Source organism: Carlito syrichta, unplaced genomic scaffold, assembly GCF_000164805.1.
Source record: "Carlito syrichta isolate Samal-C Ts95f unplaced genomic scaffold, Tarsius_syrichta-2.0.1 Scaffold302608, whole genome shotgun sequence".
In the NCBI taxonomy this organism is placed as follows: Eukaryota; Metazoa; Chordata; class Mammalia; order Primates; family Tarsiidae; genus Carlito; species Carlito syrichta.
Genome location: NW_007246704.1, coordinates 810,552 through 954,730, shown reverse-complemented (window position 1 = coordinate 954,730; position 144,179 = coordinate 810,552). Strand labels below are relative to the sequence as shown.

General features: G+C 41.5%; 1 protein-coding gene across 3 annotated transcripts; it reads right to left on the bottom strand.

The window, feature by feature from the left end:
- Positions 1–78,050: 78,050 nt before the first annotated feature.
- Positions 78,051–139,569, bottom strand: CYLD (CYLD lysine 63 deubiquitinase). 3 transcript variants are annotated; one of them, XM_021711811.1, is made up of 19 exons: positions 139,530–139,569; positions 138,843–138,903; positions 131,944–132,598; positions 130,002–130,304; positions 129,166–129,271; positions 110,833–110,841; positions 109,433–109,531; positions 107,390–107,506; positions 99,820–100,199; positions 98,461–98,626; positions 97,410–97,551; positions 95,925–96,047; positions 93,688–93,779; positions 92,790–92,856; positions 88,315–88,447; positions 87,189–87,297; positions 85,623–85,741; positions 85,116–85,332; positions 78,051–83,509 (listed from the first exon to the last, which is right to left on the bottom strand). In XM_021711811.1, exons 3-19 carry the CDS (start codon positions 132,445–132,447, stop codon positions 83,325–83,327), a joined length of 2,871 nt encoding a protein of 956 aa, XP_021567486.1. In that variant the 5' UTR covers positions 132,448–132,598; positions 138,843–138,903; positions 139,530–139,569; the 3' UTR covers positions 78,051–83,324. The 3 variants fall into 3 exon arrangements, with proteins under 3 accessions (XP_021567486.1, XP_008055206.1, XP_008055205.1); XM_008057015.2 differs by lacking the exon at positions 138,843–138,903 and having other exon boundaries at positions 139,530–139,556; XM_008057014.2 differs by lacking the exons at positions 138,843–138,903; positions 139,530–139,569 and adding an exon at positions 139,436–139,489.
- Between the last annotated feature and the right edge of the window lie 4,610 nt (positions 139,570–144,179).

Below are 144,179 nucleotides of genomic sequence, written 5' to 3'. Positions count from 1 at the left end.
AGGCAAGTATGGCTGGACCACAGTAGGTGAGGAGAAACACAACAAGAGGGAAGTCAGAGTGCAATCCAGGACAGCCAGAAGATAGGTAAGAGTTTGGGATTATACATATGCAGTCCTGTTTTGGGTCATCACAAATATTGCGGGTGTGAACTGTATTTAGCATGTCAGGCCCCATATGGCAGACCCTCTAAGATGTGTGGATAGCCCCCCCTCACACAAAGAATTATCCACTAAATATCCAGGCAGGCCCAGAGAGGATGTTTGGAGCCTGGACTCTAATTTAATTTCACATTTAACCCAAAGGAGTTTGGGTTTGCTTTGGGGTTTTGTTTTTATGTCTTGCCCAATTTTACCAAACACGGAGCTTCCTGGGGTTGCTGTATGTGTGTAGAACAAGAGGAGGCTATGCTGTTTTGTTGGGAGGCTTATTGGGACTTGGTCACCTTCCTAGGGCCCCACCCTTTCCCTCGGTGGAATTTGAGTCACCACCAACAGCACCAGGCTGTGTTTGTAGGTCACATTCCCAGAGGGTCTGTCTACATGGGGCTGGCTTTAACGCCTTCACTATGTCTCTCAGGAGAGCTGGGCTGGAATATTTACATGCTGAGGTAACTATTAGATAAATTAGTTTCCTTTTAATTCTCCTCTAGAGTATAATTAGGACATTATGTGGCTCACACGGATTTATTTTAAGTGTGTGTATAGATGGGTGATATTGTCTATGAATTTCATTTTAGCACAGGGGCATTTCAATGTACTTATTATAAAAAGAAGAAGAAAAGGCAACCAACCAGATATGCTTGAGTTTCCCAACATGAAACTTTTTTAGGACATAGCCAGGTAGGTACTTGGGCTTCTTCTTGGCCGAGCTGGGAGGCCGGGAGGCCAGGAGGGCTTAGGGCAAAGGAAAGATCATCTGACTTGCACTTCTAGAGGCCACTTAAGGGAGGCGGGCGCAGAAGCAGGGATACCCCTCAGAAATGTCAGCCTATAAGAGAGACTGGCACAGAGCAGAGGAGGTGGTGAGAATGGGCTGAGAAGCTTGCTGTTGGGCTGGTGGTGAAATGTGAGAAAGAGGGATCACGGATAACTCCCAGTGTGACTGAGTTCCCGGTGTGGGAGGGGAGGAGGTGGGAAATTTCTGAATAGAGAAATGTGGTCTTGATGAGGGTGTCCACCTGTGCCCAGTAAAGAGGAAGAGCCCACTGGCTAATGCCAGGAGCAAACTCCCAATCAGCCTCCCCACCCCACCCCACCCATTGCTGTCACTGGCATGGTGGCATTATGGAGCGAAAGCGAGACCTGGAGTCAGAGCACCTGAATTTGAGTCCTGGCTGCTGTGTAGCCCTGGGAAAGTCACCTAACTTCTCTGAGATTCAATCTCTTTGCCCCAAAGGCTAAAGTTGATACAAATACTCACCTTGGAGTGTCATTGTGAGGATAGAACCAGAGGTGGGTAAAGTGGACTCTGCATAGAAACGTTCCCCTGACACAAACAGTACACTTGCTCTCCACCTTCTGCACATCTTCACATCCCCGTAGGCTGGCCTCGAGAATTTCAGGGACTATGAACCAAGCCTCTGTGTGATTTTCAATCTATTGTCTATATCCCGCTCCTTTCCTAAGATGCTTGAGGTGTCGTTCAAAACTGCATGCACACGTGTACACACACAAAGAAATGGAAAAGAAAGGAAAGAGAATTAAGGAGAGGATACACTGAACTCTAGAACTAATAGACCTGCCATGACTGGGCACCTTCCTGGCCCAATTCCCCAACAGACAAGACAAAATGGGCGAGTTGGCTGTTGCTGCATAACAAACCTCCCCAAAAGCCAAGGGGCTCAAAACACCATCTGTATCTTCTCACAAATCTGGGGGTTGGCTGAATAGCTTCGCTGGCCCAGGCCAGGCTTGGCTGATCTTGGCTGGGGTCCTGCAGGTGTCTGAAGTGGGATGGCAGGCCGCTGTTGCTGGCTGCTCGGGATGCCACGGCAGGGCTTCACATGGTCTCTCATCCTGCAGGAGGCCAGTTCAGGCTTGTTCACATCGATGTCAGCGGCCCAAGGAGCAGAGGCTGCCAGGCCTCTGGGAAAGCTCTTCCCCAGGCTCAGAACTGCCGCATCACCATGCCTGCCACGTTCAGCCAGCCACAGCAAGTCACAAGGCCTGACCAGATCCCAGTGGTCGGAAGCGGACTCCATCTCTTGTTGGGAGGAGTAAAGAGTCAGCACCATCTTTGCAATTTACCACAATGGCAAGTTGCATACCTCTAATTATCAGAGAAGGAGAAAGACAGCAGTTTCTTGGAACAAAATCATTCCCCTTGACCAACTTGGAGAAATGTTCCCAAGGGCAGTCACCACATTGGCCTCATTTTCTTCGTAGCAGTAATCACATTTTGAGCACTTATTATGTCCAGACCCTAGACATGCCATACACTCATGCACTTCAAAAAACGCAGGACACACAGCATAGCTCTTAATCAAAGGCTAGTGCGTGGTGAGCAGCTAAGGAGTTACCTTGTTTTTTCTTCTTGCTTTCCATTTGTGATAAGTAATGTCCATTTTCCTCTTATGCTAATAACATAAAAACATCCTTTTGAAATAGATCGGTTTAAGTGTTTGAACTTGGGTCCATTTAAGGAAACATCAATTAAATAAGTAACAGCACAGGTGGGATGTAACCATAGTAAAACTCATGAGGTGCAGGCAGCCAAGTGAAACTTGGAAAACATGCTAAATTATGTTTTCATCCCTGAGATTCAACTATTACGATTTCCGTTTTGCAGATAGGGAAACTGAGGTGAGAGGCGGCCTGTGGAGGCTCAGTTCCAAGATGGTGCCGGATGTGCGGCTCTGCCTGGAAGGGCCTTAGGTGAGAGTTCCCCGATGGCTTGTAAGAGGAAGTTAGGCACATGGCAGAGGCCAGTGGTCGCATGTGTCACCAAACGGGACGCCTGGGGCTTCTGCACGCCTCCCTCCTTCTGGGCTTCTGAGCATAATGAGGCCCTGGCAAGGTACACTCTCAGAATTTGGATCAAATGGAATGTGAATCAGAACGTTCCCTGGAACGTTCACACGGGGCATCGGCCTGAAACCTCCAGGAGAAGTAGGTGCAATCATGGCGGACGTGAGCTGAGACCAATTAGCACCCAAGAGGCCAGGCCCACACGGGTGCTGAGTAAATCAGAAAACAGACAGGCTCTGGGGAGAGGGTGGTGGGGAACGCTGCTCCCGCCATTGTAATACGCCTCTGATTCCCAGAAAGGCTCTCCCCGTGGGGTCATCCAGAGGCTGTGCTTGGTGCCGGGTGGGAGGGGTAAGAAGGAGGAGCTAAGCTGGCAAAGCTCTCCCTACTCCACACCTGGCCTGGGGGCTGCTTGTTCAGGGCCCCTGGGAATGCAACAGCGTTTTGATCTACATTGCATCCCCCTCAAATGTGTATGTGGAAGACCTGACCCCCAGGACTCAGGATGTGGCCGTTTTTGAAGAGAAGGCCTTCAAAGAGGTGATTCAGGTTAAACTAGGCCCTTGGGTTGGGCCCTAATCCAATCTGACTGATGTCCTTAGAAGAAGAGGGATCACGATGCAGACACACAGACCCGGTCAGCCATGTGAACGTACAGTGAGAAGTCGGCCATCTGCAAGTCAAGGAAAGAGCCTCAGGAGAAGCCAGGCCTGCTGACACCTTCATCTCAGACTTACAGCCTCAGGGTGTGAGAAAATGAACTTCTGCTGTTTGAGCCACACAGTTTTTATGACGGCCCTAGCAGGCTAACACAAGCAGCCAGCCCCTCAGCAGTCCACCCAGTGTTTAATAGTACTTGGAAGTTCCTCCTGGTGTCTAACTGTTTCTCTCCCTCTCTTCTTTCCATACACCCTGGCCAGGAGGGAGAAGAAGACCAGCCCCCTTGGGCATTCATTCTGGAGCAGCCTCCAAGCTGGGTCAACACAGAGGTGCCTTGTGAGAGGCTTCAAACCCGGAGAGTCCCAAGGAAGAGAACAGGGGTTCTGGGTGGGGCCTGGAGTAGGGAGGGAAGGCTATTTCTGCCTGAAGAGCAGGACACTTGACGCAGACCAGAGCCTTACTCTATGCATTCATTCTTCTATTCATGTGTTCATTCATTCACCTGACTGACGGACCAGGCCTGGTCCCACCTCCAGGGAATTGGGTTAAGGCTTCTGTGTTCATTCCCTCAATCCCTCCAGCAGAGTGGAGGCTCTGACAACAGAGAAAAGAAGTGAGTGCGACCAGATGGTCGGCAGCCTGGCCCTTGAAGTTCGACGCTGCCTTTGTGGGTTGTGTGTCCTGACAGACCCGGAAACATCCAGAGCCATGGGTCTTCCCTGGCCAGAGAAGAACAGTAATGAAATCTACCTTGTAGAGTTTTTTGAGGATTAAATGGGATGACACAAGTAAAGTGCTCAGAACAGCACGTGATCAGTACTCAAAAACACGTCACTGCTTATTGCTGTGATTATCATCTCCACTCTACCCGAAGAGGCCCCCAGCCTCACCCAGGCTTGTCTTTATACTGTCTCACACACATGTCAGGACCTAGGGCCTTTGCTCAGGTTTTCTCCATCACTCAGAATATTCCCTTCACCCCACCCCAGCCAGAAGGGGAACATTCTCCCTCTCCCCTCCACCAGAAGCACCATCTCCATGGCTGCCCTCACCACTTCCTGGGATGCTCACTTTCTCTGCCCAGTGCTGGGATGCTCTTGGGCTGGGCCTAAGCCTCCCCTTTTTCAAAGCTGCCTCCAGCCTTGCCCAAGTGTGCTTCCTTGTTGTTTGATGGGATGTATCCTGAGAACAGCTCAAAGCTTTATTCTTGAAAATGATGGCTCTCAACTGGGGTGATTTTGCCCCCCAGGGGAAATCTGGCAATGTCTGGAGATATTTTTGGTTGTCCAAATGGGGCACCGGTGGGTTGCTACTGTCATCTCATGGGTTGAGGCCAGGAAGGCTGCTAAACCTCCTGCAACGCGTGCCCACAACAACCCCCTTGAAAAGGACGATCCCACCCAAAATGTCCACAGTGCCCCGAGGTGGAGAAACCGGGCATTCAGAAGGCACTGCTCTCCTTCAGAGAGGGTGAGTGCTGGGATTCTGACCAGCTCAGTTCTCAGGACCACACAATCCCCGGCCCTCCGGGTAGGCCTCCTGCTACAGCCTCCAGCACCTGGAGCTGTCTGGCTTAGAGGGAGCCCTCTCGTGCCTGCCTCTTGTCAGAGCATCGGATCCCTGAGGGTTTGTATGAAGCAATTGACCTGTGACTAAGGCCAGCTGAGCTCGCCTTGTTCCCACCAGGCTGGGACAATACCCCATTAACTGGGAGGCCAGATCCTAACCCATCAGCTCAGAGCAGGGATTGGGGAGGGGGCTGGCTGGGAGAGATAAACAGGGCAGCTCTGGAGCAACCCAAGGAGTGTGGGGGCGAGATCCCCAGAACTCATTGTTATAAATAGTAGAGCATGAGCATTAGTGCCTCCTTCTAGATGCCCAGGACATGAGGGCTCGTGCTTGCTCACCCCTGATGCGTGCCTCCTCTTGCCAGCCTCAGGGGTATAGCTCCTTGTTCCCAAGTAAAATGTGAGGAAACCGACAGAGAACCCAGGCGATATACCCAAGGCTACCCAGCTTGTAGATGGAGGAGTGGAGGTAGGAGACACAGGCACAGTGAAAGTACCAGGCAGGGAGTTGTAACCTCAAGAGGTCCCAGAACCCGGGAGAATCTGACTCAACTCCCGGCCACGCCCTCCTCTGAGCATCTGCCCCACCCACAGTGCTGAAGAGGCACTGACCTACCGCCAGGCTCCACCCTCAGCGTCACTGATTGGCCTGTGCAGAAGGGGTGAGGTCTTCCAGCCCAAGATAAGCCTATCAGGACCACTATGAAGATTTGGAAATTAGGACCAAGTGTGTGCCAGGCAGATGGTGGGGGGTAGGGACAAGAAAAACCTTGAGAGAGAACCAATCTTGTCTGATGAGATGCTCAAAGCCAAGGGCGGGAGAGGTGAGGGAAGGACAAGACCCAAAAACTTTGCAGAGAGAGGCACCCTGTCTTTGGAGAAGTTAGGAACTTCCAAACTGGGAGTCACTTGCTCCTGTTGAGGACTTGAGGGAAGCAGAGGGAGCCAACATCTCAGACCTGGGTTGATAGGGAGCTGGGTCCCTTCTGTCAGTATCGTGCAGAGCCGCAGAACTCTATAGTAAGGAGCCTTCAGGTCTAGAGGTGAGTGCCCAAGGGATATGGCAGGGCACTGCTGGGGTCTGCTACACCAGAGTGTTAGCCAGATACCTGGGAAAATGGCCATACCATCTCCTGAGACACAAAGTCCTGCTCAGAACCCTCCTAGAGTTTCCCAACACATTCAGAATAGACTATCGAGAGATCTCCTTTGTCTAGAAGACCTTACAGGATCTGGCTCTGGAATCTTCTCTGATCTTTCCTGGCAACAACCTCCGCCTCCCTACTCTGCTTTCTCACTCTGGCCTCTGGGTTATTCTGTCAACATTCCATCTATGTTCCTGCCTCAGGGCCTTTGCACTGGCTGTGGCACTTGCTTGGGCCACTGTTTCCTGAAGCATCTACATGGCTCCTCCTCTTACTAGATCCAAGTCTCTGCTCAGACATCACATGATTAATGAGTTCTTCACTATATAACCACCTTAAAACAGATGTCTCCTCTCACCCTCTTCCTGTCCATCTCCTCATCCTGCTACCTTGTTACTTATCCTGCTATCGATAGTATATATTTACCTACTTATCTGATTTTGTTTGGTCTCTCTAGACTAACACATAGTCTGCCATGACCTGTGCCTGTAATATGCTAATTAACAATACAGAGTTCGTGAGGGAAAGAAGGAAGGTGTTAGACTGCTGGGTTCAATGTTGGCTCTGCCATTTATCAGCTGTATGACCTTTGACAGGTCACTTTCACTCTCTATGTCTCAGCTTCCTCTTCTATAGGATAAGAATAGATTTAAAAAGCAAGAATAATCATACCATCTGGTGGGATTGTTATAGGAATCAGGTGAGATCATCTATGAAAGGGCTTAATAAATGCTAGCTGTGTTTATCATTGGATGACCATGGGGCCCCAACCTCCCCATCTGTAAAATGAAATTGTTGCAAGAATTAAATGAGATAATGAATGTAGAACTGGACGCCCTTGGAAGCCATTGTGCACAACACTTTCGCTTGTAAAGTGTTCTGCACATATTGCCACCCTCTATAAAAATTAGTGGTTGCTTTTAATTAATAGACACATGCACAAACACATACACACTCCCATCCTGTGAAGTGCTCTCCATTTCTGCCTTCCCTAAGCAGAGTCCCCATAGGGCCTAGGATCAACATGGATCTAAGTAATACCTTGAATTCAATGGCCGAAGGCAACTCCAGGTTAGTCACTTCCATGCTCATTGCCTCTGAGTTGATGCCAGCACGTTCTTTCAGGGAGTTTTCTCTTCCTGCACTCTCTGCAGCTCCAAGTCTCCCGCGGACAAGCAGCCTGGTGTCCCTGAAAAACAGTCCCATGCAGGCGTCAGCACCCCGGCCGCTCCCCCTCCAGAGCCTAGACCACCAGGCTGAGAAGCAACCGCGCCTCTCTGCAATGTTGCTCCCTATTAGGCATCATTAGGTACACAGTAATTATAATAATTATGTGCACTGCTTAGGCGACCATCCTCAGTAACAACCGCTGCTATTCAGAAGTCATAATTGCTGCATCGAGACTTAAAATGAAGGCTAATTAGATGTCAGTTGCCCACCCCCCCACACACACACACACACTCACAACCTCCTATATCATCTCTATATCCAAAATGCCCCATGACCACCAGCCATCCTTGATTAATCTGCAGAACCCAAAACAAACAATTAGGTCCACAGGAGAGCGTGGATATGCCTGCGGGATTAAGAGGGAACATGTGGATGCTTGGAGGGGACTTGCAGGGTGTTGAGTCATTTTAAAAGAAAAGAATTTGGGGACTGAGAAGGGCTGAAGAGCTTGGTGGAAGTCAGGGCATGGTTCACATCCTGGTTCCATCATAGTGCTGAGCAGTTCACCTCCTTTCCAATTGTGAAGCTGGGGGAACTGACCTGGAGACATGCTGCAGGAGCACTTCACAAACTATCAAGTGATACTTTGTAAGGAGCATTAAACAAAACAGATGCAAGAAGAACTAAGTTTCCTTCACACTGGGATCACTCCAGGGCATGGCGTGCTGAGAGTGCTGAAGCACGAGGGAAAGCAAGAAGTTCGGGTCAATTCTTCTCTGCCAAATAAGATTTGTGTCCACTCCTGTGTGTGCAGGCCTGTCCCCAGTGCTGCAGAATTAAAAATGTAAGTCAGCTAAATGTACCTTGCCCTAAGGAATTGACAGGGCATTGTGCATTGGAAATCAAAGAGTTAAGTGGACACACACACACACACACACACACACACACACACACACACACACACACGACTAAAACCCATCTGTGGAACTGTTTTGAGGACTGGAGATAAATGCAGGAAAGTCTCAGCAAAGCTCCAGCTCACAGCAGGCCCTCAGTGAATGGGAGTTCTTGTACTGTTGTGTTCAAATCCAGCATTTCCCCAGGTGGGCTGGACAGAACAGAGACGATGATCAGTAAAATGTGGCCACATAGTCAACTAAGCTAGAGGAACATGAATTCCTGTATGTTGGAGAATCATGATGCAAATGGGCATAGCAAAGGCTCTGAGAAGTCCTGCAATAATTGATCCTGATTCACTCTAACCATCATTCCCAAACTTCTTTGACCATAGACCTCCACTAAGAGTCTGTGAAACTAGTGGTCCACTAAGCACAGAATGAGACAGACAGAGGTACAGATCTAGACACCCAGGCAGTAAGGTCTGTGGAAGGAAGACCTAATTTTGAGTAGCTTTGGGAAGAATGTTGGTAAAGTTGCCCCATATTTGTCTGACTTTGGCTTCAGGAAAGACAGCATTCCTGCATGGTCCAGCAAGAAATGGAGACAAACCATCATGCATTTCAGGGAATGGAGGCAGCACACACCAGCAAGGACCTGACCACATGGATGCAAAATGTGGAGTTAGCAGGAACAGAAGGCAACATTGGCAATGTTGATGGAATCTAGACATAATGGGTAATTCACAGCTCCTTGCTATAGTAGGTCAATTATTACCAGTGCTTTCTTTCATAGTCTTTATAGAAGTCCAGGGGTTTTTTTGGTTTTTTTATCAATATTTTTTATTATGATGTTGTGGGGTACAGTTAAGGGTTAGGTATACAATTACGTTTCATTCAGGCACCCTGTTGATAAGAGGTGTTTCCCCCTCCCCAGACAGATATTTGCTACTGTTAATCCCATCTCCCCCCCCCCATAGTTTCCCAGTACCGTCAGTCATTTTCTTATAGTATTACACTGGATGTTCAAGGTCCATTAAGTCCAGGTTTTAAAGAAGAGAATCTACAGGCAGTCAAGCAATGAACTGGACATCAATAGCACTTCATGAGGAAGGATGCCTCAGAGCAGCAGCGGCAGCCAAGTACCCCAAAAGGCCTGAACTCCTTACCTCTCACCTTGGGTATCCACTCCCCCAAGTCTCTCCTGAGGTGGTGAAGTTAGAGAGGACTTCACAGAGACATTGTCGGTGAATAGGACTTTAGGAATAGTGGTGTTTTTCTACAAAAGACAACTATCTACCTAGTTCCCTGGAATAATCCAAGCAGGATTATTCTAGAATGTGATTACATTCAGCTATCATTTGAATGTTTTTATTTCTCAAAAAAATTCATGTTAAAACTAAGCCCCCAATGCAACAGTATTTGGGAGTTATAACCTCTTGGGAAGGTGTTTAGGTCGTGAGGGCTCCACCCTTGCAAAAAGATTAATGCCATTATAAAAGGGCTTGGCAGAGGGAGTTTGACCCCTTTTTGCCTGTCCACCTTCTGACATGTGAGACTACAGCACTCTTCCCCTCTAGAGGACATTTAAAGCACCATCTTGGAAATAAAGACCAAATATTCCAGCACCTTTATTTTGGACTTCCCAGCCTCCAGGACTGTGGAAAATACATTTCTGTTTTTTATAAATTACTCAGCCTCGGGTATTACATTATAGGAGCTCACACGGACTAGGAAGACTCCTTCCTAGCCTAAAAATACCCCAGACAGCTTCTAACACAGCACAAAGACCCAGAATGAACTTCTCTTATCATAAAACCCTGTCTTTCAAGTACAGCCAGTTTGCATGAGCTACAGACCAGTTCTGCAAGGCCAGAAGGAAAAATTACAGCTAATTCTTAGGCAGTACTTACTATGCATAGGCACTGTTCTAAGAATCATACATGTGCAATCTCATTTAATCCTCAATATAACTGTATCCATTGGGTACTATTATTATCCCTACTTTGCAGATGATGAAACTGAGGCAAGGGGAAATTAGGCAAGTTGTCCTGTTCATACAGCTGGAAAGTGGTAGGGAACACATTATAGAAGACTTTTCCCTTTCCCAAGTTCTTCCCTTGGGCACTTCATCAGCCTGAATTACTCCAGGTTTTTAAAGCAGGGCACTAGAGCAGAGGGAGCTGCTTAATGGCAGAACCCAAAAGTTTCTGTTGGAATTCATCTCCTGAAAGTCCTTGGCCAACAGATGTGCTATGAGTGTGCATGGCAAGGCTCACTAAAGCCAGTAGAGAGTTGCTGCTGATGGCTGGGAGTGAAAGGGTGATACCACAGGTTACACAGGCATGGGGAATTCTGGCCCACCCAGAATGAAGAGACCCTCACCAGGCATTGAGCTAAGAAATCAGAAAGTCTATGCATAAAAGACAAGAACCACATCCTAGAATAACAGTCATGTCCCAGCACTAAGGACAGAACCTAAATAGACCTACCCTAGCAAAAATAAAAACCCAGCCTAATGGAATTAAGAGAACCCACCAATAATTTAGTTGCCTGCCAGTACAAACCTGATGTCATTCAAAGAATGACAGCAAAATCCAGAATTTCCAGAATACAATTAAAAATTACTACACATGCAAATATGTGGGCAAACGTGACTCAAAATAAAGAAAAGAGCAGGCAAACTTGAAATGTTCAGAAGTTGGAAATAACATCCAAGGTCTTTAAAACAGCTACTAAAAATATGTTAAAGAGCTTAAAGGAAAACATGGACATGATGAATAAAAAATGAGGACATTCAAATACAAACTACAAAAGAAACAAATGGAAATTCTAGAACCAAGAAGTATATCTGAAATGAAATATTCACTAGAATTTGTGGATATTTAGAATCAGATTAAATATTGCATACAAAAGTCAATGAACTTGAGGATAGATTAGTGGAAATATCCAATTTGGAGAACAGAATTAAAAGAAAGCATTTTTAAAAATAACAGAGATTCACCAACTGGGGGATAACATTAAGTAGGTTAGACTACTGAATATTTAGACACATGCTATGGAAGCCCCAAAGGGCAAGGCAAAAATAATTTTTGAAGAAATACTTCCCAAATTTCATGAAAAGTTTCAGCTAAGAGAAACTCAGCAGACCACAAGAGTAAATATAATAAATACAAAGAAAGAAATGATGTTGAAAAAAAGTACATATGTATATATATAAAGAGAGAGAGCACATGTGCATGCAAGAGAAAGAGAGCACACCAAAAAGTGTATGCATATTTTAAGAAAAGAAATACTGTATTAAAATTGTAATCTCAATATATGCCAATAACCAAAGATGAACACAAGTCATGTTTAACTTCTGCAGTTAAAACAGGTGCTCAAAGTGCTTACCATCAGTGTCCAGACATGTCTGATTACCAAGAACTAAAAGCAAAACATAGATAACATCTCTTAAAATGTGTATACATTTTTTTGGCACCCCAGTGTATATAAATTCAGAATTGTATATCCAGCAAAAATATTCAAAATAAGGGTGAAATAAAGACACTTTCAGATAAACAAAAGTTGAGAGAATTTATTGTCAACAGACTGGTACCAGAGAGAGAGAGAGAGAGAGAGGGAAGGAGGGAGGGAGGGAAGGGGGGGAGAGAGAGAGAGAGAGAGAGACAAAAAGCTCTTAAAAGTTCTGTAGGTTAAAGGCTAATTAAATCAGATGGAAAGTCAGATCTTGAGGAAAGAATGAAAGCACTGGAAATGGTAATGGTAATATGGGGTTAAGTACAAATAATTACATTTTCATCTCTTCAACTTTGTAATAGACAACTAACTAAAGCAAAAATAATAGTATTGTTTTGGAAAAAAGCAATAGTATTACTATGGAATTATAATATATGTTCAAGTATTACATATAAAAACAACATGAAGAACGTGGAAGATAAATGGGATTATAGTGTTATCGAATTCTTAAATTTTAAGTGAAATGGTAGAGTACTAATTCTAAGTAGGCTATGATGAGGATAGTTAAAAATAGAAAGAGGTATAGCTAAAAAGACGAGAGAAAAAATAAAATGGAATATAAAAATATTCTGTATGCCCAAAATAAAATAGAAAAGGAAGCCAGAAGAAAAAAAGATGGTTCAAATAGAAAACAAATATAGAATTATAGGTTTAAACTTAGTCATATCAATAAATACATTAAATGTGAATGATTTAAACACTCAATTAAAAGGCATCTGAACCAGACAAGCAAGACCAGTTCTATTCCTACAAGAGAAACATTTAAAATATGAAAACATCAGTTAAAAGGAAAAGGGGAAAGATATACCACGAAAACAATAAGCATAAGACAGCTGATGTAGCTATATTACCAGAAAAGTAGACTTCAAGACAAAGAGTATTTCCAGAGATGTGGGCACATTTGATAATTGCAAAAGGGAAATTCATCAGGAAGATGCAACAATTACAAATGCCTATAAAGCTAAAAATAAGATTAAAAAATGAAACAAAAACTGACATAACAGGAAAAATAGACAAACCCATAATCATAATAATTTATGTTAAAACCACTATTATAGTAGTTAGTAAAAAACACTAGACAAAATTGGTAATGTTATGTGAAGAATAATATCAACCAACTTGAATTTCTAGAATTTTATGAAAGCATTACATCCAACAACTGCAGAATAAACATCCTTTTCAAGTGCACTTGAAACAGTCACCAAAAAACCAGATATTTGGCTAGAAAACAAATCCAATAAATTTCAAAAACTTGACATTTTGCAGAGTCAACAATGAAATTAATTTAGAAGTCAATAACAATAATATGTCTTTAAAAAATCGCAAAACGTTTGGAAATTGTACAACACATATCTGAATAACCCATGAATCAAAGAAGAGATAACGGAAATCAAAGTAGGGGCATCGTTGCTGACCTTATATGAAAAAAAAAGAATTAAAAAAGCATATAATAAAAAAAGTATGCAAAACATACAACCTAGATTAAATGGGCAAATCCCTAGACACATACAAATTATCTAAACTGGCTCAAGAAGAAATAGGAATCTCGACAGCTGTATAACAAGTAAAGAGATGTAATCAGTTGATCAAAACCAGCAGATGGACCGACTGGTGGATTCAAACAAACAGAACTAACACCAATCTTTCTCAAATTCTTCCAGAAATTTGAAAAGAAAAGAACGCTTCTTACTTATTTTATAAAGTCAGCATCACCCTGACAAAAACCACACAAAAACATCACAAGAAAAGAACACTTCAGGCTAGTATATTTTATGAATATAGTTGTAAATTCAGCAGCATGCTTAAAGGATTAGACAGTATGACCAAATGGTATTTATTTATGGAAGGAAAGAGGGGCTCAACATATGAAAATTAATGTGACACACCACATTAACAGAATAAAAGGAGAAAGCCACACAATCATTTCCACTAATACAGAAAAAGCATTTGTCATAATCAAACACTTTTCATAATGCAAACTAGAAAAAGAAGGGAACTTTCTCAACCTGTTAAAGGACATCTATGAAAAACACACAGCTTACATTATAATCAAAGGTTAAAGCCTGAAAGCTTTCCCCTAAGATCAGAAATGAGATAAGGATTTCTGCTTTCATCACATATTCAAAGTTGCAATAGTTCTAGCCAGAGCAATTAGACAAGAAAAAGAAATACACATTCAAATTGGAAAGAAGGAGTAGAACTATCTCTATTCACAAATGGCATAATTTTATATATAGAAAACTCTTGAGAATCTACCAAAATTTAATTGGAGCTAATACACACATTCAGAAAAGTTGCGGTATATAACACACAAAATAAGTGATATTTCTATATACTAGCAATTAGCAATCTGTAAAGAAAATTAAGAAGCAATTCCATTTACAATAGCATGAAAAAATAAAATACTTAGTAATAAATTTAATCAAGGAGGTGTAAGCCTTGTACACTGAACACTATAAAACATTTTGGAGAATAATAAAATAAATGAAAAGACATCTTGTATTCACAGATCAGAAGATTTAAAATTGTCAAAATGGCAAGACTACTCAAAGTAATCTAAAGATTCAATGCAATCTTTATAAAAATTCTAAGGACTTTTTATGCAAAAATTTAAAAAGCTGACTTAAAATTCATATGGAATTGTAAGAAACCCTAAATAGCCAGAAAAATTGTGAAAAAGAAAAATAAATTTGGAATAATTATGTTTTCTGATTTCAAAACTAACAAAAGCCTAAGTAATAAAAGTGGAGTGATACTGCCATAAGATAAATATATGTATCAGCAAAATAAAATTGAGTATTTTCTATAGTCAAATCATGAAAATAAAACTGTACACCTTTAGTCAATTGTTTTGACAAGGGTGCCAAGATCATTCAATAGGAAAAACAATCGAATTTTCAACAAATGTGCTGGGGTGACTGAATATCTGCATGTAAAAGAATCGAGTTGAATCCTTGCCTCATACCATATAAAAAAATTAGCTCAAAATTGACCAAAGACCTAAATGTAAAAGCTAAAATAATAAAACTCTTAGAAGAAAACTCAGGGATAAGTCTTCATGACTTTATATTTGGCAATAGCTTTTTAGATATGATACCAAAAGTCAAGCAACAAAAGAAACAATGGGGAAATTGGAATTAATCAAAATTAAAAGCTTGCTTTTTTGTATTAAAGAACAATATCAAGAGAGTGAATAAAAGAATCTACAAAATGGAAGAAAATATTTGCAAATAATATATCTGCTAAGGATCTGGTAACCAGTATCCATTATCTTACAATTCAACAACCAAAAGATACGCAATTGAATTAAAATGTTGGAAAAGAAACTAAAGAGACATTTTTTTAAAGAAGATATACAAAATCCCAATAAGCACATGAAATGCTCAATGGCATGAGCATTCATAAAGAAAATGAAAATCAAAACCACAATGAGATACCACTTTACACCACCAGGTTGGCTCTAAAAAGCCAAATAGAAATTAGCAAGTTTTGGTGAGAATGTGGAGAAATCAAAGCCTCGTGTACTGCTGGTGAGGATGTAAACAAATGTGTAGCCACTTTGTAAAGCAGTTTGTAAGTTCCTCTAAACAAACCCTCTAACCTAGCCATTCCACTCCTGGCTATATATCCAAGAGAAGTGAAGATGTGTTCCAAAAAAAAGTTTGTACTCAAATGTTCATAGAGCACTATCTGCAATAGCCAAAATGTGGGAATAGCCAAATGCTCATCAATTGATGAATGAATAAACAAAATATGGCATATGCATACAATAGTTATTATTCAGTCGTAAAAAGGAATAGAGTTTGGGTACATGCTACAACACTGATACATGTTTTAAGCATTAGGCTAAATGAGAGAAGCCAGGCACGTAAGGCCACATACTGTGTAGTTCACTTATATGAAATAGACTGTATAGGCAAATCTATAGATAGAGAAAGCATACACTGGTTGCTAGAGGCCAAAAGGCAGAAAGGATGGGAGTCGCATTGTATGAGATTTCTCTAGGGATAATAAAAATGTTCTGGGACTAGATAGCAGTGATAGTGATAGTACATACCCAATGTTTGGCATTGTGTATGTACTAAATGCCACTGAATTTTACACTTTAAAATGGCTAAAATCGCAAATTTTATGTTATGCTTATTTTACCATTACCATAATAAAAAGATAAGATGCCATGAAACCCAGACACTGATATTATAATAAAAGTATACAATATGTACAGTCTCCCTCATATCCATAAACATTGAAATAATTTTTAAAATATTGGCAAGTAGAATGTAGCAATAATGTAAAAAGAATAGTGCATCAAGTCAACAAAGTAGAATTTATCTGTGCATGCAAGATTGATTTAATATTTGAAAGGTGAGCAACATAAATTGCCACATTAACAAAATAGAGAAAAATACATAAGATTGTCTTAATAGATTCATAAAAAGCATTTGACAAATTTAACACCCAATCAAAAACTTGCAGAAAGCTAGAAATAAAAGAAAATCTTCCTCTACCTAACAAAAAAGAAACCAAAAACCAAAATAAAACTACAAGCATTATACTTATGGTAAAATAGTTAATACTTCCTCCCTCTCTGAGATCATGAAGAAGGCAAAGGCCGGGCGTGGTGGCTCAAGCCTGTAATCCCAGCACTTTGAGAGGCCAAGGCGAGAGGATTGTCTAAGCTCAGGGGTTCGAGACCAGCCTGGGCAACTTGGTGAGACCTCGTCTCTACAATAAATCAAAAAATAATAAGCCAGGCATGGTAGCTCCGCCTGCAGTTCCAGCTACCTGGAAGATCAAAGCGGAAGAATCGCCTGAGCCCAGCAGGTCAAGGCTGCTGTGGCCGTGAGTTTGCCATTGCACTCCAGCTTAAATGGCAGAGTGAGAGACTCTGACTCAAAAAACAAAAACAAAAACAAACAAACAAACAAAAACCAAAAAGCAAGGCAAGTGTGTCTGCTTTCAGCATTTCTGTTCAATATTATATTGGAGAATTTTGCCAGTGCAAAGAGGTAAGAAAAAGAATTGGAAGGCATACATATCGGAAAGAAATAATTGTATTTATTTACAGATTACATGATGATTATGGATTAAATGTTTGTGTCTTCCCTTCCATCAAGGTTCATATTTTTGTAGCCTTAACCCCCAATGTAATAGTATTAGGTGATGGTACATTTGGGGGGTAATTAGGTTTAAATGAGGTCATGAGGATAGAGCTCTCGTGGTGGAATTAGTGCCCTTATAAGTAGAGTTATTATTTCTTAGTAGCACAAGAGCTTCCTCTCTCTACCATTTAAAAAGGAAAGCAGTCATTTGCAAGCCAGAAAGAGGACCCTCAACAAGAACCAAATCTGGCAGCACCTTTATCCTGGGCTTCCCAGCCTCCAGAACTGTGAAAAATGTCTGTTGTTTGATTCACCCTGTATATGATATTTTGTTTCTGCAGACTGAGCTGCCTAAGACAATGATTGTTTATATAGAAAACTCCTAAGGAATGTACCAACAGTACTATTCAAACTAGTAAATGAATTTAGTAAGGTTGCAGGATACAGGGTAATATACAAAAACCAATTATATTTTTATATAGTGGTAAATAAAATACTACAATTGTAAATTAAAAATTATACCAGTTGCCATTATATGAAAAAACATAATATAATTAGGAATAAATGGAACAAATAAAAGAAAACTAAATATTAGCAAAACTAAAAATGATAACACTTTACTGAGAGAAATAAAGCCTACATAAAGAGATATACCATGCCCACAGACTGAAAATTCAATATTGTTAGGATGTTCATCCTCCCCAAATTAATATAAATATTCAATACAATCTCAATCAAAATCCCAGAGAGTTTATTTTTGTATAAATGTACACATTGATTCTGAAATTTATATGAAAATTCAAAAGAAATTGAATAGCTAAAACAATCTTGAGGGGAATAAAAAGAACAAAAATGACTCTTGCTATTTGATTTCAAGATTTACTGTATGAAAGGGGACCCAAAAAAGCCCAGAATTATGTTTGGGAGGGCAGGCCCCTTGTAGTACAAGCTTCCCCTGCTAGATAAGGGTTCTAGGAACCCATTGACATCAGTGTACCAGCTAGTGTTGTCGTGAGAGTTTGCATACGACTTCAGTGAATTTTTTTGGAGATTCCTTCAATGTGTTTGTCCATTTCATGAGGGGTGATTTATAAGCACACCTGCCCACTCTGTGCTGAGCGTTCAGCAGTTTTTGACCAAAAGTGGCATGATCCCCATGCCCCACCCTCCCTGTTCACCTGATCTTGCCCTGAGTGATTGTGTTTGTTTATTTGATTGTTTCTGCAGATGAAAAAAGTCCTCAAAGGGAAATGTTTTGCTGATGTGGAAGAAGTGAAACAAAAAACATCAGATGCACCAAAAGGGTATCAAAATTGAAGAGTTCAAAAACTGTTTTGAGCAGTGGAAAAAGCATTTCAATAAGAGTATTGCATCAAATCAAGAGTACTTTGAAAGTGACTGAAGTTTAAACATGTAAGAATAAATACATGATTTGTTATAAATAAATACCTCCCCCCACCTGCCCCCGGAAAGCTATGGCAACTAAAATAGTACAGTAATTAAAAGTATAGACAAATTGATCAACAGAATAGAATAGCAATCCTAGAAATAAACTCACATGTATATAATCATTTGATTCTCAATAAAGTCATCAAGGCAATTCAGTGAAGAATGGAAAGTTTTTTCAACAAATAATGCACTACCTCACACCATACACAAATTGAAATAGATCACAGAACTAAATGTAAAAGCTAAAATCATAAAACTGTAGGAAAAAATAGGAGACTATCTTCACCATCTGGAAGTAAGCAAAGGTTTACTAAGCAAGGCACAGAAAGCATTAACAATAAGAGAAAATCATAACTTAGACTCCAAACTTTAACAGTGAGCATCAAAAAGCATATGAACTGGGAGAAAATATTTGCAAAACAAATCCTTGATGAAAGATACTAACAGGCAAGCTATGAACTGGGAGAAAATATTTGCAAAACAAATCCTTGATGAAGGATTGGTAACAATGATATATAAAGAACTCCCCCAACTCAATAACAAAAAATACAAACAACCCAATAAACAAAGGACACTAGATCTGAATAGACACCTACTTCATAAAGGAACATATATGAATGGCATAGATACACATACAAAGAAGTGCTCATTGGCCTTCAGAGAGATGCAAATTAAAACCACAATAAGATACTTCTACACACTTACAGTAATAACTAAAATTTTAAAAAACTGATAATATCAAATATTGGCTGAAATATGGAAAAACCAGAAGTCCAATTTTTCTGGTGAGAATGTAAATTGGTACAACTACTCTAAGTTGATGTCTGAAGTAATGTATACCTTACCAATGACCAAGCAATTTCACTCCAAAGTAGTATCTACCCAAAGGAGATGAAAAGATATACAAGAATGCTTAGAAGTTTTACGTATAATAGCCCCAAATTGAAAACTACTCAAATGTCCATCCACAAGTGAATTATAAGCAAACCATAGGATACGCTCAGCAGAAACAAAGAACTGAGTACCACATGTTCTCACTCATAAGCGGACCCTGAACATTTATCGTAATACTATAAGAAAGGGATTGGCAGTAACCAGAAACAGCCGGGAGAGGGGGACACATAACATCAATAAGGGTACCTGATCTTAAACCAGGCTAATTAGGGACCAAAGAGAGGTCCAGACTTTACCTGTACAATGACCACTTGTATACCTAATCTTGAATTGTACTCTACATCTTCAAGATGAAAAATTGAAAAAATAAAATGGTATTATCTTTTAAAAAAACAAACTAATGAACTCTCAATACATGCTAAACATGGATGGGTCTCAATAACATAATGTTGGGCAAAGTAAGCCAGACACAAAAGACTACACATGTATGGTGGCATTTACAGTCATACATTGCAGCACAATGTTTAAGTCAATGATGATAGCCCCATAAGATCATAATACCACATGTTTACCATATCTCTTCTATATTTAGATACACAAATACTTAACTATTGTGCTACAGCTGTCTACAGTATTCAGTACAGCAACGTGCTGTGCAGGTCTGTAGACTAGAAGCAACAGGATATACCACATAGCCTAGGTGTGAAGTAGTCTCTACCATCTAGATTTGTGAAGGACACTCTATGACGTTCACACAATAATGAAATCACCAAACAATGTATTTTTCAGAACATATCCCTGTCATTAAGTGATTCATGACTGCATATGAAGTTCAAAGACAGGCAAATGAATCTATGGTGACAAATGAGAACACTGATTGTCTATGGCGGGAGGGAAGGGGCATGAAGGAACTCCATAAGGTGACAGCAATGTTCCAAGTCTTGGCTGGGGTATCAGTCATGCACTTGTCAAAACTCATCAAATGGTAGACTTGAGGTCTTTGTATTCTGATTTGACATTTCATCTGTGTCTTAAAAGTGTTTGTTAAACACACACACACACACACACACACACACACACACACACACACATCCCAGAGGTGTAAGCTGCCTATGCTTGCTATTCTCTCTGTGGCTCTACCTGGTCCTACCCAGTTTACAGATTACATAGTATCCCCAAAGTGTTTTCACACATTTCACTGAGGGTTCCAGGAAATAGAGAAGGGATCATTAACTCTGTTTCACAAGTGAAGAAATTGTGACTAAATCAACATGCTACAGTGCAGGTATCTGACGGTGGGTAAAACTACTACTACTACTAGCTGCATTCTGATGAGGGACTAAAATGTGTCAGGTTCTGCATTATTTATTCCATTCAGTTCCTGTGTTGAAGTCAGCTCTTATGTGCTGGAAAGAGTCAATTGTTAGATTTCCCCCCCACAATAGAGTGATCATTCAAAATAAATCATATAAATTAACAATTGAATAAATTACATTAAAAACAAAACTAATAATTCTCAAAACTCATCACTTCCTAATGATTCCACTATGATCTGTGCTCTTGAGGTTATTTTCATCTGTTGTATCTTTGTGGTGAAAACAAAATCTACTTGTGGGCTCCTGGGCATCTCTTCTGGACTCCAGGTTTAGTGACAACACGTGGTTAGTTTGAAACTGGCCATAGTAGGAGTATTTACACCATGGAAATTGGCAAACACTACAAAGCAAGGCTTGACTCACTCTGATGATTGTTTGAACTGAAGAAGCTGATGAAGAAAACATTAATTATGCACATTCAACTTAAAAGTCTGTGGCGTCTATAGTCATACTGTGAGTAGAGCAAAACATTTGGGAAATATTCTTCCAATACTCAACAATATGACTTAATTCAACAGGAATTCTCTCATGCCAATGGTAAAAAAGTAAGAGCTTGAAAGACATGTTAGTCGTTTCACTTATATCTTCCTCTTTTTTAAAAAAGGAAAACATCAACAAATATTCATATCAGAACTACACTTGCTCATCAATTACCAACCATGGGTTATCTGTGAATAGGAGAGTGGCAAAAATCAACAAATGCATTCTGGGAGAATCCATTGCCTATATGAAATTTATGATAAGAAGTGCTATATACTTTATTATTTGTAAATTGTGTGCTGCATTTCTTTATATCAGTAAATTTTATGATCAACTTACACATATGCATACAACGTTTTTCATCAAGCCAGTTGTTCAACATTTATCAGCATATTATTGATTTTATTTTAGCCTGAACACAAACATATAATGACATATATTATTATATACGACTCATGGAAAGGAATCAGAAGCTCAGAACTGTTACTGAGATGGTGAAGCCTGGGTGAGGGTGGAGGGAGGGAGTCAGAGCTGACTGTCTCCAAAGGCGAGACTTTCAACCAGGACTGTGGTTCTGAGAGTCACAGCATTCCACTGTTAGAAGGGACCTCGGAAATCACATTATCCAGTGTCTCTATCACCCCCATTTTATAGCCAGGAAAACTGAGTCTCAGAGAAAGAAGAAAGACTTGCCCAAAGTCAGTGGTTGACTGCTGGCACAGCCAGGACACACTCTCATGAGGAGTTTTGTCTTTGCCCTGGTAGCCAATGACCTTGTTCCCTCCCAGGGCACTAACCCAAGCAGCCAGGGGACCTGGCACAGAGAGGCACCCAACGCATGTCTTCCCCAGGAAGCCAGAGGGAGACTTACTGCACATATGGAGGGTAGTGAGGAACATCAAATTATTTTTTCTAAATCAAATAAAATTCCTCCCTCAAGCCCCATTCAGCAGGCCTGACCAGAAAATCAGCCTTATCTATTCTTGGTTCACCCAAGAGCCCAGGAAGATCCCTCAGGGTCTGGAAAATGGGCAGAGGGACGCTGTGGTCTCCCCCTTATCGTGGTTGCCCTGTATCTTCATTGTGAGCCAGTTGGGCATGGTAGCTCCAGCAAGCCACCATTCCCAGGCCACTAGGTCACCCAGGCAAGTGAGAGGCTCCATGCAAGTGGCTGGATGCACATGCACACATTCACACACATCTGAACACTGACACAGAGACACACAGACAACCTATTCACGCCACCACAGACACCCCACCCGACACCTCAGCATACCAGATATCCCAAGCGCATGCTTCATGGATGCACACAAATACGCCCAGCCCCATGCACAAATGTGCTTAGGTCTACACCACACACTCACACACAGTGACACAGGCACAGGTTCCTCCTCAAACAGACATGCACATTCACAATGATATGCACACACAGAGTTCTGCACATTCTCAGGGTGCATCAGAGACACATGCTGTCACAGGCACCACATCCACCCAGACACACACGCTCCCACACAAGCAGACAGACTGCTTAGACAGACAGATGCTTGCTCCTATACAGCACAAACATGCACCCACGGTTCACACCAACATACCCAGGCTCACGAGCAAATGCCGAGAGTTTGCACACCCAGCCACCAGCACAGTCACACACCGGCTGAGAAACAGGCAGCACGGGTCCTCGAACACACGTGCACACCCGCCCCACCCGCAGGCAGTCCTCGAGGCTGGCCGTTCCCTGGTCCATGCTGCCACACAGTGGAGAGGCAACATCCTCCCGACACCCCTTCCGCCCTGTCCCACCCTCCTGGGCAGTCACGTGGACGAAAAGACAAAAATATAGAGGGGTGAGGGAGGAGGGCAGTGAAGAAGGGAAGGGGCAGAAGATGAAATAATAATACTGCTGGGTTTGTTCATTTCGGTGATAATTAGCGGTGCATTCACGCCGCCTCACCGGCCGCTCCCGGCTGATCCCGCCTGATGGATGCCTGGTGGTGCTGAATGCAAATTAGCATAATTTCATTACCGAGGGACCCGTGAAAAGGTTCAATTATAGAGCAATCTCATTAATACCAGGGCTTGTTAAACTAATAGAAAGAGACAGGCCCCGCAGCTCCGAGAGGTAGACATGTGCTCGGAATGCAATTAATGCTGAAATCCCAGTACCTGGACCACGCCTCCTCCCCAGGACCTGCCCCCTGCACACTTGGGTTCCCAGAGGAACGGGGTCCTGACCTCGGCAGTCTCTATCCCTCAGAGAAGTCGAGCATCCGGGGTGGATCTGCCTTGACTAATCCTCTAGTTCGAGGTTGTAGATAGGGAGACTGAGGCCGCATTGGGGAAGGGGCTTGCCCAAGGTGTGTGGGACAACACACGCAGTGTGGCAGCTGGGGAGGCCTTCCAGTGAGGGGAGGTGATGGCTCTGTTTTAGAGCCTGGCGCCATGACGCACAATCTCTCAGAAGCCTCTCAACTGTGACGACTCTGTTTCTCCCTTATTATGGAATTCGCCAGGTCCACTCAGCATCCCTTCATCTCCCCCAAAGTGTCTCAAAGCAAATGCACCAGCATCAGCCTTTTTGCCAGTTGGACTCCGCCTCTTTACCCCAGCTCCTGGGACGGGTCTCTGTCCGGGTGCAGAGAGCTGAAGCCTTGGCCCTCTGGGGGAACAGACCCTTGCCCCATCCTCCCCATCCCCACTTCCAGTCAACCCCCTCCCACCACCAACCTTCCAGCCTAGAAACCAGAGAATCTGGAAGAGACATCTCTTGTGGAGAGAGGAACCTTCCTTTCTTCCCTGGACTCCCAGGAATTGGATTAAAAGGCTGTCTCCTTCTGCATGTTGTCCAAGAAGATTTCTTAGAGATGTCATAATCACCCCTCATTTGAGTTCAGCAAAAATGGGTTGTGCTTGGCACTCAACTCCAACCGCCTCCCCAGAGAACCCTCGGCCGTGAGCTCATGCCCAGCTCTCTTGGCGTTGTACACACCCCGAACTGGGTCATATGACTTTGCTGTATTTTTTATCACCTCTGTAGTATTTGAATTTTTTTCTGCAATTGTAAGTACAACAGCACAAGTCCCAAAATACCCCCAAGCTGGAGAATGACTCACACTGTATATTACTGAATACATAAAAATACGCAGTGACTCAGAAGGCGCAGCAGAAGTGACCAACCCCACAAAAGGCCCCATTGTTCATATTTAAAGGTAAAGGGGGATGGAAGCAAGTAACTGCAAACTCAGAAGATGCACTGGGCTTTGGCTGCTGGTATGCGTCACACTGCCCAACAGTCCTTGGTGTGTTTTGATTCTCACTTTTTCTAATGACATAATGAAGCCAGATAATTTCAAAATAAGAGAAAGCCCACTGCAGAACTTCATTTCTATTTCAAAGTGATGACAGGGAAGGGGCGGTGAGGCAACATTAGAGAGAGTTAGGCCTCAGGCCCCCAAGATGTTGAATGTCTCCAGAAAAGCCACAGGATTCTGTTAATGCCCCCTCACCTGGCTGGGGGCTGTGGAGGAGCCTGGGGTGGGGGCAGAACCCAAGAGGAGAGGAAGGGATGGGACAAGAGCTCAGAGACCCAAGACCCAGGTTCCTGTGACAGTTGTGACTGGCAGGTTCCTGCTGGCATGTGACTGGCTTTCAGGAGAGGGGCCTGGACAGCCTCAGTCTACCAAGAAGGCCTCTGGGAGCTTCTGGAGATGCCTGTACCATCTGTGACCCAGAAACAGAGGGGCAGGCATAGTCCTGAGTTAGAAAGGTAACCTCGGGAAGCACTGGAAATCAATAATGGAGAATGTGGGGAGGAGAGGGCGTGTGCCTGGGAGCAAGGTCTTCATGCATTCCAGTGGAGAGTCAGTAGATAATGTCCAAAACCTATGAATCAGGAAAAAGTGGTAGACACGCATTATTTAGAGTTATGGGGCCTGGGTAGGAGTCAGGGCTGCGAGTGAACATGGAGGCCTCTGGGGCGCAGGCCTAGGTGGGGACACATGGGGAGGGAGCTGGCCATTTCCTCAGAAGCCTTGCAGCACTATTTTATTTTTTAAAAATATTTTATTAGAAAGCTTTTGCTTATGCTCTTGATTGTGCATCTTATTCACCCATTCCCGTAAGTGACTGAATGGCGTGAGTTGCTCCCTGAGGACCCAGACGGGAGGTTGTGCCTGTGTGTGTGTGTGTGTGTACACATTCACACCTGTGCTGTGCATCCCATAAATCACCACTCTACATGGGGGACCATGATCCAGCCTTTATCCCATCAGGGCCTCAGATCCTGATTCGTCCAGAGCCACGTTTGATGCCCCTTTTCTAGCATCCATCTGCCTGTGTCCCTTCCAGATCTTGCTCCTTGCCATCTCCTGGAAGATAAGAAGACTTATCTGCTTAATGAGCCGCTAAGAGGCTCGAGTGAGGACCCTTTCCTTCTGACAGCCCAATGTTTTGTGATAACCGAGTTTGAGGTCAAGAAATCTAAAATTCTAATCCCACTTCTGCCACTTCCTAGCTGCGTGTCCTTGAACAAGTCACTCCACCTCTCTGTGTCCATTTCCTCATCTCTAAAATGAGTTCATGGGGGCTGTGCCCATCTGTGACACTACTGTGGTTGTATCCTCAGTTCTCAGTCTCCCTCAACTTGCACGACACATCTCTTTCTCCCCATTCTATCACCTCCCTCCTTCCACTATGTCTTTCTTTCCCTCATCTCCTCCCTACTCTCAGGGACCATCAGCAAGAAGTAGATTGAAAGCTTGAACTACAGTGGAGGATCAGGAGATGGCAAGGAGCAAGATAAGGAAGGGACATGAGCCTCTGGGCCGAGAGCAACAACCCAATTCAAACTGACTCAAGCAAGAAAGAGAACTGATTGGCTCATGTAATTGTGAGTCCAACACCATCTTCAGGAATGGCTGAATCCAGAAGCACAAACAATATCCTCAGGTAACTGCCTCTCTCTCTCCAAGTCTTGGTTCTGCTGCTCTTCTCTTGTTAGCTCTGACAAGGCAGGTTGGTTAAGTGACGCAAAGGATAGTCTTTTATGGTCTTACAGCTTCTGATTTCAGAAAACCCTCTCTCTCCCAGCAACCCTAGTGATCTCCCCAGAAGAACTCTGATTGGCCCTTCTGATTCATGCTTGCAGTTCTGGACCAATCGCTGTTTCCAGGCAGGAGAGATATACCTGTTAGGATGCTAGAGTCACAGGATCTACCCCGGGGGCAGACAGCAGGACTCCTGGTCGGCAGTCCCACCAGAATCCCATGGAGGTGGGAAGGAGCAACCTCAAAGTGGGGAAGGAAGGAGGGACAAATTCCTAAAGGCCATTTCCAGTGCCACTTTTTTTTCCCAAATTTTCAGTAGCTTTGGGGTTGTAAATAATTTTGTTCTGGAGTTTAAGGGTACCCACCACCCCTTCCTGTGCACATTCTCATCCATGGGTGATTTTTCATCCCTCTACCCCTTTCTCCTCCTCCTCTGAGCCTCCAGTGTCCATTACTCCATTCTCTATGTCTTTGCAGATCCTTTGTTTGGCTCCCAAGTATAAGGGAGAATACACGATGTTTGGTTTTCTGTTCCTGAGTTAGTTCACTTAGGATGATGTTCTCCAATTCCATCCAAGTGGCTACAAAAGACATTGGATTAAAGACCTAAATGTCAGACCCCAAACCATAAAAATCCTAGGAGGAAACCTAGACAAAACTCTTCTGTACACCGGCAAGTTCTTGACATGGGAGAGAGGACAGAGTCTGGGCAAGCTGGGCTGACAGTGGGACAAGCAGAGGAGGCCTTTAGCATGGCCTGGGCACGTGCGCTGGGGTGTGAGGGTGACACGGAGCTGGTCTGGAGGCCATAGGAGGCAAAGAGCACAGGACAGGTGGCAGAGGCCCCAAGTGCACTGCTCAGAGGTCAGAGACACACTCTAGCCAGATCCTGAGTTCCTGGTCCCTGATTAGGACGCCCCTCAGGAAGGCAAGTGCAGCTCTGTAGGCCAAGTAGGCACTGAGGGCTCCAGTCCCCAGGTCTCCAGCACCTGTTGGCCAGCTTGATGAGGGACAGGAGGAAGGGACTTCCACTGGGACTGTCCTGATGATTCCTCCCATCCCCACCCATCCTCCACTGTCCAAGGCTGCAGCTCTTCCTGCCCTTGACCTGGCAGAAAGAACCTGTTCATTGAGTGCTCATTCTCTGCTAGGCATTCTAGCTGCATGACCGCATTTGATCCTTATTCCAACTCTGGCTTATCCCACTTTGCAGATAAGGAAATTGAGGCTCAGAGAGGTTAAATAGCCTGCCTGGGATCACACAGCTGACTGTATCTAAACTACTAGACTCTGCTGTATATTGAAAAATGATGTTTATATTTTTCTTCTTACAAATACTTGCGTAGTTCTTACTAGGGGTCAGGAAATTTCCAGAGCTCTTTACACACATCATCCCTTTTAATCCTCACATATGCCTGTGAGGTAAATACTTTTGTTACTCCCATTTTACAGATAAGGAAACTGAGGCACACCAAACACAAACAACTTGCCCAAGGTCATACAGCTAGTAAGTGACTGAGCTTTGGGACCCAGGCATGTGGACGCAGAGCCTGAACCTTTGCACGTGCCAACCAAGTTCCTTGGGCGATGCATCCTGCTGCCCCTCTGAGTTTGGTGCCAGCCTGGCAAGCACCGGGAGCTCTTCCTGAATGGCTTTCAGTCCAGCTATAGAAGACGCCTCAGGCAATTTAGCACACGACTTCCCAGAGCCCTGAAGTCAACTTTCCTGAAGAGGCCTGGGACCAAGATTCTTTGTGCCTCAGTCTCTCCATCTGTAAAAGGGGCTCAGGCTTGAGGCAGAGACACATTGGTGTACAAAGGAAGAGGGAATGAGAACTGCAGGGAAAAGTAGACACAAGGGACCAAAGAGAGACATGCAGAGGAGAGAGAGCCACGCACAGCTCAAGGGAACATATGTCACCAGTCGCCATCCCCAGAGCATGAATCTCCCAGCTGAATAGGACAGGGAGGAAGCCCAAACTGGGGCTCAGCAGCCCAGCTTGTTGCGCATTCCCTCCTGACTCGCTACCCAGCAGGCCTTCAGCAGATCGGGTGGGGACCTTTCTCCCCTCCAGGACAGGGGAAAAGGGGCAGTGGAGTGGGCCCTGCTGAGTGATTAAGGCGTGGCTTCCTACAAGCCAGGACTCCAGCCTCAGCTGCGATCCCTTCCCTCAAGCCCGCCCCTCCAGAACAGAAAAGCCTCCTTGCCATCTGTCCTGCTCTCACGCCTGCCATAGCTCCCCAGTCTCCCAGCAGAAAATTCGCACACCCCAGCTGACATGCTCAGCCTCCACGGCTTCCCAGCTCCACCTGCTTCCTCTCCACTCAGCCCATGTGGTCACACCTCCTCATCCTGAGATGTGTGGCCCTGGGCCTTCGATTCAGCCTGCGTCCCACACAGAGAACACCCTTCCTACCACCCAGCCCAATCCTGACTCATGCTTCGAAGCCCAGCTCAGCCATGGGGCTGTCAAGGCTTACTCATCGCTCTTATGCCAGGCCCCTCCCGGCGTGCTTTGTCCTCCTTTCTTTCCCAAGCTTGCCTCTTCTCGTTCTTCTGTCCCCCCAAACTTGGCTACTAATTGAGCCCTCTCAAGTTCCCCTCTAAGCTTTGGTCTTACATCTGCATGGGTGGCCAATGAGAGTCTTGATCTCCCTCTCTCTTTTTCTCTTTCTCTCTCTCTCTGTCTCTCTCCCTCTCCTCTGTCTGTCTCTCCCTCACTCTCTGTCTCTATCTCTGTCTCTTTCCCTCTCCCTCTCCCTCTCTCTCTGTCTCTCTGTCTCTATCCTTCTCCCTCCCTCCCCTCCCACCCGAGTCCCTCTCCCTCCCTCCCTCTCTCTCTCTCTCTCCCTCTGTCTCCCTCTCTGTCTCTCCTTCTCTCTCTCCCCGCCCCCAACCACCCCTTCTTCTTATCCCCAGAACCCAGGCTCCATGTTGTAAGGGAGCTCAGGTCACATGGACAGACCATGTGCAGGTATTCCAGCTGGCTGCCCGTGTGCATGAATGAGTCTTCAAATGAGTCCAGTCCCCAGCCAAATAACACCTCCTTATACCCCCACAAAGATCTCCATGCCTTAATCCCTGAAAAGTGAGAATCTGTTACATTATGTGGCAAAAAGGACTTGCAGATGTAATTAAGGGTCTGGACCTTGAGATGGGGAGAGGAGCCTGGCTTTCTCAGGTGGGCACAATCTAAGCACATGAACCCTTAAAAGCAAAGCCCCTTTTCCCAGCTGCTGGAGAGCCAGCAGGGAGAATAAAAGTAGTAGAGACACACCAGGGGCAAAAGAGACTTAGAAGCATGCAGGACTCAGCCTGCTGCAGCTAGCTTTGAAGATGGAGGAATGGTGCTTGATGCCAAGGAATGCCAGCCACTTCTGGAAGCTGAGACCTGCCAGCAAGGAAACAGGAGCCTCGGCTACAATGGCAAGGAGCTGAATCCTGCCAACAACCTGGAGGTGCAAGGAAACAGATGCTCCCTGCTGTCCCTTGAATTCAGCCTGAGCAGAACCCCAGTTGAACCCACCAGACAAAGTGTAAGATAATATATCAGGTGGTTTAAAGCCTCTGTGTCTGTGGTCATTATTTATAGCAGCAACAGAAAACATGGCAGCCTGTCGCTTTCATCCTGAGCCCTAGTCAGCAGGGAGCAGAAACGAGCTCCTTCCCCTTCCTGACCTACTCAAGCAGTGAGCACATGGTATTTTCTGCTGCCACACTTGGTATTATGCAGCCTGGAGTCTGCATGGGGGTTTCCCAAACCCATTTCCAGAGGGGTGTGCTATGTCCTCTGAACTAATCAAGCCACAGTTCCTCCATCTGTAAAATAAGAACAGGGATCATAAAAGAAGCCGCTGATGGGTGCTGCCATGAAGACACCATGCTGTACTCGTTAAGTGAAGTGTGGATGCCCAATTTACATTATATGACACCATTTTTGTGAAATTAAAACCCTATGTTGCCACAATGAGTTACCACTTCACAGCCATTAGAAGGGCTATTATTTTTAAAAAAGAAGAAGAAGAAAATAACAAGTGTTGGAACAATTAATACCCTTGTGCATTGCTGATAACAGCGGGGGGAGGGGTGGTTTAGCTGCTGTGGAAAAGGGTATGTAGTTTCCAAAAATATTGAAGATAAAATTACCAGTGACTCATCAATTTCACTTCTGGGTATGTACCCAAAAGAATTGAAAGCAGGGGCTCGGACAGATATTTATACACCTATGTTCACAGCAGCAATAGCTAAAAGGTGAAGATAACCCAAATGTTCATTGACAACTGGATTTTTTTTAATGTGGCAAATCCATACAATGGAATGTTATTCAGCCCTAAAAAGAAATGAACCCCTGACACATGCAACAACATGGATGAACCTTGAAGACATGATGCTAAGTTAAATAAACCTGACACGAAAGGACAAGTATTGGACAAACCACACAAAGGACAAAAGGACAACCACTTACAGGTGGGCCCAAGAGTAGTCAAACTCATAGAGATAGAAAGTAAAATGTGGTTGCCAGGGACTAGGACAGGGGAAGATGAACAGTTATTATTTAATGGGTACAGAGTTTCAGTTGAGAAAGATTAAAAGTTCTGGAGATGGATAACTGTAATGGTAAAAATGGCAAGTTTTATGTTATGTTTATTCTACCACAACAAATTTTAAAACCCCTACGTGTGTTATGTGTTTGTACCTGTATTGTGGAAATCATAAAAGGATGCCTTCAATATCACCAGGATAGTCAAGGGGTAGGGGCATGGAATGGGAGGCAGGGATTCCCCTTTTTGCCTCACATACCTATGTGCTATCTAACCATCTTACAAGGAACAAGCATTACATTTGTAATAATAATATAAACAAAGTGTACTTTTAAGTAGTGCCAGCAATGCTCACCTCACAGAGCAGATGTAAGGGTTAACGTCTTTGCTGTAAGAAAAGCATCTACCAGCCAGGCTCAGTGGCTCAGCCTGTAATCCCGCACCTTGGGAGGCTGAGATGAGTGGATTGCCTGAGCCCGCGGGTTCGAGACCTGCCTGGGCAACTTGGTTAGACCTCATCTCTACAATAATTTTAAAAATGAGCTGGGCGTGGTAGCATGCGCCTGTAGTTCCAGCTACTTGGAAGGTTGAGGTGGAAGGATCGCCGGAGCCCCAGCAGGTCGAGGCTGCAGTGGCTGGGAGTGGCCACTCCAGTCTGGGTGACAGAGTGAGACTCCAACTCAAAGAGAGAGAGAGAGAGAGAGAGAGAGAGAGAGAGAAAGAAAGAAAAGCATCTACCTTGGGTCTGGAACAGAGTTTTTACACGCCAAATATGAAAATCCTTTCCCTTCCTTTTTCCTGTTCTGAGAATCTCTGAGCTGTATAAACAGCCCACCAATGGGTTGAGACTGGAGCTGTTCATCATGTGGTCCACAGCAGCCCAGGCTGAGAAAGGGTCCACCCCAGGAGGCCCCATCCAAGCCTGGTAATCCCATCGGATCATGACCTTGGGAACCCCTCAGCATCTCTGCAATTTAGTAGGAGTGTTCAGGCTTGAGCACTGGAAGGAAACCATGATCCTTTCTAGGTGGTCACATTATTAGGTGTAACCATGACTGCCCTCTGGATCCTTCTCAAAGATCCAGAAAAGCACTAGAAAGAGTATCTCACCCAGACCTTTGTTCTCTTGCCCCAATGCCCTTGTGCTCAAACGAACAGGACTCCTTTTATCCTTCCCCTGAAAGGTGCCATTGAACTTTTCACCTCCTGGAAGTCTTCACAATGTCTAGTCCAAATCTCTCATGCTGCTGCCAAAAGAAAGATGGCTTCTATAAGCCAATAGCTCCCACCCAGCAGAAAAGAAACTTTATAGGTGTTCTTCCCCCCAGAATTAGAGCTTGTTCCCCTTCATACCATCCAGGGAGCACAGCAAATATCTTAAGTCCAGTAGTATACTCAGACCCTCCAGAGAAAGAATCAGTAGGATTTGCATGTGTATATGTACAAATTTAGAGAGAGGGAGAGAGGGGGGGAGAGAGAGAGAGAGAGAGAGAGAGAGAAAGGTATTATTATAAGGCATTGGCTCACACAATTATGGGAACAGGCAGGTTCAATTCTGCAGTGTGGACCAGCAGATGGAGTCTTTAGGCAGTGTGCTAGAGAATTCCCCCTTATGTGGAAAGTGTCACTTTTTTTTTCTGTTCACAGCTTCAACTGATTGGACAAGCCCCACCCACATAAGGAGGGCAATCAGCTTTACTCAGGCTACCAATTTAAATGTTAATCCCACCCAGAAACACCCTCACAGACCCACCCAAAATAATGCTTGACTGAATAGTTGGGCACTCAATAACCCAGTCAAATTGACACATAAAGTTAACCATCACAAGTTGGTGGAGTATAGATGGCCAGCTACCTCAGTCTCACATAAAGTGCCCCCAACCACCACCTCTGCCTCTGGGTCCACAAAGCCGGGAGCCATCCGTGACATGGGGTAATGCCAGTCTGGGGTTAACAGAGCCCCTGTCCTAGGATAGCTTGCATCCCTACAAGGCAGCTCTTTCTAATGAGCCCACACTTGACCATGCTGTGGGTTCTTGTCCCCACAACAGGCCTGTTTTCTGTCAGAGTCTGTTTCTGAGGCTGTGCAAAAACCCATCTCCCTCTGTAACTAAACATCCAGCAGTTAGGAACATAGGTTCTGGAACAGGGGAGTGAGGATTCAAAAGCCAGTTCTGCCACTTACCAGCTTTGCAATTTTGAGAAAGTTACTTAACCTCCCAGTGCCTCAGGTTTTTTTTTTTTTATCTACAAATTATAGATAATTGTGGCATCCACCTCACAGAGTGTTTTGAGAAATCAATGAAATAATACATGTATTGTTCTTATTCAAGGAACCTTGTGAATAGTGAGGCCTGAATAAATATTTACTTAGTGAATTATTAATATAATTATCCTTATTACTTTTGAGTTGCTTCTAATATACCAAAATGAATTAATTGCTACAGTTTTACATAACAAACCCAGCAGCATAAACCTCTATTGGTCTTTACAACCACTGCAAGAAAAATACAGATGATTTTCTTAGAAAAACCCAAAACTCTAAAAGAAGAAGAATTTTTTTGTCATCTAATAGTTTTGGATGATATAAAAATTAAAACTTGTCTGGCATCAGTTAACAAAGTCCGTTGAGACATATGACAAATTTGAGAAATTATTTGCAATACAAAGAACAAAAGGTTAATATTTATAAGATATTAATGGACTGTTACAAATAGAGGAATCATTTTTTAAATTTTAAACTGAGACAAGAACATAATAAGTAAATCCCAGAAGAGCAAATTCAGAAGGTCAAAATCCATGTGAAAAGATATCCAAAAACAAGGCAATGTAAGTTGAAATAACAATGAGATATTATTTTTCATCCTCAGACTGGCAAAAATTTTAAGTGAGTAACATCTACAACCAAGAAGATATAAAGAAAATGAGTACTCCTGTTCAAATCTAGAGTAAGTGGGAAGGATTTCAGGCTTTTTGAATGCATCCCAGCAACAGTCATTATAATATAAAAATACATATATACTTTGACTTGACACTCTGTCTCCTAGAAATATAGCTTATAAAAATAAAACCCACTGATACTTGAGAATATATGCATGCTTGTCACACAATTGTAAGCCAGATTTAATAAAGAGAGGGCCAGGCTTGGTGGCTCAGCCTGTAATCCCAGCAGTTTGGGAGGCCGAGGCGAGTGGATTGCCTGAGTCCATGGGTTCGATACCAGCCTGGGGAACTTGGTGAGAACTCGTCTCTACAATAAATCAAAAATTAGGTGGGAGGGTAGCCCACACCTGTAATTCTGGTTATTTGGAAGGCTGAGGCAGAAGGATCATTGGAGCCTAGCAGGGCTATGCTGGGATGGCCATGAGCATGCCACTGCACTCCAGCCTGGGCAACGGTGTGAGACTCCAACTCAAAACAGTTAAATTAAATTAAATTAAAATAAATAAAGAGAGGCTCATCAAAAAGCAAATGACCACCAGGTGTGGTGGCTCTTGCCTGTAATCCCAGCACTTTGGGAGGTGGAGTTGAGAGGACTGCCTGAAACTCAGAGGTTTGAGACCAGCCTGGGCAACTTGGCAAGACGTGTCTCTATAATAAATAAATAAATAAATAAACTTAGCCAGGAGTGGTGGTGCACACCTGTAGTTCTGGGTATTTAGAAGGCTGAGGTGAAAGACTCGCCTGAGCCCAAAAGGTCTAGGCTGCAGTGGCCATGAGCATGCCACTGCACTCCAGCCTAGGTGACAGAGCAAGACTTCCTCAAAACAAAAACAAAAACCAAAAAAAGCAAATGAACAATATTCATGTTATGTAGCCATTAAAAAAATGAATTAGAGTTATTCCAGACAGAGAGAAATTTCCTCAAGATATTGAGAAGTAAGAAAAGCAGAAAAGTATATATAAAAGGATCCATTTTTGTAAAAGAAATAATAACCTAAAAATTCCTATTCATACAGATATGTAAATATTTGTGTGCATGAAATAAAAATTTTTAAGAACATAAATGAAAAAATAGTATATGCTATTTAAAATACATATTTACATATATAAAAGTATAAAAATGGCCTGTCTCGAAGGTTAACCACCAAAATAGTAAGAATCATGTTCTCTAGAGAGTTGGAGAGAGGGCATAGTTAAACAACTTTTAGCTTCATTCATAATATCTTATTTCTTTGAGGAAAAAAATGGAAAGTAGTTATGATAAATGTTAAAAGCTGAACAGTATAAGTAGGGATGTTTGAAATTATGTTATTCTTTAGATAAATAAATCTGACTATACATTGATTGTATAATGAGATATAATCAAAGGCATTTGTTCTGGGGGCAGTCCATGGATCTATCACATATGGTTTCTCCATCTGTACAATGGGCATAAATGACTACATTCACAACAAGTTGTTGAGGGGTCAAATGAGAGAATACATGTAAAAGGATCAGCACTCAGTCAGTGTCAGTCAGTCCTGTCTCCTCAATCACTTGAGTAGATTGTTTGCAAAGATGTTTCTGTGCCCTTCCCACGGAAGCAGCTGATACTTTGGCCCAAACCATAGCAACACATGGGGACCTAGATGGTTAGTCTGAACTCTGGGGGTATTCTCAGAGGGAACATCACAAGAAAAGAAAAGACCAATAGCTCTTTTAAATGTGGATGCAAAAATCTTCAACAAAAGTACTGGCAAACAAAAAGAGCAACATATAAGAAAAATGATACACTATGACTAAGTGAGATTTACCTCAGGAATGCAAGATTGGTTCAGCATCTAAAAATCAATTAATGTAGTACAAAATATCAATAGAATAAAAAGTGAAAATCATATGCTAATCTCAATTGACACAAAATAAACATTAGACAAAATCCAACTCTCTAATGATAAAAACACTCAAAAAGCTAGAAACAGAAGGGAACATTTTCAACATGTTAAAGAGCATCCACAAAAATCCACAGCTAATATCATACTTAACAGTGAAAGACTGAATGGTTTCTCCCCTAAGAGCAGAAACAAGACAAGAATTTCCACTTTCAACACTTCTATTCAACACTGTACTGAAGGTTTTAGCAAGGGCAATTAGGCATGCAAAAAAATAAAAATCATTCAGATTGGAAATGAAAAAAGTAAAACTGTCTCTATTCACAGATGGCATGACTTTGTATATAGAAAATCCTATGGAATCCAGTAAAAAGCTCTTAAAATGAATAAACAAATTCAGTAAGTTGCAGGAAACCAGACCAACACATAAAAATCCATTGTATGGCACTTGCAATGAACAATCTGAAAGATGAAATCTTAACAATGATATCAGCAATAGCATCAAAAGAATAAAATACTTAGGAATAAATTTAGCAAAAGAAGTACAAAAGATTTGTATACTGGAAACTACAAAACATTGTTGAAAAAAATTAAAGCTTTAAATAATTGGAAAAACATACTATGTTCATGGATCAAAAGACTTACCATTGGTAAGACAGCAATACTCCACAAACTGACCTACAGATTCAACAGAGTCCCCTTCAGAATCCCAGATGACTTCTTTGTAGAAATTGGCAAGATGATTCTAGCATTTATATAAAAATCACAAAGGACCACAGATAGCTAAAACAATCATGAAAAAGAAGAACAAGGTAGGAGGACTCAAACTTTCCAATTTCAAAATTTACTACAAACAACAGTAATCAAGACAGTGTGATACTAGTACAAGAATAGACATATTGGTCGATGGAATAGAATCGATAATCCAGAAATAAACTGACACATCTATAGTCAAGTTATGTTTAACAAGGGTACCAAGACCATTCAATGAAGAAAGAACAGTTTTTCAATAAACACTGCTGGGGCAACTGAATAGCCACATGTAAAAGAATAAAGTTGGACTCTTACCTCACACCATATACAAAAATTAACTCAAAGTGGATCAAAGACCTAGATGTAAGAGCTAAAACTGTAAAACTCTTAGAGTAAAACATATAGGTCAATATTCATGACCTTGGCTTTGGCAATCCCTGACCCTTCTCACTGTCAAGAAAGACCCTGTGATATCTGTGCCCCAGCATAGTACATGACATTTGGTGAGTCCTTAGAAGAGTTCATGTTGGTTTTCCCAACATTCCTTGGGTTAAATATATTTGTTAAATAAATGGACAAATGAATGACCTCTCTACCTAGCCCCAAGTGAAACACACACGCGCACACAAACACACACACACACACACACGCTTGCTTCCATGGACTCCACCCACCAAGACCCAGCGCAGATGCCCTCTCTAGCTGGAAGCCTTCTCCTACCAGCCAATGATTCATTCAACAAGCAATCATTGAAGGTCTGCTCTAGGCCAGGCCCTGAGCTGAATGCTGGTGACATAACAGGACATATGTGGACCCTAAACTTATAGTACTCACAGTTGTGCAGGAGGCATAGACAGGAGACTTGACCTTTCCCCCAAGAGGCACACTGTGCTCTGAATTGTCAGGAATCACCACACAACACCTTCTACTGGAACAAGCAGTAATGATCAATCAAGTGATGAATTTTCCAAATAACTGGGTCCAAAGGGGTCTCCTGCACCATCCCACCAGGGGGGAGCAAAGTGGACCCCAGTACTAAACCTGTCTTCCTTGCTCAATACTCATTTACCCATGTGGGATCTTTCCATGAAAAGATAAAACTTGTTTCACCATGACAGAGAGTCCCCCACCCCACAAAAAAAGGTCAACTGCTAACACAGGTGGTGGGAACAAAAAGAATGCAAAACAGTTTAAGAAAGCAAAGAATGAGGCCAAGTAAAGGCACAACTAGTTCGTTCCCTTAATCTGGGCATGAGGCAATGTCAAGTCCACCATTGCTCCAAACAGAACAAGGAAGAGCAAACCACAAGACTGTTTTTGGAAAGAGCTCCAAAAATGGGAGGATGACTCATCTAGTGAGGAATAAAACAGTGGCAGAATGTATTCTAATAACATTAAATCATTAGTGGTTGACACAGTCACTCAGATGACGCCTTTAAATTTTCCACCCCGTACATGGGGGTGGGGAGACTGATGTCATATGCTAGCATGTTGTATTCAGATTGGGGTATCTGGGAGCATCTTGAGAGCCATCCTTCCTGAAGATGTAAGAAGAAACACCCCAGTGAACAAAGATGTTCATGGTGTGTTGGCTGAAACAGCAATGAACTGTAAAATATTCAGATGTCCAAAATATGTGAGCACCTCTAAGCCATGAGGAGTGCATCCACTCCATGAAATATATGCAGCCTCATGTATTTAGTCCTCCCGATAGTATTTTAAGTAGAGAAAAAATCAGGATGCAAAATACTATCTGGCTGAAAATGCAACTGCAAGCCCATACATTCATGGAAACAGACAAGAAAGCATGGACAAGTCCTTAATTTTAGAGGTATTGTAAATGACTTTTTTCTTTGCCTTTTATTTTTATGGTTGTTGCTACAATATTGTTTGCGCAATTAAAAACACTGAAATCAAAGTCAAGCCATTTAAGGATAGTTATAATTCAAATTTCTCCAGTGACATTTAAACCTTCGCTTACTGAACACTGAAGAGCAAATCTGTGACTGGCCATGAGCTGGGATTTTAAGATCCCATAGACAAAAAGACACAGAGCCAGTGCTTGAGGAACTAGCTCACAGTCAGGGATGGGAAGAGGGAGCAGAACCTGAACAGATCAGCACAACACAGGAGAAAGTCCTTGAGCAAAATGGGTATAAGAAATAAGAGCAATAATATAATTAGCCAGGTGTGGTGGCACATGCCTGTAGTCCCAGCTAATAAGGAGGCTGAAGTGGAAGGATTGCCTGAATCTAGGGGGTCAAGACTGTGATGAGCCATAATGGTGCCATTGCAATTCAACCTGGGTGAGAGTGAGACCTTAACTTAAAAAAATGATAATATTAAGAATAATGGTATCGGGAATGATGTCCCACATTCATGTAGCACTACATTAGGCAGGATAAACCAGGCTATGCTGCAGTAACAAACAAACCCACACTTCACGGCTTAAAACAACCAAGTATATTTCTTGTTCACGCTACTGTTCACTGCAGGTTTGTACATGAGGATGGTGGGAGAAAGTTGTAAATATTATAATTACATAAAAACAACTTTTAGGTAAATGAAACAGCTACCACCTCCAAAACTGTTGACCACTGTGCCAGAGAAAAAGAGTTCAGGGTAGTCTGACATTTGCAGTTGAATAATTGGGCCTAGGAAGTGATACCCATAATTTCTGCAAACAATTCATTGGCCAGGGCTAGTTCCATGTCCCATATTTAAGGGGGGGGACAGGAAGTTCCCCACAGTTCTACAAGGCAGAGATCCAGAAATATTTAGTAAACTGCATTAATAACTATCACACATAATTTTCTATTTCCGGTACTATCTAAACACATTCTATAAATTAGCTTATTAAATTGAGATAACAACTGTAAGAGGTGGAGGCTATTATCCCCAATGTTATGTCACAGACCCAAGGTCACAGAAGAAGTGTTGCAACTTGAGCTCGAGCCCAGGATTCTGGCACTGCAGCCTGGCCTCCAGCCCACATTGGACTCAGAAGACCTCTTGCCCTGTGGGAAGAAAAGTGATCTGGAGAGGTATGTTTGAGCTGGTGATCACAAAACCTTACTATGGCCAGAACATGCACTCTGCCATCTTAAAAGATGCTCTCACACCATATCACATATCTAGCATTCCCGCCCAAAGCATACCCTGAATGTAATCAGAAAGAAATTATCAGACAAACCCAGATGGAAGAATGTCTTACAAAGCCACTACCTCAAACAACCCAATAGTATCAATGTTGTAAGGCATAAATAGAGGGCAGGCACGAGGCTGGGGCACTGATCCGGGTTAAAGGAGACATGGCAGGTAAATATCTCCCTTGATTCCAGCTACATGCTGGATTTGAGGGCAAACCACTTTAGAGATCTTTATTGAGATAATTGAGAAATTTTGACTATGGACTCCAGGAGATTGCAGTTTTATGCCAGTGTTAACTTTCCTCAATGTGATCATTACCCTGTGATATGTAAGAGAAAGCACTTATTCTTCATCTCTGAAGTGTATAGATGTGAGGACCACATACTTCCTCCCAAAGAAGTCAGCAAACATCCTAGCAATAGTATAGAAAGAGAGAGAAAGCAAGTATGGCAAAATGCTAACCACTGATGAATCTAGGTGATGGTAAAGGCATTCATCATGCTATTCTTGGAACTTCATATAGACTTGAAAGTTCCCCCTCTCAAAAAAAAAGGTATCTTAAAAAGTCATTTTTAAATAAAAAGCCTCATCTGTCTTCTGTCCTGCTCATGCCATATGTGCATGTGCGTGTGTGTGTGCGTGTGTGTGTGTGTGTGTGTGTGTGTGTGTATTGTGTCCATCATCCAACTGGTGACATGGGCAGCCCTCATCCATCAGCCTCCCATTTGAAGAATGGCTCATCCTGTCAAATCAGCATAAGAGGATGCTCCCCAGGGGTGTGGCCATCCAATTCAGACCTTGTCTCTTGTCACGGCCTCTCCTCCCTCCATGAAACCACTCAGGGCACAGGACCATGCTCCATGCTGCCTTCTCTGTCATCTTCCCACCAGTTTCTTCAATCCTGAGGCTGTCTTTCCCTTCCTTGAATCTTAAACGGGAGACTAGAGACACTGCCTCAACAATCCACCCCATCCCAGCGGTACCACACCCTGCTCCAGCTAAACTAATTCCTAACCCCTCAGGCAGGAAGCAGCCCCTCCTTCTCTGTCCAGAAGACCTCAGGGCTGGGGCCAACAGCCCACACATACCCACATGTACTCATTGTTTCTTCCCTTAGACCTGATTTCTTAGACAACCAAGCATGGGAGTGAGACCCAGTCTCCCTCTGGATTGCAATGTCAGTGATGAGGGGCAGGGGGTAGATGGGAAATCACTCTCTAAAAGAATTCAAGACAACCAAGCAGAGCATTCAACTGAGCACAGGGTCTCGTGTATCACACGCTCACGATGCCAGCCTTCCTTCCAGACCTCCTCACCTGGCCTCATCCTGGCCATCCACCCAGGCAGTGGGAGCCACCACACAGTCACACTGGACCCACCTTCACTCACTCACTCATTCACTCATTCATTCAATACAGATGTACTGAGTGTCCACTACTCCTCCATGGACTATTCACAGAGCTGGACACAGCAGTGGGCAGAAAAGTCCTGGCCCCAGGGAACTTACATTCCAGAAAGGGAGACAAGCAATGAACAAGGTGCACCAACATATCTCCTGTCAGGTAGTGCACAGGGCCGTGGAGAAGAAAGCAAGCAGAGGAGACATGTGAAGTGAGGGGCAGAATCCACGGGGCTGGAGAGCAGTGGGAAAGGATGCTTCACTGAGAAGGTGACTTCTGAGTGGAAGTGAGGAACTGAGCCTTGCCCAGTGAACTGGGTGGTGGAATGAGGAGTGAGTCCAGGGAAAGAGAACAGTGGGTGCAAAGGCCTTGAGGCAGGAGCATGGCCGGAGTGTTCAGGGAACAGCAGGGAGGCTGGTGTGGACACAGGGGAGGGAGCAAGAGGGAGAGTGCAGGTCAGAGAGGTCAGGGAGGGAGGAGACCAGACCAGACCATGCAGGGCCTTGCCAGCCACAGCGAGGACTTTGGATTTTATGCCAAAGAGAAAGAAGGAGCCGGGGAAGGCTTTTGAGCAGAAGAGTAGCCTGACCTGGTTCATGTGTCAAAAGGATCAGCAGTTGTCGAGTAGAGGGTAGGTGGGTTTGAGGAAGACAAAGGTAGACCTTGGGTGGTGGTTAGGAGATGCAGGCCTTCCCCACCCCTCACCGCCCTAGTACAGCCTGTCAGGCCCAGGGCAGCTCCTGGGACTCCTCACTCAGCTTTGGCAACCGGTCCTCAGGCTACAGGACGTGCTGGAAATTAACACCTAGAGAACAGCCCTCAGCCAGTAACGAATAGAGGTGAATACCCAGCTTCCTCATCTCCAGGTGGGACAAGCCCAAAGTGTACCCTACAGTACCGCCCAGGTTGCCTAGCAGGACTATACCTCAGGCTAGCTGTCATCTGCTTGATAAAGCACCCCCTATGGTCTCCTTTCGCCTCTCTGCCATCATTTTGGGATCACCTCCTGAAGAAACAATTTGCCCTCAAACCTTTGTCTAAAAAGATGTGCTTTTGAGAGAGCCTTAACCAGAGAGAAGTGTGGCAACAACTTAGGTGAGTTGAAGGTGGCGTAGATGGGGGTTGGCTTTGCAAACAGTAAGCAGGGGTCAGATTCTGGCTGCACTGGGGAGGGGGCATGCTTACAGGCAAATGGGGTGTGGGGTCTACAGGCACAAGGCACCGGTCTTTGCCCCTGCCAGCGTGTCTCTGCCTCCCAAAACAGGTAGGTGCCCAGGCCTTGGGGATTCAGCCTCCGGAGACCAAGAGGCATTACTGTGCCCTGACCACAGGCCCTGGGCCCAGGCTGCCAGCCGTGTCCTGCAGGGCGGAGGGGCTGAGGCCTCCAGAGTTAATGAGGTCCCCGCAGAAGCACACCCCGCTGAAAATGACAAACGAACAGCATTACAGACCGTTCCCACAATTACTATCAGTTGGCTGTAATATAAATATGCAAATTCCCTGGTCTTGAACTTTAACACCCTCTGTAGAGACCATTCATCTCTTTAAAGTATTAATTTAAGTTGTAAAAGGGCCCATACATCACCGCATGTCATTTTGAAAACAAATATTAATCAATTTTACCCTCGGAATTGCTACAGCGGAGGCGGCTCCCATTACTGCGGTGCAAGGAGGCTGTCGCGCGAGATTTACATATTCATCCGTGCTTAAGGAAGGCCGTGATAATGCAAGTACAACCTGAAACTTGGGCCTCCAGACCTTATCAGCGCGCCCCTCCATCCACGGCCGCTTCTGCATGCACTGCGCACCGCCATGCAGATGAGGCAGGACCACTATCTGGATAACCTTGAACGCCTGGGACAGTAGGCGAGGCCGCCTTCCAACTTCTCTCTTCCTAGAAATCACAAAGTGTTAGAAAAGGCTGGACTTGCCCTCTCCAAACGGGAGGGACAGCACCAGCCTTGGGGGTCCTGATCAATACAGGCTGGCCCCTGAGCTAAGTTCTCTTTTCTACCAGGCTTAGGAGCCAGGAGGCAACAGTGGCAGGTCCTGGAGAGGTGGGGAGGACAGGAGGTGGTGGTCTCCTAGGGACAGAGAGGGGCTTTGGTGTCACATAGCCCTGGTTCCAGAACTGACTCCACACATAGATGCCATGTACACTTGCGTGGATCGAGTCAGCTTCTCAGAGCCTCAGTTTTATTAATGGAGAAAAAGACCTAGATATTAAAGAGATCAACTCCAAGAGTCATTGACAGGTTTAGAAATTATCTGTGAAGAGTGCCTAGCACAGAAGGGCTCTATAGTAAGTGCTGGGATTACATTCCCAACAATTACTATTGTCTAAAATTATCCTCTGGACTGACTACTCTGGCCTCCTAGCCAGCTCCTCCCTCCTTCGAGCTCTCCACCCTTGCATCTGAAGTGGATTTTCAGAACAGGACCTTCTGCCCCCACCCTGACAATTGTTCCAACTGCCATCATCTAGTCTCCTGTCTCCTGCCTAACAATCTGTTACTTACTTTGCAAGAGGTCAGGACCTCCACAAAGTCCCTGGAATGAAATGCCAGTCCAGGTGAAAGATCGACATCCCGCAGTCCACGAGGCTCTGACCACCCTCAGCTTCCCTCAGGAAGACAGGCCAGCCCCAGTCCAGAGAGCATGCCTCCAGCTGGTTCCTGTGTTGGAGCTTCCAGGAGCACAAGGCCTCCATTCTCTGGTACTGGTGAGCACCCACGTCAAGGCAGCAGAGGGCACATTGCACCCAGACAGGTGCATGGGAGAAGATTCTCCTTCCTTCCCGGAGCCCTCCCACAGTAGCCTGCACACATTTGCTGGCACTCACTGCATTGCATGCATGGACACATGTTCAAGCACACAGGACACTCACTGCGTGGCTGGTCTCCACATCACATCCTGGAAGGCCCGTCTCCCTCTCTCCATTGGCCCACTGCGCTGGACAGGTCTTCCCTAATGGCTCTATGCTTGGAGCTGTCACAGCCAAAGGGCTCTCCTGGGAATGGTTGGCACTGACCAGTGAGCATCATCTACATTTGCTGGGGCAGCCACAGGCCCTGGCACGAGTGAGAAACAGAAGTAGCTCCCCAACATCCCAGCACTAAGACAAGAGAAACTCACCTCATCACTCCTAATCCTGGGACAGGAATCACTCAGAGATACAACAATGAAATGCCCTGCAGGTGTGTCTGCACCACGTGAAGTATGTACACACATGCATATCAAATCCCATGTAAGAATGTGCATGTGAAAGGTGCACATTGCCCAAGTGTGTTGAGCCATATGAGCATTTGCATGCATGTTGGACCACATGTAAGCACACACATGTGTAAGTGTATATACTAAACCACATGTAGGTGTGTGCATTTTACATGGGCATATGTGTCAAACCATGTGTAAGTACGTGCATACATGTATGCTGGCTCGCACAGAAGCATTGTGTGTGCACACATGTATGCTGAACCACACATAGGTGTGTGCACACATGGTGCTGGTCTCTGAAAGTATGTGCAAGAAATGACAACCAGAGACGATGACAGGAAACAAACACAGTGGCCATAAAAAAGAAAGAAATCCTTGTTCAAAACACCCTTATATACGATTCACTGAACACACACCCTATTTTCAATTCACTGAACATTCAGTCCTCAAATGTTTACTAAGGACCTAATCAGTTTCAGGTAAATGTCCAGTCAGGAAACCGAAGGGCTGAGTTATGGGGAGTAAAAAAGGCAGCAAACGTTTTCACACTGTTTCTTAAACCCGAGACAGAGTTTTAGGCCTTGGAAGAAGGTGTGCTATGATAAATTTGGGAATTCTCCCTGCTGCTTAAGGAGAACTTATGTTTTTGAAGGACAATGGTTACACAAGGGTGAAAATTTCCAGAACACCGATGTGTTGTTGTTTTTTTTAAGTGCATAGATTTTTTTTTTTTCTAAGTGGAACACTGTAGTAAGTTGGCCTTTGCCAGGAAATCTATCTTCAGACACAAGTCATATTTCCCATACAGGCCCAGGGTAGCGTGTCAGTGGATCTCTAAGTTCCTGGAAGTCTATCATTTGATCAACTGTAAAGCAGGGGTAACGTTAGTACCTGTCCCCTAGCATTGCTGTGAGCATGAAACCAACACCAGACAGTCTCTGGTACTTGATAAGCCCTCAATAATATTCACTATCATTCATTATCATCATCATCATCATCATGATTAATCATTGCCAGCAAATATTTTAGTGTATCAACAAGGTGTGTTATTTCAATTCAATGCCAGCACTAAAAATTAAAACAGTTGACAGAAAAATTCAGAATTCCAGTGTTTCTTTAAAATCCAAACTTTGGGTCCACCAGGCCCAGATTACCCCAAGACTGCAGATGAGTGGTGGCTGACCCTGCAGGCAGACAGGAATGTGATGCCCCCTTCCCCACTCCCCACCCAGCCCATTCTCCCACCTCTATTGCGGCCTGGCCCCAGTGTTAACCTGAAGGCAAGAACCTTGGCCTCCTGCTGGCTTTCCTCAGTAAACAGACAGGAAGACTAAGGCTCAAAAGAGGAAAAAGGAGCTGCCAGACCTGGGCCCCAGGAACCAAGGGTCCCAACCCCTCGCCCAGAACCCTTTCTACATCTCATGCTAAATTCCATTAGGCCTCAAGACCAGAGGAAGGCTGAAGTCTCAGCTCCATTTCTTCAAAGCTCTAAGAAACCAATCTCTTCTTACTCCCAACAATGGCATTTCCAGGGATAGACAGAGACACTAGTTTAGGGTGGGGCTGGGGTTGCTGCCGGCATGCGTGGTGTTCAATGTTTCAGCCTCCTCTCCTTTTTTTACATTTAACGTATTACCAATATTACAGCAAAGTAGATCTATTAGACAATTACCTAGGGGAACGCAGCTGTGACCATAAGGCCAATGGAGTTATGACAGCAGGGCCCAGGAGGAATCAGAGCTGAGTAAAACCTGTCGAGGCGGCTGACAAATGATGATAAAGTGATCGCTTGTGCCAGCGCTCGATGGAAATTGACAAGGTGAGGCTCCCCACCTAATGAACAGATCCAACCCCTGCTCCCAACGAAATACACGGCAAGTTTAATCTCAATAAGCATCAAAATAAATTTGCTCCCAAGTTCAGAAAGAGAACAGACACGTGGCCCAGAGCTGTGGCCTTCGTAGACGGATGCAGTGTGTGGTATGGGGGTGGCTCCCAAGGTTCTGAGGGCTTCCCCGTACAGTGCCTCAGATGCACCTGCCTAAAAACACCTCCCTTGCCCACCCCTCTTGCTCCCTGAACAGAACGGAGGCTCAGGTGGCACCTATGTCACAAGACCCAAACTGTTCAGAGAGTAATTGTCTCTGTGACTCCGATTAAACGCGTGCAGCTCTGGATTCTTATAAAGTAATGTCAGTTCTAGAACAATACCAGCCTGCCAGGCAAGACACATTGGAAGAACAAGGCGGTGGCATGGGGAAGGGGGGGGAGACACCCCCACCACCAACCCTGGGAATACAATGCACCAGCTGCACATTAATAAATATGTAATGTTTGATTAGAAATATGTATAGTATTTTTCCCTCCCCAAATGCCGGCTCGCCCTCAGGCGGAAGACGGGATCTGGCCCACACTGACGGGTTTCTTTCTTGCTTGCTTTGAAAATACAAACTCAAATGTTTTCCTGTCCCAGCTGTTTCCCATTGTTGCTGTTTATCAGCTTGAAGGATGAACAGTGGAATAAAAAAACACGCTTGCATTTCAAATGTGCCAGTCAGTCACTCCATTGTTCAAAGAAGAAAGCTTAATTGTCTGTGCTGGCAAACTTCTTTTTGGTGAATGTCCAGGTTTTAAGAAAAGCTATTCAGCTGTGCAATTTGTTTAATACATGCAGGGAAAAGCATATAAAATCACACGTTTTTCTGAAAAAAATTAAATAAGGGGAAAAGAGGAATTTGGGGGAAGAACGAGTCATACACTGAAGTTTTCTAGTTTGCTCTCATGGGCACAGGTTTTTGTGTTCCCTGTTGAAGTCACGGCTTTCTCTTGGGACACTACGGAGAGTTCCACCCAGCGGTGTAGCTTGGTGAGGACTGACGGCACCAGCTGACAGCCCAGGCCGCAGAGACCGTGATCGCACGGTCCAAATCTTTCCCTGCAATAACACCAACTTCTATTTGATCAGCTCCTGCTTTCTAGGAGTGAGGTACAGATGCAGCCAGCACGACTTGGGGCCTTATCTGAAAGGTTTATTCTGGAGCTCTCTCCAGATTCAAAACTCCAGTGAGAAAAAGTTTCTGTGGACAAGATTAGTTATGTCCAAAGTAGGCAAAGTCCTGTCGCTTAGAGCTCACCTGTCAAGATATGTGCATGGGCAGGCCTGGGCACCCTCCAGGCACCCACTTAGCTTCAGGTTCAAGACACTTTGTGTTTGCCTGGTCAACCTCCAGAGAGAAGCTGCCCTATCTAGAACGCCACCCCCTACTCCCCACAACCATATGCCAGAAATGTGGTTTACAAAGGGTGTGAGCTTCTACTTGGGTTGGAACGTTCTGGACTTACCTTGTAAAGGAACCTGGCCCCAAGAGATTTCCTTGTCAAAGCTGGATGCTTGAGGACAAGATAGTGAATTCCACCGTCAATAGGAAGATCTTCTGTTTCCCTTCAGGATCCAAGTGTCAAAGAAACTGCCTCTAAGATATAAATGACTAACAATGATGTCTGTTCACTGAAGAAGAGAAATTGGACATTCTGGACTTGGGGTACACTGAGGTATGGGGACAAAGGGTCCCAAAGTGAGTGGAAATAAGAGGCAGCTTCATAATTTCACCAGAGGGTGACAGTATTCCCTGTCTCAATTACTCTCTCTTCCCAGATTTTATCAGCAATGGTTTCCTGTAACTGGGAAGAAATGATACTGGCATAAGTATTCCAGCCCTGTTCATAACAACGTCCCCAAATGTTTCAGCGTTCTCCCCAGGCTGTGCCTAGTGCCCTTCATAGCGAGTTATTCACAGCTGCCCCATGAGGCCAACATCACCATCACCTCCATGGAAGAAAGAGCGAGAGACTCCAAGGGGGTGCATTGTTTCCTAGCCGCTAGGTGGCCGTGAGAGGCCTTGAACCCAGCCCCCGAGTACTGGTCCATCTGAGCTTTGTGAAGAGAAACTCTGATGGAAAAGGTTAGCCAGAGCCTTCCCATGTCTCCCCAGCATCCAAACCAGTGCCCTCCTAAGATTGGCTCTGAATTGGCCAAGGACAACCTCTGTGAACTAGATATCTGACCCTTTGGGTGACCCAGGAAGTTTCTGTTTTCCCAGTCTGCTCTCTCTCACACTCTCCACATCGATGATCTCAAATATTGTCCCCTTTAAGAACCCCTTGACTAGTCTTTCAACTTTCTCCTTTTCCCCATGACAACCTCAGGTCCCATCTCACAGAGAACATAGAAGGGACAATGGGAGTTCAGTTCATTTTCTATCATCAAACCTGAGAACACGCCTGCTTCTATGCCTGTTCTAGACCCATCCTGCCTGTCTAAAGCTGGCCCAGGTCTTCATGCTCCCCAAGGGACTACGCCACATTCACTGCTTTTCTATATCATCAACTTCCCCCCTTCCCTGCTGGTCCCCACGTCCTTGTGGAAACATATCGAAGACTCTCCTTACTCAAGAAAAATGAATACACACAATGACGGGATCAGGAAGACACCGTTGGCACACCCAGCTATCTGTCCTCCTGCCCCAAACTCCTGAAAAGAAAAGCAATATTTAATGACAAAGCGAATCTGTAACCACACCAGAAAAAACAAGAGCTTGCCCACAGTTCCTGGAAGGTGGAAAGCAGTTGGGACTGGATCGGTAGGATCAGAGAAAACCATAGCCAGAGCTGCTAAGAGGGTAAGAGAACATCCAAAGCAACCTTGTGCTCAAGAGTAAACACACAAAGAGCAGGGGTGGAGCCGTCAGCAGAGAAATGAGTAAATCACTGTGTTCGGATTTTTTCGGTTTTTTTCGGATTTTTTCGGTTTTTTTTGGAACTGATGGAGCTGACACCCTTCACCCTGTGTCCATGCAGAAGGCTGCAGCAGCATTTAACCTCAGGTCAAAACCTCAGGACTCCACACTGAAGAAAGGGAGCCCATGCCTGAAATCAGCGTTACCCACTGATTTGCCACAGTGGCTGTACAGGCACCTTCACTCAGGAATGAGTAAATGATAGAAATGGTTCTTTTCATCCAAACCTAAACAACTCCGTCATGATGTAAGTACAATCCCAGAAGCCCTCCAGGCTCATTCACAATGAAAAAAGAAAAGAAAAAAAAGAAAAAATACCTAGGAATAAAGCTACCAAGAAACGTTCAGGACCTATGTGAAGAAAACTATAAAAATTTACTGTGGGACACAAAAGAAGACCTGAATAAATGGAAAGGCATAACCATAGACCTGGATGGAAACACTCAATATTGTAAAAATGTCAAATCCCTTCCAAATAAACTATAAATTCAATACCATCCCAACCACTATCCCTACAGGATTTTTTATGGAACTGAACAAGCTGATGCTAAAATTCATTTGAAAGAGAAAATACATGAGAATAGCCAAAAAAATCTTTTTAAGGAGAACAATTGTTTGCACTTTGTTCCACCAAATATTAAAATAGACTATTAAGTATTTAAAAGAGCATGAAGTTGATAAGACTAGACAAAGAAGCCAAAGAAGCAGAAGAGACAGTCTATAATGGAAGCATATCTATCAGAAAAATCAGAGAAATGATAGTTTTCAATCTATGAGATTGTGACATCGAGGCTTCCATTCGGAAAAGAGAAAAAACCAGATCCCTACCTCACATCATATATAAAAATAAATTCCTACTGGATTTAGAAGCCAAATCAAGAAAGGTCCTAGAAAACACTGTGTGTTACATTTGGTGTGAATTTGAATGATGTGATTTTGAAACTATATAATATAAAATAATAATGTCTCCATGTTACATACAAAAAAGATAAATTCCCTCCAAAGCAAAACAACTCATCAAGAGTTGTATCATTTTAAGGCTGGGAATGGTGACTCACACCTGCAATCCTGCACTTTGGGAGGCCGGGGCAGGAGGGTCTCTTGAGACCAGGAGTTCAAGATCAACCTGGATAGCATAGTGAGAACCCCCATCTCAAAATAAAATAAAATAGTTGTGTAATTTTAAAACCGCCAGGCCAGGAAAACAGAACTGCATTTCTATAAGTGCAACGTGGTAATGATGCCTCTTGAGCAGGTGAAAAGAAGGACATGCTATCCTCAGTCATTATTGTGTGGCCTATATGGCTGCTCCCCCCATCACAACTTCCAGTAGTACCTTTGGTGACTAATCAGCATTATCTTTAATATTAACTGAATATCTTGAATCTTGGATTCAAATTCTTTTTACTCTTTTAATAAGATCATCCAAGCATTTATTAAGGGGTGGTCATAGTGTTGGAGTTTGTGCTAAAGAAAAACAACAACAATTAAAAACCAGAAACTCAGGCAACACCCTTGAGTCCCCTCCCACTGTGGGAGATTTTTGTCCTCCCAATAAATCCTGCTTTCAAAATAAAAAATAAAAAAAAAACTCTGTGCTAGAGAATGGAAGGGATAAGATTATTCTGAAGAAACCCAAAGACCAAAGGACAATTGCTCTGTAAAATGGCATCCCTAAGAAGTGTTTACTGTCTAGATATGCACATTTCAAGAATACAGAACTGCCACATACCACACATGGAAAAAGAAGCCATGAATTGTGCTAGCTTTGGATTATATGGGGTCTTTCGGATGCTATTCTCCCTCCCCAGATCCCCTCTCAGATCTGGCTGCTGTGAATTTGGCAGATAACAGTTCCCAGCTGCACCCTTCTCTAGAGAATGGCCTTCAGCTGATGAGGCACCTTGACCTGGAAGTTAAACTCCAACACACAGCAAGGGCAGCCTGTGGCCAATGATTGAATGATTGGGAGCCACAAAAGACCCTGGTCTCGGAGAGGACAGCTGCAGTGAGATCCAGAGTTTCGGCGCTCCCTACCACCACCATGACTCTCACCAAGACTGGGCTTTGTGTGTGGCTTACTTTCCGGCTCTGCTCTTGTTCTGCTTAATTTTCTCCCTTGTAGGATTCTTCCTGAAGAGAACCCCTCAGTTCATCACATGCTCACTGGATTCCTGTCTCAGTCTCTTCTCTGGAGAACTTGAGCTAAAATAGTTGGTGCTATTTTATTCCTGGGAATGACCCCAGGAATAGACTGGAAGGATGGAATTCTCAAGTCCGTAGCTGGCTAGAAATGACAGCCCCATCACTGGTGGTAGTGCAATTGCTCACACTTTCACCTGCCATACATCTGTGGTGCAGAATACCAGTGGAGGGGCAGGGAGCACTGCCTTATGCAAGAGCACTGATGTTCAAGAGGGAGGGAAGAAAAAGTTATTATTTATTTATATATTTATTAATATAAAGACTGTGGAATTGGATGCCCAACTAATGAACGCCGCTGATGCCTCAAGAGGAAAAGACAGATTTGGGGCCATCATTACCATGTGAAGCAAAACAAGAGTCCGAGAGCCCCTGGCAGCACTGTAGAAACTCTTATCTCCCGCAGCTGGAGACAGACAGGAAGGAATTCAGGATAAGAGTGGCAACTTCACAGAAACCTAAATTCTAATTCTGAGCCTAGGCAAGTTCTCTACACCAAGGTCAGACCCCTGATGAGGATAGGAAGGTGCAGGACTCTGGAACTTGGGGTAAGGTCATCTGAGTACATGCACTTAAGAACCTTGAATCCTCAAGACCTGCAGATATGGCCTGCTGCTGCTGGGAGGAGACTAAGAAGCCTCAGATGAGGCTCATGAGACAGTTCTGGGCCTCTTCTGTGTCTACCGTCACCTTCTATCTTGGCCTACAGACTAATTTCCGGGGTCAAGTCTCAGCATGAGTCAACTCTGGGAGGCCTGATAGGGAGGATGAAGGTTCCTAGGGGGATAGGATGCCACAGGTCCTGGTGGACACACACTGGCAGACAAGGAAGAGTGCCCAGGAGACTCCTGAGGATGCTGGACCAAGGTGAACAGAGTATATCGCCAGATAAGGAAACATTACGGGTGAGGGAGCCCTCTCCTCTGACCCAGGTTTTAACCTCCTAGAAAGGATCCCAGGAGCTGGGATAGCTTTTAGAAGGTTGGAAGAGGTGTTGGCTCACTCTAAATGAAGCTGAGATGCCAGAACCCTCATTATGGATGGTACAAGGAAGTATTGACCAAGTAGCTGAACTACTGTTCCTGTGTCAAAAAGACTCATCTCCCACAGCAGATTAGCACAATCTCAGGTTTGTGGTTTTCAATTTCTGATCTGCCAAATGTGTCCTTTTCCTACCACTGTAGTTTCCTAGGGCTGTTGTAACAAATTACCAAAAACGTATTGGCTTAAAACAACAGAAATGTATTCTCTCGCACTTGTAGAGACCGGAAGTCTGAAATCAAGGTGTCAGTAGGATCGTGCAGCCTCTGGAGGTTCTGAGAAGGGTCCTTCCTCACCTGGTGGCTGCCAGCAATTCTTGGTATTTCTTGGCTCGTAGACACATCACTCCAGGCTCTCCTCCGTCTTCACCCTCTCTCCTGGGTATCTACTTCTGTTTTCTTATGAGTACGCTTACCACTGAATTTAAGGCCTACCCTAATCCAAGATAATCTTGTCTTAATATCCATAATTTAATAATATCTGCAAAGACCTTTATTCCAAATAAGGTCACATTTATAGGTTCCAGGTGGTCATATATTTTTTGAGAGGGGCACTGTTTCATGCAATACACATGCCCATCAAATAAGGACCAGAAGCTATTTGCATTTATATCCAACAGATAATAGCATATAAGCATTTATAATCTGGCCCTGAAATGTGATCAATTCTGATTTGTCATAATATAGTTCAAAGTGACCTAGACTATCTGGACACTTCACAAAGAACCTGACATTATTTCCCTGAGTCAATTATATGTTAATTGAGTCAGATAAGTGAGCAGAGGCAAGTCTTCTGGATGCCTTGGTAAGATACATGCTCTCCAAAGAATGGAAAGTGAAAATTTCAGGGGTATTCATCAGCAAAGGTTTAAGGGTCCACCGAACCAGATCAGTGAAGTGATCATCTCAACAGATCTAATAACAGAGATTCAAAAAATGGCCCTTCTCACCACTTCTATTCAACATTGTACTAAAGGTTCTAGTCAGAGCGATATGGAAGGCAAAGGAAATACAAAGTACGCATACTGAAAAGAATAAAATACCACTTTATTTGTAGCCAATTTGATCACGTACATTAAAAAAACCAATAGAATTTACCATGTGAGTTTAGCATGGCCACAGGATACAAGATCAATATACAGAAATCAGTTATAGTTCTATATACTGTAAATGAGCAATTAGAAATTGAATTTTTAAAAAATAGCAATGGCTTTAAAAAACATGAAATAGTTGTGGTTAAACCTAACAATATACATGCAGGATTTGTATTCTGAAAACTATAACACATTGCTAAAAGAAAATTTTATGAAAAACCAAAATAAATATAAACCATGTTCATGGATCAAAAGACTCAATATTGTTAAAATGTTAGTTCTCCCTCTGATGGTTAATTCTATGTGTCAACTTGGAGGATGATTTTGGAGATTAGCATTTAAGCTGGCAAACTTTGAGTAAGCAGATTGCCCTCCTTAATGTGAGGGGGCCTCATTCAATCAGTTGAGACCCAAATAGGACAAAAGGGTCTAGCTCTCCTAATGAGAAAGTATTCTCCAGCAGATTGCCTTCAGACTTCATTTGCACCAACAGCTCTCCTGGGTCTCAAGCCTGCAGATCACACTGAAAATTGGGACTTGTCAGCCTCCATAATCACATGAGCCAATTCCATATATATTCTGTACATATAATATATATGTATATATATCCAATTCTTATGTTTCTCTGGAGAACCCTGACTAGAACACTCCCCAAACATTTCTGTACTGTACATTCAATGTAATCCCAGTCAAAATTTTAGCAGGTTTTGGGGGAAATTGTTAGGCTGTTCAAAATTTACATTCAAAATGAAGACCTAGAATAGCCAAAGCAACTTTGAAAGAGAAGATTAAAGCTGGAGAATTCATGCTATCTAATTTCATATGAGATGATGTAGTAATAATAGTCATATAGATCAATGGAATGAAACTAGGAATCTGGAAATAAACCCACACATACATGATCAAGTTACTTTTGACAAAGTACCAAGGTAATTGGGGAAATAATCATGTCTTTTCAACAAACGGTGCTAGAAAATTGGGCATTCATTTCAAAAGAAAGGGAACTTTGACCCTTAGGTTGCACCATATACAAAAAGTAACTTGAAATGATCATACACTTGAGATGTAAAAGATAAAGATATACAACTTCTAAAAGAAAACATAGGAGAAAATGTTTGTAACCTAAGTTTATTTTTTTACTTATTTTATTTTTTATATTGGAGTCTCACTCTTGTCACCCGGGCTGGGGTGCAGTGGCTCAGGCGATCCTTCCATGTCATCCTTCCAAGTAGCTAGAACTACAGATGCACACCACCACACCCGGCTAGTTTTTGTGATTTATTGTAGAGACGAGGTCTCACCAAGTTGCCCAGGCTGGTCTCAAACCCCTGGGCTCAGGCAATCCTCTCACCTTGGCCTCCCAAAGTGCTGGGATTACAGTCTAAGCCACCGCACCCGGCCATAACCTAAATTTAAACCAATAATTCTTAGATAGAAAACAAAAAGCTTAAGCTATAAAAGGAATAATTGCTAAATTAGACATCATCAAAATTAAAAACTCTGCTCTTCAAAAGACATTGTTATGAAAAACAGAAAGACAAGTCATAGATTGAGAGAAGACATTTGGAAAACACATATCTGATAGTTGTATGGGTTCTCAAAGGAGGTGATACCATCTGCAAGGGGGCAAACATTTGTCTTTGGGGAGCTAAAAAAATCTTACATATGAGTATATCCAATGATGTGTGTCTCTCCAAGGACCATGTTACATAAATAGGTATAAAGTACATCTGTGGTATTAAATATCATGGGAGGTGGGAGAGACTTAGGAAATAATACCTAAGAAAGCTCTTATTTTTAAGTACATTGAGAAAAGTGGATAAAGGGCTTATATAGAATATGTAAGAACTCTCTTACAGTACAATAATAAGGCAAATAATCCAGTTTAAAAACTGATCAAAAATCTGAACAGATACTACACCAAGAAAGATACATGGATGGCAAAGAAACATAGAGAGATGCTCAATATCATAGTCATCAAAGAAATGTACATTAAAACTCCACTGAGATACAACTCCACACATATTAAAATGGCTAAATTTTATTTATTTATGTATTTAAGTTTATCATACATCTTTATTTTATTTTATTGATTTGTATCAATTTAGGGTGTACAAATACAGTTGTGTTACGTGGATATATTGTGTAGTAATGATGTCTGGACTTTTAGTGTAGCCATCACCCCAACAGTGAACATTATACACGATCGGTAATTTTCCATCTGTCTCCCCCTCCACCCTCCCATCCTTCCGAGTCTCCAGTGTCTATTAGAGTGACTAAAATGTAAAAAGACTGACAATCTAAGTGGTGGTGTGAATATGGAGCAACAGGAACACTCGCAGAAAACATTCTGCCAGTCTTTGATAAAGCTATATACTTACCTCACAGCCCAGCAATTCTGCCTTTAGGTATTTACCCAGGAGAAATGAATACATATATCCACACCAGGTCTGTAGTCAAAAGTTTGTGAGAGATTTATTTCCATCAGCCTATGCTAGAAACAACCCCAAAACTCATTAATCAATGAGTGCCTGTGAGAGAATACTGATTAGCAATAAAAAGAACAAACCACTGACCTGTACATCAATATAAATGAATCTCAAAAGCCTTATGCTAAGTAAAAGAAGCCAGACTCAATTTGAGTGATTTCATTTACATGATATTCAAGAAAAGGTAAAATTATAAGAACAGAAATCAGATCAGTGGTTGCCAGGGGCTGGGACTGGGGAAAGGGGATTGACTGAAAAGGGACATAAGGAACTATTTTTTGGTTGCAGGAAATGTTTTCTCTCTTGATCGTGACTGATCCATGACTGTATATGTTGTCAGAACTCATTGAACTGTATACTTTTCAAAGTGATAATTACTGTATGTAAATTATATCTCAATAAACCAGACAAAATAAAACATTTAAGGAACTCTAACTACATTGCAGGTCAGAGCTGATTCTATTCTCATGAAGTTTATGGTGACTTAGTGATTTATTCTGCATAGCTCCAAGACCAGACCTGAAATCATGAATGGGAAAGGACAGGAGAGTCTAAATCAGTCCAACACAGGAGTCCTCTTCATCTCTCTCCTAAGAACTTGTCGGATTAACTGAAGTTCTCCTCTCTCACTGCAGAACATACTACATGGCTGAGATGCTATTCTCTCCACCTCCTTCCTCAAGGCGTGGTCTCCAGACCAGCAGGATCAACATTGCCTGAGAGGATTTCAGAAACGGAACCTCACCTCAGGCCAGCTGAGTCAGAATCTGCATTTTAGTCAGTCCTCCAGATCACTCCCACAAGGAAGTCCCTAGATGTATTCCTATATATAATCCCCAGTTCCCCAGGTGTGCTTCCATCATTCAAAGTAAAGTTTGAGCAGCTCTGGTCCAGTAACAAGCTCATTTTTGTCCCTGTTCCCATTTTAGTTGGAGGATGACCAGGAGTCAACTGTGTATGTTCCCAAACCCACAAATGCCAGAGTTCCTTACTGAGTTTCTGTAACATTAATTGAATAGTATTCAAGAAATAAAATAGGGGTGGGAAATTTTTTAACTAATTTGAATGTTTGTAAAAGACTCCATAATGGTAATTTGCTTTAAAAACTGTTGTGGAAATAGGGATGGGTGAGACAGTTGTAAAAGTTAGGAGAAATTCTCCCAGAAATCCAGGCTTATGCATTCAGATTGCTTCACACATGTCTCTGTCACCCAGCCTTTAAGACGCTGGAATTGGATGTTGCCAACCTGCACCATGGATGTGATTTTTAAACAGAAGACAACACCAAGTTGTAATTGCTATAGAACACACACACACACACACACACACACACACACACACACACACACACACACACCCCTCCAGCTCTTCCAAGGGGACTTAATAGTGGAAGTCCAGGGTCTGTAACTGGCGCAAAGGCGTTATTTGTAGGCAGATGCCAAAGACTCAGAAACAACCAGCTTTGGGCATCCTGCAACACCCCTCACCACAGTCAACAAGGACAACAGCCTCATCTTAGCCTCAGGCTTCAGGCTCCAGCTTCCTTCACCCTTTCCTCTTAACCCCTTCTTCTTCTTCACTGACTTCTCCCTCTGCTCTGGCCTCCACCAAAGCCATATTCTTTTGTGTTCTCACAAAGATTCTCAGTCTGAGGCCACTCCAGGATCTGGAAGGACAGACAGCAGATCCAGAGGAGGTCTAACAGAACAAGACAGGGCCAGGGGATCATGAAGCTATGAAGAGGCACAAAAACCATACCATCCTTTGCAGACCTTTTCTGTGGGCCTCACTGTCCCATCTCACCCAAAATGTTTTCTTTACGGTTTTAACCACTATTAAGTCAATAAAAATGGTGGCCCTGTGCATTCATTTCCTATAGGTGCTGTAACAAATTGCCACAAATTAGTGACTTAAAACAACAGAAGTGGATTCTCTTACACTTCTGGAGGCCAGAAGTCTGAACTCAAGTTGATGGCAAGCCCATGCTCCTCCTGAGACTCTGAGGGAAAATCTGTTCCTTGTCTCTTCCAGCGTCAGGTGCCTGCGGGCAGCCCTTACATTCCTCAGCTTGTGGACTCATCACTCCTTTCTCTGTCTCCATTTTCACGTTGCCTTCTCTCCTGCGTGTCTCTGTGTGTCTTTGTTACCAAAGCAAGCTTGGGTTCACTCTCCCAACACGCAGAAAAAGCAAAACATTGGCACTGAGATTTGTAGTGAGAGAAAGTGAAGCATTTCTTGCAGGGTGCCAAGGAGAATAGACAGCTAATACTTAAGACCCAAACTTTCCGTGGCTTACAAGCAAAGGTTTTTTAAAGCAGGGGTACATTTTAAGAAAGCAGAAGTTACAAGCAGCATTGTAAGTCAATACATGAAGGGTATACATTGGCTTGGCCCCAAAACTTGGGACTTATAGATCATACGTGGATTCAGAGATTCTTTGATTTGCAATTGGTTAAGGAAAAAGGCGTTGTCTAAAAATTGAGGTCAACAGAAAAGAATGTCATGGTTTGGCCTGTAGGCATTACCCTCTCCAGGCCCCTCAGGAAGAAATTTAGAATAAAGAGAGGCAGTCAGAGATCAGTCCTCAGTTCACCCTTATCGGAGGTCTATGTGACAATAGTTAGCATTTTCCACCTGGTAGGCTCGAGGTTTCTGGAAAACAACTCAAGACCATAAAGGTTCAATATTTTTCTTTTATTTCCATGCTTAGGGGACCTGGCAGGCCCCTAAGAGGGGTTTCTGCTCCATCTCATCTCCTTTTCCATCTATCAGGCACTAGTCATTGGCTTTGGGGTCCACCTTAATCCAAGTTAATATTATCTTGAGATGCTTACCTTAATTACATCTACACATATCCTTGTTCCAAATAAGGTCATTTCTGAGGTTCCCAGTGGACATGTCTTTTAGGAGACTGCCATTTAACTCCCCGCCGGTTCTACTTTTAGAGAATGGGCTTGAAGGGATCAGATCCTTCCTCTTGGTTTTCTGCTATAGTCAATTGAGAAAAAATCTCCATCTACTACTAAAACCCAGAGCTTAAGACCTTAGCAAGCAAGAAATTGAGAGCCCCATTTCTTAAGTGCAGCGAAATCCTGGTCTTAGGAAGCACACCTTCTGGAGCTCCAGTCCCTGAAGGAGAGGGGAATATTTTTATTCATCACTGGGGAAGGTCCAACTTCTCCTCAAGCCACCCCAGGACAAAAGCCTCCTTCAAAGGCAAAGTAGGTTGACTTGTCATTTTCTGACTGACATAAGTTCTCATCCTCTACACAGGTAAGCAGATAATGGTCAGAATGCAATGAATGAGACAAATGGGGTGAGCACTAGGCATAGAGGGTGACAAGGAAGCAAGACAGGTTGGCCCTCCCCCAATCCCCCTTTTCCATCAGCCCATTCCCCTTACCTCGATGTAAACAACTGAGCTTTTCTGATTCCCTGGCAATTATGCCAATACGTTCCCAAGTCCCTTCCTTCTAATGAGAGCCCTTCCTACAGGGAAAATTCCAGAGCCAGTGCTGTTGAAACACATGGAAGAAGAGAGATTCTCTGCTTGGATAATCAGGGAAAGTGTCACAGAGGGAGAAAGTAGACACCTGGACTGGACTTTGAGGGCATTACCAAGCAGAGGAAACAGAATTGAACAAGACATAACAGAGCAAGAGCAAGGCCTAGGTCAGACATGATAAATAGATTAGTAGTAGGACCAGGAGATGTTTGGAAGGATTCCGAGGCCACAGCCAGACTAGGTTAAAAAAAGCTCTGCCATCAATTAGTGATGTCTGTTCTGGGAGTTAGTGATACACAAGTCATCCTTCACCTAAATCATCATTGGCAGAGTTATATGTCACAGAGGAGAAAGAGAGAGAACTGTAATTCATTTGACCAAATGAAGTTGATTCTTAAAGTCACCTGTTATGGGTTGAATTGCACCCCACAAAAAAGATACATTAGAGTTGTATCCCACATGCCTTAAAATGTGAGCTGATTTGGAGATAAGGTCTTTACAGAAGTAACTAGTTAAAATGAACTTGTTAGGATGGACCCTAATCCAACATGACAGGTGCCTTTCTAAATAGGGAAATTTGGACACAGAGACAGACACGCATTGAGGGAAAGTCATGTAAAGACACGGAGGGCCATCTTCAAGTCAAGGAGAGAGGCCTGGAACAGACCTACTTCCCTCACAGCTCTCAGAAGAAACCAGCTATGCTGACACCTTAGTCTTGGACGTGCAACCTCCAGAACTATGAGAGGATACATTTCTGTATAAGGCACCCAGGTGGTGGTAAGTCATTATGGCATCCCTAGCAAACAAATACACTACCCATCCTAAAATAAAAATGAATCTTCCCTCTGCCATGTGCCTAAAATACCCTCATTAGCATAACTATGGAGTCAAATGCACACAGTTATAGTGTTTCAGTGCCACCACTCACTAGCTACGGATACCGACAAGTGACAGTCAAGTCATTCATTGCTCTGCACCTCATTTTCTCAGCCCTAAAATGGTGACAATAATGCCTGGTTCATGGGGTTGTTATTAGTACAAAATGAAAATATGTATAAAGCATTATTATTAGTCTATCATTACAGCAAAGTTCTACCTATTTGCAGCTTCTTGACTGGACAGGAATCAGTTTACATTTGTCAAAATCTATCCTCAACTGTCTAAACTCACACGACAGAAGGGGTCCCGGAAAAGCCAGAAGGCTCTACCCTCTAAAATGCAAACCCATGACCTGGCAGAAGACCCAGGCAGCCAGAATCACTCGCTAACACTTCAGCCACATCAGGAACTTATTGAAGACCAAGGGTCAGACACTGTGCCAGACATCAGGTATGCAGTCTTGATCTCACAAAGCCTTTGTTTTCCCATCTATAAAATGGAAATAGAACCCAACAACAGGGTGCTGGGAGAATTAGTTGTGTGTCTAAAAAGGGTCAGGGCTCAGAAAATATCACTACTCTGCTCCCTTCTCTTCCTGTTAGCCCGTGAAGCTATGAGATGTCCTTCCCTTAAAATTAAGCTGGTCTTAACGTTTCCTGGGAGACAGAATTGTGGACACAGATGGCCACTCCCTTTAAGCTAAGGAATTCAAACTGAATCACCGCTGGTACCCAGGCCTCGAGAGGCAGCTGGCAGGGCCATGGGGAATGGTAGAGCTCAGGGCTGGTGGGGTGGGAGGGTTCTTCTGCTGCTCCCGGGTGCCTTTCCAGAAAACAGGTCCTGACATGCCATCTCCTCCGGTTTTTCGAGAAAAACTGGAGCTCCAGATTTTATATGAAATCTTCTATTTTTTAATCACTGGTGTATTGGGCAGGGTTCTCCAGAGAAACAGACCAATGGAATAAAGAGAATGAGACAGAGATAGATTTATTATGGAACGGGTTCACACTATCATGGGGTCTGAGAAGTCCCACAGTCTGCCAAATACAAGCTGAATGCTCAGGAATGCCAATGTGTAGCTCGAGTCCAAGTCCAAAGGCCTGGGAACCAGGAAAGCAGATATTGTAAATCCCCATCAGAGGGCAGGAGAGGACGAGTGAGCTGTCCTACTCAAGCACGCAGGCAGGGAAAGGGGGCAAGTCCTCCTTCCTTTGCCTGGGGTTCTAGTTGGAGATGCCCCCATGCATCTGCTGCACCGAGTCTACCCATTCAAAAGCTCATCTCACCCAGAAACACCCCTAAGAAACACACACTGGCCCACTCAAGCCAACACGTGAAATTAATCACCATAGCTGGCAACTTTTCACATGTATTTGCAAACTCCATGCAGCCTTCGAGTTTGCAATTCCCACTCCACGACCCACAAAGCAGGGAAAAGGGCTCCGGTCTGCAGCCTCCGTCACTTCCCCTAGCAAGGGTAGGAGTTCCTCAGAGATAAGACTGTCCCCTGCCCACCCTCACAGCAGCCCCAGCTGGCAGTCGGCACCTACCAGAGCCTTCCAGGTTCTCAAATGTACTCTTATTAAACCCCCATTGCTCCCGTCCCCTCCTCTTGGGTAGCCACATGTCAGAACCCAACCCTTTCTGTCTCTGGAGGATGCTGATCAAAGTGCCCTTTCTTTGCCAGAGACATGGATCAATACAGGGCTGCAAGCTGCCTGACACATACAGGGGCCACTTAGGATCCCACCCCTGGGGTCCCTACTGCCCCACCAGCTGCCCACCACACTCCCACCCACCACAGCCACCCCTGCATGGTGATACCATGTTTCCTCCAGTGACAGAGACACGGGGTGTGAAGAACTTGGGTTTGGTCAAGAAATGCTCTTCCCGGCAATGACCACATGACACACAGACAGATGTCCGAGACAGCCTGGAGAGAGTTTATGGCAGTGGGAAGGCAGCTTCTCTCTTGCCATATTCCAATCCATACACAAAGAGGAGGAGGGGGAAGAAGAAAGAGAAAGAGGAGGGAGGGGAGAAGGGGGGAGGAGAAGGAAGAAGAAGAAGAGGAAAAGAAGTTGCAGTGCAGAAGCAACCTGGATGGCTAGATAAGCAAATGACAGCACAACTACACAATATAACACGAAGCAGTTATATACAAAAAGGAAGACACTCTTTTTTTTTTTTTTTTTGAGTTGGAGTCTCACTCTGTCGCCCAGACTGGAGTGCAGTGGCTGCTCCCGGTCACTGCAGCCTCGACCTGCTGGGCTCCAGCGATCCTTCCGCCTCAGCCTTCCAAATAGCTGGAACTATAGGCGCGCGCTACCACGCCCAGCTAATTTTTTGATTTATTGTAGAGATGAGGTCTCCCCAAGTTGCCCTGGCAGGTCTCGAAGCCGCGGGCTCAGGCAATCCACTCACCTCAGCCTCCCAAGGTGCAGAATTACAGGCTGAGTCACTGAGCCCGGCTAGGGAAGACACTCTTATGAGACACTAATATTGATATTGATGAAGTGGTTTCCATGGCATGTAGTTACATGAGGGAAGCAAAGCACAGAACTTAGTGCAGGTGATCCCTGTATGGCCCTAGACAGAAGGGTGCATCACTCGCCTGTGTCTAGTCATGAAAAGGTTGTTTCCAGAAGGAAATAAGAACCTGGTAAAGGTTGGGCACATGACTCAAGCCTGTAATCCCAGCACTTTGGGAGGCCGAGGCAAGAGGATTGCCAGAGCCCAGGGATTCAAGACCAGCCTGGGCAACTTGGTGATACCTCATCTCTACAATAAATCAAAAAATTAGCTGGGTATAGTGGCATGTGCCTGTAGTTCTAGCTACTTGGAAGGCTGAGGCAGAAGGATCACCTGAGCCCAACAGGTCGAGGCTATGGTGGCCGTGGGCGTGCCACTGACTCCAACCTGGGTGACAAAGTGAGACTCCGGCTCAGAAAAAAACAAAAAAAGAACCTGGTAAAAATGCTTAACTCTTCTGGCAGGAATTGAGAACTGGAAGGCACAGATGGGAAGGAGGCTTGCTTTTCACCTCTGTCTGACATCTTTTTAACTATATAGTTATGTTAGGGTTTTTTTAATAAACTTTTTTGTTTTGGAATAATTTTAGATTTGCACAAGAGCTGCAGAAACAGAAGAGGTCCCATGCACCCTTCACCCAGTTTCCCTAATGCAAACATCTTATGTCACTCTGGTAATTAGTCAAACCAAGAAATGAACATGGGTACAATTCTGTTAGCCGACCTATAGGTTTAATTGAGATTTCACCAGTTCTTGTGGAAATGTCTTTTCTGTTTCAGAATCTCACATCATATTTAGTCATTGGGGCCCTAGTCTGTGGGTTTCTGAGCCTTTCCTTGTCTTTCATGACCTTGACACTTTGGAAGAAAATTCAGAGGCAAGAGGGCTGATGTCCAGTTTCAGCCCAACTCTAGCTGTGCTGCCTGGGACCAATTGAGTTCCCACTCTACACTCGAATTTTCTCATCTGTGAGGAACATCTCATGAAGCAGCCATTCTACCTTCCTCAAGGATGGGTACGCAAAAGCTTTGAAAACTGCTAAGTCAGGCAACATGGCGAGGTTATACCCAGCTGATGCTTTGTCCCAATGTGGGAGTCTGAGTGCCTTTTCTATCCTGGGCATCCAGCTCTGTTTAGGGGCCCCTCTTTCAGGGTTCAGCAGGCTTGAAAGACCCTGGCCTGCCCACCACCTCCATTCTACCCTCAAGGTACCCAGCAGAAAGTAAATAAAATGAGGGGTTCCCACTTCTGCAACTAATCTGGGTGATAGGAGCCGGGGGGAAAACAGGACATAGCTGCTCCCCCAGAGCTCTTCCTGAGTCTGCTCACTCTGGCCCTTGCTCTGAGTGGCGTCACAGCTGGAAGCTCACTTCACAGCTCTGGAAACGGAGACTGCAGTTAAGCTCCCAAGTTAACACGGTAAGTTTCTGACCAAGGAGTCACTGCAGGTCCAGACATCCCGCAGGAATTCCAAACTGCCCATCCTCCTGCATTATCATCCCTCTGAGCTGGAGAAAGAACCAGGGCCACTGGAATGAGCCATCTGTCTCCTCTCCTCCACATCTCTTCCTCCTGCCCGGGACTTGTTCTTTCTGGATTCAGCCCAGCACATCGCAAGCTCCCTCTGGAAATCCAGACCTTTCTCCAAGGCCCCCACACTACCTCCTGCAAGAAGGAAGGAAGTCCTACTGACCAGACAAAGGCTCCAGAAGGGGTCCTGAGTTCTCTTGGCTCTGATTACTGCTTAGCCGAGATGCCCTGGGTGAATGACTTACTTGATAAATGGAGGTACCAGGGCCCACCTCTTGGGAACGTCACAAAAACTAACTGAACGTATGTAAAGGACCTGGCCCTTGGTCAATGTTCTGAAAGTAGTAGATGGTATTCGTCTTGCAGTCAGACTTTGCAGGGTGGCACAATATAAGTCTGGAGCATTCACTCCTTCACACGTTCAGCAAGTCTTCGTGGAGTTCCTCTGATCACTCAGAATCTGTGCAGCTTGCCTCCTGGTGTAGGATCCAGACGACCATGCAATAGTCGCTTGGGTGGAAAATGACAGCTGGGACAGGCGCCTGATGGAGTCTGGGGGTTCAAGGAAGGCTGGCCTGAGGGATGGCGAGGCTTGATAGATGTGGGCTGGGTAGATGGGCAGTATCCCACCTCCTGAAGGAAGGCCAGAGTCCCTGAACCCGAGTGGGGAAGGATGTGACTGAAGGTAGAGGTGGCCGTGGGTGGGCCAGGCAAGCATCGGGTGATGGAAATGAGGAGATAGGAAGCCCTGAGCTTAGGTTGGGGGGAAATGGAGGCCATCAAAAGGTGAGCGCCCCTCACTCGTGTCCGGAACATTCCACCCCCAGCCACCCCAGCTGCCAGAGGGGAGTCCCCATGCTCCCTCTTCATTACCTGACATAACTAATTGCCTGGTGACATTTCCCATATTATAGACAAATGTGAATTATGGGCCCAGCTGTTCCCCTTCTCGTCACCAGGAATCGGTTGATAAATATGTTTATTCGAGGTCAGCCTGGCCTCATCCATTAGAAATATTGTTTTTCTAAACATTACATTGATTTAATTTAACTCTAATCAATTTAAAATGGTTCTGACAATTAACAAAAGCTTCAAATATGACCTTAAAGTAATAGAATTCATTAGCCATGTTTAGGATTAAACTTACTCTAATAGGGCAATTTTTCTTCCAAGGGTATTTGGTAAGCGACTAGTGGTCAGTCAAAATGAAATCAATTATTATAAATTATACAGTTAAAGTTGATTATGTATCCCCTCCTCATTTGTATAAATAAGGGTCTCTGACAATGGGAGTAATTTATTAATAACTATCTCCACCCTGCCCGGTATCACACTTCGTGTTACAGCTGCCAGGGCATCTGTAAGCCACGCAGTATTCCTTTTCCAGGGCTGCTCTTGATGTATGCTAATTAAACCCATAATTAATTGGAGAAGTTAAAGTTAAGGACACAATGCTGGCGCCCTTTGCCCTATTATTCATGACAGTCAACTCATTCAAAAGGCAATCTGATCAAAAATTCATATGTCAGCTCAGGCGCCCGAAAGGAAGGTGATCGCACTACAAAAGGGTGCCTGCGCCGTGACAGCTGGCGTGCTGGGAAGGGTGCGCACCACCAGGATTCAGCCCCTGCACCTTTCTGGGTCTCTTACCCCACCACCACCAGCCGATGCCCCCAACGGCAGGAACAGAGAGCAGAATGTGTAGGCCGGAGCTCACAAGCAACTGATCCATGCAGTGTTTTGCTTTTTGTTTTTTAAAGTTGCTAGAATTTTACAGATTGGAAACTGCCACTTCTCTTGGAAATTTCTGACTTTGCTTGAAAATCAGAATAACCTGGTCCACTCCTCCTACTCCATTACCCTTTGCAACCTTCTCCCTTCCTTGATGGCACCTGCTGGGCCCTGTAGGCATGTGAACTTGACAGCCTTGGTCTAGGACACCTCGTTTTATGGGTGACAGAGGAAGCCTGCAGAGAGACAGTATTGCCAAGGGGCGTTGAGTGCCCAGAGTCCCAGCAGCTCAGGTGTGGTGAGTTTCATGGAGCACCCAGGTGGAACTGGGTTGTCCAGGGGAGGTGGATCCGTCACGAGTGGACACTGTCTCTCTAGGCGCTGGCTGAGGCCTGGCCGGAAGAGATTGACCACAGTGAACAAAGTTCAAGGGGTCCTGAGACACTGGGTAAAGACAGACTGGCTCCCCCATTGAATGTTTGCTGTGGAAAACAACAGGCTGCATCAGACTAGCCCCAGGTTCCTCGGGTTGGGGTGGGTAGGGTGAGGGAAGTCCTTCTGCGGCACGTTAAGGAAAAAGGAACCGGAAAAGTCCTGACACCCTAAATAACATGACACCAAAGAGCCTCCGGCTGAGAGATGCCCATTCAAAATGACCTGGCCCTACAGCTTTCCGTGAATCAGGAGTCTTCTGACAAGCACGGTGTGGCCCACAGCTGTGGTATCCGTGCTGGATGTGGAGGGGACAAGGCTGACATGGCTTTGGCCCTCTGGGGCCCCATCACTGAGCTGACAGATAAGTCTAAAACATGCGGAAGTCCAAGGAGTCATGGGGTGTCTGGGGGATGGTGAGCACCTTGGAGATAAGGGAAGACTTAGAAACTCTAGAAGGAGCCACACTCAGGAAAGCGCCTGAGAATGGCGTTTTTATAGGGAAAGCCTTGAAGACTTCCCGTGTCACCTGAGCAGAAGGTGAGAAGGGAGAGGAAGAGTCAGTGCAGGTCGGAGGCCTGGGGAGCCACAGAGTGGCGTGATCAATCAGGAGCGAGAGCCAGGCCCTTCTGAGTGCATCACAACAGACCAATCTGGTTCAACTTTTACGTAATGAAGTTGTAGTTGTTTCTCACATGCCAGGGACCCCTGGGTTGAAGGTCACGCAGCATGAGCACACTCAGATGAACCAAACGTGCACCCACAGGCAGAACCTAAGCACTCACATTGAGGAACAGGCACTGGATTAAGAAGCAGTAGACACCCCGTGGCAGGATCCAGTCAGAGCACACCTCACCACCCCGTGACTATGAAGCCTGGCCCAACCCCCAGTTCAGAAACTGATTCGAGAGTCTCCTCCTGCCCCTTTGCTAGTCGACTCGTAGTACACCTGTAAGCAGGCTACAAAAACCCAGAGCTTGAAGTGTTGGGCTTTCCACGACATGATGGCCAACAGACCCCTTGGGTTTGGTGACACTAGCTGAAGAGCGTGCATCTGAGGCGACTGCATCTGCCAGGCTTTGGAATCCTTTCAGTCCAAGAAGCCCAAAGGAAGTTGATGTTTGGGCCACCCCACGCCCATGCGACTTAGGGAAGGCCCAGCGCCCAGGGCCCTAGGAAGAGCCCCCGGCCACCTGGGAAAGCCTAGAGGACTCAGACAAGGCACCAGTGTAGGCACTTTGCCCCATACTCAGTGCCTCGGGCTGCTCTGCAGACAGTGCCCCAGGGTGAAAGGGCCTCGTCTGGGCAGGGACTCCCCACATTCGGGCTCCGGCTTTGCCTCTAATTTACCTCATGTCCCCAAATGCAGCCAACTTTAAAATGAAGGGTTGAGGCAGGCCTGAGAGGCTGGGCCAGGAGGATCACTTGAGCCCAGGACTTCAAGTCTGGGCCACACAGTGAGACCCTGCAATAAATAGATAGATAGGGAAATAAAGAAATAAATACAGGAGGGTTGGGCCCAGTCTCCACTGACCCTGGTCCCTGATGTCAATGGTAGTGTAGACAAGACCTGCTTTTGGACCCGAACTTCTGTAAGGTTTTCTCATCCTGCACTGAGCCTGGGTTTTATCAAGAGAAGGTGGGGGCATATAGACACACACACCTTGAGCTGGAGGTTACTACTCAAAGTTACTAAACTTTAACATGGAAAGAAAGTTTGTCAAAACTCATCTAATTGTTTAAAACACGGGCATTTTATTGTGTGTAAATTATACTTCAGTGACATCAGTTTAAAAAAAAAAGGGGAGGCCAGGTGCGGTGGCTCACGCTTGTAATCCCAGCACTTTGGGAGGCCGAGGTGAACTGCCTGAGCCCATGGGTTTGAGACCAGCCCAGGCAACTTGGCGAGACCTCATCTCTACAATAAATCAAAAAATTAGCTGAGCGTGGTGGTACATGCCTGTAGTTCCAGCTACTTGGAAGGCTGAGGTGGAAGGATCCTCTGAGCTCAGCAAGTCAAGGTTGTGGTGGCCGTGAGCGTGTCACTGCACTCCAGCCTGGGTGACAGAGTAAGACTCCAACTCAAAAAAAAAAACCAAAATAAATAAAAATAAGAGGAGAGTGTAAGCTTTGGAGACTGGTATGACTGTATCTCCCATAGGTGGACGTATGCCTGCCCTTCGATTTCACAAGTTCACTCTGTTGTTCCCAGGAGAGATGCCTCCTCTCAGGTACCAGAAGACATGCTCAAGAATGACCACAGCAGTGCCGTGCTGGAAACAGCCCAAGCGCCCATCCACAGGAGAGCCAATGAACACGCAGTGATGTATCTACATGGCAATGAAATACATCACCTATAACACGAGTGACACCCAGACGCTGCCTTCAGTGTGCACGAGTTGTGATTCCCTTCCCAGGAAGTCTAAAAGCTGACAGCATAAATCCACAGCAACAGAAGTCAAGAGTGGTGACCACCGGCACAGGGTGTGGAACTTGACCAGGGGGAGCTGACAGTACTGGAAGAACTCCCTGGGTTGATGGCTGCAGGGCTGCAAGGGTGTGTGTGTTGGTAACTCCTGGATCTCCACACAGAGGAGTGCCCTTCAGGATGACAAGGTGCGCTTCAGTGACAAAGAAAGAAGGGGAAGGAAGCTGCCCATCAGACCCACCCTTGGGCGTCCAGGGCCCGGCCTCTGGATCACACCAGGAACCACCCTTTCCAGGGCTCCATGCACAGCCTGGGCCACATGCAGAAGCAACATGACTGGAGCCTATGGCACATGAGCTGGGAGAAATGTAGGGGGAGTAAATGAAATCCCAGCTCCCTGGAAACGACAGTAGGAGAATTCATATGGAAACATAAACGACCATGAATCTCCAAAACAATCCTCAGGAAAAAAAAAAAAAAAAGCAAGAGGTATCACACTCCCAGACTTTAAACTCTATTATAAAACTACAATAATCAAAACTTCCTGGTATTGGTTCAAGATCAGGCATATAGACCAATGGAACAGGATAGAGAGTCTGGAAGCAAAGCCTCAATTTCTCAAACAACTCATCTTCGACAAAGTCTCCATCACCAACACTGGGGAGAGGAGAACCTATTCAGTAAATGGTGCTGGGAAAACTGACTGACCACATGAAGAAGATTAAAATGAGACCTCTACCTGTCATCACACACAAAAATCAACTCTAAATGGATCAAAGACCTAAACGTAAAACCTCAAACTATAAGAATCTTAGAAAATGCAGGAGACCCCTTTATGGAAATAAGAACTGGTAACCAATTCCTGATCAAAACCCCAAGTGCCCATGCCATAAGAGATAAGATAGACAAGTAGGACCTCATCAAACTGACAAGCTTCTGCAAAGTCAAAGAAACCACCAAGAGCACAGAGACAGCCCACAGACTGAGGGAAAAGATTTGCCAACTGTATGTCTGACAAAGGCCCAATATCTAGGATCTACAAGGAACTCAAACATGCCAAAAAGAAAAAAACAAACAGCCCCATTACAAAGTGGGCAAAAGATATGAATAGACAGCTCTCAAAAGAAAACGTACAAGCAGCCAACAGATACTGCACTGAGATACCACCTAACTCTAGTCAGAATGGCCATCACCAATAACGCAAAAAATAACAGATGCTGGAGAAGATGTGGCAAAAAGGGAACACTTCTACACTGTTGGTGGAAGTGTAAACTAGTACAGTATGGTGATTCCTAAAAGATCTAAAAATTGACCTTCCATACGACCCCACAATCCCCCTACTGGGAATATACCCAGAAGAACTCCAATCACTCTATAAAAAAGAGTGATCTTTCACAGAAACAAAGAACTGAGTACCACATGTTCTCACTCATAGGAGGACCTTGAACAATTATCATAATACTATAAGAAAAGGATGGCAGTAGCAGGAAACTGCCAGGAGGGGGATGGGAAGTGGGACTGGCCATAGTGGGAATCTGCCTGGGGAAGGGGGGCGCACCTCATCAACAAGGATACCTGCATAATGGACATTTGTATACCTAACCCCACATCTTTAAAATAAAAAAAATTAAAAGTTAAAACAAAAAATCCTAGCTCCCTCTCCCTGCACAGAAGGCCGCCCTCCCAGACAGGTGATGGCGTGCTGTCTTGCACACTGGGCCAGAGGATACACACCGAACACTGGACCGCACCGAAACAGCATCTGACCTTACCTGGCTGGGCAGAGGTAACTTATCTGAGGGGTCAGTGCTAGGGTCTGAGGGACAGCAGAAGCAGGGAGCCGTCTTGAGCCAACCTCCTCATACCACCCCCATTTTAGAGTCAGTGCCAGGTCAGTGGAGCCAAGTGGTCTTGAGTTCAAGTCCCACCGGCACTGCCTGGACCTCAAGTTTCCTCGTCAGAGAACTGGGAAGGAGGTTCTCACAAGAACGAGAGAGCTCATCAAACAGGCACCTACCCCACGGTCTGACGTTCAGCAAATGCAGACACTGAGACCCAGGGCGCAACACGCCTCGCTCGAGGTGCTGCTTTGCTCACCCATCAAGACCCTGTGGCTGCAGGGCTCTGTGCTGTCTGCTGCCCCATCACCAGTGCCCTCACAGATATTCTTGTCCCCTGCAAGGGAATCAAGTTCATCGTGCCTTCTCACCCCCTGCTCCAGGTGTGCAGGGCATGACTGCCCTTTGTCTTAGCCCAGATCACCTGTGTGGACATGCTCCGTCCACACAGCCTTTCCCAGACACGCACCGCTACCTCCCTTCCTAGCACTGGTTGCTCAGGGTGGCCCACTGTCCCGAAGCCTCAGCACCCAAGGCTGGGGAAGGGCTGTGGCATTGACCTGGAAAGGGGGGCAGGGGCTCTCGGGGGCTCTCCTCTCCACTCCTCAGGGAGCGACTGTTGCCTGCTGCCTTTGTCCCTGCCTGGCCCATGCGGTGGGAGAGCACCACAGTGTGAGTCTGGTTAACAGGTCACCCCAGGTAAATCATCTAGCTCCTTTGGCCTCCGTTTCTCCACCCATAAAATAAAACTCTCCACTTTGTCCACTCAGAGGGTGAGGATGATGGGTGTGAATGTGGTTTCTAGGCGGCTCCATGGAGGACTGGACACCGAGCAGAGGGCGGGGTGGAAGAGGCCTGAGTGCCACCCTGGCGGAGTCTGTTTTATGCCCAACTGGACAGAACACAGACCTCTCTTCCTTCTCCACCTCATGGCTCCTGACTGCCCAGCTGCCTCAGTCTCCCTGGCATGATCCTGACAGCTCATGCTGCATGGGGTCCCCTCCACAGCCCCACCACACGGAATGGTTCTGGCCTGCGGACGGCTTCTGTTTTTATTGCAGACACCAGCAGCACCCCAGCACCCGCCACTCTGCCCACCCCTTTGATGTGGTGAGCTCTGGGCGGCCTCACCCTTGGTACCAACTGCCATCCAGTCCCTCCCTGGGGTCGAAAAAGCCTCTGACCTCCAGAGGCCCAGCCACGCCCCATCCAGACAGTCTCAGGATGGCCAGGAGAGGGGCTTGTGTCCATTCAAACTGGTAAAGCTCATCTGGGTCTTCATCATGCTAAGTGGCCACCAGATCACCACGTCACACTCCCAGACCTCCAACAATATTTGATTTGCAGCTCACAAACTTTCTCACATCCGTCGTCTCTGTCTGATAAATGGCCCTGCCAAGCCACCCTCTCCGTTCATCCTGCCATTTGGTCAACCACTGGTTTTAATTTAGATAATACTGACTAGAGGAACACAGCAACATTAAAATCATCTGCAGCCACCATCATCCTGGGGTCAGGCTGTTCCCTCCTGACAGACTTGTCAGCACACTCACCAATCTTTTGATAAACAAAATTAGATCTATTGTAGTACACAAGGTTGTTTGTTTTTTGCTTTTGAGTCGGGGTCTCACTCTGTCACCCAGGCTGGAGTGCAGTGGCACGCTCACAGACACCACAGCCTTGAACTGCTGGGCTCAGGCAATCCTTCCGCCACAGCCTCTCAAGTAACTAGAACCACAGGAGTGTGCCACCATGCCAGGATAATTTTTTTTAATTTAATGTAAAGACAAGGTCTTGCCAAGTTGCCCAGGCTGGTCTTGAACCGCTAGGCTCAGCTCAGCTCTGGGTCAAGGCTCAGGCAATTCTCCCAGCTACATAAGGTTTTATAACCCACTTTTTTTTTTAACATAACTTTGCTCACGTCCTTAAAAATGATGTTCTGAAGAACCGCTAATGGCTGCACAGTGTCTTGCTGTACAATAACTTATCAAAGTCCTATACACTTAAGCTTTTCGGGTTTTGTCCCATGATAAGCAATACTGTCTGGAGTCTTACAGTCAATCTTGGGCACATCTTGTGATCATTATTTCCTTAGAAAAATGTCCTAGCAATGGAATTGCTGGGAATAAGTTATGCAAACATGAAAGCTTTTGAAAAATAAGCACATATATTGTGTACCCTTGCAATTCACAATTTGTGTGCAATTGTTCAGGGGTAAGGGGCTGAGATAGACCCAAAGCAAGAGAAGCCGGACCCAGGCACGGGCCGAAGTGCTATGTGGAAGGGGCCTGTAAGGCACAGAGCGCCTGAACATCAGAGCCGGACAGGGCAGCAGAGACTACAGCATAGTTCCCCTGCATTAGGGATAGAGAGACTGAGGCTCAGAGAGAGGTTACTGAACTCTCCAACACAGCCGTGTGCTTTCTTTGAAGTGACAAGGGCCTGAGGTGGTCAATCGTTGGTGGAGACGTGTGAACCATTTCCCACCTCCCAAGCAGAGCTGGGAGGGAACTGAGATAGGCCCCCAGGAAAAGGGATAAGCATTCAAATCGCAGATTCCAGGGCTGCACACTGAGAGTTTGGCGCTGTCACCTTTGCGTGGAGCTTGCATTCTTAGGTTCCCCGGATGACTCCTATGCAGGCGGGACAAGCCCCCTCTTTGGGAAACACCTGGGAGTGTGGTTGATTTTCAGACTGGGACCCTGGCAGAGGACGCTGTCAGGAAGGTCGCACAGTAGATACGAGCCTTGCACTGAGGAAGGCTCACCGTGGAGGGATATGACACCAGGATCCTGTCACTTCCCCGCCCTCCCCTCCCTCCCCGCCTTCTCACCCCGCATGCAGCTACAGATACTAGTGCAAGATTTCTTTGCGGATTCCAGACCCCACAGCCGACCTTGCGGCATTCTTCCAGTAGATGGCGCTCACTCATCTTAAATATCGTGGGTAAATGGAGCCTGGACGCTCAAGACGGACGGAGCGACAGACGCAGACAGAACAAGAGCGAGACAGAGCCAACTGGAAGGAAGGACACAGAAATGGCCCACACTAACCGGCTACCCTGAAAAGACAGGGAGCTTAGATCCTCCTGGATGTAATGTGTAATCTGGGGTGTAACCCTGCCTGCCACATTTGCTTTCAAAAATCACCTGCTGCTTTCCAAACCTGGGCTCTGGCTGCCGAGATCCGGGACGTTGTCATGACCTATGATGACCACAAGATGGCGCTGCTGCACTCAGAGGGACAGAATGCCTGAGAAAACCTCAATTTTTTTTTTAAGTTCTACTTTTTAAAAATTTTTTACTTTAAAGATGTGGGGTACATTTCAGGATTAAGTATACAAGTGGTCATCATACAGGTAAAGTTTGGGTCTTCCTTTGGTCCCCACTTTGTCTGGTTTGAGATCAAGTGTCCTTATTGATGTTGTGTCCCCCCCAACCCACCCCTTCAGTATCCCCCTTATTACCAATTCCTTTCTTATAGTTTCGTGATAATTTTTTAGGGTCCACTTATGAGTGACAGCATGTGGTACTCTAAAGCAAACCTCAATCTTACAAACAATCTGAAGACTTCCTAGTATGATCTGAAATTAGGATCGTGGCGGGAGAAGAGAGGTGGAAAGAAACATATGGATTAGCCTTGCATCCTATCTCTCAAGGTCATGATTACAATGCTACCACTAATGCTGCTGCTGCTACAGTGGCCACCGTTGACTGGGGAGCTGTCCTGTGCCAGGTGGGCACCATGACAAGCACGTCACATGTGTGGTTCCATTCTAAGTTCCCAAAAGCCTTAGGAGGGGAGTTCTGTGACGTCTCCACTTCTGAGAGGAAACATTATGTGGGCAACAGAAACAGAGACCTCCTGTGCATTCTCGGAAGAGATGGGGACAATGATCTAATTCTGGCCACATTGACAGTAGTGAACAGGGTAGCTTCTATGAATAAGAGGCTGAAGCTTCCTGTTTGCATCCAGCAGATATCTGAGCGCCTACCTTGTGCTGGGCACTGACCAAGGTGCTGAGAAAAGAGAACTGAAGGGGCAGAGTGAGCCCTGCTTCTAGAGACCACGAGAAGCCCCTGGGCGAGGGCGTCAGCGTGTGGAGGAAATGCAGAGCACACGGGGGCGTCTGAGGTGGCATCGGGCACCCTGGAGCTGGGGCCACAGCTCCCGAGGGCCAGTTGTGGAAGTTTCAGGAATTTGGGGAGCCAGTTCTTAAATACATCCATTTTTAAAGTTAAATTATATAAGCTGATCACGAAATGAGTTATATTTAAAACAAAGGGAATACTCAAAACTCATCACCTTCTGATCAGTTTACATCTCACAGGTGTCTGTGCCAACGCTAAGCAAACTGTTTCTGTGATGGGCCAGATGGTGAATATCTCAGACTGTGCAGGCCCCAAGGTTTCTGTCGCAACCACCTGACTCTGTCATTGTAGGGCAGACGTGGCTGTTGGTAATACAGTCATTCTTAATCCAAAATGTGAAGTCGAAAATGCTCCAAAACCCGGAACATTTTGAGCTCCAACACAACGCCCCAAGGAAACACTCATGGGAGCATTTCAGGCTTTGACTTTTCAGATTAGGGTTGATGCTGAACTGGTGTTGCAGATATTCCAAAATCCAACAAAATCTGATGGGAAACACCCCTGGACGAGAGATACTCAGCCTATACTTAGAGAGTCATGAGTGTCTTCCAATAAAATGTTGTCTGCCCAAACCGTGGTGGGCTGGGTGTGGTCCACAGGCTGGCTTGCCAACCCGGTCTGTGCTCAGGTATGTGTGACGATCACAGCTCTACGGTGGAAACGCTACACACCTGTGTGTCAAACCCACCACCAAGCTCTTCCCAACACCGCCTTCCAAGATGTCTCCTTGAAAGCTTGTAGTCAGTCATGATGACTTTTACACCACAAAATTGGCAGAGGCTATGGAGCAGGGCTTTTCGCCCCCAGAGAGCCAGTTGGTAAACACATCCCTGGCTGATGTGCTTTGCAAGACTGCAGGAGGTGAGCTCTCGACAGAAGCCTCAAGCTGTACCCCCTCAGCAGCCCATCCCACCCACACGGACCCAGCTGGCAATCACAACTAAGCACAACAGCCTTAAGTCTACAGAGATGATCAGTTACAGTAAAACGCGTATTTGTTATGAGGCATATATTCCAGTATTGTAGCTCCGCCATGCAGCAATCTGCCAAGCAGCCTCACCCCAGTCATGAGAAGACACGGCTGAGAAGCCACGCATCACGGTTGGAGGCTGCTGAGACCTGTCTGCCACCAAACAGGAACCGCAAGGTTAGACCTCAGAGGTCACTTTCAACATCTCTCAAAGCTGGGAAGGGACAGAGGGAACTCAGAAGGCAGCCCTGGCAAGGTCAACCTCCTCGCAATTCTTCAGATCCCAGTGGAACTTCAAACAGCTTACTTTGGAAAAGACAGTGTTTACAAAAGACGTGGGTGTCATGTGTAAGGTGATGATGGAGTAGATGAAATTTAAGAATTTTCATAAATTCTAGGAAAGTGGTAAGGTCAAGGGTGGGCACAAATTGCAAATTTCAGTTGCACTTCTACGGCGAGGGTCATTCTGCAGAATGCTGGGTGAGCTGCCTGTTCTTATGATCTCCAGCTTAGTCATCATGCACCCAACTACTCTAATGAGACCTCAGAAACAACCCCTTGGCAAAACAGTTCAGCCCTGAAAACAGGTTCCCAAGGCCAACCCCCGTTGGAACTGGCCACAGCTCAGTGCAAGAAGGGGCTCTGAGGTGCTTGACAGCCCCATCCTCCGGGCTCTCCCACCTGCCTCCTCATCAACCTGGCTGGCTTGTGCTCAATGACATCTAAAGTTCATGACATCTGAAATTAGATGCACCTTGGACTACTTCCTGAACTGGGAGAATAGCACCTTTACCAGGCCACAGGAAGGAGGCCTCTACATCCTCCTTCAATAGTGGAATTCTCCTCCCGCTCCCAACCCTTCTCCACCCCAGAGCATGCCCACCACATATCCCAGGCTCCTCCTCAGGGGCTGGGTCAGCAGCTTTACTTCTTCTACTTTCCCTTTGGCACTTGTCCACATCCACAATCTTCTGCCTTTTACCAGAGCAGAAAGTCTCACCTGGGAATGACGAGTTGACTCCGTCTCCCCCAGAAAACTCCATTCCTCCTGGCAAGTGGTTCCCAGTCCTGCTGCATGGGGAATGAGCTTGTAAGGAGCTTTAACAAATACCAATTGCCTGGCCCCATCTCCAGAGAATGCCCTAGGTCAAGGTGGGCACACACACTAGCATCTTTAAAGCCTTAGCCCGGGCAGAGTGGTTCATACCTGTAATCCCAGCACTTTGGGAGGCCAAGGCTAGAGGATTGCTTAAGGCCAGGAGTCAAGAACAGCCTAGGCAACATAGCAAGACCGTTTCTAAAACAAATTTTTGTTTTAATCTTTAAAATTTCCCTACGTGAGTTCAGCATGCAACCAGGATTGAGAGCCACTGCTCTGAGCAGTGCACCCACCTTCTTTAGGTTATAGTGAGGGACAGTGTGCCTTATTGAGTCAGGAAAAGCAGCAAGCCAGACCCCAGGAAAGGAGGTTTCATCTAGGGCCAGTGGTTGCTCATTCGGCCAGGTTAGCTCTCTTCTGACAAGGACCTACTTGTCAGATCTGCAGATGGGCACAAATCCACAAACTATCACTGTCACATTAATATACCCAAAAAGAGTCAGAAGAGTGGGAACTATGAAAAAGTATGTGAATCCTTGGATCTGACAAGGAAAATTAGAGTGATGTCAGAATAGCACTGCTTTAGTATCCGTGTGCTCACTCCGTCATGGGTCTTTGAAACAGAAACATCCTTGAGTGTACTAGGAACGCCAGTGTTACCGACTCAGACCATGCTAGCTTTCCTACCTTGACACAGTCAGTGACTTAAGCTCCAAATCATTTCTGTGGAAGATTTATCTATTGCCTAAAAGATCGAAGTAAACCTTTCAGTTCATGAAACATGTAATCACTCCTCTGGATGTTGCAGAAAACATTTAGCTGCCTCCTTGGCGGCCGAGGTGGAATAGGACGTGCTTCTTGTAATGCACAGCTCTGTGCTGGTGTTTACAGATGAGACAGAGCCCTGGGACAACTTCTAGTTGGCTCGAGGCTGGCAGAACCAAGCTTCAGTTAGGACCAGAGGCTGGAAATGCCAAGTTAGATCAAGAAACCACAGAATCAGGATGCCATGGACACATCTCCCAGAACAGGGAACGTGTGTGGGTTGAGGATGGCAGGAGTGCCCAGGTGAAGCATTTTCTCAAAGGAACCTTCTTTCCTGGCACCACAGCAAGAATGTAAGGAGTTGTAGAGTCCCAAGTTCAGCATTCCCATAGCCCAAGACCTTTCCCCAAAGAAATCAAAGAAAAGGAACCATAAAAATTTAATTTTAATGGTACAGTAATAATATATAGTACATTTCTTTCCACAGCAGCACTTCATTCATCTCTAAAAAATTTAACAAAATTAAGGCTAAATCAGAACAATCTGATAGTAAAGGGATATTTTATGTCGTGTTATTCTTAAAGAATGTTGTCATAAATATAGGATGTTGTTCAGGCAAAAAAATCTAAAAATGTTGAACAAGATACCAGAAATGGGAAAGCAGTACAAAATATGCTCCTTGATACCAGTCTAATAACCACAACTTCCCTGGGAAGCTTCAAATGAATTTTTTTTTAATGAATGTGTATGATATGATGCTAAGCCTGTCTGAAGTTAAAATTCCACAGTACTAGGCCATTTTGTGAAATAACACCCAAGGCGGTTGAGTCTCCAACATAATCCCTCCAGAATACACACAAAGTGGAAGAGGACAGTATCTCAAAGTATGAGAGGATTGGATCTGAAGCCGTGGTGCTTGAAAGGACCACCCCTCCATGACTGACCCTTCTCCTGATGCAAGTCATAGGAAGAATGAAGACTTTAAAACATGGTGAAACCAAAATGCCATTGCCAAGCCAAAGGGCCCCCAATCAGATGGAGTCCTCAAGTAACTTGGCTAACAAGGTCATGTTTCCCATGGTCGGGAAGGAGGAATACCTTTCTCTCCCACCTTTTCACAATCCTCGGGGACATCTGCTGGTTAACCTTCTGCCACGGCTTTCTGACTCGAGAGAAACCCTTCCGCTGCTCAGGACTGAAAACAGGATGGACAGTCCTTTCCTGGCCTCCGGCCTCTTGTCCCCAGTATGACATATGAAAGGACAGCAGAGTGTGGTGCAGTCGACTCCCTGCAGGAAGCCTCCCTCCCTAAAGTCCTCGTCCTCAACAAGAGGGACACTCTGGAGACCACAGAAACCTGTCTTCACAGGGCCCCGCACATCTATTTCCAGGGTCACACCTGTGTGCCTCCCCAGCCCCTCTGCTGCACATGAGTGTCCGTGTCGACACCCCCCTACTCCCCCACCGCCCGCTCGCCTGGGGAAGTCAAGTGCTCTTTCCACCGATGGAGAATTGTGGGTGTGTTACTCATATCACCACCACCTAGAGAAAGTGGTATTATTTTTAATCACAGACCTTATGGCCCACCTACTTTTACAAGGACATCTTACTTTATGATCAGAGAAAAATCTTCCAATATGATTTTAAAATTTTCATCATAAAGCAGCAAATAGTAAGAAATACTGTCATTTTTTCTTTAATTTTACATGAGAATTTTGTTTTTTCTATTTCTTTGGCTCTCGGAACCTCAATTTTCCCTAAGTAAATAAAATGAAAGGAAAATATCCATCAAATATCCTCTTATGACTTATTTGTGTTCTGCAGACTATTAAAACCCTTGGGAACAGCAGGTTGAGGTATGTACACTAAAATGCATTTCTTATATAAATGCATATGTAAACACAGATGAACAATATGACAAACATAAGTACCCACATTTATGTAGAATAACTGATACAATAACATTATATGATCACACAATCAAAAAAGAGAAGGGACCTTTGAGATCTTCCAGTGAGTGGATTTCCAACCTGACCGGTCACTTTTACCTGGTGAGCTTTTTACTGACAGAATTCCTAGGCCTTCTTCACAAAGAGTCAAACTCAGCAGTCATAGCCTAGGACCCAGGAACGTGGTTTTGTTTTAGTTTTCTTCCTAAAGAAAAAATACATAAGTCCAACCCCTCATGAAAGTCAAGATTGTCTAAGGCTACAGAGCAAGTGACAGAAAAGGGGCTAGCACCCAGGTCTCGCATCCTCGGTCCATGACTTTTTATGTTCCACCACACTGCCTCCCAAAGCTTCCCCAGCCCTGTTACCCCTGCACTTCAGCTACGTTCTGTAGTTGATATTATGTGGGGCAGAGACCAAGTCCCATATTCCCTCTGACACAATCCAAGGAGCCTAATACATGTCCAAGAAATACTTCTTGGTTGGCAGTCACTCAGCCAAGGCCTGATACGTTATCCTCCACTCACAGGTTGGTCTAAGATCATCTGACTAGATGCAAAATTATCTAGCTAGAAAACTTTCAAGATCCAGCTATGGGGGTTGGTGACTCCAGAATTTATGAAGATGCCATGTTCAAACAACCAGGAATTTGGATGACAATACGCGTTCCATAAGGTTAATTGCTATATCTTCCCCTTGTTCTCCGATTATGTGAAAAATAAATGGATCCCAGGGATAGTAAGAACTTGGACATTTATCTACAGCATTTGGCAAATAAAAATTTAAAAATCTTAAGCTGTTCTAAGGAGAAAATCCTTAGCAACTGTAACTATATTAAATTGATTTTTGTTACTGTTTCTCTTAGGTGTCAATGTGTTTTTCCAATCTAACTGAACATTCTTTTGTGGATGTAGTCAAACTCCTTTATAAAGCTGATAGTGAGGGCCTGACACATTCAGCCTCGCTCTCCTTCCCTCCTTCCCTTTCCCTCCTCCTCCCCCATCACACACAGTACTAATTTGGAGGTGGGGAACATGACTTGTTACATTGTCTACTTGTAGCTACCAATCACGAACTATGTTCTAAAGAAGTTGATTCCATTATATTGTCATCTTGATTGTAGACATGATAAGAAACAAAGAATATCAAAACATTTAAAAAGCCAACAGGAAAATATTAAAGAGAACGTAAGGCTAAAAATTAAATAAATCAATAGGCACATTGGCCCCTGTGCCATGCAACTCAGCCTGGATTATGCCCTACCTGACAAACCAGGCTCAAATGGAAGAATAAACAAGGAGGGATGACTCAGAGAGAACCAGAGCAGACATGGGGGGAAGCTGTCCCTGCAGGCCTTAGGGTTCCAGCGGCAAGGGAAGCTCCCTGGGAACCACCAGAGCTGGCCCCTAGCATCTCTTTCCTTAGTGCTCCCTCCCCAAGGACATAAAGCTCCATCTGAAGAAAATGTCATCAGAAATCATTGATGGATGAGGCCCCTCCCAGTTAAAATTGCCTCCAGATCCCGAGCTTTGAAACCAGGCACGCAAGCAAACAACAAGTCTTCAATCCTCTACAGTCTGGGCAGGATAGTGCTCCCTCAAATTGTACTTTGCACTCTGACTTTCTCTTTCTCCTCTCTCTCTGTGTCTCTGTCTCTGTTTGTCTCTCTCTCTCTCTCTCAAATCCAGTCTTACCTACATAGTTATCCCTCAGTATCCATAGGGGATTGCTTCCAGGATCCCTGCAGACACCAAAATCTGTGTGGATGTTCAAGTTTCTGATATAAAATGGTGTTATTATTTGCTTATAGTCTACCAACACCCTCCTGTACACTTTGAGTCATCTGCAGATGACTTATGATACCTATTACAAGGTAAATGCTATGCAAATAGTTGCTATACTGTATTGTTTAGAGAATGACAAGAAAAAATTCTGTACATGTTCAATACAGATGCAACTTTTTAAAAAAATATATTTTTGACTCAAAGTTGGTTGAATCCACAGATGAGGAACCTGTGGATACCAGGGCCATCTCTCTATTGATTCCTTATCATTCCTTCAGGTCTCTTTTAAAATCACACTGGCAACCTCATTCACCCATTTCTTCATTCAACATGTATTTACTACAGGGTGACTAGAAGTGCACAGGCTCAGAGCTGGAAGAGACCTCACAGGTCTTGCATCCCATGCCCCTCATTTGACCCAAGGAGATAGAGGCAGGGCCCACCCTGCAGCCCAGGGCTCCACGGCCTCACCTCAATCTAATAATCATCTTGCCTCCCCAGCTTAATAAGCACTTAGTGCAAAATGCATGTACTTTTTCATTTCAAAAATGAAAAAAATTACAAGATGAAAGTTTTTGTACCTTATTATGATTTATAAAGCTAATAAATATTAGCAAAATGGAATAATAAAACCAAAGAGTAAAAGTACACTTAAAAAAATAATTGCAGGGTTTGTCAAGATTCTTTCCATATTTTCTCACATTAAATATTTTATAAAGTCATATGCTATATACATATGACAACTCTTCTGCCTTTCTGCATGGTTAGGAAGTCATTCCAGAAAGACAACAATGCCACAGAACAACACACAGAAGATACACATTCCACAGCACTGACATTTATAATCTATGGTTCTAGCCTACAATATCCACTGTGGTCTATACACACACTATGGATATTACTTAAGAAGACATCCAATTTCTACCTACTTATCAGAAGAAGGATGATGCTGCTACTAATATTTCAATAAAAGATTCAATTCCCAAGTGAAACCAAACTGAATTTAGTGAGAATACTGGCTGACAGATCAAACTTAAGTTCTGGACAATCTTATATAAAATAATATAGGATCTCTTCAGGGACATTGTAATAAGTCATTCTATAAGCCAAATTTATTTTCTTATGGACTATATATGCATATATATATTATTGATTTATCACTCTAATCCTTTCATAAATTGACCATGCCCCATTCCATCAAAGAGTTAAAGAGCCTTTAAACAAAACCTGTTAGCTGACAGTTGCTACCATGAATGAAGAGCCTCAATTGCTGAACAGCCTAACCCTCAGGGAAAATTACATCAAAAATGGACATTTTAGGACAGAATTACTCATTTACCTCAAAACCAGAACAAATAGAAAACAATACCGTTAAGGAAATTTAAGTATTTTTCTGACCATTACTGCAGATACACAGAAACTCAGCAGATTGCAGACATGCAGGAATCAGCACTATATAGGAAAGAATTAACAAATCAAACTCAGTACACCTTTAATAATTGGACTAAAAGTAGACTCTTATTAAAACCAAATTATTTCTTCCTCAAGGCAACCATTAGCTACAGAGGAAAAATGATTTCATATCCTTGGTCCATAAAGAAGACACATTTATTTACATTCTCAATGGACTAAAAGAGGTCTTAAATTTTTCACAATTAAAATTTTATGCTTCCAAAAATATCATATGATCAATGCACTTAACTTGAAGCTTCAGGTATTAATAACTTCATTTAGACTTCTTAAAAAACCAACACAAACATACTTTCTAGAATGCAAAATGCTTCTTATTAAATACTTCAGTAACACAAAAAGTAATTTATTTTTAAACACAGGAATCCTTTTCTGAAGGATCATCACCACAAAGACATCCATTGCCGGCAATGGACGCTGAACAGAACCATCAGCTTGGATGAAACACAACCTTGAATCTCCGCCTTCAGTCTCTTCACCTCTCCGGAGAAGCCCAGTTATTTGTACAAACTCATCGTTGGACTCTGGTACATGCACATGTATGCATCACAGAGAAGTCTTCGTGCACAGCCTTGGATTCTCCTGGAGTCCAAGGAATGCAGGTCTTCCAGGGACATCTTTAAGTATTCTCCGACTTCTGGGCATGGGGTAACTTGAGGAATGTTAAAGCCATTCTGACCACCTAGGGCAGAAGAAGATCTCTGTTTAGTGCCATCAAGTCCTAACCCTCTCATGTCTGCCCCCCATAACAACTGTACAAGCCTATGATTTAGCAAAGGCTAATCTTCAGGATCTAAAAGATCTCATTTTGCTTCTGATTTCTAGAAGTTAAAATTGCCTTTAACTCTGGATAGATTTCTCATTTCTTGGATTCTGAAAGGATTCTAGGGCCAACTGGGAATAAAACTGGGGAAAGGACACATTTTCTGACATAAGCCCCAACCTACTTTCCAGGCTTCTCTCTGGATTCACTTAAAGAATAATGTTATATGTCACACACACAGCACTCAATTCTTCACCTCCCCATGTCCCTCCCGGACACAAGCAGCCCTGCACACCACACCAGGAGATCATCCAGTTCAGAGCAGATCTAATTAAATGAACACTATGACGTCTCCCTACATTTTTACAACAGTCTTCCACAACTTTCAGTTGTTTTACATGTCCTCAGACTCTGGGGTGTGGTTTCAGAGATTCCAGGGGAGGCTCTTCTGGTTAGTGCTCCCGACGGCTTTTCCAAGTGTTTGAAATCCCTGTGCTTTTGAGTTGAGCTGCTAAACGCAAATGCTAGCTAGACTAGGGGCACATCTATAGATGGGGCTGTACCCCTCAAGTATCTCCCAGTCTAGAGCTTGGGCCTCTAGTCAAGGGGTGACAATAAGGGTGCCCTGGGTTATTAGAGGGCCACACCAGAAGACCCTGGGGTTGGGCTTGGGAGAGTGGCTAAAGGAAAAATGAAGTGTAAGAACAAGAACAGAGGAGCATAGAAGACACAACCTTGGCTGGTCCTGCCTGTCACTCCACACAGGAAGCAGTGTAGCTGTTGTGACAACCATTCCAATCCTGAAACACAATAGAGCCCCTGGAACCCACTCGGTATTTGTTAAATAATGACTAAACACCCTAGAAAATGGCCCACAAAGTGGAATATCTTCCCCATTTCAGGAAGAAACACATTAAATGCAGAATAGGCTAACTTTTCTAAACAGGATATTTACTTCTGTTCCTAGCTTTTGTCATTTGGGAGACAACATGGTTTAGTAAAAAACATAAATAATGAGACCAGGAAGACTGAGTTAAATACAAGCTATTGACCTTAGGCACCTTAAGCCTCAGCTCCCAACAGAGAAAGATAGAATTCCCATCTTGCAGGATGTAGGTAGAATGACTTAAGTACTTCCAGAGCGCCTGGAGTACAGGTGCTCAGTAAGTGGCCACTGTGGCTTACGCAAAAAGTGAAAGGGCCTAAAAGTCAATGACAATAAAATAAAACCTCTCAGGTCTCAAAAAAGAATTTTAGGACTTTTTTTTAACAAAGTACATATACATGTCAAAATTTCACAATAATATATTATTCCTTGCTTTAGATAGCAAGTTTGTTAATGCATTTCAAGATTTAAGACTGTCACATTATATATCACACACACAGCATTCAATTCTGGAAGGAAAATAATCCTGGAAGGATTTCCTCACAAAGTATCTTACTACTCAGAACGGGTGATTCCACTATGAACTTTCCCACTACAAACCAAAACACAGCCACATGAAGAAGAAAAGTTTTTAAATACCATCCCTATCAGCCATGCTGTCAAAGAAGAGCCAGGCAGAGTCATCCTTCCCATACTTCACAAAAGCAACATAGTGGCTTGTTTCTATGCAGAGAACAGCAAATAACTCCATCTTCTGGCAAGGGATGCAGCCATGTCTCCAGTCCCAATCAGGTAAGTCTTTAGGAAGTGACACTGGGTTGTACTTATGGTTTAACCTCTTGGGATGAAGGTGGACCTAAAATGGACCATGATAAAAATGTCATTAATGAGCTAAACTCAAGGTATCAAGTGAAGGGACTCCACTTAGTCTTATTGAATACATCTGTTATAAATAGCAAGCAAATACTTCATAGACAGTTATCAAGTAAACAGTTAGAAGAGGCGTAAATAATACCATCTTCTTGTGAATTTTTAAATTTTAATTACTATGATTTTAAAAGACTTTTCAAAACCTGTCATCTGTTTTCTACTACAAATAAGTTACTGTGCAACAAGAAATCATTCATTAGGTGATGGGAAACTTACTTGGGCATTGCAGGTTTTACAGAACTGCTTGATCTTTCCCACTGAGATATCTGGATCATCATAGCATTCTCTACATTCATACATGGCAAGCCCTCCACATATCCGGCACTGCCTAGGAGCTGAAAATGGGGAGCAGAGGGGCATTCCGGGCCTTTAAAAAACGCACACTTGTTTATTAAGATGAATACAAGAAAAGTTATGCTTTAAAAGGATCATGTTGGCCAGGCTCAGTGGCTCAGCCTGTAATCCCAGAACTTTGGAAGGCCGAGATAAGTGGATTGCCTGAGGCCGCGGGTTCAAGACCAGCCCAGGCAACTTGGCAAGTCCTCATCTCTACAAGAAAAAAAAAATTAGCTGGGCATAGTAGCGCATGACTGTAGTTCTGGTTACTTGGAAGGCTGAGGTGGAAGGATTGCCAGAATCCAGCAGGTCGATGCTGGGGTGGCCGTGAGCATGCCACTGCACTCCAGCCTGGACAACGGAGTGAAACTCCAACTTATTAAAAAAAAAAAATAGGATAATGTTCATGGTTTCAAAAAAGTATCCCTTTCCTATTCTCTTAAACTTCAAGTTGGATCTGCTTGGATTCTAAATATCTTTAAAGACATTTTCTCTAACCAAATAACAATTTTTAAAAATAGCATATTATAAGGTGTTTTCCCCTAATTACAAAATGCCCATTATAAAAATGGAAAGATATAAAAAAGTACAAAAAAGAAAACTAAAAGAATCTACAATTTCAGTGCAATAACCACTGTTAATATGATTGTGAATATTGTGAATATTTACACAACTGTGTGTGTGTGTGTGTGTGTGTGTGTGTGTGTGTGTACTATGTAAATAGTCCCTCTTGTAGAACCTATCAATGTACTTACCTTTTCCCTTAATACTGCATCATGACCATGACCATTTTCATACACACTGATCTTCACAACCATGACTTTTTTTTTTTTTTGAGTTGGAGTCTCACTCTGTCACCCAGACTGGAGTGCAGTGGCCGCTCCCGGCCACCACAGCTTGACCTGCTGGGCTCTGGCGATTCTTCCACCTCAGCCTTCCGAGTAGCCGGAATTACAGGCGCGTGCTACCATGCCTGGCTGATTTTTTGATTTATTGTAAAGATGAGGTCTTGCTGCCCAGGCGGGTCTCGAACCCGCGGGCTCAGGCAATCCACTCCCCTCAGCCTCCCAAAGGCGTGGGATTACAGGCCGAACTACCGAGTCCGGCTACAACCATGACTTTTAATGGCAGTAGTTTCATTGTACAACTAGACAGCTCATTTAACTACGCCCCTCTTATTAACATTTAGGTTGTTTCTAATTTCAAAATCATGTAACAATAAGCATATTTGCATATAAAATATTTATTTTCATCTTTGATTATCTTCTCAGAATAAATTCCTAGAACTAACATTACTAGTTTAATATTTCCAAGCTCCTCAGACACTGAACTGCCTCCTGGAAGTATTGAGTCCAGTAAGACTCTTACTCACAACTAATGGAAATGATCTGACAGATTATTTCTAAAAAAAAACCAAGAAAACAAACTAAAAAATTGTATACTTACTGTCTTCAAGTAAATCTGTTATATTTAATTCCAGAGAAGGAAAAATTTTTTTAAATAGTTTAAAGTCTTTTCCAAATCGAGGCATCTGAATAATCAGACATGATGGTGCCTATAAAAAAAGATATATATTTTTAGAATCAAAGTGCTGGAAAAAAAAATTTTCTATGAAACCAAAATAGTCATGGCTGTCAAACCAAACAGTTATTTCTGCCATAATATTGGTGGCCTGTAAAACAGGACCCACACGTGAATGTGGAATGTGGACCAGAGCACCACAAGCCACAAGTTTTCAAGTGGGCCATGATTCCACAGCAACACCAATATCTAGGGTTCACGGAATTCAACAAGTTTGGGTCTCAAATAATACAACTATTGAGAGTAGCATTTTATTTGGGGTTTATATTTAATAAATATTTTGAGAAATTGTTTTTGCAAATATAATACAGAAACTGTCATCACAGAAGGATACTATTCCTTATATTTCAACAAACAACTCTCTGGCTATTAAGGTTTAAACAAAACATTCGTTTAGAAATGAGTGCAATAAAAGTACATCATAAGCTGGTCCCACCAAAATCATGAAGATATTCATGATACAATTCCAGCACTTTGGGAGGCTGAGGCGGGGGCATCGCTTGAGGCTGGGAGTTCAAGACCAGCCTGGGCAACATAGCGAGAGCCCATCTCTTAGAAAAAAATGTAAGAAAAATGATTTCTATCACTTGATCAGTAACAAACCAATATAAACGAGTTTGTTGACATTTTGCCTCTTAATTAAGGAGGAAAACTAAACATTGTCTTCTGAGATATTTGGATAATATGCTTGGGGAAAATGACAATTTTTAAAAAAATTTAAATCTTTATTTTGCTTTAAACTACTTAAAAGTTTTCAAGTTACAAATTAGTTTGGTGTTTGCTTTGGCACCAAAAATTCAAAAAAGTTCATCTTTAATTCTAAGGTATTTTCTATAAGGACAAGGTCAAAACACTGTACACTTTTTTAAAAATTGTGTTTTCTTAACAGTGTTTCAAACTATTATCAGCTGGTTAAAAATCAATAGATACTGAATCTATCAAGAGTCTTAAAAATTCTAAGGACTTTCATGTAATATACAGTAACACTAACCTCTGCAAATTTCAGGTTACTGTTGATAAAAGACCATTCTAACAACTGCTGAATTGTAGGAACTCCAACTTTCTCATTTTTTTCCATAAAAATTTGATAGAAGTAACAATCTTGTACTTTTTGACCTGCTGACCTAAAAGCATGCAGAAAAAACTTATATAATTTATTTATTAAATGCTTAAGTCAAAATGTGAAGTTGTTCCAGCAATATTTGAAGATAGAAAAACCATAAAATTGATGGTACAACTTTGGACAGTCAGAACAAAAAAATACAACAATTTAGATAAGATAATTGAATGTGCCCATGCACAAGACCTTATAAATGATTTCTTATTTTAGTTTTCATACTTTAAAGGTGTCTCAGTGATCAGGAGAAAAATAATAGAATAATAACCCCAATCAAGAAGCCCTGTGTCAACAATATTAACCAGAAGCTCAAATCACTTAGTTCAACTTCACTGTGGAACTTGAAAATAAATTCTCCTATGCCTGAAAATGACAGACCCTTAAAAGATCTTCTAGACCAAACTTTTCATTTCTAAAATGAAGCCCCACTCCCTGCCCCCAGCCAGGTACAGTGGCTCACACCTGAAATCCCAGCACTTTGGGAGGCCAAGACGGGAGGATTGCTTGAGCCCAGGAGTTTGAGACCAGCCTAGGCAACATAGAGAGACCTCATCTCTACAAAAAGAAAATATGTAAAAATCAGCTGGGGGTGGTGACACATACCTGTAGTCCCAGCACTTTGGGAGGCTAAGGCAGAAAGATCACCTGAGCCCAGGAGTTAGAGGCTGCTGTGAGCCATGGCAGTGTTGCTGCACTCCAGCCTGGGCTACAAAGTGAGACCATCAACCCAATCAATCAATCAATCAATCAATTGAAAATGAAGGCCCTGAGATCTAGGGAAGGATAATGACTTCCAGCAAGTCAAAAGCAGAGCTAGGTGTAGAGCCAAGGGGCTAACAGCTGCTTGCTGTTTCTTCTACTCAAGCATGTCATCTCTCTAGAGGGTCACTCACTCACTTAACAAATACCAAGCAAATGTCTACTAGATGCCAATCACAGTATTACCCTTAGATTGAACATTTTTCCTTCTAAATATTTTACTACAGAATGCCATTTATCTTCAAGACTAACTTGAACAAAAAGATTAATAATTTTTAAGTCTACTATTTGCCTTTTTAGCGGAATTTCTGGATATAGAATCACGTTGTTTATGTCTAGACCTGTATATATTTAGATTTCAAGATTCTTAGGGAAAATATAAACAGAGTTTTCATAGGGAAACCACAGTTACTCAGAGACCAGCCTGAAGAAATCCTTAGCTTCTCAAAGTAGCTTACATCCCAAAATAAACAAAACTTATTTGGTAACAAGACAGGAGTTGGGAATGCACAACAAATAAAAACAGATGATAACCAAAAAAGCCTGGAGGTTATGCTATAAATATATATATATATTTATATATATGAAAGCAGGATTTATTGAGAAGACAGAGAGGTTCCCACAGTGGGAGCGGACCCGAAGGGGTTGCCTATAAAAATATTTTAATTGGTTGTTGATGACTACAAAAGACTAAAATTTTTCTGTGAAAGCCACATAGCACAGAAAACTAATTGGTAACACAAAAAAACTAAGATAGGAAATGAAGAAAGCAGAAAGTAGTCAAGGTTAGTAGTGGCAACAGGTAGAAATAATAATGGCGTCAGGGGGAAGGATGGTGGTTGGACGGAACACTGAGTTGCAAACACTGAGAGAAAGGAGCCAGAAATGAGGATGGAGAAGACAACAACTTTGTGATACTGGGGCAAAAGAATGGGAGAGAGGAACAACAATCACTTGAACTTCATCACTGAAGTTCTAGAAGGATAAAATCCTAGAGAATCACAACAAAGTTGGTGCTATTGTACAGAACTGTGCAGTTTAGATTGTAGTTTTCCATTAAGAAAATCTAAAGGCAAAAGGTTACAAATGTGTTAACTTTAAAATAAAATGAAATGAACATTACAGAGAAGACAAAAGCAGTCACAGATGTATATAATTTGGGTCTATCTCCTTTGTGGCACAGACAATAATGGATAGTAACTAAAGTTCTTTATAATTTGGCATTATATCTTTAACACTGCACATACAATCAGTCACTATTATTATTGCCATTGTTATTGTTTTTTAAATGTAAAGGTTGAATTTACCCAAATTTACCAATTTCATTATTCTCTTTGTTTATTGCATCCCACTCCTTTATTCTAAACTCGGTTTTGTTTTACTAAAGTATAACCTATAATAAGTCTCTGAACAGCAATTTAGTTCTGGTTCTTCTTACTCAGAAATTCTGAACATCTTTATTCTTAGAATTTAATTATTCAGCTATTATCTCTTGAAGTATTGTTTTTTCTCTATAGTCTCTAGTACCTCCTTCTGGAACTTCAATTGGAATCTATCTTCCATGTTTCTTCTCTTTCTTATTTTCTAACTTTTTATTCATTTGGACAACATTCTGGATATTTTCTTCAGCTCTATCTTCCAAATAACCAATTCTCTCTTCAGCTGTGCATACTACATTCAGTGAGGTAACTCCTCCCACCCATCGTGATATATTTTCTATTTCTGGAAATTCTATTTTTGCTTATTTTGTTTTGTTATCTTTGTCATTGTCTTCCATTGGTATCTATTCCTTCTCTTGCCTCTTCAATCATTTAAGAATATAGTCTCATTTAGACTGTTTTATTATTTCAGATTTTTAAGGCAATCATCCTACTACTTGTATCAGCTGACTCTCCCTTAGTCCAAAAGAAAGACTAGTAAAGGGAAAGAATAAACCTTGAAAAAAATAGCCATCTTACAATATGTTTTTAAAATCAGTGATTCTCAATATTAAGAAGTTGCTGGGAGGAGGTGCAGAGGGACAGTGTACCGTTTGGGGAGTGTGAGAGCTTCCTAGGGCCCATTCAAACTCTGCAAGGTCTTCAGACTCTAGGTTGTATTCCAAGATGTCTTGAGTCCTCCCACCCTACTTGAAGGATCACTGCAGTATTCAATCTACATTATTACTGAAAGTGTATTACATCTCTCAGGTATGTGGGCTAAAAAGGGAGGGGAGAAAGGATGAAAACAACTGTTTTAAGCATCTGGAATTTATCTCTTTAAGATAAAAAACAAAATTGACTTTATTTCTCCCAAAGTGCCTGCTAGATTTCCTACATCATGTATTAAACATATCCTTTGCTATTTTGAAAGCTAACTTATAAGACCCTGAAATACTACATATAGTTAATTCTATTTCTGTGTTTCCTAGTCAGTTTTGTTTATTCATATTTCTAATTTTATGCCAGTAGCACTCATGCTTTCAATGTCTATTGCTTTGCCTTTATAGCTTATAATAGAATTCTTTTTTTAAAGAATTCTCCAATATTTTTACCCACTTCATATTGTAGACAATTCTGAAATCACTTTCCTGAGTTGCAAAAAAATCTTTCTCACAAACTAATTAAATCCCTTTTTAGCTCTGTATAAGTCTTTTTAAAAATATATCTCAATAAAATTGATTTATTGGTATTGCATATTTTCATGAAGTATGAAATTATTTTTTACATCTATTTGAAGGTATACAGAAATGCTATTGATTTCTTCATGATTATTTTACAAAGTCAAATTATGAATTCTTTTGTTAATTAGCTTCTAAAAAATTCTCTGAAGAATTTCTAGGTATACATACAGCTATTACTCTCTTTAAATAGATATTAAATATGAGCTCTTGATGTTTATATATTATGTCTCATTTCATTAGTCAGAACTTCCTAAACAAAATCATACCATAATTGTGGCACTGTCCACCCTTTCCTTACTCCTCCTCAGCCATCAACTCAAAACTGGTATCAAACAGCATCACTTAAGACGCAGAGATGAATAGGAGTAGTTGCCCATAATTAGCTTTTAGGGAACATATAGTATATTACTACCAAGATTTTCAACTATCGGGCATTTAGAACATTTCACTGAGAACTTCACTGCATTAAATCCAAAGCTTCCATTCAACATGAGAGGCTGGTAGGGAGGAGACCAAGTTACATAACTAAGAACAAGAGAGCAAATTTAAGGTTAAATTAATTATTTGAGTGATCAGTAGACAAAACAGTGTTCTTAAACTGCTCGATTAAGTTATAAAGAGATTCTCTTAAAAGGTTCATTAATTTGAAATTTTAAAAAGATTTATATATAGTGTCATGAGAAAATGATTTGCAATAATACTTATTACTACGGTTAAAATCAAAAGTACACATTTACATTGGATATGTGCTTCAAGTAAAGTATGGTACTATGGACAAGAAAATGAGCAAAATTTGCATTATATTCACCTAGACTATTAAGAACCAGAGTATTAAGTAATTACTAAGAAAATCATTTCTACTGAATGATGGCATTGGAAATGAGGACTGTCTATTTTTCCAATGCTTCTATAACAATTTAAAAGTTACCTTATTTTTAATAATGGTTCTACTCTTAAAATATGATGAAACAGGATATTCAAGAACTCTTCAGGATCTAGGAGAAAATAAAAAAATTGAGTCACAGACAAAATTTTGAAATAATTCTATTTTTAAAATTTAGAAGTTATATTTCTATACTGAATTCAATTTCATTTGCTCAATATTATTTCTATTAAAAGCATAGTTTTCAAATTTTCCTGACAAAGGAAAAACACAAAGGATATTTATAGGTTATGATAAAGCATTATGTTTAAATTTTATTATACCCTTATTGCATTTGAATGGGCATAAAAATTCACACATTGCAAAATTATTTTAATATATTTTGGGCAGTTTAAGATAAGTGGAGAAAATCTGAGGTACGCCATTTATTCTTGCTGTTTCAATAATGATCAAGCCTCTACACATCACACTGGGTTTTATAAGTATGTATACTGCTAACAAGGTCAAAATCAGTCATAAATCTTTGAGTAAGTCCACTGACTATGAAGAGTTAAAACATTGTTCTCTGATTATAAACTTAATCTTAGCCATCAGTTTCTAACTCCCTTTTTTATAAGAAAACAAGAAAAACAAAGTGGTACATCCCTACACCACAGAAACAGAAACAAAGAACTTTGTATTTTATGTCAGCATTTAATATACTAGAACCAGCCAGCTTCCTAAAGGGGTTCATTACTTCACATCAACAATCACTTTTAGAAAAGAAGAAGAATTTGCAAAAAGGAAAGAAAACTGTGCATTACACCAAAAGAAATTTCTAATTTAAAATAAAAAATAAAACCCCAAAACTACACTGACACACACTTCAGCTAATAATCTGGCGTATGAATATGCTTTCAAGTTATTTCTTTTTCATGCATATACTACAAATTAAGATAGTCACCTTTTTCTTCAGAGGTAAATCCTGATGCAGCCTCTACTTTTTCAAGTATTTTTCTCAATTTCATAATTTTTGTGGCACATACATATCCATATCTGTGTTAATAAAAAACAATTAATTGATATTGACATATACATTAAATTATATTACATCTTAATAAGCACACATTTCTTATACAACTCCAACATGTCACAAATCAGTAGGCTAGACAAATATTTTGAAGAATATGATTATAGGCTTCTTCTTGAAGTTTGCAAAATTAAAGATCTAGAACTAGAATTCTTCTAAACACTATTACATACCTTACATATAATCGTCAAATACTAACACAACAAAAAATATGTTTTAAAGTTTGTGATTACTGATTTTTAAAATAACATTTCCTTAAGAAACTAAAGCATTTACTTTACAAAACACAACACATAGTTTTGAGAGAGAAAGCTATTTTAATGCTAAAGGATGAAATGGCCACCAAGGAAAATGGGAATGGGAAGTGATAAGAAATTGAAAAATCTAAAATCAAGCCAATCAGCATAATTATGACACTTTTTTCTCATCTTTGAATACAGGATACATTCAATTCATTTAATGTCAACTTAAAATTTTAATTTAAAAATGACTCCAGAGGAGATCTTAGTGGCCACCGTGGACTTAATATGGACAAGTTAGAATAGCTAATCTTATATCCCTCTTGTATACTGACTACTAACTCACTCATGAGCTCTCTGCAGCCAACTTGTATTGCACATCTACCACTCACATAGCTGTCTAACCTGTTAGCCACGAGTAATACAAAACAAATAAGGTAAAAAAAAATGTCTGCCTTTGAGAAGTTTGCCATGGAGAAGGCAGAATTTCTGCACCAAATAAAACCAGTCAGCTATATTACAGATAGGAAGGCTGCAGACGTGGGAAATCCTGACTGCAACAGGACATCTGACAAGTTTCTTACTGTGAACAGGGTGACAAAGTGTGACTGACTATGATTCTTAATTGGTTGTACAACAGTATCCACAGAATGTTTATTAATGAACTTCTGGTGCTTTGGAAGGAAGAAAGGAAGTGGTAACATGCCTCAGAGTTGTGGGTCTGATCTGCTTTATTCCAGTGTCAATTACCTCAGGAAAAAAATTCAAAGTATGTTTAAAAATTTGCACAAAACAAAATAATTGGCATGAAAATCAGGACTCATCATTATCTTAAAGGGTAAGAGAGTGAAAGAATTCATTACAGAATTTAAAGAAAACAAAAGATACAAGCAAGGAAATGTATTCTCTTATAATTTACTTTCCTAGTCACATGATATGGCAGGTCATTTGTAGTGTTCATTATATTTCAGTACTCTGCTTTTTTTGGTCTAAATCTCAGTTCAAACTATTTTTTTTATTTTAACTGTTAAACAAGAAAAAGTACGTCACAAGGTTTAAATTTATCTTAATGTAGACTTTCAATTATATAATTTTCTCTCTATACTCCTGAATGATCAAATTCATTTATTGATCTATAGTCCTAATTCTTCATAGTTTAACTTTTATAATGTGACATTATCACACATCACTACTACCACTTATCAAAAGTCTTTACTAGACATCTCCTGTCACTTGTGCTTGTACCATTACAAATCACTCCCTGGGGCCAAAAAAAGATATTTATAATTTCTAAACTAGGAAATGGAAAAAAGAATCACCTTTTCAAGGCAGGCAGAGGGAGGCTTAAATATATTCCTTTTTTAACCAAGAAACATGTGACTAAAATACATCTCATCTGTTGCTAGCACAACAGTGTTATATACTAGCTAGTCTATAAACAAAAAATGTTTCCTGCTCCTTTTCTTTCAGATAAAATTAAGCTTAAGAAGCCAGGCTATACCAATTTGACTAAAAAGCATAATTGCCATTAGGGGTAGTGTTGGAATAAACTATTTCAAAAGATAAGAATCCCACATACTACACATCAGCTTTTCTAAACCTACTGCAATTGCTAAATTGTAGTATACTCTATCAAAATGGTTTATATCATTTCACGGAATATATTAGGTTCTATACCTCGGCCAGATTTAAGAAATTAAATAAGCAAAGAAAGTACAGTACCACAGATTTAAAAATTTAACAGTTCACCAAGAGAGCTAATTTTCACCCATTCCTTAATATATGTAAGCAGGGTATAAATTAATTACTGTACCAGAAAACAGCAAAGAGGACTCCATGGAAAGGCAAAATAACTACAGATCTTCTACTTACATTCTCAGAGGATTAACAATTTCTGTCCTCAGCAGCTCTTGAGTTTCACTATAATACTCTACGTCATTCTTTTCTTTGGGTCTAAGTAACACAGTGTCCAGAACAGAACTAAAAGCAAATAAGCTGCAAAATAAAAAGAATATTTATCTTCATGCTATAAATATTTTTCAAGAAATACACACTAAAAAGAATCAGAAGAGGAGAAAAAGCAAAGTCCAGAGAACAAATATCATATTTTTCATTAACACAGTTACTCAAGACCCCTATGAAGATTCCCATGGTACAATCATTAGGACCTGGAGATTCCCAGGTTAAGGAGAATACTAACACTGAGAAGGCAAACTACACACTGACAGTGCTCAAGGATAAAAATATGCCTACAGAATATTTAGAAGGAGAACTTCTTTGTAAAAGTTGAAGGAGGGCCTACATTTCTGAGTCAAATTACAAATGGACAACAGAGAAGGAAGTCTGGAAACTACTTGGCAAGGCAAAAACACTATTCAGTATCATACTTCTATCTCCTCACATCCCTTCGCAAAGAACTAGATTTCTTTAAATGCTAAAATTATTTATAAATGACTAACAGCAGTAGTTTGCTGGCATCAAAGAAAAAGAAGATTAGGCTAATAAAGATTTTTGTCAGGAAATCTAAGGAATATTATATCAATGTTATAAGGCTTGCTTTTTCATTACAGGTGAGAGACTAAAAATATTCTGCCAACAAAATGGCCCATACTTGTATTCTTCCCCCTACTGTAAAATGTTAACATCCCATATTAAGTTCCCAGTTCTAACCACATGGCTGTATAGAGCCAACAGGCTACAGTTCATGTGCAATTTCAGCATACAATCCTCAGAGCCTAGGGACTCTTGGTTCAATCTTCAGAACCTAAAAATTGTTGCCATTTAAGTTGTTCCACTTTGGAAAAAAACTACATACATAAGGGCAACAGTGCTTCTACTGAAAATGATTTTAAAAAATAAAGGAGCTTTATGATTGCCTTTACCAACTAAAACAAATACAGCACGTATCAGCCAATGGTTTACTGCAAATTATGTTATCTGCTATGTGCACAAAGACTTCCCAGATACTCTCAGTGTATCTGTTTCACCTGAAACAATATTATTAACCTCTTACTCATTATTCACTGCATGTCTTTTTATATGATTTTTTTGGATATAGGAACATGAGACAATACTCAAAAGCTTCCAAGGAGTATATAACGAAGAGCAAATCTCTCTCTTTCCTGACCCCTCATTATCCAGTTTCTCTATTCAGAGGCAGGTGGCAGTTTCTCTCTCGCTCTCTCACTCTCTCTCGCGCACGCTTACTCTCTCTCTGTCTCTCTCTCTCTCTCTCTCTCTCTCTCTCTCTCTCTCTCACACACACACACACACACACACACACACACAACTCATACACACATATATGTCCCTGCCCCCAAGACATATCTCTGCCTATTGCATTAATTTTAAACTTACCAGAATAAAGTTGAGTCTAAGTAACAAGAATTGTAATGACCCTGGATGCCTTTCTTCTTTCCAATCATAATCTCCAAACCTTCTTTTTCCATTTTTGGTGGAGTATTTTCTTCTACTACTTCACTTAAGTAGCCTCCAAATGCTGAAAAGATTTTTAAAAAGTGAATTTGAATTATTACAGTATGTATTCCCATATATATTTCTTCATTTTAAAATGTTTTGATATTTTGATGCAAATTTTGTTTCTCAACCTAGAGTTAAAGGTAGGCTTTGGTTAACTGTTATTCAGTTGAGCTTGTGAAATTTGCTATTGTTCATTTCCAACCTCATTTCCTTCACAACTTGAAAAACACTTTAGAGTATTAAGTAATACATAAAAAGCATCTGTCTATAAAATATTTTGTTTCCCAAATATTTTATTATTTACCCAAGGAAGCTTCATTTTCAAGTTTGAAAAGAAAACAAACAATCCTAAGTACTATTTCAACATAGCAAAAAATGTTTTTCCTGAAGATGGCTTCCAATTTACACCTGCTGAGCCTCAAGCTGCTTCACCACTATTATCCAAAACTGGAAAGGGACTGTCAGGACACTGCCACCTATCACAAGAGATGAGAAGAGCTGACCTCCATCAACCAATCTAAAACCACTTCTTAAATTGACGCTGATTTCCGGGTAAAATATGCTTACTGCTGTACTTAAACACTGCATTGAAGGAGAAGTCAGTGCCAAAAAGAAGACCACGTTTCAATTTCCACCTCCTGTATTGCTGAAAATTACACATCTGTCATCAACAGGAAGAGAAAAATATATATCACTATTTCTCACTCTTTAGGGCCCACTTTTTCTGACTAATGACTTTTTTAAATGTCCACTTTTAAGATAACTAACTTTCTTATACACCAAGTAACAATTTTTACTGATTTCAAAACTTGATGAGTATTGGCAAGAAAAATATTTAAACACTGTCACTGCCACCTAATGCAAAATGGCATGAGAGTAGAATCAGAATCATTCTAGGTTGGTAAATAAGTGAAAAGCATGCAAATACCTAAAGAGTTACAGCGTTCAATCTGATTGGAGACTGGCTGCAGTGACGCAAACCTGGAGTCAGGTCTGCAGCTCTTCAGTTTCACAAACAGTGCCTTCTTCAGGGCACAGGTGAAGTACCGAGTGCCCCGAAAGGTTCCATCAGTGCAGCCTGCACATTCATCTTCCTAAAAAAGAAATGCTTCCATATGCATTATGCCGTGCTTTGCAAAGACAGGGTACAAAGAGCTAAGGTTTCTAAGACTGTTTCTAGCATACCCTTTCTCAGAATTCCCTCTTCACACCTGTACTAAGAGCTACATTAAAAAAATGAGTTGACTAATCAGAGTTTCAGCCCACAGTGAATAATTTAAGAATGATTTCCTTAATCCAGCATGAAGTCCTCAATGTATTCTCTTTCAGAATACGTGTTTAAACTTCCCCTGGTTAACTGACCTGGCTGCATCATTTCCACAAGGTTTATAACTGGGGGGAAGGAGAAGTCTATTTATTTTAACCACTGTCACCCCCCCCAAATATATTAGTGTTCATTAGAATGCCAACAATTTTTTTTTACAAAATAAGAAATATGTTGAAATAAAAGCTAAATGTACTCAACTTCTCCACTCCTGATTATGAAATGTCAAACAATGTTTCCCTTTTTTTTTTTTTTTTTTTGAGTTGGAGTCTCACTCTGTCACCCAGACTAGAGTACAGTGGCCGCTCCCGGCCACTGCAGCCTCAACCTGCTGGGCTCCGGCGATCCTTCTGCCTCAGCCTTCCAAGTAGCTGGAACTACAGGCGCGCGCTACCATGCCTGGCTAATTTTTGATTTATTGTAGAGATGAGGTCTCATCAAGTTGCCCAGGTGGGTCTCGAACCTGTGGGCCCAGGCAATCCACTCACCTCGGCCTCCCAAAGTGCTGGGATTACAGGCTGAGCCACCGAGCCTGGCCAAACAATGTTTTCCTAATCTCCAAAGGGAATATCTTTCCTTCTACTGAAGACCTCTAAAAATGGTAGTTAATTTTAAAGCCAATAATATAACTAATGGAACTGATTGGGGGAAAGAAGAAGAAAAAGAATAGCTGATAGCAGATTTGCTTTCCTTACTCAATTCTGTTTTTTATAAGGAGTATAAATATATTAGCCGAAAAGTCAATTTTCTTTCCTTGAACATAGATCAACTAACATTAGAAATAAGTGGGTCAGAAGCTTCATAGGTGACAAGGGGAAGTCAAGCAACATGGTAAGAAAATTCTTCTCTAGTGATGGCTTTTTAAAATAAATATAACCGTTTGCCAAAAATACATAATAGGGGAAAATCTGCACAAGACCCCATATAGAAAAGAACTATAATTTCTAGGTCCAATTAAATTACCAGTTCCAGTCCAGCTAGTACTTCATTGAGTCCGGGTGGCTGACCAATCCAACGGATTACCCCATAGAAAGGAGGGTTCTCTTTCACCTCAGCCAAGGAGCCCACTTCTAGACCATGTGAGTTACCAGAAGACATGGCCAAGGGAGGACTCTCCTGGACAGGTGCATTGTTCAGCTCTCCCAACACAGACTGGGCTGACAGAGAAAGCGGACTGTGGCCGATACTTCCATTGGTGTTGGGCATCTTTGTCAGACTGAAAGGTAAAGAGTGAAATCTGTTCTCACTGGACAGTGAGTTCACAGAAGGAGGCTGCAGCGGTGGTGAAGAATGGCCAAAGTCTGAAGATATCTCTGTGAGAGACTTGGCAGGGTCATCTGCAACTATAAAAAATTGTTCCTCATTAGAGAAATGTATTCAAGAATATTAAATATGTCTTACAGCTCTAAAAGTCAAATCACAGATTTAGTTCAACTGCCCACACGACCTCTCCACTAGGATTCTCACAGGCACTGCACATTTAATATCTCCAAACAGTGCTCTTGCCTCCCCGCCCATCTCTACGATTTTCTGCCTGAATAAACAGCACCCCATTGTTCAAACAAAAAAAATCTATTATTGATTGGTGTCATATAGGTTATATATTCTTTGTCCACAAAATAACTAAATTAGAAATCAGTCCAAAAAGATACCAAAAAACTTAAGAAACATGAACATAAATAACTAATGAATAAAAATATGTAAGTTTTAAAAATAAAAAAAAGGAGAGCAGGATGAGAGAAGAGAAAAAGAAATAAAGAATGAACATTTGAGGAACACAGCTAAATTAAAACTTATAAAGAAAACATATAGACAATAGCCTATTTTTTAAAAAAGAAAAGCTAAATATGAACTCGGTATACAACTTGGGCAGTTAGAAGAATAGACTAATACCCCACCCCCAAGTAGGGAATAATAAAAAGAATAGAAAGAATAGTAAGAGAAAACAAACATGTAGTAAAGAAGCTCAATGCCAGAATAAACATAAAAACAGAATATAATTGAAGAGAAAACAAATATAAAGTCAAGAGAACCATAGTCAAAAGTCATTTCCTTAAATGACTAATACACTTGACAGGTAGACACTGCAGACCAGTGGGAAAAGAATGAGTTTCTTGGTAAATAGTTTTGAAATGATCAGTCATCCATATGGTTTTTTTAAAAATTAAACTAGAATCCTATTTATACTCTACACAAAAATCATGTCCAGGTGGCTTTAAAAAATGTGGCAGGCAAAACCTCAAACCTTTGGAAGACAATAGAGAATGTTCTTTATGACTTCAAGATAAAGAGAAACTTCTTAAATATAACCACACAAACCATAAAAAAAAGATTGATAAATATGACCACATTAAAACTAAGAACTTGTCCATTAAAAGGGATCATAGCAAGAGTTTAATAAAGGGAAAGAGGGAAATCACAAACAAGAAGAAATTACTTGCAATACATATAGCTAACAAAGGATTTGAATTTGAAAAAAAGTTGATAAATCAATATGAAAAAGACAGAAGAAAACTAGAAAAAAATAGACAAAAGACTTGAAAAGGCAATTCACAGGAGAAACTAAATCACTAACAAATTAATGAAGATTCTTGCCCTCACTAGTAAATAGATCAATGAAAGCCAAAACCAACTTGAGATATCATTTCAAAAGTCGAAGTCTTAGGACATTAATGGTTGGAAAGAATGAAGGGAAACTGATACCCTGATATGATGCTTATGAGCATATGCTCTAGGCTGCATGTTTGTGCCCCCACAAATTCCTGTGTTGAAATTTAATCCTCAACGTGAGGGTATTCGGAGATGAGGGTTTTGGGAGGTGATTGGGTCTTAAGGGAAGAACCCTCATGAATGGGATTAGTGCCCCTATAAAAGGGGCAACAGAGAACTCTCTGGCCCCTTCTCCATATGAGGACACAGCAAAAAGACAGCTGTCTATGAACCAGGGAAAAGCCCTCAGCAGGCACCAAACCTTCAGGCACTTTGATCTTGACTTCCCAACCTCCAAAACTGTGAGAAGCAAGTTTCTGTTGTTTAGGAGCCACCCCAGTATATGGTATTCTTTTTAGTAGCCCAAATGGACTAAGACAGTTTGTAAATTAGTACAACTACTTTGGTAAACCATTTGGCATTATTTAGTATAGGAAATATGTGCATAGCCCATTACTCAGTAATACCACTCATAGTTATATACCCTAGGCATGTGCAATAATGTTAATAGTAGAGATGTTAATAATAGCAAGAAAATAAAAATAATTCAAATAGCCACAAAAAGTCAAATGGATTCTTAAATTGCAGTATGCTCATACAATCGAATGTATACAACAATGAAAATGAATAAATTACTAGCACATACTACAACCTGGAAGAATATTAGGAACACAGTGTTGAGGGAGGATATTATGCAATAACACATATCTGATTCCTTGTATATAAAGCTTAAAAACATGAAGAACTAAGTATATACAGTTTATCTATGCAAACTTATGTGATAAAACTATAATAAAAGCAAAGGAATGATAAAACATTCCTTTGCTTTTATTATAGCTCAGAGGAGACAGTGAAGAGAAAGAAACTAGGAAGAGGCACCCAGGGAGTTTCAAAGGTGATGACAATGGCCTTGAGTGAGTAGAAACTACTTGGGTGTTCATTGCACTTTATACGTATTGTTCTTTATACTTTATTCACTTGAGATTCCTTAACACTAATATTTAATCTAAAATTTTAAAAAATTATTCTTTCCTTTCCCAAACCCTCAATCCCCCAGGTCGAACACCTGAATCCATAAAGCAAGTTCTGTTGGTCTATCTGAAGCTCCCCCATTTCTATGAATCTTTGCCATCATTTCCTTAATCAAAGCCACCATAAGCTTTTACCTATAATCAGCCCTTTCATGGGTCTCTCTCCCCATTCTTGCTCTCTCCATCCTATCTGTCATGTAACTAGTGAAATCTTAAAATGTAAAGATCTTACACAATCGTAATATCATTCCCTAGCTTAAAACCTTCTAATGGCTTTCCAGTGTTCCCATAAGCACTACATTTTCACAGACCTACAAGGTCCTGGAGAGTCTGGACCCTATAAACTTCCAAATTCATTTTATACACCTCTTTTCCCTGCTTGCTATGCTGTAGCCACTCTGGCCTGCTTTCTGTTTCTCAAATCCTTTTTCTCATCTCAGATCCTTGGCCTTCCTACTTCTTCTGCCTAGAATGCTCTTGCCAACCTCTTTCTCTGGCAGGTTCATTCATTCTCACCATCCAGATCTCATCCAAATATCCTCTCCTCACAGAGTCTTTTCCAGACCACACTTAGTACCCAAAGCAGAAAAGAAGGCATGCCTTGAAGATGAAAAATCACTCATTCAAGTCATTTCCCACATGAGTATCTAGCCCCAATTTATGTAAGAGCAGAATGTGCTGTTACACTGGTGGATGTGTTTCAGTTGCTACTACCTTTTCATTTCCTTCACTGCTTGCACATCACAATTGACTATCACCTTGTCTGTTTTGTCTACCATACAAACTACAAAACTAGAATAGAAGCTTCATAAGAACAGCAATTGTGTTAGTCTTTTCCATGGTTTAATCCAAAGCACACAAGAAAATACTTGTAAAACACTTGCTTTAAAAAAAAAAAAAAGTGAGTAAATGAATCAAATGTTGTAAAGCTTTTTAAATGTATAAGTGAAATTATCTACAGACACAATGTTCTTTTACAACTAAATTACCTCTATTTTCTAATGTAAGGATAAAGACCTACTCCATTCATATTTCATTACTTTGTGTGTTCCATATAGGTCTTTTAGGATCAATATCCCTTCCTGAAATTATTATACAACACTAGACAGGATTCTAGTAGAATGAAGAAGTTAGGATATTTGATACAATACAGAATCTGTATTAAGAAAAAGAACAATAAAATTATAGCATAAACTAGAAGAACTGTCATTACCTAGATTACGGAAAACCATGCTTTTACTAGTTTCCTTAGCAAGAAATCACCATGTAGGAAAAGCATTAGCAAATTCGCCAGTAAGATCAGGGCAAGAGAGCAGGGCTGTACCATAACTACCCTGGACAGGCCATGTGACATCTGGAGGCTGTAGCCATTCTTTTGTTGAGTCACCAAAGCACCCAGGCCCTTGATGTTTTGGAACTCTCCAGAATTTTACAGAGCTGATAACTGCTAACATACAGGACAAATCTTAACAAAAGTAGTTTATGAGAAGACAACTCCAAGGGAAGCATTATTCAAATAAGCTTCCTGCTCTGTGGCTAGAAGGAATTTAGGGATTAAAGTCCCTGACCATCTATCTCCACATGCGCTACCCAGAGCAGAAAAGAAGGCATGTCTCAGAGACAAGATCAAAAATCTCTCATTCAAGGCATTTCCCACATGAGTACCTAACCCCAATTTACATAAGAGCAGAATTTGCTGTTACTTTGGCAGATGTGTTTCAGCCTATAATAGAGCTGAATCCATGTGGTAGCTAGTCATCATAGATTCTACATTCTCTTACATTCTTATTTCTGCTTGGTTTGTACATAGTTAAGTCTACTATATGTCAAGCTATGCTGAGCACTAGGAACTCACAGTCCAGCAGAGGAGATAAGCAAGTACACAAGGCAGTTAGAATGACACTTAGCCTAACCTAGGAGAGTGGCAGAAGAAAGTAAAGACTTCTGGATAAACTGATATGCTGAGATTTCAGAGACAACTAGAAGTGAGCCAGACCAGGAAGGTGGAGGAACAGGAGGAAGGATTTCCAGGCGGCAGGAGCAATATGCACAGGAGGAGGAAGCACAGCACATCCCAAGAACAGTCCAAGTACAACACAGCCGGAGCCATGGGGGCAGGGGAAATGCCAGGGATGGGGAAGAGGTTACACCATCAAGAGTCCAACATGCCAAAAGAAGGAACTCAGATCTGTGTCTTCAAGGGTTAGGGAAACATTAGTGGGCATTAAGCAAGAAGGGACATGAGCAGATGTATCTGCAGAAAAATAGGAATGTAAGGAAAAGCATAAAAAGCATGAGAGCTGTGTCAAATAGATCCAGGTTGGAGTACTGGTTTCTCTATTACTGGGTCTGTGACCTTGCACAAGTTATTTAACCACTGTAACAAAAGAGTACACAAAAACATCCACCTCACAAAGTTATGAGGATAAAGTAAAATAATGTGGAAAAGTGCTTAGCACAATGCATGGCGTTATAGTAAGTGGTCCAGAAATGGTAGCTGCAGTGACGATAATGGTGGCAACGACGACAATAATGACAATGATGATGTTCAGAATAAATTTAAAAAGAACAAGACTGAGGCAGACAAACCAATTAGAAGGTCATAATATTAATGCAGGCAGAGACAAGCAAAGGCTCTGAACTAAGGCCAGGGCTGCACAAATGAAGATGCAGGGAGATTCTAGTGACATTGAAGAGGAGGAAACCCAGAGGACTTGGTGACTACTGGATGTGACTCATGAGAGAGACAGGATGCCCAGGAAGAAACCTAAACTTCCATTTTAGGCAGCTCTGGACTCACATCTCCACTTCCTCACTCCACACCCTCTGCATACTCTAAGCTGGCTTCTGATGACATTCTTCTACAACTGAACTCACTAAGGTCATCAGCGACTTCTAGGTGGTTAAACCCAGTGGGTGTTGTGTGGTCATCATGGCACCTGCCCTCTCAAGATCATTCAGTACTGCTGTCTACTTGCTCCTTGGTTTCTTGACCCAATAATGGTCTCTTGACTTTCCTCACATCCCTCTGGTCACTTCCTGTCTGATTCCTTTGACAACTTATTTCCTCCCACTCCAGCCATTAAGGCCCTCAAGTTCAGTTTTAATCCATGCCCTCCATCCCCACTCTGTCCTTTGGCAATATTATTCACAGGTCTTCAATCATCACATGGGTGAAGCCAACCTACAAATTTATTTCTCCAGCTTTTACCTCTCTTCTAAGCTTGATTTGTACATCTAACTGCATACTTGACAAATTATCTGTAGGAAGTTTAAAAAGCCCCTCCAGGCCGGACTCGGTGGCTCGGCCTATAATCCCAGCACTTTGGGAGGCCGAGGCAAGTGTATTGCCTGAGCCCGCAGGTTTGAGACCTGCCCAGGCAACTTGGCAAGAACTCGTCTCTACAATATATCAAAAAATTAGCTGGATGTGATAGCATGCGCCTGTAGTTCCTCTTGGAAGGCTGAGGCAGAAGGATTGCTAGAGCCCAGCAGGTCAAGGCAGCGGTGGCCAGGAGCATGCCACTGCACTCCAGTCTGGGTGACAGAGTGAGACTCCAACTCAAAAAAAAAACCCTCCAACTCAACATATTCAAAATCAAATCCATCACCTTCCTCCACCACCATCTAAATATGCAAGCCAGAAAACCGAGTCACCACTGACATATTTCTTCCTCGACTCTCATATTCAATCTATATATAAGTCCTGTCAGAATACATCTCCTAAATATCTCTAATATCTATCCACTCTTCTTTTCCCCAAGTCTAGTCCCTGCTACTATAATCTCCTCCTGGGCCCTAAAATAGCTGTCAATGGTGTCCTTGCATTTACACAGGGTCTGCTTCAACACACGGTGTGACTTGGAGCCAGAATGAGCTTTCTAAAATGCAAACTTGGTCATGCCACCCCCTGTTGACTATCCTTCAGCAGCTCCCCATTTCCTCTGAATAGGGCACAACAGGCTCCACATGGCCTGGCCCTTTTGGCCTTTCTCATCTCATAAATGAGCCACCCCCCACACACACACTCTGTTCTAGCCCTTGGCAAACACCAGGTTCCTTTCTTCTACAAGGCCTTTACATGTGCCATTCCCTCTGCCTAAAAGTTTCTTCTGTCCCCTTCCACTTTGTTACCTGCCACTCATCTGGTAAACCTAAGCATTATGTCGCTTCCCTAGAGAAACATTCCTAAGTAAAACCCTCTTTCATATGTTCTCACAGCATCCTGCACTTTCACTGCACTTATCACCAAGGCAATCCCATGTCTATTTCTGTGATTGTTCGATTAATTTCTATCTTAACAATTTAACAACTGTAAACTTAAATAGTGCAAGGACCATGTCTATTTTTCCTCATCATTGTTATCTCAGTGCCTAGAAGAATGCCTGACACATAGGAAACACCCAATAAATATTTGTTAAACAAGTGAACAAAGAAAAAGAATAAACTAGAAGAAAGTGATACCCCAGAACTAAGAGAAGATAGAATTTTTAGAAAGGGAATACTTTAAAGAGAGACCCAGACAGAAAAGTATGTAAATGATTCAGTTGATTCTAGAGATCTTCTGCCCTAAACAGATTAGTTAAGAGAAGCTACTAATACATCTTTAAATATTTTAAAAATCTTAACAGCAGTGCAGTTCAAATTGTGGACAATATTTTAATTTGGCAATATTATAGAAATGGTCTACTCATTCTGTTTCCAAAAACTGAAAATATTGGTGAAAAAGCCATTTTTCTCTGTTGAGTTAAAAAGAGGGGATCATTATAAAGAACACTAAAATTATAGATTACCTTCATCACTGTACCATGTATTTTTTGATTTGGATTGTGGCTGTGAGTCAACCGAAGACCCATTTAAGGTATAAAATAATTCAGATCTGTTTCTATTTCCAGGGTCTGAGGTAGATCCTAGGGAACAAGAAAAGTTTCTTTTAAAAATAAAGTCACACATACACAATGAAATGTTATGCAGCCATAAAGAAAGACAAACATATGAACTTTGCAGCAACTTGGATGGATTTAGAGTTCATCATACTCAGCGATCTATCATAGAAACAAAGAACAGAGTACCATATGTTCTCACTCATAAGCAGACCTTGAATAATTATCATAATACTATAAGAAAGGGATTGGCAGTAGTGGGAAACTGCCGGGGGGGCAGGGAGGGGTATGGGATTGGCAGTTGAGGGAAACTGTCAGGGGAGGGGGAGGGGCACACCCCATCAACAAGGGTACCTGCATAATGAACATTTGTATACCTAACCCTGAATTGTACCCCACGCCTTTAAAATAAAAAATTTAAAAGTAAAAAAAAAAAACATAAAGTCAATATAGTGTCAAAGCTTTTTAAAAATAAAATGAATTAATATAAATATGGTGTTAATGACTTTACAACTAACAGATATACACAGACACTATTTTTTTCTTCAGTTTTTAAAAAGTTGGTATCCATTTTAGCAATTTTGAAAGCATTCTTCAGCACAAAAGTCAATACAGGAGGGGAACAAGGAGTAAGTAAAAGAAAAGCTCACTCATTTAACTGCTTCAGCAAATTATTCTATGTACTAGAGCTTATCTCTAACTGTCAAAATCATCATTACTCAACTTTGATGAACTCATTGGTTCACAAATTTAACCTATTATTGTAAAACAGAAGATTTCAGAAGAAGGTCATTGTCAAATGCTGAATACAAATCAATGCACAAATCAAGTTTTAAAAGAGTTAAAATTTAACAATTTTGGAATTGTTGATCATTGAACTCCTTGTTTTATTTCCTTATATATTTGAAAAGGTAAAGTACTGATATGTTGTTTCTGATTTGCTGGCTTTATTAAATGTGAAAGAGTTAGAGTAGCTGTGCCACAGTCATTTCAAGACTCTACCCTGCCTCAGTATTAACTAGGGGACATGCCACAGTGGGGTGCAGTAGGGTCTCCAGAACCTATACAAAAGTTGATTTTTTTTCCATTTAAAGCAGGTAGCTCTACACTTTATATCTTTAACTAATTAGTGTGCTCAAACACAACTAACATGCCATGTCTTAAGAAAATCCTAGGCCATTACTATATAAATGAAAGTAGCAAGTTTGAGTTATCCTATACTGATCTACAGGTTGACATTAAAAAATACTATTACTTATATATCCTGAAATTAATCCTAAATCTCTCAGAGCCCAATGCCATATAAAATAACTCTTGAAGTACAAAAAAGTTCCTTTATACGAGCAGAAACTATAATAATTGAGGAAAAAATATTCTTCTCCTAATTCACATATGAGTTAACAAAAATTCTTACAATATTTTAAATGAGCCATTTAAAACGTGTAAACAATCCTTCTATAAATCTATGAAGTATGTAGAAGCTAACAAAAAAAGAGCTATGAACCCACATGTATTGTGAGGAAGCTTCTGGAAGAAAGACAAAAATTTTTGCTTAGCAGCTTAGAATTTAATTTGTGCCACATCTAGCTAGCAAAATCCATACAATTAATCTCTAGTATACTTTACCCTATATAACATTATCCATATATGATTACTTTATATAGTTGCAATTCTAAACCATAAATACAAATGTAAGGAGACAAAAACCAGCCTAGTATAGACCAGCAAAACACACAGATCCTCATGGGAAACTTTTCATCTGGTAAAAAGGGTTTGGAACCCTTGGCTTAAGCAAGAACATTTATATAAAAGTTTTAGTTTAACTACTAAACACATTTGAAAGAAAAAATAATAATTTGTATGTTAAGACGTAATAGCCTATAACCTTTTATAATACTATGACAAATCAGATATCATGTAAATTACTAAGGATTGTGTCCTGTTAATCCATACCTGCAGCCTTTGGTTTATTATGAGTGGATGAACCTTTGTCCCCAACACCTCTAGGCATAAAGGCAAGTTTTGGAGGCCTCCTTTCCTGTGTCACGCTATCTGAAACAGTAAACATGGGTTTTTTTTTTAAGATAAAAGCAAATTAAAAGAGAAACAATCAAGAAAACAATGACAGTAACCAACAAAACAAAACAAAACCCTCTTTCTAACAAAAAGCAGAATTTTTACAATTTTGTAAATTCTTCTTAAAGACCATCAAAAGTACTGAAAGAGATAATATCACAGAGGGGAAAAAAATCAATGCTGTATTTCAAAATGTGATTTCTATAAGAAAATAAACTCTCAAAATACAATTCAGCTAAATGTTTTTGTTTGTTGGTTTGTTTGTTTGAGTTGGAGTCTCACCCCGATGTCCAGGCTGGAGTGCCCGTGACACACTCACGGCCACCCCAGCATCGACCTGCTGGACTCAGGCGATCCTTCCATCTCAGCCTTCCAAGTAGTCGGAACTCCAGGAGCGCACTACCACGCCTGGCTAATTTTTTGATCTATTGTAGAAATGAGGTCTCACCAAGTTGCCCGGGCTGTTCTTGAACCCGTGGGTTCAGGCAATTCCCTCACCTCAGCCTCCCAAAGTACTGGGATTACAGGCTTGAACCATCATGTCCAGCCCTGCTAAACGTTTTAACCTCTTAAAAATTTAATCACTTGGAGTCGATTTTATTGCCTACAAAGAAAATGTTACTCAGTTTTCTGCAGCATATCCCAAATCAGTATACCCAGAATACCCCTATATATTATGAAGTGTTCCATAATCAAATATTTCTAGCAGATGTTGAGATAACAAAGATAAACAATTTCTTTACTGCATGAAACCAGAACCTTTAATATGCTAACATGTACTGTAAACCTCTTAAGGAGAAACATCGTAAATTTATTTGATAACTTTTTACCACTTCACTTAGCATCTTAGATTAATATATTTCATGGAACACAGTTTGAAAAAAGTTAAGAATATGTATCATGATTAGGAATGTTCTGGTTAGGAATATGTATCTATTAAAAACATATATATGTTAAGAATAACACAGATGTGTATACAAACATTTAGAAACCAAAAAACACACAGAATTAAACACAGATTTAAAATGCAGAAAGCCAGAGACATCGACAAACAAAAATATATTTAAAGAAAGCACTCCAAAATCCTTTTTAAATATGAATGTAATTTGTTTGTGATACAAAAACCACTCTAAACCTTAAAACCTAGTAATGTTCATAAAATACTCATAAGCACTGATCAAGTAAATGTAAAAGAGTCAGTGTAGAAGTTTTTCCTTTGAAAAGTTCAACAACACATTTATAGAGTCAGCCCAACATGACACTTAAGAGAGTCATACCTGATAAAGCTGTGTATCAGCAAAAACGATATCACCCACAGTGGATTTTTGAGGACAGAAAGAAAGAAATAGGACAATTTTTATATTTTAAACACAAGGAAAAGACCATTTTTAAAAATTGTACTGAATTAATTATATGTAAATGATGCTTGGTAGCTTTTTTCCATGGTTAGGGAAAGAGGGAAAGGTATTATTACGTGTCTCAGATTATGACAAAATAGAATCCAGGAATATTATTTTAATTCAAAAAGCATACTAATTAACCATGATTTAAACCAAGTGATATAGTAAAAGAAAATCTGTTTATTAATATAGTAGTCCCTCCTTATCCGTACTTTCATTTTCCATGGTCTCAGTTACCCACAGTAAACCACAGTCTTTTATGATGTTACCATTCAGATATTTTAAAGTATCAACTCTGACAGCTAATGAGGAAAGAAAATCTTAGTCACTGAAAAAAGTTCCCAAATTATAGTGCATAAATTAACTAAAGAAAAACAATTCCCATTATTAACTATAATTAACTGCATATGACTCCATTTTAAAAAAAGATACTCACATGTACATATATACCATAATACATACATGTATACATCATACTGTTGGTAGCCATTATAACAAATGTGGCAAATGGTCTTCCCTTTGTTAGACTATAAAGACAGGATAGCAGTACCAAAAGGGCCAAATGGAAGAGGCAGTAGTGACAGCTCTGCTGGTGACAGCTTTGCTGGAAATGCTGGGGAGGACTCCAAAGATTAGGAATGTGAGTTGAGGTCAATGGAATTGAAAATTGTGGTTACCTTCTGTCCAAGTACTAGTCTGAGAGAGGGTCAAATATCAACTTTGAGGAATAGGACATTCCAACAGAACTCTATGCAAATAAAGGGTCACATATCACAACTAACTTAATATATACCTCCATCAAATATATAACAAATATTTCTTGTTACTTTGTCATGACTATGTTCATGATCTAAAATCACTTTGGTCATAAAGCAAAGCCTTCAAACTCAAATAAACTTTAAGATATTACCAACTCAAGAAAAGGTAAATATGAGATAGTAAACAAGGTAAGATATAAATTCAGGAGATAATTTTGTAAGATTAAAACAATTCTCGCCTGGCTCGGTGGCTCAGCCTATAGTCCCATGCCTTGGGAGGCTGAGGTGAGTGGACTGCCTGAGCCCGCGGGTTCGAGATCCACCTGGGCAAGTTGGTGAGACCTCATCTCTACAATAAATCAAAAAAAAATTAGCTAGGCGTGGTAGTGCGTGCCTGTAATTCCAGCTACTTAGAAGGCTGAGGCGGAAGGATCGCCAGAGCCCAGCAGGTTGAGGCTGCGGTGGCCAGGAGCGGCCACTGCACTCCAGTCTGGGCAACAGAGTGAGACTCCAACTCAAAAAAAAACAAAAATCCTCAATAAAGATATTGAAAGAAATAGCAAGATATGTCTACCAAACAGTATGTACAAAAATGTACACAGCAGTCCTATTCATAAGAATCTAAAGCTGGAAGCAACCCATTTTACAGAAGAATGGATAAACAAATTCTGGTCTATTCATATGATGAAATACTACATAGCAGTAAAAATTGAATAAACTACTGATATACACATCAATATGGACACTGCATCCATTACATATATACAGTGAGGCTGCATTCAAAATAATAAAATTAAGAACTTATCCATCACTCTTGTTGATTTAATCAAAAAGGGAAAAAAATTCCTTGGAGAGCCCTGAGCTGGGAATCATAACAATAAACTAGTGAACAACTTATTCAAATCAAAAGAAATGTCTGTGAATTTGAATGGTCCATTAAATTAAGAGAAACTGCTTAATTGTATACATCATCGGCCACAGAGTATAACTCAGACTCAAATAAGAATTTAACGTCCTTAGAGAAATCTTGGGAAGAAAATATGTTTACTTAAGTAGAATGAAGTATTATAAGAACTGACATCAAACATACTCTATGTAGCAACTACCCAAAAATCTCTAAATATTTTCTTTATATTTTGTACAACTGTATGTGAAAAATTGTTCAAGAAATCCTGGAAGGTCCCATACAGATACCACCAGAGTTGCATACTGAGATCTTGTCTACAAACTATTCTTTTTCAGGCGTCTGGCTCTAATGGTCTCACATGATCAGTAGTTCTGCCTATAAAGACAACATTCAGGGTGATTCCAATTGACAACCTGTACAGAAGGCCATTTGCCATTAACAAAATGTAAAATGCACATCCCGTGTGACCCAGCAATTCGACTCCTAGGAAGTTACCTTTTGGCTAGACGAAATTATTTGCTGAAGCACTGTCTATGGGTTAAAAAAATGTATGGTACATTCATAAAATGATATATAATGCAATAATTTAAACAAAAGATGAAGTATACAACTTATATACTAATGTGAAATGATCTCCAGTATCTACTGTTAACTTAAAGAAGGAAGATGCAACTTCTACTTCTGGGAAGTAGAAGTTCCCAGGAAGATGCGGAAGATGGAGGAGTCATACTTTTGCCTATCTCTGCTGAGTATAACTTGAAACTCTGGATATAATATAGAAAACAAGTATTAGAAGACTCCAAAAGGTGGAGAAGAGATGGTAAACAGCTAGGGACCACAAGACCTAAGAAATGACATGGTGGAGATTTCTCTGGGTTTTCTTCCTGCCTAAGTCTTATCCCAGACTTAGAGCTGCAGATGCCAGCAATCCAGAAACATCAATGGCACAGACAAAAGAAAACCTCAACAAAAGCCTGCTGTCTCCAGCACAAGGATATAAACTCTTCCCAAAGTGATATGCAGTTTTAATGCAATTCCTCCCTGTGTCTCATCAGGATTGTGTATACCTGGACACAAGATTATTCTAAAATGCATATGGAGAGGCAAAAGATCCAGAGTAGCTAAAATAATTTTGGAAAAGAAGAAGAAAGTAGGCAGCATCTGTTTACAAGCCTGTAAGACTTCTTAGTTAGCTACAGTAATCAAGACTGTGGTATTGGCGGAGATAGACACACAGATCAATGGAACAAAGAGGAGAACCAAGAAACAGACCCACACAAATATGCTCAACTGATTTTTGACAAAGGTACAAAGGCAATTCAATGGAAGAAGATAGTCTTTTTAACAAATGGTGCTGGAGAAATTTAGACAGTCACAGGTTTTTTGCTTTTTTTAAAGAAACTACTAAAATCTTATACCTTATTTAAGAATTAACTCGAAATGGATCATAAACTTAAATGTAAAACCATGAAACTTTAAAAAAAAAGAATAAAGAGAACAAGGATGTAGGGAAATTAGAATCCTCAATACATTGCTGGTGGAAAAGTAAATGTGCAGCTCCTTTGGAAAAAACAGTTTGACAGTCCACAAATGACCAAACATAGGGCTACCACATGACCCAGCAATTCCACTCTTCAGCATACACCCAACAGAGTTGAAAAATACATCCACAAAAAACCCTGTACAAGAATGTACATGGCAGCATTTTATAATAGTCAAAAACTAGAAACAATCCATCAACTGATTAATAGATAAATAAAATATGATATATCCACGTATTGGAATATTATCCAGTCATAAAAAGACTAGAGAACTGATTCATGCACAACATGGACAAACCTTGGAAAGATCATGAGTGAAAGAAGCCACACACAAAGGGCCACATATTTTTGTTCTATTTGTATAAAATGTCCGGAATAGGTAAATCTATAGAGACAGAAAGCAGATTAGTGGTTGCCAAGGGCTGAGGGTAGGAGACTTAATGGGTACAGGGTTCCCATCTAAGATGATGAAATGTTTTTGAAACTAGATAGTAATGGTTGCACAACATTATAATATCACTGAATTGTACACTTTAAAGAGGTAAATATAATGGTATGTGAATTATAATTCATTTTTTAAAGCTTAGGAGAAAATCTTTCATATCTAAAGCTAAACAAGAGTCGTTAAATATAACACCAGAAGCATGATCTATAAAAGGAAAATTATAAAAGTTAAGCTTCATAAAAATCAACATATTTTACTCTGTAAAAGAACCCACTATGAGGAAAAAAAAGACAAGCTACAAACTAGACAAAAATATGTGCAAACCTCATATCCAACAAAGGGCTAGTATCTAGAATACATAAAGAATTCACAAAATCCAACATTAAAAAAAAAAAGCACATAATCCAATTAGAACCTGGGTAAGAGATAAAGACACCAATTTTACTCAAGAAGATAGATAGTAATAATTACATGAAAAGACGTTCAACATCAGGAGTCATCAGATAAACTCAAATTCCAATCACAATGAGTTATTACAACAAATCTCTCAGAATGGTTAAAATTAAAAATAATGAAAACACCAAATATTGGTGAGGATGTGGAAAAACTGGACTACTCATATATCACCAGTGGTAATGCAAGAGTACAGTCACTCTGGAAAATAGTTTTGCAGTTTCTTAAGAAACTAAATATGCAAATTTTATAAGACTAGTAAATGCACATCTGGACAATTATGTCAGAGAAATAAAGATTTATGTTCACTCAAAAAATTGTACACAGATGTTCATAAAAGCATTATTCCCAGTAACCTAAAACTGGAAACAAACTAGATGTCCCTCCCGCAATGGGCAAATGGTTAAATAAAACTGGTACATCTGTAATATGGAATATTACTCAGCAGTAAACAGAAACAAAGCACTGATACACACACAACAATATAGATAAATATCCAGAGAATTATGATGAGCGAAGAAAAAGGACAATCTCAAAAGGTTATATGAGGGCAACCCCCTCGGGTCCCATCCCTATTGCACTGTGGGAGTTTTTCTGTCCTCTCAATAAATCCTGCTTTCTAAAAAAAAAAAAAAAAGGTTACATGCTACACAATTCCATGTATATAATAGCCTTGAAGTAACAAAATTATAGAAATGGAGAGCAGATGAGTGACTGTCAAAGGATAGGATGGGTAAGAGTAGAAAGGAATTGGTATGGCAATAAAAGGGCACGGAAAGGTTCCTGTGTGCTGGGAAGGTTCTGCATTTTGGTTATATCAGTGTCAACATCCTGATAGCATTGATGGACTATCATTTTTTAAGATGTGACCACTGGGACAAACTGGATAAAGGGTAAATAGGCTCTCTCCCTCTCTTTCTCTACATGTGAATCTATAATAATCTGAAATGTTCATAAGTCATATGCATCTGATAAAGGGCTTGTATTCAGAATTAATAAATAATCCTCAACACTCAATAATGTTTTAAAGATTCAAAACTAGCAAAAGAACTGCACAGATACTATACCAAGGAAGATATACAGATGACAAATAAGTACAGAAAAAAATGATTGATGTCATTGGTCATCAGTGAAATGCAAACTAAAACCACAATTATATAGCTAAAATCACAATTAGATAGCTAAAATTTAAAAGACTAACCATACCAAGTGTTGGCAAGGACATGGAAGAATTATAACTTGCATATATTGCTGCTTAGTGCAATCACTTTAGAAAGACAGCTCAGCAATTTTTAGGTTTTTATGTAGGGTAAACAGTCATCTACAACAGTACCATTCCACATCTCAATATGTATCCAGAATTTGTATGTGAATTTTCATAACAGCATAATTCATAATACTCAAAAATTTAAAACAACCCAAATGTTCATCAACAAGTGCATGAATAAACAAACTGGTATAGCCATAAAATAGAACATATCTCAGCAATAAAAAGGATAACATGGATGAATTTTTAAAAATGATATTGAGAGCCGGGCTCGGTGGCTCAGCCTGTAATCCCGCGCCTTTGGGAGGCTGAGGTGAGTGGACTGCCTGAGCCCGCGGGTTCGAGACCCACCTGGGCAGCGAGACCTCATCTCTACAATAAATAAAAAAAATCAGCCGGGCGTGGTAGCACGTGCCTGTAATTCCGGCTACTCGGAAGGCTGAGGCGGAAGGATCGCCGGAGCCCAGCGGGTCGAGGCTGCGGTGGCCAGGAGCGGCCACTGCACTCCAGTCTGGGCGACAGAGTGAGACTCCGACTCAAAAAAAAAAAAAAAAGATATTGAGTGAAATAAGCCAGAACAACAACAAAAAAAGAGTACATCCCAACTTATTCCATTTATTAAAAATTCTTTAAAAATTTTTTAAAAGCCGGGCTCGGTGACTCAGTCTGTAATCCTGCACCTTGGGAGGCTGAGGTGAGTGGATTGCCTGAGCCCGCGGGTTCGAGACCCACCTGGGCAACTTGGTGAGACCTCATCTCTACAATAAATCAAAAATTAGCCAGGCGTGGTAGCACGTGCCTGTAGTTCCAGCTACTTGGAAGGCTAAGGCGGAAGTGTCACCAGAACCCAGCAGGTCGAGGCTGAGGTGGCCGGGAGCGGCCACTGCACTCCAGTCTGGGCGACAGAGTGAGACTCCAACTCAAAAAAAAAAAAAATTTTTTTAATATGAATAAACGTATAGTGACAGAGAGATGATCAGTGGTTGTCCGAAGTTAGGGAACAGGGGGCGGGGAAGGCAGAAGCAGAGGGAATGATCTCAAAGGGCATGCCTTGGAGTGACAGATAATGCTCACTATCTGGATTGTGGAAATGGTCTCATGGGTGTACACATAGGTCAAAACTTATAGAATTGTATACTTTGTGTGCCATTTATTATATATCAATTATATCTCAATAAAGCTGTTAAAATTTTTAAAAAGAAGAAGGTACATGAAGCCTGTAAGATATGCAAACATTGAATGACACAAAGAAAAAAAAAGATCAAGGATACAAAAGGAAATTAGGTAGTTGAGATCAATGTTACGAAGGAAAATTCTCACTAGAACTCATTTTAAAATTCTTTTTAAGTGAATATACCACATAGTTTAAAAAAGAAATAGCATTATGCTACCAACCCCCATAACTAGAAAAGAAGACACAGGCTGCCCTAGAAAAGAAGAAATGTATAATTTAGGGGGGGCACTAATTGACATGCTTCATTGCAACACCTTCAAGAACCTGAACATAATGTCAAATTAGATTATGTTAGTGTTTTTAACCATTTGGAACAGAAGTGAAGAGAGGAAAAATATCCTAACAAATGGTTTAAGATTCCTGCATCTTTTAGTCAAAGGTATCCTTCAGAAGCCAACTGTAACAAGCAATTGACTGGAAAGAATTCTTTCCTAATCTCACCAGCTGTTCAACTTCTCCAAAAAGAGTCTTTTATAAATGCTTGAAATATTAATTTTGTCCTACAAATGAAGGTAATTAGGCACAAAAAAAAAGAAACTAAGGAGCTAAAGGAGACACTTTGACTCTTTTTTCCCTTCAAGAAAAGAGTGTTAATGATGACATAAAATATAGATGAAGCCTCATTCAAATAAACTAACTTAATTTTTGTTTAAACAACTTCAGTTTTTAAAGTCTACTTGCAAGCTTTATTTTGTTGGCAAATAAGTGTAATTTATGTATTATGTTATAAAAGCTAGTATCATTCTTAATTATCTCCTATTCAGGGTTTATGACAATCAAGTTCTAAAAGAAAAAACAGCATTCCTTCCCCCTTTTCATCACTGCTCTCAGTCAGCAATGACAATGACAACTACTGGTCTAGAAGATTAAAGTGTGACTGCCAAGTGGCTCCTGAAATTCTCATGTAACTAATTTTTATTAGTTTAATCCTACACCAGTATTTTAATAAAAATAACTGTAAATGTTTTTATGATAAATACTACTAACCAAGAATTCCTTGTCAGGTTGTATTCAATTCTGTCACAGGAAAAATAGAAAAGGTAGTTTTTTTTCTTTTCTTCCCTTTTTAAGTGCTACCGCAGAACCCAAGATAATTTACATTTCAAATCAAATTGAGGTGTGGAAGAAATATACAGAAGGAAATACAGCTCTAGAGTGTAGGGGGAAAGCACTTCAAATATTTATTCTCCAGCAAACTGAGAAAACACAATTAATTATACATAAGCCAACATCATAGTTCAGGTATCTCTTTCTTATAATACTAAACTAGTGATTCCCCAGTCTCCTAACTTGCTCAGTATAATGAATTATATTCAGCAATAAGATGGAAAATTCAAAGAAATGCAATTAAGGGAGGTAAGAAAAATAGTTATGCTCAGTTTAAAATCCAAAAAGTTTTGAGCTTTCAAAAGCACCCACTGGAAATTCAAAAATAAAAATAAAAAGGGAAACCCACAATCATTCAGGCATACCTCAGAGATACTGCAAGTTTCATTTCAGACCACTGCAATAAAACAAGGTGCACAAATTCTTTGGTTTCCCAGTGCATATAAAAGTTCATACTACTGTAGTTTAAGTATGCAATACTATTATGTCTAAAAAATACATATATGCCTTAATTTAAAAATACATTATTGCCAAAAAATGCTAGTGATCATCTGAGCCTTTGGAGAGTTGAAATCCTTTTGCTGGTGAAGGGCCTTACCTTGATGCTGATGGCTGCTGAGTGATCAAGGTGGTGGTTGCTGAAGGCTGAGAAGGATGATTGTGGCAATTTCTTAAAAGAAGACAATGAAGTTGGCCTATCAATTGACCCTTTCATAAAAATTTCTCTGTAGCAAGTGAAGTTGTTTGAGAGCATTTTACCCACAACAGAATATCTTTCAAAACTGGAGTCAATCCTCTCACAAACCCTGGTGCTGCTTTATCAACTAAGTTCACACAATATTCTAAATCCTTTGTTGTCATTTCAACAGTGTTCCCTGCATCTTTACCAGGAGTAGGTTCCATCACAGGAAACCACTTTCTTAGCTCGTCCATAAGTAGCATCTCCTTATCCGCTCAAGTTTGATCATAAAATTGCAGCAAAATTCAGCCACATCTTCAGGCTCCACATCTTCTAGTTCTCTTGCTATTTCCACCACATTTACAGTTACTTTCTCCACTGAAGTCTTGAACTCCTCAAAGTCATCCATGAGTGTTGGAATCAACTTCTTCCAAACTCCTATTAATGTTGATATTGTGACCACCTCCCATGAATCACAAATGTTCTTAATGGCATCTAGAATGGTGGTGGCATCTTAATGGCATTCAGAAAGCTATCAATTTACTTTGACCAGATACATCAGAGGAATTACTATCTATGGCATTTACATGCCTACAAAATGTATTTCTTAAATAACAAGATTTGGAAGTCAAAACTATTCCTTGATCCATGTTGTATTCGCAGGTATGAAAACAGCATTAATCTCCTGTACATTTTCATCAAAGCTCTTGGGTGACCAGGTACACTATCAATGACCAGTAATACTTTGAAAAAAGATATTTTTTTCTGACCAGTAGATCTCAACAATGGGCTTAAAATATTTAATTAACCATGCTGTAAGCACATGTGCTATCACCCAGGCTTCATTGTCCATTTATAGAGCACAGGTAGAGTAGACTCAGAATAATTCTTAAGGGTCCTAGGATTTTCAGAATTGTCAATGAGCATTAACTTCATCTTAAAGTCACCAGCTGTATTAGCCCCTAACAAGAAAGTCAGCCTGTACTTTGAAGCTTTGAAACCAGGTACTGACATCTCTTTTCCAGATGGAAAATTCTTAGATGGTGTCTTCTTCCAATAGAAGGCTGTTTCATCTACTTGACAATCTTTTGTTTAAGTGTAGCCACCTTCACCAATGATCTTAGCTAGATCTTCTGGATAACTCACTGCAGCTTTTCCATCAGCACTTGCTGTTTCACCTTGCACTTTTATGTTATGGAGACGACTTCTTTCCTTAAAGCTTATGAACCAACCTCTGCTAGCTTCCAACTTTTCCTCTGCAGCTTCCTCAACTCTCTCAGCCTTCATAGAATTGAAGAGAGTTAAGGTCTTGCTCTGGATTAGGTTTTGGTTTAAGGGAATTCGTGGTGGCTGGTTTGATCTGCTCTCCAGACTACTAAAACCGTCTCCATATCAATAATAAAGCTGTTTCCCTTTATCATTCATGTGTTCACTGAAGTGGAACTTTAACTTTCCTTCAAGAACTTCTCCCTTGCATTCACAACTTGGTTAACTGGCATGTGAGGCCTAGTTTTCAGCCTGTAGCAGCTTTCAACATGCCCTCCTCGCTAAGTTTAATAATTGCTATCTTCTGATTTAAAGTGAGAAATGTGCAGCTTTTTCTTTCACTTGAACACTTAGAGGCCACTGTTGGGTTATTAACTGGCCTAACTTCAATATTATTGTGTCTCAGGAAAGAGAGAGGACCCAAGAGAGGGACAGAGACAGGAGAACAACTGATCAGTAGAGCAGTCAGAACATACACAGCATTTCTTGATTAAGTGTGCTGTTTTATACAGGTGCAGCTTATGGTGCCCCAAAACAATTACAATAGTAACAAAGATCACTGATCATAGATCACCACAACAGATATAATAGTAATAAAAAAGTTAGAAATATTACAAGAATTACCATAATGTGACACAGACATTAAATGAGCACATGCTGGTGGAAAATGGTGCCAAGAGGCTTGCCCGGCCCAGAGTTGCCACAACCCTTCAATTTATAAAAAAACACAATGTCTGTGAAGCACAATAAAATAAGGTATGCCTGTATTTGATCATAAAATAAGTGAAATTACATTTATTCATGTGATCTTGGAGAAACAATATTAGCACAGAATTGGTTACCCCTGCAAGAGTATATAAATGCTGAAAGAAAATTTATTTCACAAGGGAATCCCCCTCATCATCAGCGAGTTAAGACTATAAAGTTAGAGTAACTCCTAGAACGTGCTTGGGGCAGGGTGTCTCAACTTCAGCTCTGCTGACACTTTGGACCAGATAATTCCTTGCTATGTGAGGCAGCCCTGTCATCCCAGGCTGTTATCAGATCTCTGGCCTCTACCCACTGGAGGCCAGCAGCACCCTCACCTCAAATGTGACAGTCAACAACGTCTTCACACATTTGCCTTCCAAACTGCACTTCAGCCAAATGTCCCCTGAAGACAAAATCATCCCAGGTTGAGAATTACTGACTTGGACCTAAAAGGATCTTTTTAATGAAGGTTTTGTACTAATGCTAAAAACAAAACTTTAAAATTCAGTAGTTATAGTAAAATACCATATTTCAAACAATAACAAGTATATCTAGGAAGGATTAAGAAAGCCAATACTTGGAAGTAGAAGTGAGAAAATGGAAGTGAGAAACCTCTGGGAAGATTGGTGAAGAAAATAGAGGACACAAAGAAGTGCAATTTTGGTTGAAAGCAAGAATATAATTGCAGATGCTGCCGAGATTAAACAGAAAATAAAAGGATTTTATGAACAATATTATGCCAAAAACTTTCAAAACACAAATTAAATGGATAAATTAATAAAAATAAAACCTACAAAAGGCAATCAAAAAGGAATAGAAATGTTAAAGGACATTTAATCAGTAGTTAAATATTTCCAAAAGAAGCAGCTTTGCCAAATATTCAAGAAACAGGTAATTCCAAACTTACATAAGCTCTTTCAAAGAACAAAATAAAAGAAATTCTTCCCTTGCACTTTATGAGGCAAGCATGACTTTGATTCCAAAACTAGACAAGGACATCTAGGATGGAAAAATTACATGCAGATAGCTCTTATGAACATAGATTTTAAAAACAACATGCAAATACTAGCAAACTGGGCCAGTGTATGAATTATGACCAAGTTGGGTTTATATCAGAAATGTAAAGTTGATTTAATATTAGAAAATTAGCAGATTAAAAGAAAAAAACACAAGATGACCTCCACAAAGAAAAGTCTGACAAAATTTAACATCAATTCATGATAAAACGATTAGAAAACTAGGAGCAGCAGGTAATTCCTCTAACCTGATAAATGACAGCTATAACAATAACATCCCCGACAAACATATTTACCAGTAAAATGTTGAAAACTCTCCATTTAAGATAAGAAACAGGCCCAAGATGCCTACTGTTACTATTTCTATTCAATATTGTATTTAGAGGGTCTAGCTAGGACAGCAAGAAACCATTTTTTAAAAAGAAAAGGTAAGAATTTGAAGGAAGAGGCAAAAATTATTAGTTGCAGACTATAATGACTGAATACTAAAAAAAACTATAGATAAATTATGAATAAGAGATTTATTTAATTAATTAATTTTTTGAGTTGGGGGTCTCACACTGTCACCCAAGTTGAAGTGCAGTGGCACGGTCATGGCTCATTGCTGCCTTGACCTCCTGGGCTCAAGAGATCCTCCCACCTTAGTCTCCCAAGTAGCTGGGACTACAGGCATGAGTCACCACAACCTGCTAATTTTTTTATGTATTGTAGAAATGAGGTCTTGCCATGTTGCTCAGGCAGGTCTCGAACTCCTGAGCTCAGGCAATCCTCTCGCCTCGGCCTCCCTCAGTTCTGGGATTGTAGGTGGAGCCACCATGCCCAGCCAATAAAGTTGTTTTCTAAACAAAGTTAATTACATTTCTACACATCAGCAAAACACTGTTAGAAAGCACATAAACTCTTCATGGGAAAAATTATAAAATTTTACTAAAAGGAGATTAAATAAATGAAAGGATATACAAAGTTCATGTATTAGAAGTTTTAATATAATAGAAATGTCATTTGTCCTACAGATTAACTGCTATTTCAGTCAGAATCCTAACAGAACTTTCTTATAATGTTTAAGGAGCTGAAAGTTAAACTTATAATGAAGACCAAGAACCAACAATAGCCAAGACACTCATTAAGAAAAAGAACAAGGGAAATGTATCCTTCAAGGTTACCAAGACTTCCAAAGCTATGGATAGGCTCAGTGTGGGGAAAAAAATGAAGCCCAGAAAGAGATCCATCCATATATATCTGGAAACTGAATTTATACACAGCAAGCACAGCAGATCAGATTTGGTATCTGTACCCATATCTCATATACTGCAAAAAATCAAATCTCAGTGGATAACATACTTAGATGTGAAAAAACAAAACAATCAAGAAGAAAACTATTCAGAAAATAATAAGAAGAGGAAAATTCAAAAAGACATGGAAGCAGAGTGTGGAAAGATAGCCAGTGGGGACTCAGAGGAAGGGGATATGGGAGGGGTTGAATAATGAGAGGCTGCTTGGTTGCTCTGGTGGTGGATGCAATGAAGGCCTTGACTTCACCACAATGTGAACTATTAAAGCATCAAAACTGCACTTGTACCCTATGAATAAATACAAATTTCAAAAAAGAATCGTTAAAAATAATGTGTTACTAAAACATAGGTAGATAGAATAGAAAGTCCGGAAATACATCAAAGTGCAAGTGGGAATTTAGAAGGAAGAAAGTGGCTTGTCGACCCAGTAGAGAAAAGATGGACTTCTTTTTTTTTTTTTTTTTGAGTTGGAGTCTCACTCTGTCGCCCAGACTGCAGTGCAATGGCCGCTCCCGGCCACCACAGCCTCGACCTGCCGGGCTCCGGCAATCCTTCCGCCTCAGCCTTCCGAGTAGCCGGAATTACAGGCGCGCGCTACCATGGCCGGCTGATTTTTTGATTTATTGTAGAGATGAGGTCTCGCTGCCCAGGCGGGTCTCGAACCCGCGGGCTCAGGCAATTCACTCACTTCAGCCTCCCAAAGTGGACTTCTTAATAAATTATATTGGGACAACTGGGTACATATCTGAGGGGGGGAAAAAAACTAGAGTAGATCTATATTTCACATCATATACCATATAAAATAAAAATGGATCAAATATACATACATATACATATATGGACCCAAAAAGAACAGAATTTAATAAAAAATTGTGTATTTATTCTTACATGTTTAAACTTCAGTTACTTTCAAAGTACTCTCTGTTTGATGCAATACACCTATTGAGATGCTTTTTCCACTGCTCAGTTTTTGAGCTCATAAATTTTTATGCCTTTTAGGGTTTGTGCCACTTTTTCTGTTGTTGTTTTTCATTTTTACCTCTTCCACATCCACACTGGCAAATCATTTTCTTTTGAGGACTTTCTTCATCCAAAGAAATAAATACAAGTTGCTCAGGGTCAGATGGCTTGAACAGGGAGGGTAGGGTATGGGGTAATGCTGTTTTTGGTCAAAAACTACTGAACACTGAGCATGGTGTGGACAGGTTTTTTATATAAATCACCCATCATGAAATGAACAGATGTTTTTAAAGACTCTCCAAAAAAAAATTAACTGAAGCTGAACGCAGTCTCTCACTACAATACTAGCTGGCACTGATGCCAGTGGGTTCCTAGAACTTACCTTGTGGGGGTAGCCTTTACTACAAGCGGCCCACTCTCCCTCATATTCATATAGATGTGTGTATATATATATTTAAAACTACAGAGTCCTGGAAGCAAACATGAGAAAATTTCTTCATAACCTTAGAGTGACTCCAAATCCAGAAGGTATTAAAACAAAACTGATAAATTTAATTACACAAACATTTTTTAAAATCCTACATGGCAAAAAATACCAAAAACAAAGTCAAAAGACATTAGACATTACACTAAATGAAATACATCAGATAGAAATGACCAATATGATGCGATTCCACTAACATGAGGTACCTAGGTAGGCAAATTCACAAAGACAGAAAGTAGAGGACAGAAGTACCAGAGGCTGGAGGGAAGGGGGAATGGGAAGTGATTTCTCAATGTGCCTAGAGTTTCTGTTGGGGATGATAAAAAGGTCTGCAAATAGACAGTGGTGACAGTTGCATAACACTGTAAATGCACTTAAGAACACTGGATTACAATTCAAATGATTAAAATGATATACCTTATGTATATTTTACCACAATAAAAACAAATTAGGGTGACCAGATAAACAAACTTTAAAAATGACAAATGAGGGTGGAGGAGTGGGTTCCATTTTCACCTCACATAACAAAACAGTTTGCCTCCCTAACACATAGAGAAAGAAGTTTGATGACAAAAGATCAAAAATCTCATCCAATTTAAAAACAGACAACAAATATGAACAGTTCACAAAGAAATATAAATTGCCCTTAATCATATGAAAAGATATTAAACACCACTCATCAGAGAAATGTGAATTAAAACTACATTGAAATATATTTTTTATCTATTAGGTTGGAAAAATTTAACAACATACTCTCATTGGAAAGCTATAAGAAAAGTTTCCCTTGTATTCTGCTGTTAGGAATACAAATTGCTATATCCACTACTGAAGGCAATTAGCAATACCTAGAACAATACGAACACAAGTACCACTTCATCAAATAACTCTACTTCTGGGAAATTCATCCCACAGATACACTAGCATATGTGGAAATATATATATGTACAAGGTTATTGTAGCATTGTGAGGAATAGTAGGAGGTTAGAAACAACCCAAATATCCTTCAATAGGAAACTGTTTAAATAAATTATGGAATTTTCTCTAAATAATGGAAAATTATACACTATAATAAGAAAATAAGAATTCTCTATGTGGATATACAAAGAGTTTTAAGATATAAAGACAAAGAAAAAGGCAGACTAGTGTATAGAGTATGCTTTCTCTATTAAAAGGGAAGTGGAAATAAGAATGTATACTTACGTTATATAAAGAAACACTGGAAAGATACATAAAAAACTAAAAGACTGTTACTATTGGGAAATAAGGGATAGAGTGTGCAGGCATTTGGGGCAGAGGGACTAAAAATGGAAACAAGATAATTTACCATACTTTTAATCTTGATTTGAAGGCCAGGCACGATAGCTTCTGCCTATAATCCCAGCAGTTTAGGAGGCCGAGGCAAGAGGACTGCTTGAGCCCAGGAGTTTGAGACCAGCCTGGGCAACATTGGGAGACATCCTCTCTACAAAACATAAAAAAGTAACCAGGTGTGGTCTCATGCCTGTAGTCCCAGCTACTTGGGTGGCTGAGGCAGAAGGATAGCCTGAGTCCTAGAGGTCAAAGATGTGGGGAGCGGTAATTATGCCACTGCACTCCACCCTGCACAACAAAGTGAAACCCTGACTCAAAAAAATAAAATATTTTATTTGAGATCTGTGAAAGCATTTCTTATTAAAATTGTTTTAATAACTTGATAAGGGTTCCTAATTCAAGGTTATTAGTTAAAACTCAAATAATGCAATGTGCATTTTATCACATGTGTGACTTCTATCTCAAATGAAAAAAGAAAACCCTAAATACTTATCTCTAGTTAATTATTTGCATGCTTAAGTATTTAGGAGGAAGTGTATTGATATCTATAACTTAATTTGAAACACATGAAAAACATGAGATGGATTAGTACACAAGTAGAGAGCTGGACAGATCCATGAGAAAGCAAGTACAGTGAGACATTAATTGCAGGAGCTAGATGGTACATACAGGGATGCTCAATATAGAAGCCTTCCCACTCTTCTGTTATGTATGACATTTACAATAAATGTTCAAAAAATTGCATTGAAATTTTAAAAACTGAGAATTTATGAATCAATAAACAACACAACAGAGAAATAAGCTTTAAAAAACCACCAAGAGGCATTTAATAGAAAAAGATACAAATGTTCCATAAACATACGAAAAGGTAGTTGTAACCAGAGAACTACAAGTTTTAAAACCACCTTGAGATACCATTTTTCGGCTGTCAGACTGGCAAAAATTTTAATCAGTGCCATGTGTTGAAGAGGTGGAAATAAACCAAAATGCAAAGGTCAATTAATATTAGCATGAGCCACTAAATTGTGAGATATTCACACAATGAAATATACTATTGAATCAGTGAGAGTTAATGAACTATTAACACCCTCATCCACCGAAAGGAATCTTAAAATACATTTTAAGTAAACAATACAAATAATTTTAAAAGTCCATATGATTTATTAAGTTCAAAAACAGACTAAGCAATATATTGTTTAGGCATAGAGATATGATAAAACTATAAAGAGAAGCAAGGAAATAATTAATGAAAAATAATCAGAAGAGTGGTTACCCCTAGGAGGAGATTACAATTATAATGAAGACAAAGTACACAGGTGGTCTCTAAGATACTTATAATGTTCTGTTTCTAACCTGGGTGGTAATTGAAATGAGTATTCATTATTATTCTTAATACTCATTACACTTTTCCAAAACAAAATTGAAATCATGCTAAAATTTGAATCCCATATCTCCAAACAAAGTAATGTTCTCTTGCTGTAAAGCTAAAAGCTGAAGTAGAAAGCATGTCCTAACTTGAACAACAAGCATTGGTGACTTGTCCCACCAATAGGGAAACAGGAAGGGCGAATAGTGCAGACTAGAAAGAATCTTCAAAATCATGTAGTATTAGCCCCTCCATTTTTACAAAAAAAAACTGAAGACCTGAAATGACCTGAAGAAAACAATTGAGTCTGCCTGTTCAATTGTGATCCTTGCTATAGCAAAATTCAGTATTTATAGAATTAAAGACAAAATATATCTCCATGGAAACAATATTCCCAAGTATATATGTGAGACCGAGAAGTATGGTTTTTTTATGCAGGTCTTAATATACTAAATATACATAGAGGATTTGGGGTGGGGAGATACTGAACAGAGCATAGTTTTATAGTCAGACAGGTCTGGATCTGAATTCTGGCTCCACCACTCATTTTGATGATAGGCAATGTTTGTCCTATCTGAACCCCAAATGGGATCAAGACCTACCTTATAGGTTTGTTAAGAATGTAAAAAAAGTATATGTCATCTAATTCAGGACCTGGTACATTCCTGACTAGAGCCTACTTGCAGGCCTTCTGACATTTTAGTCACAGTTGCATAATGCTCAGTAAGCATCACCATCTCTGATTGCCACTGTTAGTTTCATTCCACTAGCCTAGCATTGAGAAGTCTGCTAACAGCAGGAGGATGGAACTGTTGATGTTGCCATCAACAGGAATTTGTCAATTACCTGACAGCAGCCATTGGGAACTACTAGTTTGAGGCAAAATAAAAGATTGTTTAAGATTTTTAAGATGCAAAGTTCAGCAATCACTAGAGTCATGACCCCTGATAAATTAAACCTTCTCAAAACAAAAGGGGTCTCATAAATCATCTAGCTAGAATATGCTCCACAGACTAGATTAAATGACCAATCTCTGCTTAAAGTCTTCTAATTTGAACCAAGCTCTCAAACAGGTAGCAGTTTACTACATTTTCTAAGCCTTCTAATTACCAGAAAGGGTTCTCCCCTCTTAGAATGGGTAGGTGATGAAAAAATGAATGATATGTATAAATGCCATCGCACACTGACATACTTCTGGAAATAAAAATCTTGATTGTTTTTATTTGGTGCTAGGAAAGGACAGTTTATTTAATAACAATTCCATAACATAAAAGTAAAGTCCCAAAAGTGTATCTTGAAGCTTATATTTACATCCTCATGACAAAACATATTTTAGAAAGTCTGCCTTATAAACATATAAAACATAAACCATACCTGGAATAATATCATTGATGTGCAATAGAATTGTACTTTCAACACTTGCAAAACTACAAAGCTGTACTCCATCAAATCTTCCATCCCAGTTGCCAATAGGATTATCCTAGAAATTAAACAATAAACACTTAAATGAAGCACTTAGGCAACTTCATAGAGACAGGAAGTAGAAGAAAGTATGATTAACAGAGTTGGGGGAAAGTTATTGTTTAATGGGTACAGAGCTTCAGTTTGGGATGGTGAAAAAGTTCTGGAGATAGGTAGTGGTAATTGTACAACAATGTGAATACTCTTAATGCCACTGACTTGTACATTTAAAAATAACTAAAATGGTAAATTTTATGTTATGTATATTTTATCACATTAAATGAATGACACTCGATGAAAATATTCTAATTGTCTATTCCTCAAAAGCAATGTGGATTTCCTCTACTCAGATATTTTCTGTAAATGATTTCTACACAAAACCAGAGCGGTCAATAAAATTTTGTAAACTATCATTTTTTAAAAAAACATAGATTATAAAAGAAAAACCTTTTCGAAAAAGAAATCGAAGAGATCATATAATCCACTTGGGGCTTTTTGGTCTACTGGTCAACTACAAGAAAGCAAATTTAAAGATTGAGAACATTATTCCAATTCATTCAAACTGGAAAAAAGAGTAAATGTAATTCTATATCTAGACTCCTGTCCTATTTCAATGTTCCTTTACCAAAGATAAGTTAGCACTCCAAATCAGTCCATTTTTAAATATTCAAATTATACAATTTGCAACTAAATTGTTCATAAAACTAATACATATATTCACAGAGATATTTAATCTGAAATTTTCTTACCATGTCCACACCAACAAAATATCCTAAGCTTTCTTTTCCTGGCAAAACATCACAGAATATAACTGTTCCAGATTCTATTGTTTCTCCAACTTTCAAAGAAACTCTGGAGTTTATTTCCAAAGGGGGAAGTTCAACCTGCATTGTGTCCACTGGACCTGCATAATCACTTTCTAATCCATTGTCATCATCTTCTATGATTTCTAGCTTGTCCAACGCAACAAACACACCACAATCTTCATCACACTGAAAAAGCTGCTTTCCTTGATATACCCCATCAGTGAAACCTTGGCCACGACCTTCTTCCTAGTTTTTAAGAGAGAGAAAAATAAATAAGTAAATAAATATAGAAAGTTGACCCATGGGAAAAAAGGATCTACTCTGAGAATTTCAGGGCAATCATTCTGGAAAAATCCTAAATGACATATAATAACAAATATATGAATCTTAAATTCAGCTGATAAAAAAAGAAATATAATTATTAGCAGTTGCTGTTGGATTTAGGGTGTTTAAAAATAAGGAGAAAACTGTATCTGATGCTGAAACAAAATTACCTGGTTATTTCATTTTATTTTATTTTATTTTAAAAGATGTGGGGTACAATTAGGGTTAGGTATACAAATGTTCATTATGCAGGCACCCTTGTTGATGGGGTTAATTTTAAATCACAATTTACTATGAAAAAGTTGGGTTGTATTCTATAGTGTGAGTCTAACATTAATTTTGTCATAAAAACAAAATTTTACTTTAAGATAATAATGTTAGCTATATAGCTACTTACTATATGGCAGCCACTATGCTAAATCCTGTATCAATGTACCACAAAAACACTGTAAGTCATGTAATATTAACACCATTTTGCAGATAAGGAAGCAGATTTGGAGAAGTTAAGTAGTTTTGTTACATAACCTGGTAATCCAGCTACTCAATGGCATAACTGGGATTCAAATTTCTAATTGTTTACAATCGGTGCTTTAAAAAAATTACATAAAGAAGCAAAAAAGTCATTTAACACTATTTGCAAGAATGTCAAAATGTAATTGAGATTTAAGTTTTTGAGAATGAATATAAGTTTGGAAACATATCACAGAATGCTTGGGTCTCTTTCCAGTAAAAATAAATTCCCAGATGATTTTCATATACATTATCAGGAACAACTATAAGCAAGTTTAAATTGCTGTAACTTATTTTTTTTTAATCTTACATCTAAATTGTCATCACTTAATAGCACACATTAACAGAAACCTATTGATGTCACAAGATAATTAACAAAATTTGATGTGACTACAATTGATAAAGTTCATTTTTAATATACACAATGTTAAAATTTCTAACCTATAGAAGTCTGCAGTAACCATGTAATCTATTTGTATGTTCCTACTATAGTATACTTTCTTAGGCGTTTCAAGCATCATCTTTACACCATCTTAATTCAACATTAAAAAGTAAATCCTGGCCAAGCTCAGTGGCTCAGCCTATAATCCCAGCACTTTAGGAGGCCAAGGCAAGTAGACTGCCTGAGCCCACAGGTTCAAGACCAGCCCGGACAGCTTGGTGAGACCTCATCTCTACAAAAAATAAAAAATTAGCCAGCCATGGTAGCGCAAGCCTATAGTTCTGGCTACTTGGAAGGCTGAGGCAGAAGGATCGTTGGAGCCCAGCACGTCAACGCTGTTGTGGCCGCGAGCGTGCCACTGCACTCCAGCCTGGGCGATGGAATGAGACTCCAACTCAAAAAAAATAAAAGTAAATCCTAAGAATCATGAAACTAAAAATCGCAAAAGACTTCTGGGAAAACGTATTTTGTAATTAAAGGAGAAAAATACACATGTACATACCAGTAAGTACAAACACACACATACACACTCACACACATGCACACTCACACGCGCGCACACACACACACACACTCACATAGCCCACTGAAGTGCTTTATCAAACTTACCAGCAATTCTACTCCAAAGAATATTCCCGAAACCGTCCTCTCGGGCAATAAGGGTCCTCTGAAGCGCACGACTCCAGGAAACTTCTCTTCCCCAGATCGTAGTTGCACTTTCACCGGGCAGCCCACATCTATCTGGAGGCCTTTGCTTAGTCTGCTTCTGTTTTTAAACAGACTAAACCTCTCCTCACAATTGGTAATGGCCAGAAGCAACTCTGTAAATTTTTCGTTTATTTCCACTACATCCTTTTCTTCAACAAAGAGAACTGCATGGGGCTGCTCTAGGATTTTTAGTCCGATCTGATTCTTCTTGCCTTTTGTAGAAGGAATCCTGGAGTGCCCCACAGAACGATCTTGGATGTACTGTCCTATACTCCCCTTGGGTACCTTAAGGAGCTTTTGCGTTTGCTTGTCTGTAATGCTGCATTCTTGAAGAATTAAGTAAAAAATCCGCTCTTCCCAGTAGGGCGAAGTAACTTTTTCCTGGCTCCATAAGCCCGAACTCATTGTGATAGTATCTTCAAAATATTAATTCAAAAAAAGGAGAACTACTAATAAGTTTGTCTTAAAACTGCAAAAGATAAATTCAGTGCCAGTCCCAAAGCATGTTTTCAGCAATTTGATGTCCATGCTGTAAAAAGACAGCCAATCAAAATGCCTGGTGAACAAGCAAAAATAAGTTTTAGACTTCATTTTACATGACCTAAAATTAAGGTTAAAGACTTTTAAAAATCTCATTTGACCAATAAATATACACAAATTAAATATGTCCAAAAATATCTAAAAGACACATAGCATTATTACTTGTATCTGCTGTAACCATGCATATTTAAGGAAAGTCAACTGTAAAGTACCTTCAAAGACAACACAATAAAGTTTGTTTCGAAGACATTGAATTTTATAAAATCAGATTCTAGTAAAAAGTTTGAAGATTATCTTTGTATTACATATTCTGACATTTTTAAGCTTTAAAAAGTAGTATTTTTTTTTTTTGAGTTGGAGTCTCACTCTGTCAACCAGACTGGAGTGCAGTGGCCGCTCCCGGTCACTGCAGCCTCGACCTGCTGGGCTCCGGTGATCCTTCCGCCTCAGCCTTCCCAGTAGCCGGAATTACAGGCAAGCGCTACCATGCCCGGCTGGTTTTTTTGATTTATTGTAGAGATGAGGTCTCGCTGCCCAGACGGGTCTCAAACCTGTGGGCTCAGGCAATCCACTCACCTCAGCCTCCCAAAGGCACGGGATTACAGGCTGAGCCACCGAGCCCAGCTTAAAAAGTAGTATTTTTAATGTATCTTGCCTAACTAAAATGGATAAGCTGCCGTATTTGAGCAAAACACACATAAATCTTATGTGTGCACATAAAAGTTAGCCAGATGCGGTGATTCGGGCCTATAATCCCAGTACTTTGGGAGGCTGAGGCAGGAAGATCACTTGACGTCAGGAGTTCAAGTCCAGCCTAGGCAACATGGCGAAACCTCATCTCTACAAAAATAAAATAAATCAGCCAAGTGCCGTGGCGCACACCATAGTCCTAGCTACCCAGGAGACTAAGGCAGGAAGATCCTTTGAGCCAGGAGCTGGAGGTTGCAATGAGCTGTGATCCCACCACTACATTCCAGCCTATGTGCCAAAGCAAGACCCTCTCTCAAAAAATAAAAAAAATTTTAAATTTTTCCTTGAAAGGCTATCATTTCTGAACATGTAGTTTAAGTTATAAAGTTACTCATCATAATGTTGAACATCTTTTATCAATAAAAATACCATAAAATCACATTTTGAAACTTTACCATTTATTTGTATTCCATATTTTGATAATGAAACATTTTATCTCTGATTCAATTTCATTTCCTTAATCTTGTACATTTTATTCTTAGCTTGTCAAATGTTACTCACATTAATTATAACTATAACTTAATTGTTCACAATCACAAATACTAGATATTATAACCTGATTACATTAAAGATATCATCAAAATCAAACTTCCAGAATCAAAACCTGGACTCTGTAAAAGGGGATATAACTGCAGTAAGGCAACAAATATGTTGTTTTAATGCCACAATTTTAACTATATATATAAGGAAGGAATACAAAAAGATTCTATTTTTCAGCTTCAAATTTTTATTTAAAAATTTTACAAGAATAATATCTTTCACAATTATGTAGCCTCATTCTCAACCCTACCTTAGCTGATGGTTAAAAGCTACACATTTTCATTAGTTCAAATTGAAACATTACTTCATTATTTTAATGAATTATTTTGCTGAATGCTAGTACCTATGTAATCTCTGTCACAAGAATATGGTTGTTTGGTTTCTAAATACAATGTTTATTCCATGCTTTTGCAAATAGAAGTATACACTGCCATCATACCAGGTAATGGCTGCAACTGACAGCACTATCATATTTATCTACTTTATTCTTGTAATTAGAAAAGAAATACCCCTAAGGTAATGAACCAAATTTTAAGCTTAATCATTTAACTTAATGATAAATCAATCTAGCAAACCTACACAATGAGTAACAATCCTTTTAGAAAGTATTATTAGATAATAGGGTATTCCATATGGTAACATTTTAAGAAGTCTGTCCCTCTACAAGCCAGAATGAGACCTATGGATCACCCAAAACAGGCTGAGTTTGGTTCCCCTTTAAACCAACATTATTGAACTATCTGTGTAACAGGTCATAAAGGCAGACACACGAGTGGCACAAAGTGGTTCTCTTTTTTCTCCTTTTTTTTTTTTTGGTAATGTGTTTGTTTTAACTCCACTTGAGGGCACTGTCTACTTCAGCAGGAATGGGACCAATTCATAGTTGCCACTTATATAAGGCACCTGTGGAAGCCTCTATCTTGGCAACACATAGACAAAATCCCTCATAAGGGATACCCAAACAGCTACTCAACCCATCAATCTAGCTCTTTATTCCTTTCAAGGACCAACATAAATTGTTAGTTTTGACTAAATGCTTTTAAAATGTCAACACTTTCAGCAAGGAAATGACCTTATTTTTTCTTGATCACTGAATTACCATTATGAATATAATTATGTATGACTCTCAATGTGCAAGGCTCTTTGTTACTTTGTTAAAAGGCTTCAGTGGTGCTTCTGTGTGTCTGCTTTCTGCAGATCTAGAGTTTTCCCTTGCACTCAAGCCATTTTCTGTGGTTTCCTGCAGTATGCATTTGACTCAAGGCCTGTTGCTTTCCACTTACTGTTTCCAATCAGTTTTGAGAAGTCAGATGGCTAAATGTCTGTGTATTTGAAAAAAAAAACAAACAAAGCAACAATAACAAATAAAGGAATACATACATTCTTAAAGGATTTTTAAGAGCAAAGTGCTCATAGGTTTTTATGGCATAAATATTATTTTGGTCACTCCCAGAAGGTTGAGATAGTCAAAAATCAACTTCCAAAAAAGTGAGCTGTTGTTTTGGTTCTCTTTAAAATATATTTAAAGTTTTTTTGGCCAAAAAAAAAAAAAATTTTTAAGGCAAAGCAATTCTATTTTGAAAAAAAAATTTTTTTTAGGTCTTAAAAATATCTTCAAATTTTAAAATCAGAAGCTTCTTTGAAACTTAATAGTTATTTATATATCAACAAATCCTACTCTGTTGGTTCTCCAGCTTAACAACATCACAATTTAAAATAAAAACCATTAGTGCTAATAAAATATTATCAAGACAAAACTTAAGTACTAGATGTAATGCATTACAGTGTTATATTTTAAATGATTTCGATTACAAAATTGCTTTTTGAAAATCACTTAAGGGAGACAATCCACAGAAAAACAGAAATAACTACATGTGTTATAAAAAGGTTGAGGGCAATAAACAGTAGTTTTCAAGTACCATACTTTAAAGTGAACCACACAAGGGGCAGTAAGTTATTTTCTAACTTGCATCAGCAAAAGTGGAAATGCACTTAGGCTCAGTCTAAGGATGGGTCATGTTAGACAACTAGAACAGTCACAGCAAAAGATATAAAATATTTAAAAAGCATTATCTAAAAATACAAAGGATGTGGCCCTTCCTCCTTTAGAAAGAATACATCAAGAATGGGTTTGAAACTACCATATCAAAAATTGATTCTCTTCATTGCAATTGACAAAGAAAGTTGAATGGGGAACTTTATGGCTCTAATCCAGAGATACACAGGATGATAAATTGAACAATCATTAATTCTTAAAATACCAATATTACAACAGAAATATACAAACATATATTTCCCTGCACTGTAGAAATGAATGTAATGACAATATTCTTCTTTCACTGGAATATGCACAATAGTTAGATAAAGTCTTAATTACCCCAAGTAACAGAAACTGACTCAAGACTATATAAAGAGAAAGATTTAAATCACATTGTAAATGATTCTTTATCAATCAGGAGGTTGATTTGTTGGTTTGGTATTTTTATGCTGTCGGTACAGTGTTGGGCACTGAAAAACACATCATCTCACATTCACTCAGCTTCTGTAAGGAAAGGCCATGGGAACAATAAGCCAACACAGAAAAAATAAGCACAGTCAAATTGAAAGTCACTGTAGGGCAGGTGGTGGGGGGCAGTAGGAAGGGAGAAATGGTCATTTGTGTTCTCTTGCTACTTTTCAGGTTGAAAACACTTTGAGGGTGAGTATCACAAATGACTCATCTAAATACTATCCTATTTCAGGCTGGATAACAAGGAGATTATGAATATCCTGATAATAAGTACTGAATGAAGAGGTGAAATGCAGTAATAAATTTAACCCTAAAACCATGTTGAACAGAGTCCTTCTTTTGAAGACACTGAAGATGAGGAAATATAGATTTGAAAACATATCTGGTTATCTAAGCTTGCTGATGGCCTGGATTCTGAGCAAAGGGGAATTTAATTATATTAAGATAAAGTCATGAAACCAACATAAGGGTTGGTAGTCACAAATACGTATCAACTTTCCATAAAGGCAATGGAAAGATGATCCAGTTATAAGTTTACATGAAACTATTAAAGGTCAGAATTATCACATTCTAAAAGATAATGCATAATACAAAAGAACATCATTAGCTACAGGATATTGACAATGGTTAACTTACCCAGAAGATACAATGTCATTTTGATTCTCAAATTATCAGGTTACATTGTTCATAAGAACTTCACGAATACAGACCTAATTCAAGAACTTTTTGCATATCCTGAGATAACCTGCTTGTTCTAAACCAAAGGATCCTACCTAATCAGAATAAAAATTACAATACTAAAGTCTGTCCTTAATTATAAATGGCAAAGAGGTGGGAAGGCCAGCCTGAACGCCAAAGAAAGAAGACACATGGGCCTTTTTCCAAAAGCTTCTAGATATCTAGAATGATTACCATTTTAAGAAAGAACATTTCTCACTAAAAGAAAAAATTATTATATTCCTAAACAGCTAAAGAATAGGAATACAGAGAATCTGTGACCAGAAAGACTGAATCCGTTTTAATTTTCCTCATAGGTTAACTTGTGACACAAGTACACAGTCTCTAAAACAAGTGGGACCTGTAAGTTTAAAGAAAAAAAGGTCTGGCTCCCACATCTGCATGCTCATAACCAAACAGGGAACACAGCTGTCTCACTAGTGCTAAACCTAGCCACTGTACTCCCAACTGTGAATTCTAAGTCCTTCATCTTTATACTTTCATGCCCAAACCAGAGCCTGACATACAATAGGCAGTCAATACATGAGAAATGATGAGGGATTCAAAAGATAAGAAAGCCAAATTCCATTTCCTCATCCTGTTTTAATGATTACAAATTTCTTCCAGGTTAAAAAAGAGAGAGAGAGGAAGAAAAAGAAGGGGGGGGGACCCAAGAGTTGGGAGTATTTAATGATTTTTGCCTAAAATTTCACTAATTCTCTGGATACCAAAGTCATGGTTATTGTTATACATATAAGAAACAAATAAGGAAAATTTCACAATTATGAAACCAAGTTGTTTTTAGGTTCTTTTGAAAGTAGCTTCCTTGAGTCTCACCACCATGTATGAAGCTTATAAATTCTGTATAACTAATGTAAAAAGCCCTGACAAACTTAAGACCACAGTGTGAAAATTAGGAATAAAACACTAACAGTTTGATGAATAGGATAATTACTCCTTTCTCTCTTCTTGTGTTATAGACTTCCTTAAATCAAACAAACCACAGTTTAGGCGTGCCAGACTACAGAAATCATTGCTGCTTAAGGTTTGTAGTTGTTTTATATAACAAGTGCCTTGTTCTAATCAGCTTCTCACAAAAGTTACCACCCAACAGAAGACTTCTTTGCAAGAATACTGTAAAATTATACAGCAGAACATTAGAGAACATTCTGGGTGTTTTCAACATGCTGAGTACATGAACTTCAAGAATTTCCAGCAAATAATGTTCTCCTAATACTGTTCTAGTTCAAATCCACCCACCACCCAGTGGGGAATGGCAGGCTAAATTCCTAGGGCCATTCAATCTACTTGGGGCATGAGGGGGTGTGCAGAAAGACAACAATTGCATGAACACCCTCTCAAGGCCTGGGTTTTTCTCTGGGAACCAATGACTGCAAAATGAACAATCGTATTAAAATCCCTAATCAGTCAGAATTCAAAAGCAAAGTAGGCATGCCTAGGGATACAACTTTCCAGGGAAAACTGAGGAGAGGAGGGTGGCAGGGATGATGGGGGTTGGGAGATGGCAAGGCCACAGGCTGGGTGGCTGGTAGATGACAACCATCCCAAAACACGCAAATGCTAAGGGGTAGAATAGGAAAGATGCCAAGTACATGAATAACCCAGCAGCTGACCCAGCTGACCAAACTCAAGAACACCACCTTCCTTCATGATTTCACGATTTCCCCACAGAAAATATGAAAGAAAAACTGAAAGAAAGAATAACAGTCTCAACAGGGTGCACCTTTCAACTAAAGAACTCTGGGTTGTCGTGTAAAACCATCCTCACTCTAGAAAGGGGGAAACTGAAAGAAAAAACACACGCCACGCCATGAACATGGCCAGAACCCCAACTGCTATTCCTGGACGGGCGCCACAAACGCCCCAAAGCCGATCGATCCAGATGCCCCACAGCACAGACGTGAGGCATTACGACCCCGGGCTCTCGAAGCCACTGGGGCCGTCAGGACCCAGCCAGCGGCCCGTGCCTCGGTTTCCCCATCTGTAACGGGGGAGGAGGCTTCGAAGAGGGAGACTGCGTCCCGCGCTGCTCGAGCCCTTGCCAGCCTTCTCTTCTCGAGGGTCCCCACGACAGCCCCCAGGACTCGGGAGCCCTCCCGGGAAGGTTCAGGGAATGGGGAAGCCCCGGGGATGGGGAAGTCCGGACTGACGTCAGCGGGCCGGACAAACCGAGGGCCTGGCCGGCTCGAACCGGGGCAACTAACGGGCGGGCGCCAAGGCCCCGACGGTCGCCGCGGCGACTCCAGGCGCCCAGAGGCCGGGAAGGGGCGCCCGAGAGGCCAGGGCCGCCCGCCGCCCGCTCGCTTACCCACTCACCTCGGGCGGCAGGCGTTGCCCCTCGCCCTGCTCCCCAGCCGCGTCCCGGGCCGGCCCCTGCGCCCCACACCCACCACCCTACCCTAGTATTTACCTCCGACGCGCGGGCCCCCGCGCAGCCGAACCTGCTACCTGGGCCCGCCCCCACCTGCCCCGCCTCCGAACCGCCCAAGGAGAAGGAGGGAGCGGGGGCGGAGGGGGCAATAGCCTCGCCAACCAATCGCAGCCCGAGATGCGTTCCTATGCGCGCTCTGATTGGGCCTCCCCGTGACAGACCTTCCTCCAATGGCGGCCGGCCCGGCGCCGGCTGAAGGGACTTTCCGCTCGGTCAAGCTCGGTGGAACCAAAGGGAAAGCGAAGGGGAGGGGCGGCGAAGAGGGAATGGGGGCGGGGAGCTTTGACTGATTGGACGAGAGACTGCGGGTGCCGTGTCGCCACTGGCTGATCCCGGAGCTGGGGCGGGGCGTTGTGCTTCTTCCAGCTCCACCTCCCTTGCTAGGGTCTCGGGTCTTGACTCATCTGTCAAAACTGCGAACTCAGGCTTAGAGTAGGGCTAGGGAGCAGTCCAGACGAAAGCTAGAAATAGGATTCCAGGATCACACGAAAGAGCAAAGCTTTAAGATTAGACCTAAGTTTGAATTTTTTGCTCTTTTTTTAATTCGCCGTGTGACAAAGGAAGTCACAACCACGCTAAGCCTCAATTTCCTCAGCTGTAAAATGTAGATAATAGTATCACTTGTATTACAGGACTATTGTGAAATACCGTACAAAATTTTCTGACACGCAACAGGAGCTCGGTAAAGGTTAACATCTTCCCCTTCAGATTCGGCCAGGGACGCCTGCTGCTTCTGAATCCCTGTTGCTACCTATCCCAGGTTGGAGGGAGGTCGCCTAAGGAGGGTGAAGAAGGGGTTTTCACACGCCGCCTACTCAGCCCTGCACCCTTGAACACCAGCCAGAACTCGGGGTGTAGTTAAGGATCTTTTTATTAGAAGGAAGCCTTCTGATTCCCAAAAGTGCTCAAAATATTTAAGGAAGTGCTTTTTATAATCAGTCCCAGAGCCTTGCTGCACTGGATACTCCTGTTAATTAATTTCTTCTCCTTTGACATTTTAAGTACTAATTATAGGAGAAGGTGATTAATACTGAGAAAAGAGTTGTGTGTGTGTGCGTGTGCGTGTGTGTGTGTGTTTAATCATGACACAGATTTCCCCAGTGGAAAGTGACATGTTTCTGAAGATCTAGGGAATTTAAACCAATGAATGCTTAAAAGCAATCTCAAGAGTGGTTACTAGCAGCAGTAATAAACAGGTCACTCCTCTTCCTTGCCATAATCACCAAAAATGAAACGGACATCTTTTGAAAACCTAAGCCTCCATCCACTTCTGCCCCTCCTTAGTCCACCCTATGATCCTGTTTCCCGGCTTCCTGGCCACACTGCAGTAGGAAGCAGCAAGAAAGGAATCAACAGGCCTGGCTTTGCAGTGTGCCCTTAGGCAACACCATTTCCTTCTAGATCTAGATTCTTCAGGAAAGGTAGTACTCAGAGGTCACAGTCCAGCTGTCTGAAAGAAAAAAAAAATGTCAGCCTGAAGATTGTTCTGCCTGACCCATACAGTAAGGAGGAGGAAGGAGAAAAGAAAGTGAACTAGGGGAGAGCTTTTGAATTCTTTTAGAAAGACAGATACTCTCACTTTCCTCATTTTACTACATTCCTCATCAGTCCCTATTTTGCTTCCTGGACCACTTCTCTTATTTGCATCATCTACTGGCCTCTAAAGGTACCTGAGTTTGCCACCAGGGATTGGAACATTGTCGTGTCCCTTCTGATAATGGTGCTTGGTGCTGCTGAGCTCTCTGCTTCTGCAGGGTTTTCTTCCTCATATTCTGTCCTCCTGTCACATGTTAACTGAATTAGACAGTGTTGAGGTGACTATCTACGAGAGATCTATCCAAGCCAAGCATGACAAACATGGCTTATCTCAATTACCATCTCCTATCAATTGGTAGTGACTGCCTAGACCATTGTGTTGAAGATAATTCTGAAGCTATATTCCGGCTCACCAGGATTAGAGAGGATGAGATGGGGAAATAGTGTCATGGTGCTATTATTTTTTTAAATTTTATTTTAAAGATGCAGGGTACAATTCAGAGGTGCTATTATTTGCAGTCCTTGATAAACCAGCCTCTCATTTTAAAGATGGGACATTAAGGTCCAGAGAAGGAAAGTGCCTTGCCCCCATCACCCAAGAGATAGCCTAGGATCCTGATTCCAAGCCAGGGTTTTTCCCCCATCTGATACACCCATCCTCTCTGACTTCCAAATCCTCTCTTCATGTAGGGACCAGCCAAAGTCCATCCTCTCCCAGGGGTCTTTAGAGATGGCTCCAGCTGCCAGTGATTACCTCTATCAGTCCCATCACCCCACAGCCTGTTTCACCTTGCCTGGCCCTGGGTTCAAGGAAGTGGTGGTTGAGTTAGTGAGCAGGTACCAGGAAACAGCAGTATACAAGAGAGATGTCACCCCTGCCTCCAGTGAGAAAGGCACACTTTAAACAACTAATTATATGATTACTTAATTATGGTTGTGGTAAGCCTCAGAAGGAGAATTGCTCTGAGCTCATCTGAATGGTGATTGGGCACTCAGGGAAAGCCTGTATGAGGAAGCCACCTTTAAGATGAGGTATGAAAGATAGACTGGTCATGGTGGCTCACACCCGTAATCCCAGCACTTTAAGAGACTGAGATGGGAGGACTACTTGAATGCAGGAGTTCAACACCAGCCTAGGCAACATAACAAGACCTCATCTCTACGAAAAAAATATTACCGGGGCATGGAGGTGTGAACCTGTAGTCCCAGCTACTCAAGAGGTTGAGGTAGGAGGATCCTTTGAGCCCAGGAGTTTGAGGCTATGATAAGCCTTGATCATGCCACTGTACTCCAGCCTGGGTGTCAGAGTGAAACTCCAACTCAAAAAAAAAAAGAAATAGGAAAGAAAACTGGCAGTGGGGGGCAGTGGGGGTAGTGGGGAGCACTCCAGACTGAGGAAACAGGAAAGTGCATGACCTGAAAAGCTGAAAAGGCAAAGCACAGTCAGTGTGGGCACAAGAGGGTCTTGGGAGCCAGGGCCAGGGGTTGGTCTTTACCACCAGAGCAATGGGAAGCAATGAAGAGTTTTAAGCAGGGACATTAAGTGTGACTCAAACTGTCTTGTGTCATTCTCTTATGGCATGCAGAAACCCAACAAAAAGCCACTGAATTGAATGATGCTCTCTCTCCAAGGGTGATAAACTCCAGGTAGCCTGGTAGGGGCCTAGGATTTAAAGTAACACATAGAACTCCAGGAAAGGAAACCTTCTTAGCAGGTCTGGGCATGGCTATTGGCTAGCCCCTGCCCCATGCTTCCCAATGGCAGCCACAGGTGACCTCCTGCTTGCAGCCTCACCAAACTCAGTGTTTACTTGACATCTTACCACGTTCTCAGCATCTCCACTCAACACAGCCAAAGTGAGCTCTGATAATCTCCACATTCCTCACAATACTTCTGTCTTCCCACCTCAGTAAATGGCAACTTCCAGCTGTTCATCCAGCCTCCCATAGTTCCAGTCATTTTCCCACTGATCCCGTGATTATGGGCATTCAGAATGAGCACTAGGCCATGGAGCTAACTGGACCAGGTATCACCACAACTGAGGATGCAGTACTGGAACTTTCTCCATAGCAGCCCAGCACAGTGTTTTGGTCAGTGGATGATGAATCTCTACTTCAGAGATGGCTTATCTCTTAGGGAAGGGAAACTCCAGGCACCACTGAACATTCTATCTGGGGGCTTTTACTCTGGTCACCTAAAAGCTCTTTTTGATAAGATAAAAGGGATTACTCTAATCATCCTTAAACTAATCCAGCTGAACTATATAAATCCATGCTCTCCTGCTTGAGTTATCTGCTGGTATCAGTGACAAATAATTTCTATGTTTGTTTTTAAAAGCACTCACACAGAGTGAAGGGGCTTAATGCTCTTTATTGGAACCTCTGTGTTACATGTGGATCCCATTTGGGGCAGTTGATGCATCGGGAATGGTCCCGTGTTCCAGAAAACCTTCCTCCCTTGGGAAACAGACATTAACTGTCAGGAGAAGGGTGATTCATTCTTATAATCTGCCTTAACTTCTATTTTCTGCCTCCTTTTTAGAAGAGTGGATTTGTTATTCATTCAACAAATCAGTATTGACACCTACTATGTGCTAGGCACCTTTCTAGACTCTGAGGACACCACAGTGAACATGCTCCCTGCTCTCATGGGGCTGACATTCAAGGGAAAGAAAAAAACAGTGTGAATCAGGTAGTGCATGCCGAGAAGCCAATATTAAGGAGGGCAGGGAGTGACTGAAAACTTTTATTTGAGGTAGATTTTTAAGGCAAGGACTCCTTCAAGGAACAGATTTGAACAAAGACCTGAAGAAACAAGGAAGCAAAAGATACCACTGTCTAGAAGAGTATTCCCATGAGAGGGAACAGACAAGTGTGAAGGTCTGGAAGCAGCAATGTGCTTAGCATGCTCATAGAATAGCAGGGAAGCTGCTGAGGCTGCATCACAGAGAGCAGGATGTGAGAGGCAAAAGTGGGGCCAGGGAGGACATTGGGGAGGGGGGAATGTCAGCCTGAGACCTTGGTTTTTACCCTGCACCAGACAGGAAGTCCTGGAGGGTTTCCATCAGAGGAGTAGTTGATCTGACTTATGTT

Bases quoted from the DNA above. Each gene is read 5' to 3' on its own strand.
- CYLD (XM_021711811.1), bottom strand. From the start codon at position 132,447: ATGAGTTCGGGCTTATGGAGCCAGGAAAAAGTTACTTCGCCCTACTGG. The intron at 92,857-93,687 runs GTGACTATCTTA...ATTTTCTCCTAG, and splicing joins ATTTACCTCTGAAGAAAAAG to ATCCTGAAGAGTTCTTGAAT. The intron at 85,333-85,622 runs GTAAGTTTCCCA...GGTCCATTTTAG, and splicing joins GTAAAACCTGCAATGCCCAA to GTCCACCTTCATCCCAAGAG.